This window comes from Atractosteus spatula, chromosome 12 (assembly GCF_055471065.1).
Source record: "Atractosteus spatula isolate fAtrSpa1 chromosome 12, fAtrSpa1.hap1, whole genome shotgun sequence".
Taxonomy (NCBI): Eukaryota; Metazoa; Chordata; class Actinopteri; order Semionotiformes; family Lepisosteidae; genus Atractosteus; species Atractosteus spatula.
The window spans coordinates 29,959,689-30,087,533 of record NC_142717.1 but is presented as its reverse complement, the minus strand read 5'-3'; the positions used below and the strand labels follow the sequence as shown (position 1 = coordinate 30,087,533).

The 127,845-nt window shown below is 37.9% G+C and overlaps 5 protein-coding genes and 1 non-coding gene across 12 annotated transcripts; 3 read left to right on the top strand and 3 right to left on the bottom strand.

Annotated features, from left to right (window-relative positions):
* Positions 1-13,969: 13,969 nt before the first annotated feature.
* On the bottom strand, positions 13,970-26,686 carry trip13 (thyroid hormone receptor interactor 13). Its single transcript, XM_088929286.1, has 14 exons — positions 26,615-26,686; positions 25,500-25,596; positions 24,011-24,164; positions 22,869-22,995; positions 20,999-21,054; positions 20,438-20,528; positions 20,220-20,292; positions 18,620-18,683; positions 18,192-18,278; positions 17,909-18,015; positions 17,383-17,536; positions 16,740-16,852; positions 16,140-16,209; positions 13,970-15,340 (listed from the first exon to the last, which is right to left on the bottom strand). Exons 2-14 carry the CDS (start codon positions 25,586-25,588, stop codon positions 15,245-15,247), a joined length of 1,281 nt encoding a protein of 426 aa, XP_088785412.1. The 5' UTR covers positions 25,589-25,596; positions 26,615-26,686; the 3' UTR covers positions 13,970-15,244.
* Positions 26,687-26,960: 274 nt separating this feature from the next.
* Positions 26,961-40,339, top strand: brd9 (bromodomain containing 9). 3 transcript variants are annotated; one of them, XM_088929031.1, is made up of 17 exons: positions 26,961-27,132; positions 28,735-28,955; positions 30,091-30,141; positions 30,704-30,836; positions 31,611-31,668; positions 32,077-32,221; positions 33,551-33,661; positions 34,097-34,218; positions 34,897-35,029; positions 36,054-36,129; positions 36,477-36,572; positions 37,342-37,474; positions 37,998-38,109; positions 38,249-38,308; positions 38,516-38,621; positions 39,255-39,425; positions 40,041-40,339. In XM_088929031.1, the coding sequence occupies exons 1-17, from the start codon at positions 27,084-27,086 to the stop codon at positions 40,139-40,141; spliced, it is 1,878 nt and encodes a 625-aa protein (XP_088785157.1). In that variant the 5' UTR covers positions 26,961-27,083; the 3' UTR covers positions 40,142-40,339. The 3 variants fall into 3 exon arrangements, with proteins under 3 accessions (XP_088785157.1, XP_088785156.1, XP_088785154.1); XM_088929030.1 differs by having other exon boundaries at positions 34,094-34,218; XM_088929028.1 differs by having other exon boundaries at positions 34,034-34,218.
* Positions 40,340-42,920: 2,581 nt separating this feature from the next.
* zdhhc11 (zDHHC palmitoyltransferase 11) lies at positions 42,921-68,786 on the top strand. 4 transcript variants are annotated; one of them, XM_088928898.1, is made up of 13 exons: positions 42,921-42,991; positions 43,356-43,468; positions 51,024-51,081; positions 58,233-58,454; positions 59,522-59,700; positions 60,465-60,566; positions 62,276-62,400; positions 63,246-63,401; positions 63,829-63,944; positions 64,053-64,111; positions 65,042-65,105; positions 65,351-65,423; positions 68,048-68,786. In XM_088928898.1, the coding sequence occupies exons 4-13, from the start codon at positions 58,233-58,235 to the stop codon at positions 68,254-68,256; spliced, it is 1,305 nt and encodes a 434-aa protein (XP_088785024.1). In that variant the 5' UTR covers positions 42,921-42,991; positions 43,356-43,468; positions 51,024-51,081; the 3' UTR covers positions 68,257-68,786. The 4 variants fall into 4 exon arrangements, with proteins under 4 accessions (XP_088785024.1, XP_088785026.1, XP_088785023.1 ...); XM_088928900.1 differs by having other exon boundaries at positions 58,204-58,454; XM_088928897.1 differs by lacking the exons at positions 42,921-42,991; positions 43,356-43,468 and adding an exon at positions 45,720-46,078.
* A 5,023-nt stretch (positions 68,787-73,809) lies between these two features.
* Positions 73,810-99,931, top strand: tppp (tubulin polymerization promoting protein). 2 transcript variants are annotated; one of them, XM_088928894.1, is made up of 5 exons: positions 73,810-74,023; positions 88,495-88,580; positions 89,163-89,474; positions 94,193-94,346; positions 96,825-99,931. In XM_088928894.1, exons 2-5 carry the CDS (start codon positions 88,525-88,527, stop codon positions 97,023-97,025), a joined length of 723 nt encoding a protein of 240 aa, XP_088785020.1. In that variant the 5' UTR covers positions 73,810-74,023; positions 88,495-88,524; the 3' UTR covers positions 97,026-99,931. The 2 variants fall into 2 exon arrangements, with proteins under 2 accessions (XP_088785020.1, XP_088785021.1); XM_088928895.1 differs by lacking the exon at positions 88,495-88,580.
* Positions 99,932-100,837: 906 nt separating this feature from the next.
* cep72 (centrosomal protein 72) lies at positions 100,838-114,380 on the bottom strand. Its single transcript, XM_088928896.1, has 14 exons — positions 114,272-114,380; positions 112,497-112,624; positions 110,641-110,833; positions 109,237-109,351; positions 108,972-109,150; positions 107,295-107,365; positions 106,407-106,452; positions 105,186-105,380; positions 104,563-104,834; positions 103,850-103,967; positions 103,569-103,759; positions 102,906-103,032; positions 101,655-101,766; positions 100,838-101,079 (listed from the first exon to the last, which is right to left on the bottom strand). Exons 1-14 carry the CDS (start codon positions 114,378-114,380, stop codon positions 100,914-100,916), a joined length of 2,022 nt encoding a protein of 673 aa, XP_088785022.1. The 3' UTR covers positions 100,838-100,913.
* LOC148822872 (U5 spliceosomal RNA) lies at positions 106,641-106,758 on the bottom strand. Its single transcript, XR_016093876.1, has one exon. It is a non-coding gene; the product is annotated as a U5 spliceosomal RNA (small nuclear RNA).
* Positions 114,381-127,845: the final 13,465 nt, after the last annotated feature.

Here is a 127,845-nt window from a genome sequence, read left to right as displayed (position 1 = left end):
CTGCTATGTGCCAGTCGGTCAGAAGCATTTTACTACTGGTTAAACAGCATGCATCACAGTTTAAGCTCAGGACTGAATGCTCAAGCATCTGTCATTATCAGCAGCCTCCACACAATTTTGCACTCTCTGGAAATACAGTACTATAGGCTCACTGAGATGAGGAGATGGGGAGTCTGGGCTCTAGTGGACATGGACTCCTGTAGGAGCAACAATGGCACCCACACTGCTCCAAATGCTTATTGTACTGTTACTGCTCCACAAGCGTATGTACTGAGACTCTGAGTGTACAATGTGGAGCTGAGGGGTGATCCCTCACCTTTGGCTTGCTTGAAAGTTATGAGAGGGGTAAGTAACCTGTTACACACCATTCAGCAATCCTCAAAGAAGTCTGGTCTTCATCTATTCACTGACACTTGGCAGGACTAAGATCTAAAGTCAGCATTGCAGATAAGGGTTATTCTATTTCTGATCAAACATTCTGCCTTCTCATTCTTCAGGATCCATGCAAACACCCACTAAGATCCTGTTTTGTCACAAGTATGACCGCTAGCAACAGGAGTCATGGAACTGCACTCTGGATTTCTGAGTACTTGATGATTACCATATGGGCATGAAGTAGGCCCATGTTGTGAGTAATAATTTCTAATGATGGTTTCTGATTGTTTTTAGTTGATATTAATGTTATTTGTCCTGAACAAAATGGTCATGTTGTGGTTTTGTAAACTGCTCAAGACTCTGTGAAGTGAATAAAGGGAAAATAAAATGAGTGAGGGTTTGACAAGGTTTGATTAAGACACTTCATGCTTGCAGGATGTCATATTTGTTGCCATTGGTGTTCCAAAGTATATTTTGAAATGAAAATAACTTCATCAACATAAACATGTAAATGTAACAGGGCTCACCCCCTGCTCTCACAGCCTTTAAACAACCAGGATCGAATCCTGGATGTGGTGGGGAGAGGAGAGCTCATCCCAGGATGAACAGGGAAACTGGGGCATTAGAATCAGAGATTGCTCTGGGATTTTATTGGAATTTAATGGGTAACGATATCCTGTACCACTGTATGCTACTTAGGCACCCTGTAAGGTACAGAGATAGTGTTTTTATGGAAATGCCCTGAACACAACCAGTTCAATAGTGCTCATTCAATTCTAGACAGGTACCTTTAGTACGGTAGATGATCCACCAGTCATGAATCAATCATGCTGATTTGTCTTTTCTTTGTTCTCTGTCCTTCAAGACAGTCAGCTCTTGAAAGATAAGCAAGGCTGGGTCTGGTTCAGTACTGGGATGGGAGGGCTTAGGTGTTAGTGGTCCAGAAGGTGACATTCTTCCCACTTATCCACGGTTTCCAATCCTTGGCCTCATTTCATGCACAGATGCCATCTTGCAATACATTAAACTGAGGTAATTAAATCCAATTGTACTGTCCATAAAAATAGTGGTGCTAACCATTGTCTTTTGGCTAAATTATCTTCTGAGCTTGTACAAACTGGCCTGCCTCCCATTCTCTCTTGTTCTGATACGTGTAAAACTCTTTGGGATCCTTTGGGTAGAAGTGCTCTGTAAAAGCTGTTTATTATTCTTCTTATTAAAAAGCTACATATTCTAAATAAATAATTGCTGCTATAGAATCAAGCAGTGGAGTGAAATGTATTCACAGACGTATATCTCGGTAAACTTCCTAGAGTGACAAACATTTTTTACCACCATTGTTTTGCAATCATCTGCAAGGATAAAAAAAAAATCGAAGGAGCATTTTAAAGAGCACAATGTTCCCTTGGTAATTTTTCTGGTTTTCACTTGTGACTAAACTCTGTTTCCCATAAAAGCTCAGCATTCCTGAGTTCCTGTTATGTGGATTTTGAGATTGCTGGAGTCCATGTGTGAAAGAAAAGAAGGAGCTCAGTAAAGCACCACATTGAGCAGAAGGCACGCATATGCACACACTGGCCAAAATATTAGAAAGTCAAATTAATGGATCTTTTCAGTGGCCCTATCCCTATCCCTATCCTGCTCAGGAAAATCCCCATATCTCCCTCGTGTTTGAAACTGGTTGGAATGTGGATTTTAATCTCAACACAACATACCCACAACCCAGCCATGACTGAAATCAATTCTGATAGATGAATGGATCATCTAAATAGAAAGATTATATTTGTTTTGCAAATATTTAAAAACCTGGAATGCATCTCGCGTCCTGTTTCGACTGTTTTCATTGCTCACAGAGGCTCAACAGGTTATTTGGTGAGGGTTCCTACTACTTTGTCTGGTGAATATTCACACAAAACCTAATTTATTGACACAGAGACAAATGGTCATTTGGTCATCATTATCTGGTTGTTAATAGTTTTTTGCACAATGTGTGCTTTATTTCTTTGTTATCATTATTGTTTAATATGCAGTTTAACTCATTGAGATTAACAAAATGTACCAAATCTTAAATAAGAGATAATGAGTGTAAGAAGACTAGTTTTCTTTACTACAATGATATATAATCATGTTAGAAAATATGTGCTGTGGTACCACCTACACTTCCTGGCAAAAAGGTTTTAAAAAATATTTCTGCTGGAATTACAAACTATCATGACAGACCACACTCATAAAAAAGAACCACGTGGAGAATTTAAAAAGCTGAACATTTCAGATGATAAAGTACTCCTCACAACTGCTTTTTCACTGACAGGTTATATCCTTTCCACATAACTGACAGGGCCCTCACCTGAGTCAAATACAGCTCTCCCTTTATCAACCCCAACCCCAGCCACAGCTATACTTCCATTGTCCTGCCTTTTCACCCCAACACCCTGTCAATACAAGGTCATTTTATAGATTGACCCTTCAGCTGGAATCATTTTTACAGACCTACAGACCATCCATCTCATACTGCTGACCACCTAACCTGCACAACCTTCTTACCCAGAGATCTCTTACATATCCACAACCTCCACCCATTCCAGGAATGTCTCACTGCAACAGAATCTGCGGCGTATCCTGAGAATACTTATCTAACACCACAGATCTTCCCACTCAGAGGGTACCGTGCTTGTCCAGGAATTTCAACTATTGCATCTCTTATAAACGTGCCGTGCCATTTAGGTTGGTGGAACAGGAAGAAGGCTGGCCCGCTGTTTCAGGGAACACAATTCCAGAGCTGTAAAGATCAAAGAGCTCTTTGGGCTGATAGCCCGCATTTACCTACATTTTCAAAGCATGACTACACTGACCTCTCTGTGTCCTTCAACAGGGATGCAAAGACTCTTCTGCAAGAAAGAGACTGGAGGTCAAAATCGTTGTTGGATTGGTTTCACACCTCCTCCCAGCTCTCAGTGATGCACCTGTTTCCTTTTAAATCCTTTCACTTCACAAACAGCTGCCTCTCACACCTCCCCCTGGAATTGATGTCAGATTTACATTTTGCTCTTTCCACCACCTGAACCCCCAGATATTCTCTTTTCTTTCTTTTGTTTTCAGCACCCCTCTTCTCTCTGTTTTTTTTTACATTCCTAAGAAGGGCCTCACAGCTGAAAAGTGGAGTATTTCCAGTGTGGAATTAACCTCCATATCTTCCTCTGCAGCTAACTGACTGACGCTGCTCCACTTTCTGACCTCTTCTAAAAGAGCTCCGTGATGTTGTCGACAACACTCGCCCTCAGTCTTTCTGTTTTTTTGTAGGTGAAAGCTGCCAGACATTTTGACTTGTTAACCCTGTGTTTTATAATGCATTTCATTGTCCTATTGATGCTATTGCAAGATGCCTTGAATCAAAACCAGTGAGAAAAGTGTTGATGTGGTGATGTGATGAATAATATTCATTTGGCTCTAGGACAACATTGCATAGTGGAATAATGCTGGACAGGCAGTTTTACTGTAGGGGAACAATGGACATTGTCTTTATGAGCACTTAGGAAATCTTTGGAAGCTTTGTGGCTTTGCAGTATTTCCTATCTATTACATTGCAGTTGATCTGTGCAGACCACTAGAACAGAAATTATTCGTCTGATATCATAAGAGATTATTAATTGAATTAAATTATGCGTACACACCTTGTGACATTCAATCTATAACACACTTCACAACCACTTCACATACTGGATTTATGATGTCTGTGTGGTCGAGAACCATATTAGATGATAGACTGTGGTTCAATAGACTATATTTATACACCAACAAATTGCAAGTTTATCAATTTGTGGAAATTTTCCTAAACTTATTTTGCAGAATCATCTAAAAATATAGCATGAACTGAAAAAGGTTTGGTTTTGTTCCATTTTTGAGCATGTGGATGAAGATTGTGCTCTTGTTATTCTGGATTGGAGCATACATGTAGCAATGTTCCTACTAACAATTAAACATGACCTTAAAACAACAGATCACGCAGCATTTGATAGTCATATTACGAGATTACACGGCTGTAAATTCCATTGTGAGGTTTGTAAGATAACTCACAGATGCTCTTTTCCATGACAAACAAGTGTTGGCTTCTATTTTGGTTCTCCTAGCAAGTGTTAGAAATCAGAAGTCTATAATCTGCTGCCAAATAACAGGCAAATTTTTTGGAGGACATACTGAAATCTGGACTCACTTCTAAAGCGCCAAAAATAATAACTGTTAGTTACAGTGAAATGAAGTGGGGTTTCAACATCATTTAGGATCCTCTTAATGTTTAACAGTTAAGTCAGTCCTGATGGTTTTAATTTACATACACCTCAAAGATCACAAAACGAGATTATGAGACTTTGCAACCTGCTTTAATATAATTTTTGGCACTTTAACTGTTATTGATTTATTGTTGTTTTTTTTTATTTCAATTGTAAATTCATAACATTTAAGGTTGTGAATGCCAAAAAGTTCAGTGGTTGCCAAAATCACTGGGGTTATTTGTTTCCTCAAAACCCAATGTGTGAGGGTGCATGTCAGACAAACCACAAGCAAATATTCACACAGGTTTTTTAAAAAGTCAGAATTTGCATTTTGTTGGAACAGGCCTGAACATGAAGAGTTTTTAATGTAGACATTTCAAAGTCAGGTCAATTATTTAATGTTCACAATATAAATGCTTTTCAGTAGTACAGAAAACAACACATTCATTGTTAATTCCAAGACTGTGCATGTGTAGGATATATCAAAATAATAATTTTGCTTGTTTTTACTCAATATCCTGTTGACCACTGTTATGAATAATTAATTAGGTTACTGACAATGAAGAAACTAATAAACTTCATCCTTGTAAATGGGGAAACATGGAAATAGTTTTTTTTTTGCAAAGAAGAAGGTTTGTAAATGTTTGGATATGTAAATAATAAGGAATTCAGCGTCCAGCAGCTTTATGAGCACCTTACTACAATTTACAAGGAGCATCAGTTCTCTGACATTTGCAAAACAAATATTTGAACTGTATGTTTTGACTTAACTAACCAGGGCTTATTACTCACCCCCTACTGAAAGAGAATGCTCAGAAAGTACTGTATATCTCAAGATCACACCACAGCAAGCCTGAATAAGCAGTTGGCAAAGACAGACAGCTTATTTAAGCTATCAAATTCCCTCTACCTGTCAGGGTAAAGTGCGGTGGCTCTGTGGCTAATGATCTGTACCTGTGGCGGGAAGGTTGCTGGTTCATATCCTGCAGCCGGCAGAGGAATCCTACCCCCTTGGGCCCCTGAGCATGGCCCTTAACCCCAGCTGCTCCAGGGGTGCCCTATAAATGGCTGACCCTGTGCTATGATCCCAAGCTTCTCTTGCTGTCGGTGTCTCACACGGAGAGCAAGTTGGAGTATGTGAAAAGATAAATTCCTAATATAAGAAATTGTATATTGCCAGTAAAGTGATCTTATCTTATGACAGGTGAACTGAAAATCTGTCCCAGGCTGTCAGGTCCTGCAGGATTTGCATATTTCATTGATGGCAAGTCTTTCATCCCTGTCAGGGTTTCTCATTATCATTTCTTTCCTCTGGGTGTTTCAGGCATTTTGACAGCAAATATCTATCTGTATCACACTGCCATCTGCTCTTCATTCCCTGCTTTTCTCAGCTGCTCACTGGGCCAGACTAGTTGAACTATTGCTTGAGTTCAAAAGTTTCTAAGTTATTTTGTCAGGGTGATGTATAACTCCCATTTCAGCAACAGCTTCACACAGTGTAAGATAAAAGGGCCTTCAGTTCTTTTCTTGTTAAGTAAAGTAATGCACACGTTCAGCAAACAGATTTTCCCAATGTGATACTTCCGTTTACCATTCTAATACAAGATTAGTTCCTCCATTGTGTTGTATGTTTGTATACTGGACACTGCCTTTATTCATTGGATATAAGCCTAAGGGAACGAAGGGAACACATTCTTCACAGTGTTTTTGCTTAGAAAGAACATGGCATTGCATAGCAAAGCAATGCAAAGGATTATGTAAACTAATGATAGCTTTCTGTCAGGAACACCAAAGCATTGTATAAGTTATTTTTTTGTTTGTAATATATACTATGTAACATTTTGTTTTTCAACATTTAATTTGCCGAATAAAGTATGCTTTTACATATACTGTACTAGGATATAAAATATACTTTTTGTGAGTGATATTATTCCCCTAAGACAAAAAAACGTAGTACAAAAACAAAAATATCTATTTCCCACTCCACACAAACCCCTCTCACCCATCCCTCACAGTGGTGTGTATCTCCACAAATCTACTTTAGGACCCCAATAAAACGGTCAAACACCTGCTGTGAAGCACCCCCTGCAACGAGGCTCGAGTAGTGCTGGCAGCAGCACCCCGAACCCCAGTGTCCCCCAGATTAGTCATCATTGTGCAAGAATCCTATACACTAACTGGAAAGATCCCGGTTTAGAATATGAACAAATGTATTTAATTCTGTTTAGATTAACTCACAAGGTATTTCAGTCTACTACTACTTTCTTCTGGTAAGATGCCTAAATCTATATTGAAAAATAAATTGGCCATTTACCCCTAAACAAATAATTGAAGTCCAAACAACCAAACAAATTAACAATAAGAGTCTAATAATAAGATCAATAATCAAGTAATAAGAATTCTCTCACAGATTACATTCATTGGCAGTCAATGGTGTCATGGTTTTCATCCAAGATTTCATCTTTCTGTACTTCAGACAACTGTGAATGGTTAGAGCTTCCACAGGAAATAAAGAGTAATTAGGACCACACCTTTCAGCAACACACTGAGACACACTCACTTGTTATTTTACCTCTAATCTGGGAAGTAACAGTGTAGGAACTCCAGGTCAATCACCTATAAAATCTACAGTTTGCCAGACCTTGTGAAGTCTAGTGCTGGAGCTTCAGGAATGAGATATGGATGTGCTTTATATCTGATGTACTGTTCATGAAAAAAAATAATTATTGAGACAAATTTCTATTAACAGTTTTATTCAACACGTTTAAATATTTCTTTCAGGTCTGCAAACCACTGTGGGACTATGCTGAGTGGTCACACTTCTAGAGGAGTGGCATAACAACCTTGGACCAGGAGTTATCCTACAGCTGTGTAGGCATCTCTGATGGGCTCCTCCAATTATGCTGCTTTATTTCTTTGTATTGGAAACCACATGGTGCTTTAACACATGTAAAACGCCCACATGAATAATACTTCCATAGAGCCTTCTACAGTTACCTTGTGTTACTGAAAATACTGGTAAAATTATAAACATTATTATGTTTACTTTTTCTGTTTTGCTTTTGGTTAAATAACTTATGGCTCTGAAGAGTGATAAAAGCCTTTAAAAACAGGGATCTTGACATTATTACAAATTAGGCTGATTGCTTTTAAATTGTTGCCTGGCTCTTGGAATGAGAAGAAGGAGAAAATAGTCTCTAGGACTCATAATTACAGTGTTATATATCAAGACTCCTTGGACTCAAAACGCCCCCTGTGTCATTGTGTCAGGTATTTAAACTTCAATCAATTAAGTGTAAATCGCCACCTTTTATTATTTCTTCAGGAGTTATTTTTCATCGTGTCATTAGTTGAAATAATAACAGGTGTACATGTTTTTGTATCATTACCATTAATATGAGGCAAAAAATGCTAAAATAATCATAGTAGCTGCCAAAAATAACCTGTTTCAATATTACACTTCAAGCCATTTCTTTCAGATGAAAAACTGGTTCTGGCTTCTCAAATATCTACCATTCATATGAGAATACAAAAACTAAAACAATCATAATAGCTGGCAAAAATAAGCCTTTCAAACCCAGCACTTAAAAAAAAGGAATTTGCTTCGGGGAAAAACTAATTTATCCTTCCCAGAACATGTTCCCCTCTCCTTCTCTTTACCGTAGCCTTGCTGTTATGTGATTGAAACTACTCATCCTTTTTAACTATCATAATGGATTGGTATGACTGTTTCAGTCATACTGCACATGAAAAGTCAGAAGTGGATGTTTACTACAAGGGAGTTAGTGACATGAGCCCATTCTGACAATGAGCAAAATGAAATGGTGGTCAATTTGGTATACACAGGAGCACGATTTTGACATCTCCTAAGGCAGGAGTTAAATGGTCAAACAGCGCCAAAAATAATTGCCTCTGAAGTCCCTGGGGTCTTGTATTGTTGATTAAAAAAATAAGTGTTCAGTTGAACACCACTTGAGTTAAATGTTTGCAGACCAGCAAGACTTTGTTATTTAGAATTTGTTTCGGGACGGGATTGCCAAGCACTTTGCTGCCAGCACAAGGGTATCTGCATTGATCGATACTGGTTTCTACAACTTGAAGCCATGGGGGATAATCCTAGGGGAAGAATCTAGCTAGTGCCCAGTTGGTCGAGGCTCTGCTTTGTCGCAGCCCAGACAGTTCGGCTCCCAGCCTCCGAGTTCTTCCATAACTAGACACCACTGGCAGGACTGAAAACTGTCGTCTTTTTTTTTCATGACTGTTCGAAATATTTTAGTGTAAAATTGTGTGCTGTTCCTCTGTGGGTGAAAGTGTGATTTTAGATTGTCTGTTGTCACTGGTGTATTTGCTCCCTGTACCTTCTTAGAAATGGTCTGTGACACCCCCTTGTGGGCACAGTGTCTCAGTGCAGAAAGTCCTCTTGCTGAAGAACCCACAGCACCTGAAAATGCTACAGTAGCAGATTTAACAGGTGTGCATCTGAGAATCCCAGCTCGGTCAATAGGACAATATCCCTGGTGTCAGTCAATATTCCACTTCGCATTCTAAGCTACTTTATGAAAGGCTGTGGTCAACGTTTCATATCCATGGACCAACCAAAACACTTTCAGTCTTTCCAACGAAGAGGAATTCATGCATGCATGTCTTTTGTGACATTTTTTCCCCTAATTTTAGACCTTCTATAAAATACATGAACAGCCTGCAGAAATAAGAGGCAAAAGACATCTTTCATTTTTTATGCCTTCCAGTACTGGAATCAAAAACTAAACTTAAAACAAATGTCATTGATTGGCTTTTGTAGGACATTCCTCTTCAGCACTTCTGTGCGCTGTAGGATAGGTCAGGGTTTCTGGAAAGGGTCTCACAAGAGTGGATGATGTATCTGTTGTTTTTTTTAACATTAGGAATGCCTTTCCCCTCAATTCATGTACTGGGACAGTCACAGAACTGTCAACAGTTGTGTTTCGATTGGGTCACGATTATAATAATAATAATAATAATAATAACAATAAGGGGTGCAGTGAATTACTTAGTTATTGAATTGCTTACTTATACAGCGCTTTTTTCTGGACACTCTTTACAGGTAATGGGGACTCCCCTCCACCACCACCAATGTGCAACACCCACCTGGATGATGCGACGGCAGCCATAGTGCGCCAGAACGCTCACCACACATCAGCTATCAGTGGGGAGGAGAGCAGAGTAATGAAGCCAATTACATAGATGGGGATTATTAGGAGGTCATGATTGGTAAAGGCCAATGGGAAATTTGGCCAGGATGCTGGGGTAATACCCATACTCTTTTCATGAAACAACCTGGGATTTTTAATGACCACAGAGAGTCAAGACCTCGGTTTTATATCTCATCCGAAGGATGGTGCTTTTTTACAGTATAGTGTCCCCGTCACTATACTGGGGCATTAGGACCCACATGGACTGCAGGGTGAGCGCCCCCTGCTTGTCCCTACTAACACCTCTTCCAGCAGCAACCTTAGTTTTTACCAGGAGGTCTCCCATTCAGGTACTGACCAGATTCACACCTGCTTAGCTTCAGTGTGTTGCCAGTTGCGAGTTGCAGGGTGCTACGGCCGCTGGTCGCATCATATTGGGATGGTGTAGTGTAGTGGTCAGGTCTCTAGGTTCTTAACCTATGGGTTGTGGGTTTGAGTCCCAGCTACAGACACTACTATTGTAACTTGAGCGACGTACCCCAGTTGCTCCAGGCCCAACAGCTTTATATATGGGAACTAGATGCTCTGCTGTGGATAATCCCTGTAATTGACAAGAGGCCTGTCAGGGGTATAGTGTTGTGCTTTATGCCAGGAACTTGGATAATCTCTGGCCTGATGAGCCACTTTGTGGCTTGGGCGGAATTACCTACCTACTAATGACTTCTACTACTACTACTGACAATCAGTACAATGCTAGACAAATCTTTATTGCAGATAAAAATTATTAATATTATGTGGAAATATCATTATAACTAGAGACATTTTCTACTGAAGGGCTTATTAAAGATTCTAAACAGCCTTGGGCAGTATGTCAAAATGATCAGCATTCAGTATCAATGAATCAGTAAGTCACAAAGTAAGATGTTGCAAAATATAAATGTGATTTCCTTCACACTATACGTGTCATGAAATAATGAAGATTATTTTTTATCTAATCAAGAAAAAAAGACAAGATGATGATGATGTGATGAGAGAAACACAAAACGGAAAGTCTAATACTAAAGTGTACTGGTACATTCTACTGCAAAATCTCCTAAACTCCATAAATTATTTCCAGGTCAGACAGCATTACAATATATTGGAACTCCTGCTGTGTTTTTATAAAACTAAAGAACAGCGTGTGTTTGTTTTAAAAGATCTTGCCTTCTTACAGCTATGAACTTTAATAAGATGCTGATCTTAAAAAAACTACAAAGTATTTTGTTAAACAAAAACTGGCAACACCACACATTCTTTTTTTCCATTACAAAATAGCACATTACTATAAACCATATGTTTTTCAAATGTGTTTTATATTTACATAAAATTACACGAAAGGAGAACAGAAGAGATGAGAGAAAAAGCAGCCTTACTTTATTAGGCAATGCATGCCTTCAGATCCTTGGAAGTAAGAAGTGCTTCATCTCCAAATGACTTCTGTACCAGATGATGCTCATCTGTTTTATCTACAGAAGTGTTATTAACAGAATGTTATCCATTCTTTCTTTAAAGGACCTATGGATATAATAAAATAAACTATAAAATGCTACACATTGCATATCAGGATCCCTATCTGCTTTGATATCTTTTGTTGCTTTACCACACTTTTACAATTTCTGAAAAATTTCCAAATCTGCAAACCAACCTGTCTCAACTACTGCACCTCAAAATTACACTGCGACACTGGCCTGCTGAATTTGAGACTTTGATCTCCAACTCTGAACTCCAGGTGATATATCTGATAAAAAGCCTAGCAATATCTGTTAAAGTGCAATGTCCAGGAAACAGAATTAACTGAACGGTAATAAAAGATCTTTTGTTTTTCTCTCCAGTGAATAAATAACCCATGAAAATGAAGCACTTATTCACTCCAATTAATACTAGCCACTCACTATTAATAATAAAATAACCTCACATCAGCAAAGAACAATAAACGTGTGCACAATCCTGAATACTGGAAGGACAATTCTGAAAAATAATTAAAACAAAATGGACTATCAGAGACATGAAAGAATGAGCTTTTTAGGTGACTTTCAGTAGGGTGAACTAGGGCAGAGTGGTGGCACTGTGGCTGGAAGGTTGCCAGTTCAAATCCCGTGGCTGGCAGAGGAATCCTACTCCGGTGGGCCCCCGAGCAAGGCCCTTAACCCCACCTGCTCCAGGGGTGCTGTATAAATAGCTGACCCTGTGCTCTGACCCCAAGCTTCTCTCTCCCTTCCTGTGTGTCTCATGGAGAGCAAGCTGGGGTATCTGAAAAGACAAATTCTTAATGCAAGAAATTGTATATGGCTAATAAAGTGATCTTATCTTATCGTCACCACAGTTTGCTTAGTGAAGAATTATGCTCCTATTTTAGAGGCATCAAATTGTGTGTTATTTAAAATTTCAAGGAAACATCTTTCAGAAAGCAAATACTGGTACAGAGACTGTACAAGGATCAAATCTACCCATAGGTTAAGTAAGTATTTTAGTAGAGCTTAAGCTCCAACAGTGGCTGATGCTTGAGCAAGGAAGAAAATCTGTGGAACAGGACATTAGACAAGGCCTTTGAAACACTGCTGTCACACATGCAGTAGCATGCCTGGTGCACAGTTAGGATAATACAACTTTTAAATTAAAAAATAGCATGTTATGTCTCAAAATTGATCTTCTTGAATTATCTAATATGTGTCACTAACATATTAATAAGTATGTGAATGAAAATGAAAAGAAATATATACAGATTACTGTCACAACTACATTTAATTATCAATTGTTTGTTAAAATTGTCTAATCTGGAGAATGTGATCTCATGCCAAATTATATTTAAGTACCAACGTATTGCAGTAATTGCAATAGCTTTAGTGTACTATCAACTACTGTCAATAACCAGAGACAAAACATTATTTATACTGGAATACACACCCATTTGTAGACATGACATCTGTACATCAGCTAATAGATGGAAGGAAAATGCTAATAAGTAATGTCTTTATTCTGAAGAAGTCCAAAGCTGCTTGTCGTAGCTGTTCCTCTATCAATCATTGCAGAACTTAGGCTCACAGGTGCAATAGGAATGTCTGAGTCCTTTGTCCTGTACTGGGATATGCTAGGGCATTACCATGCAGGAAGGTAAAAGCTCTTTTGTCAGGATTTCACAGGTCAGCCATGGATCAGAGCTTCACCAGTACAGTGCTACACTGTGACAACTCTGCCATGCCCTCACTTTTTCGATACCACTTGATTTAGTCAACATTCCCAGTTTATGGCACCTTATCACATTATAGAAGATCATCCCCAGCAGCCTTTTTCTAGAAAGGTTTGCCCATAGCGAGTAGAGCTCACATCACTGTCAGGGTACTGAATGTCTTGTTAGACGCCTGCTACAGAAACAAATGCTTTTTCCACCAGCAAAATTCCAGTTAATTTAAGGATTCAATTAAGTAATAAGCTCAACCGGAAAAAATACCAGCTGCTGCAGTGGTCCCACAGACCAGGATTGAAAGCACTTGACCTAGAATATGAAAAGTGGTTTGTAATCCTTGGGACTGAAAAACAAAATCATTACAGAAGCATTTTTCAATTATAGTACTATTTTTCCTGTCGTTACATTACAGCAAGATTCGAGTCCTTAGTGTCTGATTCTCTGATGTGCCATTTTTTAAGATTACTGCAAATCACAACCATCTCTTCTTTGTGAACACAAGGCAATTTAATTCACCAGTAAGTTCCACATTTTAAGCTTAGTGTATTTTAACCCCTTTATTGTATTTAAATCAAAATTCCCAATACTTAATGAGTTGTACAGACAAGAGTAAATGTTAAATATATTAAAATTTCAAAGAAACCTGAATTACGATACAGGAAAAAATCCTGATAATCACCATATAAACAATGCATTGTCTTTCTTTTACTAGATAATAAAGTACTAGCAAATACCTTCTTCACTGGATGTAATATTTAGGCTCACGGTTTTCTTGGAAGAATGCAAAAAAATGAGAAGATTTGACTTTGTCAACACACCTGGTCACATCTGCTTTAATAAGTTTCAAATAGAATAATTCCAGTGTACTTTTCATATTGTAGTTTTTGATAAATATCTGTGCATCAAAAAAAAAACATACCAGTGCTTTATTAACATTACTTTTATTGTCAGAGCTAGCACATTACAGAACAATCCAGCTCTCTTAACACTGACGTTTCTATTGCTTATTGTTCTGTGGTGTATTTGCACAGTGAAAATGTGAATGATGCCACTTACGGTGCATTCCCAAAGTCTGTGGTTATTTATCTTTTAAATACCGTTGCAGTGGCTTGTGAGTGAAGTACCTTGGTCAAGGGTACAACAGCAGTTTCACACACAAGATTCAAACCCACAACCTTCCAATTGTGAGTCCAGATCCCTCATTACTCCACAGTAGCTCAATAACTTAAGACATTTCTTACGTCAACAGCTGAAGAAACTTCCCCAGAGCGAAAAAGCTCTTGGCTGCCACAAAAGAAAGGAGCAGTCCTGAACCAGAGGAGATGACACTATACTGGTGTTTAGCAGTTTAGAAGTGTTTTCAGGACTATTGAAGAATTATACCTGATGAGGGGATTCCTGTATGTTTCATTCCAGAAACTGAAGAAAAGCTTCATAGCAGCCTTGAATAGTAATTCTTTAAATTGGTTAAGGCTTTTTTTAATGTCCTAATAACTAATTTCAGAGGGGGTGGATTTCTATACTTTTCACAGGTCTCTGTCATCCCTTTTCTGGTTAAAACATGGAAATAGTGCTTAATTTAATTTCGGATAAATGAATCAGCTGGTAGCTCAAGCGAAATGAAAACCAGAGCAATGAACTTCCCTCAAAGACAAGAGCTTGTCATCAGAGCTGCAGAGCTAATCTGTTCTTTAAAAGACAGCCATGTAGGCCATATACATTTCCTTGAATGCAGATTAAAAACTATAATAGCCAAAGATAATTAATGCAAATGCACCAAAGTCCTGGTCAATAATAAATAGGCCTTTGCACACCAATCTCCATACAAAAGGTTTTTCACATGTATTAAAAGATCATACACTGCAGGTTTACCAAAAACTGAAAAGTATGCTGAATAACGTGAAGTGAGTTTCAGTATTATCTGATGATGAAAACAAAGCATGGTTTCAAACATCCTTAAGCAATAACTGATGAAAAACATAAAAATGCATAGAGACCTACTTTGTAGATTCAAATTACAGAATAAACTACAGAATACAGAGACAAAGGAAAGAGACAGCTGGTGCTATAGGATTTGTACATTCCAGAAAAATGTTAAAAAGGTTATGTACAGTACAAAACAAAAACATCATCAAATGAAAGAACATATAAATCTTTTTCCCTTAATTGAATTGCACAAAACTGGACATGAAGGCGGATGGTGTTTCTCATACACTGTTTGTCAGTTTGGTTCTCTCCTCAAACTGTTTGTCTACTGCCAGAGCCAGAGCTTCGAGAAACCGCTCCAATGTGACGGTTGGTGTCTGTAAATGTAAAACAGCACAATCACTGAACCACCTGCAGCGCTGCCTTGTGTACCAATCCTTTTTGAAAAGACAAGATGAACAGCACAACAGAGCTCAACAGCAGCTTCTGATTACATGTTGGAAAAAATAATTTAAAGGGAAAAGAATAAGATTTTGCAAGTCTTCTACATTCCTTTCTCTACTTTACTGGCTCTACAACCTTACAGTACTGAAAACTGTACATTTGTTTTCAGAAAAGAGAAATGCAGGAAAGATGAATAAGTTGATCAAAAGTGTTATGTTACAGAGAAAAGGTTTTTGCAACATGTACACTTATATAGCGCTTTTATGGACACTGAAAGCACTTTACAGGTTATGAGGACTTCCCTCCACCACTACCAATGTGTAGCACCCAACTGCTTGATGCAAGGGCCATCCAGGTGTGCCAGTACACTCAGTACTATTGAAGTCTGGGAACAGTGCCCACTGGGAGATTTTATGCTGTAAACTGTAATCTGCATTCCTTGTTCTATAGAAATGAACAACTCTCGCACCAATAACTGTAGATTCTTTCACTCAGACTTTTCAGAACACTGTCATGCTTACCTTCTAAGATCATGCTTTACTCACTAACTGGCTAGATGATTAATTCATTACTTTAATTTGAATCAGCACAGGAAAATAAGTGAAAAAGAAAGATGTATTAAATTAATAATGAAGACCAAAATGTACATTGCTTTCACTACATTTTCCATGCAAATATTTTTCTAATCTAAAATGACCTTAAATAGCATTTTTAAAATGAAAAGTACATTACCTTGACATACAGTGCATGAGCCAAAAATGGTAATTTTCGCAGCACTCTCCCACTCAGGCCTTTACTCTTTCTGAAACAATCAAATAAGTCCTGTTAACTATCACACAAAGAGGAATGGGAAATTGTCTTATCAGCACTCATTCATTCATGGCTATCTCCTGTTGTCAAGGATGATGGTATTGGTGAAGTCCAAGGTCACCCGTATGGGATCTGCATACAGGCAAGATGAACAGGTGTTGTCAAAGTGCTGGGCTCCTTCCCAGATATTCTTTCTCCTTCTATATCAGTCAAGAGACATTAACCCCCAGGCGTTGATTTCGATGTTTCATTTCCTCATTTTTGCTTTTATTATATCTTGTGAAATGCTTCTCTGCTTGGAGTCTAGGTAACTCTGCCATGCACAGAAAACCTCATGCTTATAGTCAATAATTTATCATCAATAAATGATCAATACATCATTTTTGTCAAACCAAAAAACACATCCATATTATATAGCTAAGACATGTTTATTCTAGAATTCTTGAAAGTCAGTTCAAGAATTCTGAAATCCTAAATGAAGTCTTCAGTGTTATACTACAGTAATCATGAGAACATACTTACAATGCAATTCGTCTGAGGAACATACTGAGTTGTGACACACTGTTCTCCAAGAAGCCAAGCATTTTAAGTTCTCGATAGGTAAGAAGCTGTTCCTTGGGGCAAATTATTTGGCACTGAAACACATGGAAGAATATTAATACACCATGTGTGAGAAAAGAGATATCCTGAATTAGATTTGGGCTGCTGATGTTGTTCTGGTTGGTAAGCCTGGGGTGTGAACAAGATAATGATTATATTTCTAATACTCATGAGGACCTGTGTTTCTTCAAATGCAACAATTGCAACACTTTCAAGAGGCAAAACTTTTAATTTTAATATGTATAATGTCTTATAAAAGTATTCACCCCTTCTAAGGATGTCCTATTTTGTTGAACTACAAATGATGCAGACATTTTTTTAAACTGATATTTTTATTTAAACACTTGAATGCTCAAACTTTTTTGAGTGAAAGAAGTATGTTGGCTTCCTTGTGAGACTGGTGTTATCTGTACTGTAAAACTATCTACATTTATAGATGCAAGATGAGGAAGCCAAAATCTTTTTAATAGAGGATTTTTCTTCTTCTTGTGGGGAAAGAAGCAGCATTCTAACCTTTTGGCCAATCTTTGACAGATTTGTGAAGATACAGGGATAAAGAACTCACCCTCATCAGTTCATCTAGACAGGAGAGGTAGATGTTGAAAATGGCTTCTGGAGAAGGTGGACCAATATATTGCTTTATATCTGCTCTGTCCACAAAAGCCAGGTCTATTTTCTCAGTTACATTGGATGTTGCCAGTATTACAACATTTGGATACCTAAAAAAAGACAAAATCACAGGATAACTCCATTGCCAAAAACATTATATCAAAGTTAATCCTATATCATTTATAGGTGAAGTGTTTGTCCTCCCTTTCTTTAAAGAGCTATAAAAATGTAGAAGGTGGGAGGTCTCAATTGTCTGTTTTGTCATTTATTTTTCTTAATAAATGGGGTGTCTAGGGTTTTTAGGATAGCACTTCAGTTCTCCTGAATTGATTGTTGCATTTTACATGTATACAACTTGTACAAGCTCTTTCGAGCCATCTCTCAATCTGGAATACACTTCTGAAAACTCCTGGATTATCGGAAATTAAATTTCAGGCAGCGTAAAGGGAATGGGAGAGAGAAAAGGGAAGAAGAGCTCTTGCCGTTTAATCTGGTCGAGCTGGGTCAGAACAGAGTTCACCACACGAATGGCGTCCGATGGTTCGGTGCCGGCCTGCGAGGCACTGCGAGCCGCGGTGAGGCTTTCAACCTGCCAGATGCACAAACAGCTGGTCATGGTTCAACATCGGCAGAACGTAAAACAAAGTGGTGTGTGGGCTCTTCGGCTGTTCTGCATTTACTGGCATTATCCAGCTGTGTTGATTTTTTCCCCAGAAGGTAAAGTGAAAAATACAGGCTTCAGTAATTTAGAATGACTCTTCTTACCTCATCAATGAGAACAAAGACAAGAGCATCAGGGTCATTTATCAGCTGCTGAATCGCTTGGAACATCTTGGCAACAAGCTTTCCGCTCTAAAGCCAAACAGAATCAGAGAAAGAAACAGGATTTTATGCAGAGTACATTAAGACAGTTATAAAAACATTTTAAAAATTAACTTGGATTTCTTAAACTTAAGATGTTATTTCTCCATAATGAATATATCTAAGGCACACTATTTTTCCCATTATGGCTTAACAGAATACTGTACATACAGTAGTTATTTTACATAACTGCACAATACTTTCAAGAAATAATATCTTCATTCATTACCAAGAAGACTGAACAATAAGAAATAAGAAATTTGTACATTTTTCAGGGACTATTTTACTTTATTTTAAATTGCATTGGGTAAATAAAAATGTGTCCACCTTACCTCAGAAAACCATTTGGAGAATAAACTATGGCTGTTTATCTCAACAAACTGTCCATATTTGTACCTGAAATAATATTAAAGAGTGAAAATTTAACCAAAACACAGCAGCACAATGGGACACCTAAAAATTCTACACCTAAAACTTAAAGAGAAAATGAACTGCTCTAGCTGTAGAGCCTCCTACCAGTGTGTGTGCGAACAGAGGGGAGTGCAGGAATGGGAGGTAAACGGGTGAGTAAGGAGAACAAAGGAAAGAGGTAGGGGAGGTGAGAATGGGGATCCAAAAGAGATGGAAATCTTGGAGACTAATTCTATGATAATTCTATGGTAATGGTGGAGAGCAACAATCTGTAAATGGAGGGATTTAGAAAGAAATTAGCTGATCACTGAGAGATCATCTGTTATGGGAGAGGACGTGAAACTAGTTTAAGGATAATTAGGGCTTCAGAAATCTTAGGTTTCTGAACCTTTGAGACAGAAAGTGTAGCATTGCTTTGAAGCCTTTCTTTTTTCTCTTACTATCCTCACATTCCTGCTCGTTTGCCTTCCTCCACACAATGTACGATGGCCCCACAGCCAATTATTTTCCTCTTCCTTCTTGCTCCTTTGCAGTTTGCAAGCTAATGCAATTTTCCACTCTCACACGCACTTCGCAACAGTACCTTACTTTGGTTCTAAACACAATTGCTAAATGATTCAATGTGTCATTTTACTGCATTCTGGTGGGCATTTTGAAATGTTTCAAACAGTGCAAACATGTGCCTCTCTTTGCAGAGAGGACACACACTTGCTTCTTCTGAAAGGACCAAATGCATCATTCAACATGACCGGTGGTCAGGTAAACATCTGAGGAAACAAAACTCTTATTCCAGTCCTTCTACTTATGTACAGTACACAGTTAAGTTATCCCTTATTAATTTTCTTGTCACTAATTTCCTTTACTCAAGATGTGTACACTGTATACTGTATTTATCTGAGTTAAAGGTCGTAATATCATGTCCTACGATACATTTGGTCCTCTTCAGGAGGTGTTTTGCCTCCAAAATGACCAGAATTTAATTAAATGTACTTGTAAAAACTAAATAACCATAACATTGAACACTGTCCTGAAATGAGATCAATCCAACACTAAAAACAGATTGGTGTTTCAATGATGTGCATTTGGGTTGTTACTTTAAGATAACTGCATGAACTGCCTGCATGTCAAATTAATGTTTCAATATTCTGGGGTTACTCTAATTTGATTTCATATGTACAATAAAGAAACAACACAGAAGCAATGGGGTGTTCTAATAAATTCTACTCAGTGTTGTGTGCACAGAAGCACGTACCACACTTTAACAGGGTCAGCAACCTCATTGTACTGTATATAGATAAGACTGTATACTAAAAACATAAACTCAAAAACTAACAACTATGATGACTGTAAAATGTTAAGTGTTAGAAATAAAATCTGTTTGTGGCTCTTCCAACAATCAAATAATTATGTAGCAAAATCCATTCTGTTTCTGGCAATGCTTCCTTTTACAGATTTACCAGATTTCTTTGCAGTTCCCTATCTCATGATTCATGTTTCTCCTCATACTCACAGTTGACTCACCTGTTTGAGAGTCTGATTGAAAGCTTCTGAGCCAAAGCCTTACACAAAGAGGTCTTCCCAGTTCCTGGGGGACCTAAGGGAAATAAAAAGAAGAGGTGATTTTTAAAATTAAATTCTTTTCCAACTCAATCCAGTTCAATAATTTGCATGGTAAAATTGATAGTTTTTTAGATCACAAACCCTGCCGATTATTAGGAAAGAAATGCCACAGGCCTCACCATGAAGCAACACAACCCTGTTCCAGGCTATCAGGTTGCTGTCCACATTTTTGTCCGAGAAAAAGATGGTGGTCGAAACATAGTCAAGGAGCTAAAAAACAATGTGGCATAAGCAGTAAGTATGTGGGCTGTTTCACCCCCAAAGCTTCATTCTGCTTATCTTTATTTTTCAAATAGTTTACATGTTTCCAGCAAGTCCAGACCAACACTTTCTACAAACGCTTAAAGTGTTCACCAAAATCTCTGACACCAGTTTTGATGTCCTAAACCTTACATTATTAATATTTTACAAGTCAAGCCAAGTACCACCCACATTGCACACAGCATCTGTGCTTGGCCTTGAGCAGTAATGGGCGCAATGACTTCAATCTTTGTGCTTTGTTTTCCACTGTTATGGAAATCAGGCCTTAAGGCCAAATTTCTCTATGTAGAAGCAATTCATTATAGGTTGCACTCATATACCACAGTAATAACTATTGCAGTTTTTAGTAGCCTCTTTATTTTGCACTTCAAAGCTGTATTAATATTTAAAAGTCATGAGAAGCCAATGGATTTCCTTACTTGTGATTTAATTCCATTCTCATAGATCAGACTTTCCCAGATTCCATGAAATTCCTCTGAAAACACAGAAAACACAGAAACTTATTTATGTTTTCTTACCATTTAGAACTCCATGCTCTAAATTGTTTCAGACCTCTATGACGTAGGCATTAAAAAAGTATTACAGACTTTAGGGTATTTTTCTTTACACACATGTATTTATGTTTTAATTTATAAATAAAAATGTAAATTGTATATTACCTTAAAATATGTACTGGTGGTGCAAAACAAAAATGGAAACTGCGTCTATATATAAGTGAAAATTAAAGATACAACTCGCAAACTCAAACCCAAGACTGACTCAGAATTAGACTAGGCTTCTGGCAGGCACGCCCTTATGTTCTTGGGATGACCCATCCATTAAGGAACTCCAAATACTGCATTACTGACTGTGTCTTCCCCACTAAAACATTATGTATCACAACTATAATCAAGTGACTTCAGGATTTATTTTTCCATGCGTTAGCTATTAAAATGCTTATATGCCATTACTAATTTATGTTTGTAAAAAATGTAATGCTAGGTTACTTTTAGAAGGTATTGCCTCTTCTCACATTTCAAACATCCCCCAAATTATACTTGACTCACCCTTAATATTGTTCTCAGCTCAACTTAAGATGGATCAGCTGAATCTGTATGACTGGAAAAGCTGTTTTATGCATCCAATCCCTGTACGACACTTTCTTCCCAGACATCAGCCAGTACACTTCCTTACTATGTCAAGGAATATCCTTCTCTTCTCCCTTCACCTACACTGCCATTGCTACAGATGCAATCCAAAAGATAGAGCAGCTGCGGCTCGGCTCAGTGCTGGGACACTGGGGTCAGTGGAAAGTGGTGTTCGGAAGTGAACTGTTGCACACACTTATGGGACTCGCCCCCCTGCACCTCTGCTTCAGCACATAGTCTAGCTGAGGCGCACCTCACAGTGGGCTACTGGTACTATGACAGATGAAAGGGTCGGAGTCCGGGGTGTCTCTTCTTCAATCTCATTTCCATAATTTCATTTACAAAATACAGGTCCTTCTCTGTACCCTTTTCCCCTGAACTCTTTCCCGTTATTTCTGTGAAACACCCATATTATATAATATTTCACATGGACATCACACATTGCTATACAATTTACTATTCAGACCCTTACACATTGGTAAACATTTTATATATGTGCTATATAGAGTCCAAAGAGGCCTTTGCTACCACTTCTCAGGAAGGCCTGTTATAATTGTACCCTTTTGCGTGCGCAATCCTGCCACACATTGTAAGGGCAGCCCAGTGCTTTTCAGAGAAAGCAATGCAACCGAAATCGCACACAACGGGCTAGCGAACAATTGTTGATTTTAAGCTGTGCTCAAGTACTACACCCAAAGTAAATTTGTTGATCTTATCACATGGTATTTGTATTATCATGGCCTTTACCTTTACAAATTAGTTTGATTCAATATATTTACACTGAAATAAACACTGAAAACAAAGTTGCGAGTAAGACAAAAAAAAAAATACAAAAACACTATGCCCCAAAGCTACTTCAAACTCGCACACAAGACCTACACGGAGAAAAAGTAGAAAGAAGCAGCTCTGCAAAATATCTAGCAGCACCAGGTCACAGATCTCACACCCACTTAGGTCTTCAGGGATGGACTCAATAGAACAGTTAGTGGAAAGATACAAACGTACAACAAACGGCTATAGGAATATATTAACGCATAAGCTGCTGTACCTTCCCTCCCTTTGAAAAGTACATTCTAAACCTCTGCAGATTTAAAAACATTACTCCTATACCATGTGGCATTAAAAGTACTTCTCAAACACGTTTAAGACGAATTCAATCTACCAGCAGGCAAAAGCCACTGATTTGCTGCGACGAGGTTGTCATCTTCGTCAAGGTTCTCCGTCATGGGTCCCTCATAATTCAGCGTGAAAACATGGATGGAAAGACAGCTGTTGCTGAGGTCAACGGGCTGGAAGGGAATTGGAAAGAAAACATTTTCACATTTTTGGAAAGAGCACGTTTTCACTTTAAAAAAAGGCATGAGGTCTCTAGGGTTCGTATATCAGTTCCCTTATAAGACAAAGTAAACAAATGCCTGCATATAAATAAGTGCTTTATACTTCTACATTCTTGAAGAAATTACAGAAAATATAAAAAAAACATGCAGGATCCTCACTGTAAAAACGCTTGCTGAACCAGGACATTAGATTAGCTCTATACTGCCACCTTGTGACCATGCAGTATTTGAAACGAATTATTGCATTTGCTGCATTTTTAAAGTCACACAGTACACCTAGAAAACTACATCATATAACATTTCCGTATAAAGACGTTATTTTAACATTGTTATTATAACTGTGGTGTCTGAGACTAAAACACTCACAAAGGGAAATGCATATATTAATTCAGTTATCTTGTGTTTAATAATCTATCCTTATTATTAATAGGTACTGATTATATGCGTTTTCCTTAAAGTACATTGTGTGAAGTTTTAGAGAGGCCCAGTTTACGTGTTGAAATTTTGAAGTTTGTGTTTTTTTTTTTCCCCTGCTTTTCGTGTTTTCTTGTGTTTTGATCCTTCAGCCCAGATGACTCTTCCTTTTCATTGTGAAGCAGGATTCATCAAGACTGTTTACCCACTAATAGGAATGTAAGCTGGGTTAGTGGGTGTGGTTAGTTTTACCCCACTGATGATGCGTACAGTAATCATGCTCAGTGTGAGAAGAACCACAGGTACAGACACTTGGGTGAGTCAAAGGTGCGAAGCTACAATCTGTGGGATTGTGACTGAACACGTCTAAGAAAGAATCTCCTCCCAAACATAGGAGAAGACACTCATTAATCCTCTTTGAACACTCACTGTTTGCAACACTGGTGTGAAAGCATCATTAAAGCAACCATGTACATTAGGGCGGATTTAACTTAAATGCAACACATTGAAGAAATACCTGAAACACATTTGATAAGAAAATGAGCTTATTTACTTGCATAAAGTCAGCATCAACAATGGCGACTGATTCAACATTGTTGACCAGAAACTCGTCATCAAATTCGGTCCATTTAAAATCTCCAAACACCATCCGGTGTCTCTTCAGCAAGTCTAAGACGTGAAGCTTCACTGTCTCCTTCTTTGCTGTACTGAAGAAACACAAGACAAACAACATTCATTTCATTTCTGTTAGCACCATTCAATATATTCAAACTTTCAAAATAATTGTACTTGACATAAACTATTAGAATATCTACGGTATATCTATACAAATATAGTTGTGCTATATATAATAACATTGTACTTCTCTCAGCTACAGACTTTTTACAGTAATACAAATTACTTTTCATTACCAGGTTTAGTAATTTTTTCAAATGACCTTTAAGGCCATGATACTCTTACATCATATAATTTCTGGAAAAATCTTTCCACAACACCTTCATATAATTAGTGTGTAGGTTAAGTACTCTGTTCACAGTGTTTGTTTTTACTTAATAAATTTGTATCTACATACCAGAAATTACATACCTCCATACCACTATTATTGCTAGAATAGGATATAAAATTGTTTGGTACTCCTAAACTTTCATAATGAAGGTTTTTTTTTAAGTCTTCTGAAATATTAAATTAGAGATATTGTACATGTGTGACATATTGGTATGTTGGTAAACATTTTAGCATTTTTTATGGAACAGTAGTAATCAAATAAAAGTGACAAAGGACATGTCAAAAGATTAAGCCAAAATTCAAGACTGGGAAAAAAAATCAAGACCTGGAAGACAGGTGGACCAGTTTTAAGTGGACCAGTAGAGAATGCAAAAACAAATGCAAGATAAAAGAGGAAAAGCTCAGGTGAGATGGAGGGATACGCTTTTAAAAATCAATCCAGATATCTAAAAGAACAACTTTTTATAAATCACAAGCCATACTGCTAAGATTAATTTAAATGCCTTTCTCCTACAAGTGTGTTGCCCCCATGAAGCCATAATGATTGTAAAAAGGAAAGTTCGATTTCCTCACCAAGGAAAAAGCTTTTGTGTTAATACTGTACTGTATTTACAGTAAAAGAAAAAAAACATCAAGAGATTTAATTCGACTCAATTGAAATTGGCCAGCTCTTCCCCTTACTATGTATAATTTACTGTTAAAGGGTCTTTTTCACCTTTATTTTGTAGGAATTAAAAAAAAAAGCTGTCCTGATACTTCATTGAAAGGGAATCGGATAACATTTTTTAAATAAAAACTCAAATTCATTTTGTGCCAAACTCAGAGCATTCAATGACATATCACTCACCAAGAGAAAGAAAGAAAGGGAAATCAATATAAAATGTACATACCAAAATGACCTACATTTTCAGAAGCACTATACTTTGAAATGTTTTTTATATGTACAATTAAATGGATACAAAAGAATCAGTAGCCTCAGTATCTCTCCTAATGTTCTCTGTGGTTGTTACATGGAAGATGCCTTCCTACTTTCTTACCTGGAAGATTTCATATGAACCTCAACATGTATGTTTAATGTGTTAGTGCCATTGGATACACCCTGATGAAGATCTCCAGCTGAATCCATCTTCCCACCTATAAAATATAAAGTGACACACTACATTCTACGATAAAAACAGCCAAAAGTGCACAAAAAGAACATATTCCACTACTTTCTTTGACAAATTCAAATGAAAAGAAAGAGAGCAGCTGCTCACTGCACTGTGGGCCTATTGCTCCAAGATCCATACCAGCTACTGCCTCTGTATCACCTCCCAGTCAAGAGCATTCTGCAGTCACCCAATTTGCGAGATCATAAGAAAGGATACCATCGAGAGGAGCTCAATCCAGCCGTTTTGTAGGTAATTGCAAAAGGATTAGAGGATCCCATCCAGCTGTTTCTTTGAAGAAGCCAGTGTTTCAACCCCAACAGCAGGGTGGGTACATTGCTCCATACTCCCACAACCCTATGTGTAAACTGCTGTTTGTCCGGTTTAAAAGCACCGGACACATGAGCTCCACCTGTAATGCTCACTCAGCGCCTGCCTCAGCCTCGACATCATGCCCAGGCAGTGTGGAGCTCATCTCACACAACCCTGGCACCAGCTGCGTCTTGTTTCACGCCATCCTGGAATCCCTGTTGGCACCCACTCACCCCTGTGGTGGGAATCCAGTGGCGTCTGGCCCAATGAGCCCCAGCACTACTCTGCTGCTTAGCTCAGATTCTGACACCATTTACAACACGCGAAATGAAATATTTTGAATTCTTCCATGTGACACGTACATTGACAAATAGGCACCACCGGCTTCAAAATTCCCGTTGTACTGTTGCAAAAAAAAAAACCTGAAGCTAATATCACTAGCCACTTTATTCGCCACTGATGCATTTTCAATAGTGACAACTGAATAAAGAAAAAAATCTCGTCTGTTAAGTGAGACAGGGGCCTATTCAAGATAATTTACCAAAATAAGACCTCAAATTAAAAATCCTAAAATTACATACTAATCGAAATACCGGTATCATGCCACTTTGATTTCGTTCTAGAGCTTATTTCATAATTCGCTTTATAACACCAACGTGGCGTTTAACAAAACAAAAAATGAATATTTATACCTTTATTTGGTTGTTCGATATAAAAGTACCAAAGTCACATCCACACCACTGGGTCGCAACTGGTTTAAACTCGGCGCGCGCGCAGCTTTCTTCTACAACAGAGCACAGACGCGGCGCCCTGCTGACGTCATGCCCCATCAGGTTACGGCACATGACAAGGTAGTTCCCTTTTAAACTTATTTTTAAAATCAGATTTTCAAGCTCTCCTAAATATTTTTACATTTCTAAAACAATTATTTTCAATAGATATAATCTACCACGTTTTTGTCCTCTCTTGTGGGTTTTGTCTTAACGCGTCCCGTGTATTAATACCTAAAGACCGGAGAACCTGAGTAAAACGTCATCGATTGCGATGTTGACCCGAGGTGATGGAGAGCGCATTTCCGGTGTTTGATCGCTTGCAGGCTGGCTGGCTTGCTAAACAAAGCAGCGAATTACACAAGTAGTATGGATTTGTAGATTGTTGAAAATGGGAAAGAAGCATAAAAAGCACAAGTCGGAGTGGAGGACGGTTGATGGTGAGTAGAATAAACGAACTGTGGGCAGGTTGCGTTTCGAGATTTCTCTGCTTACGTTCCACGGGGTCCGGGCTGTGTTTTTACCTGTGTTGTTGTGGTCTCGATCGGAGAAGGAACAGGTGGTGTTTGAGTCTGTTTGCGCCTTTAATCTATTTTGTTTAGGTTTTTATCTTGTCGTGTGCATGTGCACAGTAAATAACTGACGTACACGGAATGCTCATCGTGTGATCGGTATTTTGCTTTAGTAACTACGGGATGACTGATACAACCGCTCTGCAATGCAGATAAAATCATATTATTTGACTTTTAATTGGTCGAAAACCTTTCTTACTCCACCTACTCCACTCGTATTGCAACCCTTTAGTCCTTTTGAAAGTTGAAAATATTTAGATTTAAATTAATAAATGAACCTGGCTAATTCTAAGCAATTTATTACGAAATAATGTAATCTGGTAATATTTACAAATATATTCAAGGAGATTTTTATTACATTATTTTCTAACCTGTCAATGTATTGCTCAGACCGCTTTATTGGTTACTGTGTTTAGACCTATTACCGCCCAGTCAAGCACATTTTATTCATAAAACACCATTTTGTGTCTTAACAAATGCAAAAAACAGACGACTGTAAGAGATCGTAATGAAATATTTTCTGTATTTGTCAAGGGTACTTTTAATCACAATAATGGAAGCATCGGTCTGCTATTTTACAAATCAGCACCACTGTGGCGCAAACAGAAGAGGTTATGTGTGTAAGACTAAGTTACAGTTAAGAACTGTTAGCACGCTTTGGTCACAGGTCAGAAATGTTGTCAAGACATCTCTGCGTGATTAGTGGAAATCACCCTTTCTATCAGATAGTTTTATATGAAAATCGGACATGTCAAGTGAGTGTAGTCTCTATATTTATTACCTGTATTTTGATCAGGGGTATCTTACACCAAAAGGATATAGGTAGGAAAGAAAGACCCTTTTCTGGATAGGCATATTTAATTGTGCATTTAAAACTGAGTGCTGGAGAACATTCTTTACACAAAGGATTGTGAGAGTGTGGAATATGCTACTTTGCCATGTTGTTGAAGCCAAAATCCTGTTTTTCTTCGAGAAATGATTGGATGAGATCTTTGGTGGGTTAGCTAATAAGTGTAAGCAATTATTATTATTATTATTATGAATAATTAGCTCCCAGCTACCAAAGGGTCTAGATGGGTCAAATAATAATAATGACTTTCATTTATATAGCGCTTTTCTGGATGCTCCACTCAAAGCGCTTTACAGGTAATGGGGACCATTACCACCACCACCACCACCACCACCACCACCAATGTGCAGCATCCACCTTCCCAAATGTCCTTCCCTCGCTTGTGACTTATGTTCTTAAAAGATATTGTTTACATTGTGTGAGTAATCCACTCTATGGAGTGCTCCATGGGTGGCTGTCAGGGTATTCTGGGGCTCCTCTTCTCTTATAGTGTGATTTGGACCTCCAGTTCCTTTTGGCTTCCCTGAACTGGAACCCTTGCTCTTACTATAGGTGCTGTTCGTTCACAGCTGTTGATCAATACCGGTAAAATAAGCATGTCGATCATGTGGCTCTTTCAGGCTATGAGGACAAACCTCTGGACAAGCCCCTGAAGCTTGTTCTGAAAGTGGGCGGGAGCGAGGTGACGGAGCTGTCGGGCTCAGGACACGACTCCAGCTACTACGACGACAGATCGGACCACGAGCGGGAACGCCACAAAGACAAGAAGAAAAAGAAGAAGAAAAAGTCGGAAAAGGAGAAAGACAAACACGCAGATGACGAGGAGAGGCGGAGAAGAAAGGTGAAGGACGAGGGGCGGTTTGAGAGTGTCTGGACACATTGTTGTCCTCTCTGTCATGCAAAGAGTGCTGATTATGAAACAAGAGGTGTTTTGTAATTGACTGTGCGCTTGCTTTACTGAGTGGGGATTTAAAGATTTCTAATTGACGTAGATACAGTATACACCCATAGTCATACTTCCATATGTTCAATTCTAAATTGAAGCCTTAGGTTATGCAGATATGACAATTGCAAAGTAGTAGTGAGAGAGTAATAAGCTGAGACAAAAGGTCAGTTGCATCAAGCACCTGTGTAGGGTTGTGGGTATTATATCAGCTTTTAACATGTTTGATTTGTATGTGCTCAGATAATTTAGTGACAATGGATTGTGTTAAGAAGACGTAATCTTCTAAGATTACACATCTCTGTTTCCTTGTTTGTTTACATGTCTGTGTAGAGATTTTTGAAGTTCTGAAGTTTTTAAATGACATGCAGATGAGATGCTAGATAGGCACGTCTAACATCACAAGATGTTAGCAGCTTGGCTCCCACACATCAGTTTAGCTTCCACTTACTGTCTGACTTACTTACTGACAACCAAGGACAACCCAATGTGTGTGCCTCACTAGAGGCTCAACCAGAAAAGGAACATGTTTGGAGTGTAGTTTGAGCCACCGAGTCTAGACCTTTCCCTTGGGCTGTTTCTGTAGTCCTCTACAGCCAGAACCTCTAGGTGATGGCATTAGAGTGCCTTTAAATTCGTCCAGGTATCCTCGTGCTGCCATTCTGGAGTGATGACTTGCTGAGCACATGTTAGCTTGATTCTTTAACTTGTAAGAGTACAAACCAGTCTTCCAGTCCATGCCTGCTCCAGTCGTGGGCAGATGTACATCTTGTGCTGTAAGAAGGATTTGGCACTGAAGCCAACTCATTTAACAAATGTCAATTCAAAACTGTGAAGGAATGCAGACATTTCTGATCACCTTTTAAGAAGATAACTTAGCACACCAATGGAACTACAGACTTAAAGAAGAAAATTGGTAATAGAGATATTGTTTAGATGGCAATTTAGCCTTTAAATTATGGAATTTGTGAAATTGTGTTTTAAGGAAGAAACGCAGCCTGACCAGCTGTATCCTGTGGGGTTTTTTTTTCAGGAGGAAAAGAAGAAGAAACGAGAGAGGGAGCAATGCGATACAGAGGGAGAGGTACAGTAGATGACATCAATATGCTGAAAAATGACGTTGGGTTTCTGCCTCATGCAGTTGCTTACAGTGAGAAGGGATGTCAAGTCTTTATAGGGTGTATTTTCCCTGAACTTGATGATCCCTCAGAGTCAACAGAGATGATAAAAAAGCAAACAGTTGTTATTTTATGACTAAGCAGCTACATCTGAAGGAAGGGTTTCATAATCATTCTCCTAGTTATTCATTCATCTGCTCATGCAAAACATGCATTGTTGGTTTCGGTGAATGTGGCCAAGTGAAACGGCCTAAAATGAGGTTAGCTATCCGAGATTTACAGGGTGCACAAATCTTGATTATACTGAAGTTAATCCAGAAATGAAAAGGGACAAAATTTCAGGGATTAAAAGAGTGTTTTGTTATTAATGCCACAGGAAGTTCTGGAACTGTAACCCTTTGAAGACTTTTGATGTTAAACCATTTGCCATTAGGCGTAGATAACGTTGACCACTTGCTTCCTTTGGTTTCTGTGGTCTTCCAGAGAGGGACGTCTGCTTTGTTTCACCATGGAGTTGATTGTTTTCAGGAAGAAAAAAAGCGCAAACGAGAGAAGGAGGTCTGCGACACAGAGGGAGAGGTGGACGACTTTGATCCTGGGGTGAAGGTGGAGGTGGAGCACCAGGCAGACAGGCCTGTCCGAGCGTGCAGAACTCAGCAGGGTAGGCAGGATGAACGGACCTCGGCTTTCTACATCTCTGAACTGAGTGGCTCAGTGCTACAGGTCAATAGGTTATTAGCTCAAGAGTCTCCATGTTATATTTTATTATTAATTGCTTATTATGAATCGACTTGGGTACAGCTGTGATGGGTGCATACTGTAGTTCACTTTTAGCCTCTATAAAAGTGCCTTCCAAATAACGGGAATGGGCTGCATTCTGATAGGATAACATTGAGCCCAAAACTGACCAGTCAAAAGATGGTGAGTAGAGTTTCAACATGTGTGACACAATATCACCTGGTACAGTAGCAGAACCCTGCCTATTCATATGCGTCCTTCCACAGGTGATGCGAGTGACATGAGCATCTTTTAAGTTGCAAAACAGTTTTTCTTCTAATTTGAGAGTGGTTTCAAAATGATATTTTTTTTACTGAAACAAAAGCCACTGCAGCACATAAGTGATGCTTTCCAGGGCATGTTTGGGATTTTTGGACTCATCCAGCCTTATACATTGTCCAACAGCTCGGTCTGTTAATAATGAGAGCCCATTAATCAGTGGAAGAGCTCCTTATGTCATGCTGTTAGGATGGTGTGCTGTGGTGAGGACTCCCTGCAGCATTGTGACAGAGAGAATGTATATAAAAATAAGAAAACAGTGTTTATATATTCAATTGTTTATACAGCCAGCACTTGCTCAAATTATTATTAACTGCGTATTTTTAATTTGCATTTCTACTTAAATTGTGCTTGTTGTGTTTTTTGTGTGTTTCTGTAGAAAACGAGTGCACGCCTCGACAGCAGCTACTGGAGCACTTCCTGCGTCAGCTCCAGAGGTAAACTACTGAACATTTTCCTTCGTCAGGTTGCCAGAGAGGTTTTGCATTTATACTGTAGTACTGTGATGGTTTTACTGTGCTTTCAACACCCCTTCAGGTGCCTTTTGTGTTGCATTATACATATATGTTTGTTGTTCTGGTAAATACGCAAATTATTTTTAAAAACATTGGAACAGTATTTATTCCATTCATGTAAAAATGTTTCAGGTTTAATGTTGCAAAAATTTGGCAAGAGCCAACACAGGGAACAGCAACAACAGAAATGGAATGAATATTCCAACCCAAGCACTTTGATTCAAACTGGAAGAATGGAACAATGGGAAATGGGCTCAGTGTTTGTACTGTAGTTCATTTTATTTGCTGTGTGCTTTGACGTATACCTAGTTTTTGTTTGCCATTCTTTAGGAAGGATCCTCATGGGTTCTTTGCCTTCCCGGTCACAGACGCTATTGCCCCTGGCTATTCAATGATCATTAAGCATCCCATGGATTTCAGCACAATGAAGTACAAGATCACAACCAATGACTATAAAACAGTTACAGAATTTAAGGTAAATAAAATCTCAGGGAGCTGCACAGGAATAATGTCAAAGGGAAATCTGGCTGTCTAAACTTGACTGTGAAGCAGGGTTGATGGATTTCTGTAATGTACTTCTGCAGTAGTGGCATCTGAAATGACAGAATATTGTTTCATTGACATCTAGTGAACATTACATCCCAGTTCTTATTGCATTTCATGAGTGCAGATGTTTGATTCATGCTTTAAGATGCAGAAGCTGTGAAAGGAATTCTAGAGCTCCAGCTGTGTGTGATGTATAGATGGGGAAATGGCAGTGAAGTTGTATTTTGGGCTCTTTTTGTGACAGGAGAGGTGTGGGCTGGGAAACGGGGCTTTCAACCTGAATTCGCTGATCTTTTTCTTCAGATAAGTGGCTGAGGAGCATGTTATTAGGGAGCTGAGGAAAGGCTTTGACCTGGGTTAAATTAAAACTATGACCACCACTTGCAAAGGCAACAGACAGCTCTGGCTTTGTATTCACCTCACATTTCAAGGCATTTGCCTGTGTGAAATATTGGGTTTCACATTTAGCAAGTGAGAAAGCGAGTAAGTTGTTTATTCTGAGCTTTGTGTTATCACCCGTTTTAAGTTTGGATATTACAAAGTTTTTCCCAGTCTTTTCACCTTCCTTCTGTTCTCATTCTTAATTAATCTTATTGAACTGTTAATAGTTTCAGCTTTTAAATAGCAGGATGGGTTAAAGTACGCATCCTGTTCAAGATGCAGAGTTTCAGAACTCCTATTACTAGAACCACTGTTTAAATGAGTAGGGAGACTTTAATGCAGTCTATATAGAAAGTTTATTTTGGAGGTGTTTGATATTGTCATTCTCACCTCTTTTTGTACATCATTATTCAGTAAGCTATTTGAGGAGTTTAGAAAAATTGGAAAACAACTTTCAACTAAAACATTTCTTGGAAATAATGCACCGAGGATAGATGTATACATAAGACCTAAGTGCAGAAAAACTTGAAACTGAAGCAGCTGATTAAAAAAAAAAATGTGCTGGAAACGAAACTAGATGAGACAGTGGTACACCAGGATCACGACTGGGAAACACTGCGCTACGGGAATGAAGTCTTTGCAGGTGAGATCTGCAATGAGTGTAGGGGCTTGGGTGTTTTCAGCAACATTAAGGCTGTTGTTTAGACTACGACTGCTCTTCAGTAAAATATGTTTTTTTCCAAAAATCGTCATGATTGATTGTTGCTTCTAGTGTTATGTAATTCAATCCTGGTGTCAAAGCTTTATGTTTCTGCTGTCATGATGTTTGTATTGCCCTTTCTAATTTTTTCCCCCATCCTTCCTTTTCTGTTTCCAGGCTGATTTCAAACTGATGTGCGAAAATGCAATGGTGTACAACCGACCAGAAACGGTGTATTACAAGGCAGCAAAGAAGTTGCTTCATACGGGATTTAAGATGATGAGCAAAGTAAGGGATCTCCTGTGTGAAAATGAAAAAACCCTCCTGCACCGCATTCTCCATCATTTCTTCACGTTTCCATCTTTGCACAGATTAGCTATTGAGCACCTCACTCTTTTTGCTTGTCGCTCTTCAGCTTCTTGTAGTCTTTTAGATGTTGCCACACTCTCGCCTTTCCATCTGAGGAACAGCCCTTTTCAAGGCAGTTGATTCCTGGCCTCTCAAGTAGTTGAGCATGTTTTCATTTTGCATGGCATTTTGTCATTCGTGACGCTGGGATCTCCAGTTCAGTGTGGCACCATATCCATTTCATTCCATAGTCACAGCATCCAGCTACTGGGAGAAGTAAAGGCCCTTCGGTTTTGTTATTTCTGCTTCTAGGAGCGGCTTTTAGCTTTGAAGCGCAGCATGTCGTTCATGCAGGACATGGATTTTTCTCAGCAGGCTGCGATTTTAGGAGATGAAGACATAGCGACAGAAGAGCCCGTGCTAGAGGTCATCCCTGTTGTTGTTGAATCGACAAAGAAATCAAAGAAACCAGTGAAAGACATGAAAGATGGCATAAGGTATATGAACCGTAGTCCTGTTGGTGAAGCGCAGATGTTTCACTTTTGAAATACAGTTCAGAACTGTGCACCCTTAAATTCCCTGCACCTTGGAATCCTCCTTGTTATCATGTTTCCCTCCCCACAGTTTTCTAACTGTAAAATCTCCTAAAGAAATCACACTAAATTGCCGTTCTATAGCGTCAGATCTTATACCCAGGCAAACCCTGGTGAGATTTTTAATAGGACATTTTAATGTAATCTTAGGTTTTGCAGGTACTTGCATTCATCTGCCAGTAGATGGTAGTGTTTTACACCACCTAGTGGATCCCATATGTTAAAGTCAAGAAAAGTTATTTGGACCAATCCTTGTAAATTTTTCATTATTGATTTTTTTCTCTTGTAACAGCTACAATCAAATGAACATAGCAAGCTTTTTAAATTTTGGTGTTAGAACAGTAATTTAATAACAGTGCTGAAAAAGACTTTGTCACATTTGAGATGGGAGCATCAGTGTAACCTTTTACTGTTTTAATTTCTCCATTACTGGTGTCACTAGTGCGCTTTCGCTGTCAGCTAAGCATAAGATTTCTTTTGCTTCAAAGTAATGACTTGACTTTCAAAGATCAGGATTTCAAAAGTCAGGCCAGTTCGCGAGCAGCCAGATGTTAACAGGCCATGACTGTTGTTGGTTCCTAGTTATTTCTATGAACCTGAAGGCAATGCGTGCAGTTTGACAGACAGCACAGCTGAAGAGCACGTCCTGGCTTTGGTGGAACATGCAGCTGACGAAGCCCGAGACCGAATCAGCAGATACATGCCTCATTCCAAGGTACAGTCCACACCCACACAGGGCAGGAGGAGCCTGCTATTCCTATATTTACAGTGGATTAGACATCTGGTGAATTGCTATAATGTTTTGTTAATTCCATAAGATTTGTTATTGAAACAATGAAATGTTTACTGCTCTAAAATCAAAAAGATTACTCTCTTGGGAGTTCTCGGGGCTGCCAGTGTTGCAATGTCGGTGTTGCCGTGCACTGTGGAAACTGTTCTGTTTATTTAGTTTTTGTTTGTAAATGTAATTTGCTAAGAATTAGAGGAGGTTTAGCACTTTCACTTGCAGTTTCTTGCTTAATATGGGAGAGCTGTCAGGCCTCTTTCTGTCAGACAAGGGCAGGGTGGGGTTTGGATTTCAGAAGAAATTAGCCTCTCCTGCAGTAGAGCTGGATTTCACAGCAGTTTGGCAAATGACTGTAAAAGTGGGATCTTTTTGTTACCTATATATAAATAAAAAGTGTAATTGATTTTTGAAAAGCAAGTTTGATGTCATAGTCTGGGAACCTGTCACTGGTGACATTTAGTATGATTTAAGAGGAAGTAAAGAACAATGCAACACTTTTCAAAGCTTTCAGATACAGTGTGTTAAAATTCATTTTTTCCATTTTTTTGTATAACTTTTTTGTAGATCTATTATAACTGTCTGAAATTGTTTGATCATAGCCAAAACACCTATGCATACATAGTTTTTTTTCTCTTAAAACATCTGATACTGATATCTGATGTCTGCCCTTCTTTTAATTTTCAAGTAAGGATGAGTTACATACCCAGTGCTCTTAAAATTAAATGTTTTCAAAAACATTTTTTTCCATACACTTATGTAATAGTCTTGGCTTGCGTTTTGGAACTGTTTGCCTAAATATAAGAAAAATCATACAATCATCCTTTATAACAGAGGTGTTGCAGAAAATGCGCAAAAGGTCTTGGCAGTAAGTTTCCATGAGAGAGGGGTACTGGATTTCTTGTTCCTTTAGTATCTGTGGATGGCATGATCTTTCCTGTCCTTGTCTCTGTAGATGGGATATCTGAGAAAGGAGGCTGAAGGCTCTCTTGTGTACACAGTAGTCAACCCTTCAGACACAGAAGCAGAAGGTGGGATTTTTAAGCTTAACATCATGATAAACCTGTTTTTTATAGGGTTCAATAGGAACTTCTTCATATGACAAGATATACCAGTGGAAAATGTTGTAATCTCTTTGCACTGTATTTAACCACCATGCTTTTTACTTGAGCTTTTCTCTTGTCTAATGTGGTTGGATTTATTGTCCTGAAGAAGCTGACCATGGTGTCTTGTCTGTTGCTTTCTTTGCAGAGGTAGTAGTGCAATGAAAGAACTTTGTTGTTTGCTCACAGTTACCACAGGTTTTGTTTCCTCTATCCATGTTGAAATGGTTAACCATTAGCCTTGTATTTAATTAAAACTTCTTCACATTTTGTAGAGGAGGAAACCCATCCTGTGGATTTAAGTTCCTTATCGAACAAGCTCTTACCTGGTTTAACTACTTTGGGCTTCAAAGATGATAGAAGACTCAAAGGTAGGCTGACAAACAGAAGAAAAGCTTTTGATTTTCGCTCGTGTTCTATATCCAATTAGTCAGATTTTCAAAACCCTGTGTACTATTAGGGCATGTTAAAGTGCTTTGTTTTAGCCTTACATTTGAGTGGCAATTGTACACACAGAGAAATGTATAAGTAGATGAATAGATTTCATAGATTTGTAATCAAAGTAGTTGTGTAACAGAAACAACAAAAGTAAAAGATGTAAGAAAATGCTAAGCAGATACCCCCTTTTGTTTGAATCTGCAGTATAGACACATTGTGATGATACTGACAATACTTCTTAGATTTAAAAGGTAATGTTTTTAGTGAGAACTTTTAGAGCCTGGTTTAACAGTTTCACAGATCACATTTAAAATGTGATGCAGTAGGTTCCCAATTATTTCTTTGCACGTTTTTTGAAAAATTGTATTCAGTTTCTGTACAGATTAATATTATGTACATGAATACTAAATAGTTACCTCCGGTTACCCTGTTCATCATGAATAAATTGCTGTGAACCCAGAGAAGCACACAAGCACCCTTCAGAAACTACTGAATGGAAATGGAGTCTAGAAACAGTCTAAAAACAAGGAAATTTACCTGAGCAGCCCTTCATTTTCATGATTCTAACAGGCAGCATTAAATATAGGTCATGCCTTGTGTACTTTGTATACATTTGTGATTATTTTTTCATATTAGGAATAAAACGTTTTTGTAGCTTAAGATGGTTTTCAGTTCATTTTTGTATCGCTTTCTTTTTTTTAGTGACATACCTGAACAGTGCTTATAACACCCAATCTTTGCAAAACAACACAGTCTTTCCAGACCTCAGACCAGATGAAATGGACCTTTTGTATTCTGTGTATGGGGATGATACTGGTGTACAGTGTGCCTTGAGGTGAGCAGATAAGGGAGCTAGAATCCTTATTTACGTCCAACTGTTTTGGTTTAAGCTCTGCAGTTCAGAATTTATCAGTATTCTAAAATATGTTATTATATGTTATTTGTGTAAGTATGGTAAAAGCATATAAAAATTCAGCATTTTACTTTGATCAGTAAGAGTTTTGTCTAGTCTTGTGAAGTAAGGAAGGCAGAGGTTTTTAGTTCTTTGCAAATCCACTAAAAGGCATGGTTGCCAGATGATTTATGTGTGGTATATTTTTAAAAATACAATAAGCCCAGCAAACTATTTTAGACAGACTATTTAATCTGATATCCATGTTTTTGACTTGCTGCCTGTCAGTTTAAAATGCATTTAGTTTCAGTCCACCCACATGTTACTACCACGTTTTTTTAAAACGTATTTGTACAGCGTCGGACTGAGCCCTCTCATTTTCTGGTTCCCAGGACACGCTTGTAGCGAAAATGAAAGATTTGAATTTACATGTTGTTGTTTTTTTTTTTGGTTCTGTTGTTGTTAGCCTTCAGGAGTTTGTAAAAGGTTGTGGCAGCTTTACAAAGAAGATAGTCGATGGCCTGCTGGATCAGATGACTGGAGGTGACCATTCGAAAGCCATGTATCAAATCCGACAGGTAAAGGAATGTCGGCCAGGTCCATAACTACTGCCCTGAAACACCAGCCCCTGCTTTGTATCACCATTAACTGTGCCTTCTCTTTCTGTAACTAGCCTTTTACAAATTTTAAGATGCAATTTTATTTTATATTTTACAGAAACGAAACATTGCAATGAAACCTCCGGATGAGACCAAAACTAGTTTATGTGATATTCAGGTAACCTTTTTAATCTCATTTAGGATTGGACTGAGTTTCTCCAATAATAAGTGTTTGCAGATTTTTTTCCCAAAGAATTTATGAGAAATTACCTCTTGCAGATAGAAAAAAAAACATTGCATATGAACTTGGTTCTTTTGTAGCCAGTACTGCCTAATTTCATCGTCAGCCTAACTTTAATAATTAAATGTAATTACTTTTTCCAAGTTAGGAGAAGGAGGCAGCTTGTCTGGTGGTGAAAACAGCTCTGTTCTGGATTTTATGAAGTCCTACTCTGACATGTCCCTGGATATGTCGATGCTAAACAACATAGGTGAGTCACTTTTAAAAACCTCCTGTGTCCTTCAGCAAAACGGGTAGACCCATGTAGGCAGTGTCTTGAGACTTGGATTGCCCGGAATAGGACCCACATCCAGTGACAGGCTGCAGTTAGGCCCTCCAGTGGCTTGGCCATTGAAGGTGATCCCTCCGAGTGGGGGTTGATCCCAGCTGCCCAGACGAGGCACGTTCGAGCTGTGTCGCCACCGAGGTCTGGGACTCCCCAAGAGACAGCGCACAATTGGCTGATTGGCCTGGCTCGCCACTGAGGCCGGAGGGTTGACATGGATCAACCTTAGTTTGTTTTGAATTTTAGCAACATAGCACCACAGGAACAAAATAGGGTTTTTTGAACTTTGTACTGGCTTGACCTATACTTACAAATCATTTACTACTGAACATTTGAATTTATGGATTTAGTAACACTATTAAACAATCTAGTACATCTATGGCTGTGTGAATTAGGAACATGTTGCTTTAGTGTTTTACTCCGTTGAAATATTTGATTCTGGACAGTGTGAGATTTGAAGAGGCAGCTCATGTGGAAGAGCAGGAGGCCATGTGGTCACTGAGTTCCTCTATCCTGAGATGAGATACACACTGTTCCTTCCTGTTTGCTGTTCATCAGGCAAAGCAGTGAAGAAGGAGCCGGAGCACGATGAGGGGCACCTGCACTTCGATGAGACAGCCAAGCTGCTGCAGGACCTCCACGAGGCACAGAACGACAGGGTGGGCTCTAGGCCCTCCTCCAATCTCAGCTCGCTGTCCAACACCTCTGAGCGGGAGCAGCATCATCTAGGTAAGTAATACACATACTATTAAAGCAGAAGGAAAGGAGGTGTTTCACTAGATGCTGTGGTGAAAGCAATTTTTACCTTCGAAAATCACGCAGCTGTGACCTCAGGCGCAGTGCCCTGCCATCGTAGATCAGCTGTAGGTGCAACAGGTGATGTTGAGGGTTGGTATTATCTAGGGAATTTTACCTCATGTGAAAAGTATATTGGGAGAATACAGTTCTCCCAGATTACAATCAATGACACGGAAGGTGGGCGAGACACACAGTACAGTACTTGATGGTAATCGGTGTAAAAGGTGTTTTTTCCAAGCATTAGGACAACAATACATGTGTGTTAACCTTTTATTCTTTTTTCCTTCCTACAGTGTTTTAGTTAATTGAATAGCCACCGCCTACATAATATGATTGAACTACATTTATAATGTAATCCAGATGTGGATACTTTAATGTGTGTTTCAATAGCTTTGCTCCTGGTTTAAGTAAATCTCAACATTTCTCACTTCCCTGCAAACAAGGTGCCAGAGCTTGTAACATTATTTGCACAGCAAACAGGAATAAGCTTATGTCACTGATTAGTGACTGCTAACAGTGTCTGAATATTGTTTCCTTCTTAACCAGGGAGCCCAACTCATCTGGGTGTTGGAGACCAGCCTGAAATGGTCCATGATCCTTATGAATTCCTGCAGTCTCCAGAGCCTGGCTCCACTGCCAACAGCTGAAAGGAAAAGGATGAATGGGAATTTCAAATGTTAAAATTCTGTAGATTTGTAGTATATGCTTCTGTACATGTTGAATAAGTTGAAACAAAAAAAATAGCCCATTTAGTGTACCGGTTTGTTTGAACTATTGGTTGTGATTGTACAAATTAGTGTGTCTCTTTCAATTATTAAATGTTGACCGAAGGTTTTTATACTGTATATTGTCTCTTTGCTGCATTTTGTCTGTAAATATTCTTGCTTAAAAAGTTCATTTACACCTTTACCCCTTTACAAACAAATATCATTATGGTACATCTTACATGTAAAAAGCGTTCTTTTTATCATTACATTCCATTTTTTAGTATCTACACTAGTTTTTAAATTACATCAGAAATTGGATATTGGTTGGATATTGAATACCTAGTTTTGTGTACTGTATTCTATATCTGCAGTTGAGAGATGATAGCGTTAATTCACTGTAAGTCTTAAATTATTTAATCTTTATTGCACAGGTGCTGTGTATGTACTTTCCGTGGGAACCTCAAAGCAATGTGATTTGTGATTACACAGTTCCCTCAGCGAAACTTATTTAGACTTGGTTTCAGATTAGGTGGATCCAAAAAGTCTAGCTAATTTATTTTGAAGCCAGTTCAAGTCAATTTTATGTCTAGTTATTAAGTACTGTTTTCTGTCTTGGTAAACCTGTCGGGGCTGTCGATATTCTGAACTTCCACAGATGTCTGAGACAAAACCAAGTTTCTAAGGAGCTTGTTAATAGGAATTTAATTTGTAATTTGGAGAAGCCAATATACAGGGTTAGTCAAAATGCTGTTCACAAGTAGAAACTGAAATTATTTTACTTAAGTTTTGTTTTCTCCTCCACAGATGGCGAAAGGTAACTGTTAGAAGCTTTTGATATTAAATAATATGAATGGTTATTTGCAATAGCAGTCTGATTCCCTTCTCTTTCACCCCAGAACTGTGTTGAGCACACTGTACAAACTTCACAGTGTAATTCACTTCATTGATTACCATCACACTATTAGCAAACACCTCCCCCCTTTCACCATACAAGATCTTAATTACGGACTTTCAAGGCTCTAAACAATCTGGTTCCATCGTACATCTCTGAACTCCTACATGTTTACCCTCCTCCCCGTAGGCTCTGTTCAGATGAGGCTGATCCACTTCTCACTGTCCTCAGGACATTTGGTGACTGCCTTCTCTGTTGCTGCCCCAGTGTTGTGGAATGACCTTCTTTAACTCTCTTCGAATCTAAACTTATAACTTGCCTTTTTACCAAGATCTACATCTGATTACCTACAGCCAATTTGTAAAAACCTGTATGCTCTTTTTTTATTTACTTTTATTGTATTTTTCTTGTCATTTCTTTATTCATGGTGTACAGTGTTGTTGGGTTTGGAAAGGTGTTTTATAAATAAAAGTTATTATTATTAGTTTTCCAATATCATCTTGTGTGTAAACTCCAAAGATTTCTCAATATTGGAAAAACAATGACCGAAACTACACTTGATGAGATTTGCATTGATAACTATTTCTTCACTCACGTGCTTAAACTCCATCACAGCTTTCCTGCTGCAATCAGCCCAGAGTCACTTGAAAAGTGCACCCTAGAAGATCTGGTTTCAGTGATCAGAGGAAGTACAGACCCCTTGGAAAGTGTCACATTTCATCATCAGGAGGAACATCCATGTCCCCTTTACCTGCTAATACTGTATGTGTAAAAGGTTCAATCTTTGGTACACTTGAAAAACAGAACAATTCAAGTTCCCTAAGAAACCCTCCCCTATGCCTGAAGCACCCGTAAAACAGGATAGATGTGCACAGCTATTCAGTGCTTTAAAGTTGGGGGGAAATGTAGGGAACAATAGGAATAAACATTTAGGCTTTAACAACAACATGGTTCCCAAAACTATTTTTGCTATTGGCATGTTTATTGCTGAATGAAGACATTACTGATACAGCAAACAGTGCTGCTCATACCTATAATTCTGACTAGTTTCTTTTTCTTGATCCTTATAGGTAGACAGTGAGTTGAAGCTTAACCAAACAGGCACAGGGTATTTCTAGTCACTCACACATATACAACAGAAAATTCAGAGACAATGCTAACTAACATTGTCAGCATGTCTGTTAGCCTGGAGCTCATATTCATTTTAAAGTTTTATCTTTAAGGAAGAAATTAGGAATTTTGGACATTGAAAATATTTTTCCATTATGAAAACAGAGAGCGGTACTCATTTTGACCTCCAAGGCAATAACAATTGTCTCTTTAGCTATGAAAATTAAGAAGGCACAATAAGCTGTTACTAATTCATTTGGTTAATGCTTTTATTCAAATATGTATTTGTACCCTTTTGCACAGGTAGGCTTTTTTTTGTTAAACTAGAAACTAGAACAGTCTGAATAAAGTGTCTTGCTGAAGGTACAACAGGATTTGTGCACACCACATGACTGTCCAGATATACAGTAATTCCAGAGTCCTAACAACTGTTTTATAAATCTGCCTATTTTTGTAAAGCAGCAAATTCCAAAGTATTTTCTTTAAGATGGAACTACAGCACACAAGGGGAAGATTGTGCACCAAATGAAACAAATTTCAATACAAAGTGCACAGCTTGTATCTGGTCCGACACTCCAGGCGGTTATATCCCAAAAAATCTCCAATCCACGTCCAGTTCGTTTTCCAGGTCTTTTTAAAGCACCGACAGTCACCCGAAGAGCTCGGTGAAGTATTTGCTGAAGTGGCTCTTCCCTTTCTCTTAACTAATACGTACGATGAAGAGTTCATATTTCACTTCAGGTTCAACTGTTAATAATTTCTGTCGGATATTCCAGTTCTCCACCCAGGTAATAATAAAATAATAAATTCAAAAATATTTTTTGCAAAAGACTAAATAGAAAGGTAATTTTAAATTGAACTCATGAATTTCAAAAAGCTTGCATTGGTAATTACATTTTAAATTTAGTATTGGCAGCTATAACGTGTCACATAAATGACACAACTGTACATGCAGAATTCAGAATCAAGGTAAACATCTTTTAACCACATAAATCAGATAAGGTTCCTGGCACGCTGTGTTCGTTGTTTTGAACATACAATAAAGAACCCGTATTGTAGTGGGGAATTTTCCGTCTATGAAATCTACACTCAAGCTGTTTGAACAGTCGAGCTTTAAGACCCGGAGTGTTAATTAATTGTACTTTGTTGCAGGAGTTTCCATAGACGCCAAGGCTTGAGGTGTTTAACTTTGCGAACTCGAGATCAGAAGCGTTTTCGCCAGGTTTTACTGAATGACAAGAGGATTCGGATGCCTTGTGAATAAGGTGTTTATTCTGTGAATGTTAAATTTGCCCACCTGAAACTGACAGTGTTGTTTTTTTTTAATAAACGTTGCAATATGAAGCCAGAGGATTTACTCGTGACAAATATTTTAATGTGGCCGGTCCCATGCGAATCGAGTTAACCGGTAAATCAAACAACGCTGAAGCAACAGTAAATGTGGAGTATCTCACTTATGGCACCTGGAGTCTTTCCTTGGGTTTTCATTTTATTATAATCTGCATGACTTCTCCACCTTTGTCTGCGGGTAAGGTAAGCTATAGTCGAAAAAATATTATTTTAAACATTTTTCTGAGATATGTTGTGTGTGTGTTTCAGTAAATATGTGAATTATGTAAAACGAAGGGGTGAGGATACTGTTGATCATAAACTCCGTTCAAAGGTTACTGGGTTGGGAGAATTGATTCACGTGCCAATGATACTATTAAATACGTTAAAATGTGCTTAGATCCGTTTCTGCGCACTAACTCCGTGACTTATATTAGGCGGAGTGAAGAGTTGTAATACTCTTAAAATCTGAAATTAAATGCCTTTATAAGGGTATACCACGCAGGCTGCTGTTATACTGATGCCTGCTCCCAGAATTTAAAGTTTTTGAAAAACAGGTTAACAGTTACACGTACTACTTCTAGCAATAATTGTGATGATAATAATACAGTAACTGTTACATACAGTACATTCTTATAGCGCGAATTGAGTATACAGTATATAAGGGGAACAACTTTATCCCCTACTTGGGTGACACACAGCATCTTTTCTGCACCTACAGCCCCACTGTACCGCAGATCAGGTGGAGGAGAGAGAAAATGCTTCACCACCTGTATTTACGTAATATGAAATTATCAATTTTTCATACTCTATATCCATACCATATTTACTTTTTTCTAGTAATTAAATCTTTCACATGTGTATATACAAGTACCTCAAAACCCATGTAACCCTCTCTTAAGGGGAGTCGGATACAATAGGATACAGTTAGGTCTGTATTGTGGTTGGAATCATTCTTTTTTTAAGGTTTGATGTGATTACTTCATAATTTATCATCAACAAAACCAATGGTAACTATCACAAATATACTTTGGCAATGGATTAAAAATAAAATTGCAGTATGTGCGTAAGTACAGTATTTTCATTTGAGAATGTAACAGGTTTGTACAGGATCATAATACCCCACTGTGGAAACCGTGGCTACAATATTTGTTAAGCAAAACAAAGTAAACAGGATGCAGAGCTGATGACTGACAGGGGTACAAATTAGAAGCCTAATGACTGGAGTTAAGCACCTCCTGGATTTAATGCGTTTCTTTGCTAGGCAACCACATTTCACTGACTTTATCATTCTTTTAACAAGCTGTGTTAGTGGTGGGTTCAGAGCACAATGTTGAAATGAGAGCTAATCAGTACTATTCCTTTTATAGATCCTGAAACGTTACCTGAGTCTACACTTTTTTTCGGTTCTTGAGGACTTTTTTAAAGACTTTTAATGCTAGCAGCATTAAAGACAGACAGGTACAACACAAGGCTAACGAAAGAGAAATGGGTAAAACTAGAAAACATTTTTTAACTTTTCTATCTCTAATCCTGTAAATTTGGGAAAGTGCATTTACATCTGTGGACAGGAGGCATGTCTTCATACAAAGGGTTATTGGAATCTGGAACAAGATATCCAGTCATGTTAAATCGGTACTCTGAGATCTTTCATTAAACAGCAGAATAAGGTTTGTGGATTAATTATCTACTAAAAACTGAACAAACCAAATGTGCTTCCTGTCTTTGCATCCTTCCATATGCTTTAATCATTTTTGAGCTCTAGTGGCGGAGAGGCCAAAAATTTGACTGAGAGTTGTCACGTCAGTACAATAAACAGGGTTAAAAGAAGATCCATGGTTGAAGTTGGAATAAAATGAATATGAGTGGTTTCAGAGAGTGAATGTATAACATGGTTAGAAACAAAAAGCGAAAATGAAAGGGTCATTGAGCAATATAGTACAAAAATTTGTAAAAACGTTTTTTACAAGAATGGTTGGTTTGAAACGCGCCATATGATATAGCTTACTAACAACAGCAAAGGACAGAAAAAAATACTTTGAGTTGTCCACACTGTGATATATTGGGGTTTTCCTTTTTGCGCTTGGAGCGCCACAGTATTTGTGATGTCATGTGCACACAGATGTGTTTTTGTCTGAACCCCCAGTGGATAGACGAGATGTCGAATGCTGTGAGTGCCTTCCTAATGTGAAGATTTTGATGTGAGAGAAGGCTGCCGGCCCATCTTGCCTGTTAGGTGCTCGTTGCTTAGTGATTAAAGACGTGTCCTACAGGGGCGGGTTCGACAGTGTGGCTAGTAAGTGGTTTGCTGACAGAAGGATACTTTCTTCTTTCCCGTGGAATGACTGGTGCCATGTGGAGTGACTGCTTCAGGAATGAAAAATCCACTTTTGCAAAATGTCTGTCCTAAGATGGATTATCGAGATATAAATTCTGGTGTTGTCCATTTTTAAAAGCTTTACTGTGGTATATCACAGTAAAGAACAGCGAAGTCATGGAACATGACAGGGCATAGAGATGCATGGTACCAGCAATGGGAAATCACAGTAAGTAAGCAACTGTAAGTTTTTGAAAAGCACTGTGAACTTCAGAATAGTGTTTAAGTGATGTGCTGTATGTGCCTGTTCTGGTAAGAAATCTAGAAATGTGCCTGTAATTCAGCTAATACATTTTGCTTTAAAAGGTATTTTCTTTGAATTGCTTATTAACTGTGTATTGAATGCCCTTCCACATTATTAAATAAACTTAAATCTACAAATGTATTTCAAAAGTTAAAAATTCTAGGCTTAAACATTAAGATTACTTAGGTGTTAATTATATCTCTTTCTTTTTAGCCATTTTGTTGGTAACTTAACTAGGTTTGCACGTATTACATTTCTAATGACGTCCTTATCAAGATTTATGCAGTAGATTATCTGAGCTTGGAGCTCATATCAAAACCAACCCACCTGTCTGAATTTGTTTACAGTATGCATAATGCTGTATCAAATTCTGATTTTGGAATTGCAGAAAAGACCCTGTCTTTGCTACAGTACCTAGAAAGTATTGGTCATATGCGTATTGTACATTGAATCCTCCAAGTGCATTGCATCTAAATGTAATGGTTACATCATCATTAATTGTAAACTTCTACATGTTGATGTGTTTCAGCCTGGAGTCCAATCTTCCAAATTGGAAAGTAAGGACCATGATCAATTTTCTGAAAATAAAAATAAAAAATTTAAACATGTGTCATAGGTCTGGCTGCCAATACTGAACCATTGTGTTCTGCTTTGTAACTGTATGAAAGAACCGTTGCTAAAATGCAAATTGTGACCTATCTCATTTTGACCGGTTACAGTGTCTGTATGGTTCATTTTGCAAATATACAAAACATGGGGTTTTTTCTGCTCTTTCAAAAGAGTTAAAAGAACTATTTAAAATAGTTCTTAATTCCAAGGCTGTGATGTTTAAAGCCAGGTGTGGTGGTCACAAACTGAAAAACATGTTCATGCACTGTAGAAATGTGTAAAGTCAATAAATGGTTGCTCATACATTGTTAAATTTAGAAATGTTCATTGGCTGAACGTGTCATTGAGTGTTGCCACAAAAAATAATTTGTAGTAAAAACTATAACATTTTTCTTACATTTAGATTTATGATATACAACAAATTTTAAAAACTGGTCAGAATAGATTATTTTTTTATCAAGTATGCAGTGACTTAAAGGTGTGTGACTGTATTTTTCACAGACCAGTAGTGAAACCTTTATTTTAAATATAAAATTGAAATTCTTGATTTGAACTTTTAAGGCGACTACTGTATATGGTCTCACACCAATTTATTTGTTCAGAAGAATCTTATCACTCTGTTTATGCATCTACTGTATAATAATCTGGATCTTACCAGATTATGGATTGAATATATTGATTAAATATTGGTGGTGACATTTTCATTAAATGTTCATTGCCCGCGGACTGTGTTGCACATGAGTGGCTTTGTTGCATAAACAATGATGTGCTTTTTTTCACTCGGAGAGAGAGCTGACAGGGCTCAAGAGATGAGGTGATTTAACCTGTTAAATGTCAAGCCTGGTGAAAATCAAGAAAGAAGCAGAGCACAGAAAAGAACCAATATGTCCTGCTTGTTAAGAGAAAGCTCCCCTGCACCAGCAATTTTTAACCAGGCAATACACTACAGCCAAACAGTCCGTCACTGATCTGACACCTCACCAAGGGTGACATGCCATCATGCTCAATGTCCATTAAATAACTGCCAGTTCCACTGCACCAGCAATGCCAACAAGTGATGGATGGCAGCCTCAATTCACAATGCTAGGTTGATCAGGCCCTGGGACCTCACAGGGGTGCCTTTCCTGTGGGCTATTTCTGACTTCTTCAAGTGGAACAAGTGGGTCCCCATGCTGCTTGTGTGGCAATGGCCGTCTTGCAAGACAAGCATGTCATATCATGTTGTGGATGTCATCTTCACCAGACTTGAATGTCACTGACCATTTGTGAGCTATTGACCTAGGATACTGTACTGCCTCGAGGACTCATCGACCAATGAACAGGCAGAGTGTCCTAGTAGAGAGATGGGAAAGAAACCCGTAACACAATTGATCACAAATGTTCATCAGCAAAACGAATAAAGTTATGTTATGACTGCTCAATAAGATGTCTGCCCGTGCTACAAAAAAGGTAATTCCAAAGATGAATTTGTTGCAAGTTTAAGTGATCATTTTTTTTTGACCCTCAGTATAGATGTGTTGTGTATAATGAGCTACAGTACATAAAATAACTGTTTTCCAGGATTCAAGCTGGGTTTCAATATAAGAGTAGTCATTCTGTGTGTTTCCTAAGTGCCTTTCTTTGAGTGAGTTTCTAACCATCATTTGACTAAATAAAATGTGTCAACCCTGGAAAAAAAGCAGAAATATTTACAGTAAAGTAAATAATACATTCAGAAAGCAACCACCTGTGAGCCTGAATAGAACCACACGACAACAAATCACCTTTTTGCTTTAGGGGCTGGTCTCTAAGGATGAACAAGCTCCTCAGCAAGCTTGCTTTTCAGCCGAATTGGTCACAGGTTCACGCTGCCCATACAGTATATGCAGCTTTGTAGAGCTGAGCCTTGAAAAAGAATAGGGGTTTGTAGGCTACTAAATTACATCTAAGTGTTTCTTTTACCTGCAGGGGTGCATTCATGAGCTGACATACAGTATGTATAGAGATTAAAGCCTGTGCAGTGCTAAAGCTTTTCACTCCAAAAATATCTCCTCCTCCTCCTATCCCCTCCTTATTGAGTGCAGTATGGACAGTAGTTAGCCAGTAGTCCATGGTGTTTCTGGAGCGCTACCAAAACTGTCCAAACCCCGGTGTTCTGTTGGCTGGAGAATCTTGTCTTGCTGTCCACTGCTCATGTAGTTTAGACATTGTACATCTTAAACTGTATTATGCTACAGGCAACTGCAATAAATCAATAAATCAGTAAGAAAAGATGGGGTTTACCCAAATGAGGATCTGCTGTGATCAGCACTGGTTTCTCAACAGTTTGGAAAAATAAATTGAAGAAGCTGCTGTTCATTGGTTCTTGGACTTTTCTGATCTTATTTGTATGGATTTGTGGTGCCAGGGCAGGGATGTTGTGCTAATGAAGTCAAGTCGGTATTGACCTGAAGCACTGTCCTTCTGCCACTGTTGTGTGATTTCACTTCTGGCATCCTTTGGTGGAGAAGTCTGAAGGGCACAACTACCGGGGGCTGGTTGAGGAGGGAGAAATTGTGATTTATTTTGAAAAATTTGGATGAATAAAAAAGTGGCTCACAAAAAAAAAAGATGAGGGTGAGGAAGTGCTGAACTTTCTTTAACCATGGAAATGTATAACTAAATATTTGCAGTTTACTATGTATCTGTCTGCATGACAAAACCAAATGGATAATGATATAGGATTGCATTTTGCTGTAGCTCATAAAACAAAGGAGATGTAATAAAGTAGTTAAATTAGTTCTACTTGATTTTACTGTATTTTTATGGTTTCACATTTGTAGGGCATAGGCTATGTCTGGGTTCAATGCTTTACTTTTGACATTCACCCATTTAAAAATGAGACGGAGGGCAAATGACTGATAAAGCTCTTAATTCATAGCAGGACAGTTGTGGGTTCAAATACCAGGTGGGGCACTACTGCTGTACCCTTGAGTGAGATGCTTCACTGAGATTGCTTTAGTAACATGCGCTGTTTAGTAAATAAGAAACAGTGCATGTTTCTGTGATTATAAGCAATAAATTAATAATGAAATAATAATAATACTGTCCTGTGATATCACTGACCATCCAGATGCTGTTTTGGTCCAGGAATAACTTCAGCTCTTCCTTTTTTGACATATCAAATATTCAGAAGTCAATGGGTAACACGTTTTGTGCTTAGGTTTGCATTTTCTAAGGGAGGATCTGGTGTTTTCTAGTTGAGTTTTCCTTGAGCAAAATCCCAGGGGATGGTTATGCAGTCTAATCTTGCAAGTTTTGTTAGCACTGTTATAAGTTTAGACTCAAACCAGTGATAAAATGGAAAAGTGACAAACCTGAAAAGGTTTCTGGATCAAACAAGCTTTTTTGAGCCAGTAGGAAGTACCATGCATGCCTCTAAGAAAAAAAAGATTAACTTAAAGAGATAAAATATAGCTTATCTCTATGGCCTTCATGTGGACAAAAGCTTGCATAATATTTCTGAGTTCTGCTACAGTAGCAGTGTACACATTCCCCAGACTGCTACAAATGCTCCCCAGTCACATACCACCAACAAGATATAATTGGTAAAGATCAAGCTGCACCTTTGTGCTTAACACTTGGCTCAGGATTCAGTGAAAGATATTCATATACTTAGGTTTTTTACCTTCTAAATGGGACATCACTGTAGCAATGAAGATGAAAAAACATCATGAAGAGAAGAGTTTCCTATTCCTTTAGAGTGAGATTAGGTGAAATTGGTTGAAAATTACAAGATAACCAAAATGAATTTGCACTGTGCACAATGCCTTATATGCATACAAGGATAAAAGTTGCAGACAAGCTGCATACCGTGTCCATCCCTCCATTTTCTAACCTCTTTATCCAATACAGGGTCATAGGGGAGCTGGAGCCTGCAGTACAGTATATCAGCAAGCAGCAGGTGCGAAGCAGGGCACACACAGACACACTCACACACTCAAGTAATGGTCAGTTACCCCAGAAGCCAATTAACCTACCAGTATGTCTTTGGCCTGTGGGAGGAAACCCATGTGAACACACTTCACACAGATAGCACACTGCAAGGCAGCAATTGTAACCATTGTGCCACCATAATATACATCTCAACTTGTGACATTCTATGACATAGCTGCATAACATGCTTCTCATTTAGTTTTGGAAACTTTTAAAAAGCCTTTCTCATGCAGTGGTTTATTGCATTATTTGTTTAGGAAACAGTTTTATAAATGTTATTCTAAAATATAATTTATTATTCTTGTAGATCCTGAAACACCTAAAGAAGCACATTTCCGAAGAACAGTCTGAACAGATGAAGAAAGGTAGGATGAATGTATTAAATATTATACATGTGGCAAAGAAAGTCATTCTCCTCTATCCTTTCAAAACCTTGTCTGCCACATGAAAAGGAAGTCTGGAAATTCCTAAAATTTTAACCAGGGCGCATAGGAAAGGGTTTAGATTTCCATCTAAACATCCAGCCTAACCTACTGCATCTTAGATTTTATATACAGTAGGTGAGTGCTATATTTTCATTACTGGGGGAGACTGGTGAGAATGTGAGAATTTTCAATCATTTTTCTCTGAGAGTCAATACACAAAGCCAGTGAGACTGCTTATTATTGACCATGAGAATGCAGAGGAAGCGAAGCCTTCTGACCTCCTTCTGCTCTTGCTCAGAAGGGTGTATTCTTCTAGCAAACCAACACTCAATGGGACACTCAATGGAACCACCCTGTCACTTGTGATATGTGATAAAGCAGCCACACAGACACAAATCTTGCTGGGCAGGCAGCCGTTTCTTATACAAATGGTGATATAAAGAGTGCTTACTAAAAAATGTAGATGTTTTGCAGAAGAAAATTGTGAGGTGGCCCAGTTGCTGCTGGCCACTTCCTTTTTCTTGTGGTTTCCTCTTTCCCCAACTCCAGCGCAACACCGGTGTTGAAAGAAAAGGAAGTAGCTGTTTTTCTTGAGCAGAGCACACCAGACACTCAGGTTTGAGGGTGCTCTACCTCAATCATGAATGGAGCTACTGTTATTGTAGTTAGAAGAAGCTCACTTACCTCATGTTATTGAAGGAACCTTCAAATATTGTGGCTCCTGAAATGTCACACCACCACTCATCCTCAAGTTTCCGAAGCGGTGCTGAAGCTCAGCACTATGAGCTCTTAAGGAGACGCTGTCTCTCTCCAGCACACTACAGTGAATCTGTGAATCGTTTGGACCGCTATTTTCAGTGCTGCTGTGCCTTTTGGCACTGGGTAAGTAAGATAGGCCGTTCAAGGAGGCAGGAGTTAAAAAGCACTGGAATTTCGTTTTTTATGTAAAATAGCAAGCACATGTTTTTAGTTTTGATTCTGAACAACAGCCATGGCTTGCATCTCTTAATGTTACAAGAAAGTATTAGTAATAACATAGTGCAGGAGATATATTTGATCAAAATATGCAGTAAAAAGTACTCTTCAGTTTTATCAATGTGCACAAGGAATGCTGCTCTGAGTTTTCTTTCCTAAAGGTATATTTTTTTCAAGTTTAGTTATTTCTGTGGTCCATTAGCATATTATCCTACCCTTTTGATTTCTAAAGGTGAGATCAGTAACTAAGGAGTCTAGAACTGGCTTTGGATTTTTAACTTATTTGCTGTTAATTATTGTAGGTCCTTCAGGCTGTTACTCGCACTGGTTCAATTATTTTCTCCCTTTCACTTTAAATAAGCATTTTAAATGAGTGTTTGTTAATGAGGAAGGACAGAAGCTTTGTAGTGTGCTAAACCTCACGTATACTGTTTCACATGTGAAAAAACATAACATCAATGCAGAACAAAAGCAGTCCAAGCTCGTTATATCATTCAACACTCTGTGACAATCGATTTTAGCTCACTTGACGCTCTATAGAGCGTAATCTTAGGCTGATGCACTATCGGAGACCTCTTGAAAAGTCATTTAAGGTTTACAGTATGAAAAAAAGTCTTCAATTCAGAGACATTAATATAAGGCAGCAAAAAGTGAAATTTTCATCCTTTGGTTTCCTGTATAAATACAATTAAAAAAAAACATTCTCATAAAGCTGTATATTGAGACACATGGGGAGTTTTAAAGAAACCCATTGCAGGAAATGTCTTGCCCACAGATACATCAGCTCCGGAACAAGAATGCTGTCTTACTTTCTGAAACCAGGCAACCACTGGATTTTGTCTGTTTCATTTAAAAAGGTCTGAGTAGAAAGGTTGAGATTTTCATTCTTTTTGTTTCGGCCATTGAAAGTAATAGAGGAAAAAGTGTTATGTGCTGTTGTGGTCCCTCTGTTGTTGTTCTCATACAACTATATCATTGAACATTTCCAGTTCTTGTAGGTCATGGTCCAACAGATACAGTACTTTAGGTAGACGGTGTTATAATTCCTTCAGGCAAATGATTTTTTTAAAATGCTAAGTTAGGGTGGAAAGAAGTGGAAATCCCTGCAACTCTGAAGGACTGAAGCTGGCCACCTTCGATCTGCACCTTTGAAATAACATCATGCTCATCCTTCTATCTGATCGGTGTGAAAAAAATGAATATTTTGCATAATTAGATGTCAAAATTCTAGTTTTGTATTTAATTCAAAAAATTTAAAAAAGTAGAACTGACAGGAAAAATTGAAGACCCTCTTTGATATGAGTTTGGACAGTATGTCCCTGTCCAGCTTCTTCACAACCTGGGAATCTGGTGGTTTAGCTTTGAATGAGTGAACACAGCAGTGTTGAGATGGTTATTTTTTATTGGGTAGCAGTTGTGAGTTACAGATTGCAATTCCGTGTTTGTGCAGGTTACTGTATTGTGCTCACTCTGCCTACTCCATTGGAATAATATAATAGATAGCTAGGGTTGTATTTGGTGTTGTATGTTTGTATCTTATTTTGTTAGGTGGAATAATAATAGAACACTGATTGATTGATGGTGATTGCAAGGCCTTTGTTTTGCTCTTTTATGTTTCACCACTAGGAGGGTGTTATAAGACACGTGTATGGGTTTGCTACCGGTATCTAAGTGTGGGGTCCTCAAGTCCAGCGAGAATTGGGTTAATTCTGGACTGTCTGTGTGTCCAGTATTAACAAGTGTGCTTGTATTTTGCTTTGGATTTATAGTTAATGAGATAAAGGAATGAGCTTTTGATGGTTATTGTGTTTTTATTAGATTTTGCAAGAGGGCATCTGCTTTTTAATTCTGGTAATACTTGAGCTTTTTTTCAATTTAATGAGAAAGTATCAAAAGTATCGTCAGCAAGACTATTGCTTTAGTTTTTACTTGTGCCTTATCCTTAATCTTGGGAAGAAAAAACTTGTGCTGAATAAACATTACAGACAGCAGTGGGAAATCTAACCATATCTGTACCTTTATTAGATAGATAGATACTTTATTGATCCTGTGAGGGAAATTGCAGGTAGTATTAGTAGTATTATTTACTAATACTAATACTACTAGTATTAGTAGTATTATTAGTCAAAAAGCAGAAGGACTTTGTTAGTTTGTATTTTTTTAAATGTTGTATTCAAGTGGAACTCAGTAAAGTGTGTGTTGCTTTTTAGATTGATTTCCTTATTGAGTTATTATTAGCTGCTGTGGCTGTTACTTCAACAGAGCAAAGCTACATGGGCTGTTCACTATCTGCCTGATTAACTTTCATCTGCCACCCTTTACTTGCAAATCTGATGTGATTCTGTGCTTTAAAAGGCTACAGTTTTTCCACTGGCAGTCAGGCCCTCCTCTCAAAAAAGTTAGTTGCTGGACTAGATTCTTTCAGTGACGATGGGCACATTGAAATTCTGAGCATGCACCACTCGATAAAGTTTAACACTTGTGACATTACTGTATTATCTCGCTCAGTTATCTCGGGGATAATCAACGAGTAACACATACTTTGCACCTAATGCTTTGGGAATTTATATGCAACTTCTTGTTGTTTAACAAATAGGCCATCTCATTGCACCCTTTTCTATATGCATCTTTTTCAGTTCTTTCACTACTTTACTTTATCATGTTCAGTTGTCCAAAATGAGCATAATTGTTTACCAATACAGCATTTATTGTCTCACACATAGAAATCACAGGGCAAATGAGGTTTACTGGATACGCACATTCCAGCATCTTAACAGACAGGTTCAAGGAACTTCTATTAGCAATAAGACCTTTTTCAGGAATTGTAGACAGAAGGAATTTTACTCTTTGAAGTCATTATCAGACTTATGGACAGCTATATGTAAACATGATTAAACTGAAATGACAAATGAATCTTGTAACCAAGACATATTTATGCATTTGCCAGCATTATTTGTCCATAAAGTGAGGTTTTTCTGAGAAGAATCCAGAAAGTCAATGTTTCTCTGAAAGGAAATTGTGAAAGCTGAAAAGTGTAGATTTTATTTTGCATTATTTTTATCCACACCTTTTCAGAAAAAAAGAAATGCTATAGCTGACCTATTTTAGTCCAATTATGTGTTCGCAATATTAGCATCAAAATTGAATCTGACAAGTAAAATGTACTCTATTGCAGAATGGCATCCATGACAGACCACTGGGGCTGAACTGAGATCACCACAGGACATAGTACAGCATTCTTACAGGTTTTCAAATGAATGAGCACATTAAACAATGAATATACTTGCAAAATACAATAACTGTATTTATGACTTAAATGTGAAGCATGAGAGCACCTATTTTCAATGACAGAAATATCAGTCTGCATCTCAATTGAAAAGTGACCATGATTAGTTCCAAAGCTGAATGAGTTACAGCAGATCTGAAAGCAGTGCCTTTCACCTGCTATCTGATTTCCTTATTCATTTTAAAGTCTAGTACACAGAAACCTTCTTTATCCTTCAGAACCATTCAAAACTACTACTGCTACTACTACTAATAATAACCATGACTTCATCCTTCAGGTGTCTGCTTTTTGTTGTGACATATAAAGATTATATGTTCAGTTTGAAATCCTTACACTCATTTAGACTCATGTATTATGACTTGGGAATATGTGTTGTTTTCTATTGCATTACTTAGTGGTATAGAAATTGATTTGTCAGTCTCTTTCACTTAGTTTAAAAAATAATATATAAAAAAGTTTGTATGGAAAAAAATGACTACTACATTGCAGTTCAAAAGATTATGCACTTATTGTGCTGAAATAAACATTGTGCATATTCAGCCAAGGTTTAGAAGTTCTAATGCCATCACCTTGAATTACAGCTGTTTTTGAGAGGAAGTGCTCATGTTTTTTCAATCGCAGGTGCCCTACTTCAGTCCTCCAAGGTCAGAATTCAGAAGGTTTTCTAGTTCTTCTAAATCATGAACAGCTAAAAGCCTTTGAAAAGTGTTAAATTAGTCCAGTAAATGGTCTGTTACCTGTGTAAGGCAAGCCTGCAGAGACTACTGCCCTCTAGGACTGGAGCTGTGAAGAAAAGTAAATGTTCAAATAGATCACAGCTTGAACAGTCATAGTTCACTGTTTGCTTATTCCAATGTCAGGATTCTTTCCAGTAGTCTCAGTGCTTGAAAAGTGAGTGAACAGCTAATCAGCACTATTTGCTTGCTTGCAAAAAATATTCCCTAAAATAATACCTAATACCTAAAAATAAAACAAAAGACACTTGTCATGTAGTGATTCCAATGTACTTTATTATTTCTGTGTTTAAACTCTGATTAAATTAATCAGTTGAAATGTTTGTAAGTCAGTTCAGTACAGTGCCAATGTTCTGTTCCCTCAGTCACTAGGGAAAAATAACCTATCCCTTCCTCCAATTGAGTATTAAAACAATACAAATGCAGGCTGAAGTCAGAAAGGGACATGTATGAATTACAGATCTGTAAAGAAATGTAACTTAGCAACATTGTCATTTAGTGTACTAAAGATCGCTCGCATTCCTTTGATGTTTAAGTACTCTCCATGATGGCTCTCTTTTAACTCCATCTCCAGATGGAAAATAAAAGTATGTGCCAAGTACCAGATTTCGGGAAAAATGTTTATGGACATCAGGCTGGAGAGCACGTTAAAAAGCACATCTTAGTAGATGGATGAATGCAGATAGATCCGACAAGTCAGTACTTTTATTGAGACTGAAGTGGTTAATATTCTAAATCACTTCGCAGGACTTCACTGTCACCTTTGTGATAGTATTCCCTAGGGTGTGTAAAAAAACAGTCCTAGCATTTCGTGGCATTATTAACTCACAGCTTTATTTCAACCATGTAACATTTGTATATTTAAGAAAGAAGCTATTAAGGAAATATTAATATTTATTCAATTATGCAACAAACAGACTCAGTTGTTATTGTCATTAAAATGTATACTATGCGTAAACATAATGAGTTACTCGGGGAAATATAAAAAATGTTTGGCTGATATTATTTAGGTTGTGTTTTGTATACAAAGATCAACTGTGTCAAATTCATATATTGTGCTGTTGGTTTTATATGTCGTGTCAGTATGAAAACTCATGAAGGAAATGCAAAGTCACACATGGCAAATTGCTTCGGGCTGTTTTAGACGTTTGGTACTGTTCCAGACCATGGTATTAGTATCCACCAAATACAGTACATGGAATCAGCAATCAGCACAAATTCCACACTAATTTAGTCAATCATACTGTCCGCCTGGGATGAGTGGGACAGAATTGTAAGATAATGACTCTGGACATGCTTCCGGGACACTTTGAACTGTGTTTTCAATTTGGAGCTGCTGTAATTTAAGATGAATCAGGAGTCTGTCTGTTGTCTGTTTAATATTTTGTGTGTCTATAGTATGAATGACCTCTTCAGATCATCTAAGAACTTTGGAGAGTCTGTGGATCTTATTTCCATAGTGATGAACTAACAGCTGACACTTCCAGATAAAATATGATTATTCATCAGAGATTTTAGAATGTTTTTCAAGCCTCTGTAAGATGTGATGAGGATAGCAGCACATAGTCAAACATCCCTTTAATGGAGCCATAATGATCTGATTCAATGGTTGGAGTAGCTAAGGCCACTGACGTCTTTCAAAATGACCAAACTCACCTGCCCAGAGCTCAGAGGTTATTAGACCCCAGGCTGCAGTGTTAGGTATCAGCATGAGTACTATTGTTCCTGACCTCATTGGGTAGCTCTGAACAGAACTGCAGTGGAAGGAAGCTACTGTAGCATCACTAGCTCACCAGGTGATCATTTCTCACGTGTGTATTATACTGTATATGTAACCTTGGGTCACAATTACTTTCAGTAGAATTAGGGGTTTGGGATTTTGTATTATTACATTCGAGAAGTGGACCTATGATGAGAAATGTGCTAATCTGTACATTCCTTGCATATACTGTAATATACTATATCAATTCAAATTCTTTCTTTTTGTCTGTCAGAATTACAGTATATTGTAGGTGGTACTCTTTTGTATACGTCTGAGCTGTTCAAGCCTTTTCTTTTGTGTTGCAGGTAGCTGATGCACCTGTGCTCTCTTGCAGATGAACTGCTATGATCGGAGGCTGAGGCGCACTGTCCCTGTCCGAGGGAGCAGCAGCAATGAGCTCGTCTCTCCTCCACAGCGCTCCAGGGTCAATGGCTGGTCCCTGCCTCTCCATTCCTTCCAGTTCATCGCCTGGGTGGTCTACAGCTACATGGCAATCGTAGGATTTGGCATTTATATACCCCTGCTGCCTTACAACTGGAAATATGCTGGATACACTGTATCCTTTAAAAAGAAAAAAAAAGCATGAAACAATTCTTAGACATGCAGACTATATGAATGACAGTGTTGCAAGGGTCTCAGCTGAAGATATTGATTCGTTTGGGCTAATGGCAGATTTGGAATCTATGCTTTCACTCCTGCCTTGCACTGCAGGCTTCTGGGATAGGCTCTATGTTGCCATGACCTTTACATAGACATTTGACTTCTTGATTATGGATGGATGAATACGCTGCTTAAATGAGATGGGAGATAGTCACTCAAACGCTGTACTGAAAAAGGTTCTTTTTTTATAGAGGCATAAACGTGTGATTCCGTTGAGTAATTTACTTCAGCGGAGCGTCTTTCCTTTCTGTGCTTGGCGAGAAAGGCAAGCTGGTACAAAGACCTTGATTGGTAAGAGAAGGCAGAACTAGTACGTGTGCCACTGTTGGGGTTTTGGAGATGCAGCAGAAGCTCATCTTGTTAATAAACAGGGTTAATGGGTAGCCTCAAGTGATTTTGTTTATTCTTTCTGCAGATGATACTCTCCATGCAGAGTAGGTCACTCACACATGCAGATTTTTTTTTTCCTTTAGCCTGAGGAGGAGACTTGTTTTGCTTTCACATCACCAAGGAACTTAATTAGTAACCCATCTGCCTCAGTGAAAGGTCAAACTGCAGTAGTTTTAAAGTGAGTCATGCTTGCTGGTGTGTTGGAACGCCTACAAGTGCGTGCTGCTTGTAATGGTCAATGTGCAGTCCTGCTCATTCCTGCGAGGGTGTGTGGTGTTAGTTTTGGATGTATGCCATTAATTTAGTAAGTGGGACCATAAATGTCAAAAAATAAAAGAAACTTTGTGTCACATTTGTGTGAAAATAAAAACCTGCTGTTACTCGTGGACCTGGTCGGGCTAAAGAGCCTAAGATCTTTGCCACAGTACTTTTGAAAAACAAAGCGGCTTACTGCTTTCTTTTTCAAGCATGAAATGAGATTAGTATGAATTAGTATAGCCGAATTAACATGGACCTTCTTCTGCTTCTAAAATATGGTGCCCCAGTTAACCTCCTTGACTCGTACATGTACAGGTAATTGGTGTGGCATTTGTCTTCCATTTTGTGACACACTTGGTTGCTGTATCGATCGATCCAGCAGACCCCAGCATCCGTGCAAAGAAGAACTACAGCAATCCCATGCCGGTCCTAGACAAGAGGAAGCACCCCCATGTCATACAGAATCTGCACTGCTATTTGTGTGAAGTCGATGTGTATGTAGTCCCACCACCTTACCTTCTTAGCTCTCTTGTTTGAGACCTGTGTTCTTCCTCTTCTCATGATTGTGGATGCTGTTTTATTTCCAGCACTCCCTGTGTAATCACAGCTCACACAGTGTAAATCCCCTCTTTCTTGCTGAGTTCCAGTGTGTTTTTCACTGAACTAGAGGGTAGAAAACTGAAAACCTGCTTCACTGAAACTGAAGTCATGGAATAATTGACTAAGGTCAAGGGTCACAAGTGTCAAAACAAGGAGACTGATATACCTATGACCATTTGTACAGGTGTAAGTTATTCTCTTGAGGGGAAATGTACTGTCTGTTTTTCTACTTTTTTGCTTTAGAAAATATCTTAAGTGATGGTGGACCACAGTTCAAAATAGGAGATCAGTAACAATTTCAGACATCACTGTGTATTCTATACTATGTTTTGAAGATGTACTTTAAAAAAAAAAATCTGTGCCTGAATTATTTATTATTGAAATAAGCACAGTTTTTCAAGTAAGCTTGAAAGCTTTGCAACTTCACTTAACAAAGTTTTATTTTCAGAGGTTTAGAAGGTCAAGAAATCTCCATTTTCAGTCTTAAAAACATGGATACTGCTGATGTTTGCTTCCCTGTCCATATCCACATAAGATAACCAAACAAGATGGGCCAGGTTTCTTCAAATTTACAGTGGTAGCCACACCAAATATGCTTTACACAGGATTATGCATTTCAGAAGTAATTCAATTTTCCTATTTGTATTTTTCATTCTAGAGGTCCAAAAGTGAAACACTGTAGCAGCTGCAACAAGTGCATTTCAGATTTTGATCATCACTGCAAATGGCTGAATAACTGTGTGGGAGGAAGAAACTATTGGTAAGAGATGCCACAAGATGGTAGATTGTGGAGCATTATAAACCTTTTTTTGACATTTAGTCATTTTTGGTGGGTTGTACTACACATTCTTTGTGATACTATAACACCTTAGTAAATGCCCAAAATGTGGTCACTTAAAATGTGTGCTCAATAATGCTTTGCCCCTAAATTACTTTTATATTAATGTAACCATTCACTTCAAATTAAGATGACACTATCTATTGAAACAGAATTTAAAACATTATTGTATCGAGACAGCTTCTACAGTATAAGCTTCTAGGGCCTGATGTTGCCTGCTGTATAGCAAGTGTGAAAATTGTATTATTTCCTGTGAATTTTGGAGGACTGAATCAAGGCAACCTCTTAATATTACAGACTCTGATACAATGGACATGTTACTATCCAGTATCTATGGACACTATATACTATCCAGTATTATTTAATTCCCTATACTACATCATAATTAATATTTGCTAGGATAGACTTTAAAAAGGCATCTTTCTAACTGTGGAGGGTGGGAAAATGTCCTAAATACCACAAATGTTTCTTGTGAAATTTCTTCTCGTCCTGAAGTAATCTGTTGAAGTTTCATCAGTCAGTTCAGCACTCTGATGCTGTGGGTCATGAAGGTAATTTGTTTGTTACAATTAAAGCCATGTCATCCTTTGGGCTTTGGGGACCATTACAGTTCCTGAGGTGCTGAAATATATATTAGTATACTGGTATCATCCAACTACATTAACCTCTTTTAGAAAAATGTGAGATAATCAAATCCTATACTAAAGTGAAATGAGCTGATCCTTTTTTATGTAGGTCCAGCTTTTTTCAAAAAAGGAAATTTTATTTTATTTTTAATGTTACAAGCAATTTTCTTAATGTAAATAATCGAATAAAGCACCTTTCCAAACCCAGGGACAATGTACATAGTGATACAAATGACAATAAAAAGTAAAATAATTAAACCAAAACAAATAGGATAGAAAGTCAGATATAGGCCCTAGTAAAAAAAAGAGTTGAGTTTTGAGTTTAGATTTGAAAAGTCAAAGACTTTTTCTCTCTGCAAATTAGTGGAAGGGCATTCCTAACAATGGAGCAGCAACAGAAAAGGCAAAAGACCAGCCTCAAATGAACAGAGCCTACGGGAGGGAGTGTAAACATGGAGGAGTTCAGAGCTGTATGATGGAGCCAAATAATTTAAAGCCATAAAAGTTAATAATAGAATCTTGTATTGAATATGTGACTTTAAAGGCAACCAATGCAGAGACTTAAGTGTAGGAGTGATATGCTGCCAAGGTCTGGTGTGAGTTAGAAATTTAGGAACTGAGTTTTGCATATATTGCAACTTAGAAGAAGAGGAGCCCATGGAAATCAAGCCTTGATGTTACAAATGTATGGCACCCAACACTGGACTCTGATACACATTACCTAATGCAAGCAATAATTCCAAAGTGATGTTTCAATCAAATATTCACATGGGACTCAAAAGACAGGAGAGGATTAAGTGAGTCCCAGATTCCTGATTACTGCTGGCTTTCATTATGGCTATCAAGGCTCAAAATATATTAATTAGATGAAAGTTCTATCGAGCTTTAATTTTGTCATTTATAGCTCCCTATGGTTTCTATCATGGTTATCACAAAGCATATCAAATTGTTACTGTACAAAAATCCAATCAGCTAGAGCTGAATGCAGTGTATTTTGTTTTTCAGGTTTTTCTTCCTTACTGTGGTCTCTGCAGTCTTTGGTGTCCTGCTGCTTGTATTTGTCATCCTCTTTATATTTATTGAGCATTTTGTGAACCCAGCAGAGTTGCGCACGGCTCCGCAGTTTAACAGTAAGTCTTTCTGAGCACCAACCACTGTAACTTGTATTGCACCCAGACTGCTGATGTAAAAACAGCGGAAAAAAAAGATGTTCAGTGCGTTGTGAAGAAAATCTGAGACACTTTGTACCTGAAGTGAGGTGGGAGATGATTTGCTTGTTTTTTCGTGGAAAATCATTTGCAGCCAGAGGATTAACAGATCTTAAGGTGCTGTTTGAGATTGGACATAGATTTTACAGGCATCTATCCTGTTGCTCTCTGGCAAGTTTCACAGGGGATGACAAATCACCACTTTCTATTAAAGCCTGTAGAAGTAGAACAAAGTAAAGGAGAGCAAACAGGCAACATCATACTGTGAGCAGAGGAACTGAAATGGTTTTGGTTCCTTTCTGATGGGCTGCCTGATAACTGGTGACATTGCAGTGTGTCGGTATTTTCACAAATAGGGGTTACTAAAATAGAGAATACAAGAAGTAGGCAGAAGAAGCAAGTTAATCAATAATTAAATAGTCACAGCCCCCAAATATTAAAGACTATGCCTAAGTAGTTGGAATAATTAGAGTTCTTTGTTCTCCTGAATAGCTTTCATGAAAAAGTAATAAATCGGGCACACTGGCTTAAACAAATATTTATTAATAATGACAACACAAACTGAACAACACAGAACATATACAAGTTGCACTATTTATAATGTAGTATTGTAGCATCGTTTATTTACACAGTAATACATATCTATAATTTGTCATTTCTTTCATAGATTTTCTCCATTGTTTCCAGAATGTATTCCCAAACTCTGTCATTCATAAATAATCCTCTAATGTTGAACGATGTGTGTGAAACATGCTTTGTCTCTGTAGATATAGCTGAGAACAGCACATGGCTTGCATTTCTTCCTGTTGCTCCCATTGAAACAAGTTCTGTTGGAATCCTTGTGGTTGCTTTCATTACTTTCATGCTGGGAGTCGCCTCTCTGCTACTCCTGGGGCATTTGCTGGGATTCCATATTTACCTCTGTAAGTAAACCCTTGACCTCCTGTCTGTAAACTTGCTCTTTTGAGTGAATTCTTCTGTTTTTCCTTGTGCAACGCAGGTGTACACTTAGACAGCCCTTTTTTCTAGATTGTCATTTGTAATTACTTTTCAGAGTGTTTGAGTTTGCGCGTTACAATGTGGAAATAAAGGTAAAATAAATTCTGATTTAATCTGTCTTGATTTCAGGCTGTTAGGTCACAAAATGAGTTACTTTGGAAAGGGTGTTTAGATTTTCTATCGGCACTGTATATATTGGATTCTTCTTATGCAGATGTGCAACTATAAAAACACTGTCTACTGACAAACAGAATAAAGAAAATGTGTATGTCGGCCTTTCGCCATGTACATTCGAAACTAAGAGTCTATTCATATGTGAGAGACCGTGCTGCTTTTTTTTTTCTCCCGCAGTGATGAAAAAGATGAGCACTTATGAGTACATAGTGAAACAGCGACACACACAGAGCATTAGAGACCAGGATATAGGAGCCACTCAGTCCACCACAGCCAGTGGCACCTCCCTTGAGGTAAAACTATTATCCAGCTTTTCTTTTCAGCATTTAATCATCTTTTTACAAAAACGCAAAAGCCCATTCGGGTTTTATTGAACAGTCTGTGCCACCATGCCTTTGTAGAATTTACCCCCTGTGGAGTCCGCTGTGGACTGTGACGCTCCATTGTCTGGGAGGGCGAGGTGAGTTTCTGCAGACATGATGAATTACTATTACGGGTGGAATGTAAGTTTTTGGAAAATTGCTATCATAAAAAAACACTGAAAGTAACAAAACTAAGAGTTTGTTTAGTTTGTTTACTAAGAGTAAACAAAAACATTCTGTGCATCATTTATATTTTGTCAGAACCTGTCAGGATTTTAACTATTTGTGTTTTAATGCCTTGTTCCGGAGATACAGTGTCATTGACCTATTTTTATGACATAAAACAATGAGTTTACTCCTCAGCCAATGCACATTATATGGGCTGCCTTCATTTGACAGTGTAGGTTGAGAAGCGTACAGAAAACCACAGAAGAGCTTTAATGTTTATTTGAATGCAGGGTTAATTATCTTAATTTTCCCTTAGAGAACCTCAGTCTTGGTACTGTGGGTTGGCATCATGGGCTGTTGACATACAGTACATATAATGAAAGACTCTAATGGTTGACAGTGGAGGACTGGCAACAGTCTTCTATGAGCAGATGCTACTCTATGTGGCAAAATTGACAAGGATTTTGAAACAGGTCTAGTGTATTCTTGTTTCTGTTCTGTTCCTTGTTTCTGTAACTTGAGTTCTCAGTTACCTAAAGGCTCCAATTATTCAATTAACTGCATAACTCTAATGCTTTTAACCATGCTCTGAAGTGATTCATAGGTAACCATACCTTTAATTACATTTGATGAGTAGTCAACTGTAAAAGACCTTATATTTGTTCAACAGGGAAAATAATTTAAGTTGTGTAATTAACTACATAACAGAACTGGACCAAAAAAGAGAAAACACTACACCCTCCATGTTTTGGTTTTGAGATGCGTACTGTAGGAGAAATGAGGGTAGTACATGGAATTTCAGTAAAGATAATGTGGAACCATGTGAACTGTGTTTATGATGATGTCTTTCGTATTCACAGTGCTTTAAAATACCAAGATAAAGTCCAAGTTGCCAGCAGGCTCTCGAATGGTATTTGCACAGAGGTGAGTTTCTATTTATGAATTAATTTAAAAAAAAACGTGTAGATTAGTCTTGTTATTACATCTGGTATCACATCTGTAAATTTTTTTTTTTACACTCTTCATATTGATGGTTACAAAAATGAGTATTGTTTATTCTAATGGCTGCCAGGAATAACTGTAATGAATAATGCTTTTTTTCTGATTTCACATTTAATTTCTGTTTATGTAGATACCAGATGCTTAAAATTAAAACTTATTTATTTAAGACAGGTAGTTTCCAAAGTGGTCCAGGAGACAGTTTTTATTACAGCCCAAAGTCTGCTTCTCAGTCATTACCAGGTAGGTTTTTTTATTCCTAAACTGTGACAAATGGTGTGTGAACCCTTTGTTTCCATTCACACTCAGATTGTGCTGGTCCAAGAATCGTATTCATCACATTTCCAGAGAGGGAACCCGTCACACAAGAAATAAGTTGCTGCTCTGCTCAGATGGCAGAAACAATAAATTCAAAATAAGTTAATCTGTGTAATCAGAAAAACTATACTTACATAGAATATGAAAACTACACAACAAAGAATATGAAAATGAAACTAGGCATCTAGGCTTCAGTATCTCATTGGGAATATAGACCATGTGATTTTAGAGTTTAAACTGTGACCAAATTTAATTGCTTGCCTATTTGAGAACTGTTGTTATTTGGGCTAACAACTTGGGATATGTTGTGTGTTTTCATAAAAATGTCAGCTGCTAAAGGAATTAAGAGTTTGGAATTAACAGTATTGTAATTAACTCTAAAATTAAAAAGAAAACTTTTAACCAGTGATTTCATATTCTACTGACATTGTGGCAATTCCAACCAGTCTCTCTTGCACCATTGTTGAATGCAGATAAGTTTTTATCGGTTTTAGCTTTGAGAGGCTATGCCCCCCCACTAACAACAGAAAATAACAAAGTTAAAAGAATGTGTAGAGGTAAAAGCTGAGAGTTTATTTTCTCATATAAACATCAGTACTTCTTCAGGAGTAGGATGTTCCTGGAGTTGTCTAGAAAAAGCATGAAGCTCACTAAACAAATCTGCATCTGTTTCCATGTGACAATGCTGACACCAGTTTTATACAAACTCCCCTCCCTCATTTTGCCATTTTCTTTTGCAAGCTCTGGATACGCTATCATATAGAGAAGCCAATCACAGACTTTTAGCTGCTCCATCTCTTTAATTCTTTTGGCAACTGAGTGAATAGCAGTATCAAGGACTGCGAAGTAGGAATTGAGTTGGAAACTCTGATCTGGGTTCTGAACTGCTGTTTCTAATCCTTTAAAGAAAACTCGTTTATTTTGCTGAATGCAAATAATTCGGATATTGCAAGAAATATACAAATCAAATCCTTCATCACTTTTGAATTCCTCCAGAAGTGAGGTTTATCTTAAAAAGGATATTGTACCACAAGATGAGTGAAGTCAAGAGATTTACATTTAAAAATGCCATCCTGCTGCATGATCCAGTAAAGGTAGTATCATCAGCAATTTCAATTAGGGCATCATAAATGTTTTCTAGTCCATAGCAAAGAGGATTCAAATGAATTATTATTTACAATAACAACTAAACAACACATTACACAATATGTTTACAAAACAAGGCGACACAGAACTTAAGTTAAGCAGACCCAAAATATTAACCCTGTAAAATGAAGTCCTACTGTATATAATGCCTAAACGGGCCAACAAAAGAAACTGCCTAAATTAACAGAATCCAACCCAGTGCTACAGTAAATCCCTCTTCGTTATAATCCTGGATGTCCAAAAGTCAAAGGGACTCGGTCTACCCATTCTAAAAATGAATCACCAAAACCAAGACCAGAACAAGGCCCATGCACCTAGTGCTTCTGTTTCCTGTTAATTCCATATCTCTCTCTGTTCATTTCTATTGTCTTCCTTTCTCTCTCCTGTGTCTTTTTAAGATGTCTTTCTGCATGTTAAAAGTTTATTCTTCAATTTTTAAATTTTAAATTTCTTTTCAATTCAAAGATCCTGTCTTTCACAGCCCACTCACAGCTACGTTAACAGCTCAAAAGCATCTTTTAGCCCTTATTTCTTACACCTAAGCCAGTTATAAGAATGAAAACTGCATTATATAGCTAAGGTTTAATAACTCTTAACTAACTTAACTCAGAACTCACATTCTGTATTTATGAATCGGAAAGTCATGATATCACCACTCTGTGGCAGTAACACAGGCAGCAGTGCTAAGAGCAATAGCAAGGTACCCTTGCAGAGCACAGTGACAAAGAACGTGGTGAGACTGAAATTCATATTCTATGGTATTATAAGCATATTTGATGTATTAGTAAATTCTCAGAAATGTATAGCAATTCATTATAATTCATAGTATTCCCTCCTTACACAAGTTACTTGAAATAATTACATCTTTTTATTTTATCTTTATTTTTAAGTTTTTTAAAATACTTTTTTAAAACTATTTTTTAGTTCACCTACGAATGAGCTGGTTCTGAACCCTGTTGCAGTATCATCATGACTGATTCTGTTTCCCATTTAAAAACACTTAAACTCTGTTAATTATGGAACAAGGCTGGGGCCTATCGTACTTTGTTCCATCAGTTACAATTTGCGGATGATGAAGGTCTCTTAGTACAGTTGTTACCTTGTATGTCAGTCTTGCAGTTTACCATGTGAAATATGAAATGTCTATGCAATTACTTGTGTCAGCTGTTGAACGGGAAATTCCAACAATATATACAATTACATTAAAATAATTCTGGGTAAAATAATTGTCATGCTTTGTTGTGAAAAGCTTCTGTGAAACCAGGAACAACTTGAAGCAGTTAAGACTGCTATTTGCCTTCTAAAGGGAGGTACATCATTGTAAAATAAACACTGAGCCATGTTTATTCTGTAAACGAAAACATCATCTGCAGTAAAAATAATTCTGATTTCCATTTTCATAGCAAGCGTGGGAGGTGAAAACCTCTCAGATTCAGTTGGGATCCGGGAATCTACAAGCGAGGACAAAGTAGGTTCTGCACATCCGGACTCGATGGAAGGAGCCCCCATTGTCCAGAATCCTCTAGGGAGTACTCTCATGCAGGCCACCTCGGCGATTCAGCCGGGTCCTGCAGACTCACCGTCTGGTACCACAGGCTCCGACCTTCCTTAGACCTGTACCCTCTCAGCCATTTAGGCCTGGAAAGAAAAAATAAACACAACAGAGATGTTGTGAAGAAAACACAAAGATGAGTCTGAACAATGTCGCCCATGGGAACACTGAAGAAACATCTCAGGTGACAGACTCAGCCGTGGGCCTTCAGTGACTGGAGACTTGAGGAGAATATGCAGAAGATGTGAAACTACATGAAGTCAAAAGGGACAGTATGAAACTTACTTCATTTAAAAATATTGCCTTCTGTCTTGAGGCCTGTTGTGTGTTTTGGTCAGGATATATAAACTCAATGATGCTTCTTTTATTTTTTTTTTAAAAAGGGAAAATACTTTCAAAGTTATTTGAAAAAAACTACATTCATTCAATGCTTTACAGTATGTGTCAACAAGCTGTACTCTGTGTACCTACCGTATGAATCTTTTGTAGGTCTGTTGTCAATTATTTTGTAGTTTTCTTTCTTGTTTCTCTGTTTTTACTAAGCTTTAATATGTAAATTTTAAATTATTTATATTACATTACTAAAACACTGTCTGTATATGATGCTCTCTGTATGCAGATATATTGCACAGTATTTTACGTGAAGTCTTTCAGTTATTAATATGATTTATCTTTTGTGGATGTTTATAATAAAACACTTTGAAACAGGCTGTATTGCACACACAAAAGCAGACGTTTTTAGAACGATATAAGCCTTTTTAGATGTGTTATTCATTTAAAGGACTATAAGATCAGGGATTTGGCTACATTGTGAATTGACAAGAGCTTTGTGAAGTTGAAAATTAAAAAAACAGATTTTTAGAATATGGAACAGAACAGTTGAAAAAAACTCATATCAGGTATTGGACTGTCTATAGGGTATGTATATATGGAAAATATTTTCCAACCCATTTCAACGTTGTGATTATTTACCAGATTAGTGCCCGCTAATTAATAGTATGTAAAGGATTTTTAAAATAGACTAATAGGTGATCATTCGGATTTGAACGGCAGAAGAAGCTCTCCAATGTCAGCAGCCACTAGAGGGCGTAATAGAACTAGACATGTTGTAGAATGAGACCAATAACATGGTTACGTATTCTTGTCAAACCTCAGTTCAGTGCGTCCTTAATATATTGTAGTTCAGGTGGGTAGCTGCGTCAGCATGCGTAGGCTGCAAAGGAACAAGTAATAGGTTTATTCCATGCTGAAAAGAGAAGAAAGAAACACAACGTTTCAGCCATGGAGCCTTCTTCAGGTGTGAGCTTGATGTACTGTAGATGTAGAGCTTGATGTAGAACAATGTAGAGCCAAGCCACACACCTGAAGAAGGCTCCACGGCCGAAACGTTGTGTTTCTTTCTTCTCTTTTCAGCATGGAATAAACCTTTACTTGTTCCTTAATATATTGTACTTTGCACGCAGGCTTCATACGAGATACATTTTTCATTTATCTATGGATGCCACAAGGGCTAAAATAATAGATATCAGCAGCATCTGTAAATGGTCAAGTACAAGATACGTTTGCAGTTATAAATGGAAGACAAATCAGATTTGTGCTTAGTCAGAGGTTGGGCGGAAACCAGAAGTGTTGATTACTTCCCTCTAAATCAGAAATTCTCAGACATATAAAGTGACGGATGACAACTTGCTGTAGAAACGCTGGCATACAGCAACTATTAAATGGCATTACTGTGAAAAGGAAATGTGCTAACTGATGAGCATGGTGGAATTTGTTTGGCCTCTCTCAATCTGTCCCGGAATGTATCTCTCATTAGTCTTAGCAGTTCCCGCCTCCCCACCCATATCGACAGTGTAGTAGGATGCTGTATGTTCATGATTAGTATGCTCCATTACAGTTGTGGTGGATGAAGGGCTTTGGGATCATGTTGTCTACCATAGAAGATGTTCTGGTGAACATCAAGTTCTGGGATACTACCTAGAAATTCCAATTTCTTTAGAGCCTGTCATTTTTATAACACTCCTAATTACTTCAGGGAGCTTTTAAACCATTGGATCCAGTCCTGGTCCTGGTGACCTGCAACTTATTGTCTTTTGTTCCAGCCAAGCCTCCAGTTAAGCCAATGAGGAGTTTGATTGTTTAATAATAGTAAGATTCATTTCAACTGTTTTTTTTTTCCCAGCTCTTAAACATGCTGGAGCTTTAATATTTTGTCAGTGAAATGAATTCCCAAACTTGTGATTAGAAACAAAATGCAATTATTCCTACGAAGCAACTTCTTAGATCAAGGGAGGCTTCAGATATCTAATTAAGGCGGGATGAATGAAAACCACCAGGTGTGTGGGTCACCAGGACCGGGATTGGGAACACTGTTTTAAACCACACTGAAGTTTTGCTTTGCTCCTGTAAGGCTGATCTTCTGCTGAGCTAATTGGGGACAAAGTAATTTTTATTGTAGCTTTAGCATAACCCAGGGGTGTCAAATCCTGGTCCTGGAGGGATGGTCCATGGGCAGGTTTTCCAGGTCTCTTTGAATTAGCTTGACATGAAGACCTGGAAGAAGCTGATTAAGCCAATAATGATTTTGGTTGTTAATGGTGCAGCACACAGAATCTCCAGAACCTGGATTGGGGACCTCTGGCATTAATGAATCAAAGCACAAGGGTGCTGCTGAGAGGTTTGTATACGAGACGCGGTGCATGCCAATTAGTGTGTCACCATTGCACTGGAACAAGGGGCACTGTAACCCATCCATTTATCAGGCCAATTTTTAACTGTATTCAGTAGTGGGTCATGGTGGAGCTGGAGCTTATCCCAGCAAGCAACAGGCACACGATGGGAAACACCCTGGGTGGGATGCCTGTCCATCACAGGGCACAGAGTGGGCTCACAGGCTCACACAGATGTAAACACGCACACACCGAAACCAGGGCCACTTTTCCTAGAAGCCGATGAACCTACCAGTATGTCTTTGGAGTGTGGAAGGAAATCGGAGCTCCTGGAGGAAACCCATGCAAACATGGGGAGAACAGTCAAACTCCACACAGATAGCACCCCTGGAATTGAACCCAGGGCCCCAGCACTGTGAGACAGCAATGCTAACCACTGCACAACCATGCCACCCTCCTTGTAAACCACTTCTGTGTAGTTAAACATTAAAGTAATTTTTTGCATCAGCCCATTTCACACTCTATACCATAATCACCTCATTTATTCTATCAGTGCTAGAAATGATCATTGTGTAATTATCAATATACTGTGATGCTCTCTGGTAATTTGTTGAAGTATCGGTATCCTATTGGGTAACATTGCTGTGGACAGCACTGAAAAAATGAAACAATATGAACATGCAAGAATGACCACTGGACAAGCTAGACAGGACAGATGGCATCCTAAAGCAGGTGTCATTCATGAAGATTACATTCTGTGATCAATATTAAAAGTAACTGTTCCCAAAATGAATGAAACATTTTGCGATCCTAGAATGAAAAAGAATATCAGAGTAGAGACATGGATGCTGCTTCACTGACAATGATGCAACATTTTGTGTCACTGTCTCCATCAAGCAAACAGTGAGTTAATAGAAAGGGCAGAGGTGCACTATGGTTTCTGATAGCTTAGCTGCTAAAGACATGTTGTTCTGGGCTCAAAGCCAAGTTGTATTTCCTGGAAAACATTTCTGACAAATGTGCCATTTAACCCATGTTCTGAATTTACTTCATAGTCTCTGTTTCCTGTCACAGTCTCTTTGGTTAACTGAAACATGCCTTGGGACTCATACTATACATTAACTACTAGATGAGTTAAGGAAACAGCACTTGTTAAGCTTCACATAATTCACGTCTAAATGCAGGTGACAAGGGGGTATTTCTGTTGAACTAACATCAAGTGGAAGAATTATTGGGCACTATTTCATTAACAGTCCTGCTGGTGATATGTAGTCAAGCATACTGTATATACTGTATGGTACCCTTTCTGTTCTGAATTAGGATCCCTTCAAATTCAAGCAAAACAATTCAGTTAACTGACCCTTCTCTTGATTCAAATACAGTATATGACCTTCAACAATTAGGAAATAGAAACTAGTAAATAAACAATCAGAAGAAATTCCTTTTCAGATTCTTTAAATATTTAATTGGTGACATTTACCAAACAGTTGTAGACTGGAAATGACTTTAGGGCACTTTTTTCACAATGACAATGCAGGAAATATATGTCCTATGTGTAAAAGACTGAGGTTTCATGCCATGAAGAGTTCTGGAAAAATGCAAGGAATTATTGTTGTTGTTATCAGTCATAGTGGCAGTTGGATAGAACAGAAACATTCCCTTTAGATGATGTAGGTTCCTATCATTGGTCTTAAGGCTTTCCTGTCATCTTTTAGCTTTTCCTTCAGCTCAGATATTAATTGCAGACTGATTGATTTCAGTTTTCTAAATGTGGCATGTTTTTGTCTCGTTAAAGGTCAAATGGGATTTGTAATTAGTATCATTTTTAAACCAATTTCTGACTTTCGAAACGACCCTTGTTCAGGTGTGTTGCCTGAAATGTAACCATCTGGATCTCTGTAGAAGAAAAAAAACAATTGTGGGCGTGTCTGATACAGTGTCACTCCCACCTGTGTGTAATCCTCATTAATGGATAATATATTTTGACTGAACAGTGCTAAATTAAGTGTAAACAAGTTAAGGAGAAGTTCCTTACATTTCTTAGAAACAGCTGGAAACAGTGACCTTGAACTGGGGTAACTTTGACACCTGGGACTGACTGAAGAAGGAAGTTAAATTAAAAAAAAAACAACCAAGTGGAACAATTACAGTAAATCACCAATTAGTACCAGAGATATAGAGTTCAGCTGGAATGAAATCCAGAAGACAAGAGTTCCTTCAGGACGAGGGATTGGACATTCCAGACTACCAGACAGATCTGGGGAGGTACATTTTACAGTTTACAAGGACACCTCTTTATTCAAGAACTATACCTGTACAGCATATAGTTTTAATAAAAACATGAGCGAGTTCCTAAAACGTCAGATACATATAATGCGTGTGCATGCATTCACAGTGCAGATTGATATTCCTCTTTTCAACACAAAGCATGTTTTTCTGTAAAAACCAAGGACGCAGACATCAGGCAGCAGAACTGTTGCCTTACATTAAGTGGTTCCCAGTCTTAAGTTTTTTTTTCCTGTCCTAGACTGCAACAGTACCCTTTTTCTTTTATAACGCTACCCCTTTCATTGTGCAATTTTAAATTAGAAACACAAATCATTCAGTTTTGTTTTTATTACACCTAGTGCTCTAATAGAGAAATTTGTTTCAGAAATACATATCACTTACAGTATATTCATAACGCAACCAGAATCAGACGAAACAGAAAACGAAAGTAAAGGAAAAAAATGGAGTCAAGCCTCAGGCCCCTGATAAGAGAAAGCGCCCCGACGTGTTCGTCACCTGTGACTTTTATGAGTGTTACTTTTTTTAAAGCTTAATATTAAGCGAATACACCGCTACACGCCCCGCATCCTTTTAAGGTTAAAAGCGAGAAACAAACATCTCCATATTGAAGTGAAGCATGTTACATCACCAGTACCATGCCCCTCTGATAGTCTATAGTAGCTCATGCAACTGACGAAACCGCGGCCAATCAGAAAGCAAAAGTGTTTGGGCTTCTTCCAGGGGCTTTCTGCGCACAGATAGATGTAGCAGCTCAACGACAACGCTCGATGTTATTTTCAAAGAGACGCTAGAGATATTTTACGTTTAGATTACAGTAGGATTTACGGAGAGCAAAGTCGGTCTTTGTCGCCAGCAGCCCAGTGACTCAGGTGAGTACTGTACATGAGATTCAGATGGCCTCCCCAGCCATCACTGTCACTGCAGGATTGTTGTGTTTTCCGTGGTTAGTGATGACATGTATGATGACAGAACTGTCATACTGTAGATGGTTTATCTTTGTGTGAAATTTGTTTGGTAGTTTACAGTTTTGACTCTTTGCTGTGCGTTCCAGCAGAGGAGCATTCGGAAACGGAAGGTTTCAATGTTTTTGTTTTGGGGGAGAGCGGGTCTTGAATTTGAAGCTCAATTTCGGTTTTGATTTTTATTGTATGTTGCGGACGTGGTGTGATATTACTCACTTCAATCAATATTTATTGGTAAGAGATTATTGCTGCTTGTTGAAAAGATTGAAAGAGCTTTGCATCGAGTCAGCATCTCTCCTGTGCACTGCGTGGTTCAGTGTGTACAATAATAATAGTCACGTACTGTACATGATAGCAAGCTAATGGTTTATATAACTAGACTCTTTCCGTCCTATAGGGGAGCATCTGTTGTTTACTGTGCGTTTAAGGCTTCATTAATGCAGAGCTGATTCAACTTAAAGTGTGACTTCAAGTTATTTTGTAACATTCATTGATGTATTGATGTCTGTGCTGGTTCTAGCGATTTCATTTGACTTGTGTAGGAACGTACGAAATTTCACTTAACGTAGGGATTCTTTTTTGAGTAGCATTCTCGTAAACAACATGTGAAGATTTACGTTTACAAAGCAAAATTAGAATTTGTGCTTATTTGAACGTGTTTGTGCATACTTCTAAAATGCAGCGCCGCTTATCTTTTACCTTACTTTAACAAGCTAGAGCGCACATTCCCGAAGGGAGCGCTCTCAGAGGGGATTCCAGATAGGCTGTTCTTAAGCATCTTTAGAAATATTTCTGAGGGTTGTCTTGAAGAGAATAAAACACATATTGATAAAACTGACAACGGCTTTTTACATCTCCTTGGGCAGTAACCTAACTGCAAGTTAATTGGCTGCCTCTTTAAAAATATATATTTGTCATGATAAAATCCAGTTTAGAAGATTTAAGTACTGAAAAAATCCTAGAGGTAAGAACAAGTTTCACACGGGATTAACATAGATCAACAGAGCAATTTACTGTATTTTTTCACAAGCCTATAACACAGAAATCTACACTTTAAACGGTCTTGTCTCCTCTAATCAGTTTATTTTTGTCACTCCTTTATCGAGAACGCTCATGTTACCAAAACATTCGGATTTTACAAGCTGCTACATAAAAAAGACAAAGAAGTAGTTATTAAATCATAAAGCACCACATAAACATTAGGTGAGTGACTCTAAACGGAGAGTCTGGTCTAATGCACTCGCGCGTGTTTTAGAGAAAAGATACTAAATTGTCCTCAGCACTGTTGGAACACTTTAGAGATTGCTGACAAATTAACGCTCCCTGCGTTAGGACGCGCAGCTCTTAAAACAGAATTCCTAACTGGACACAAACTTTAAACAAATTAAGTGGTTTGGAGAAAAACCTCGGAAATGTGATTATTCTTTAAAACTGCAAAGAAATCCTGTGGGAGAGGGAATAATGAGCTGGAAGCAATAATACAGTGTACAATATACTGTATGAAAGTTATAGGATATGCTCTTCATTACTGTATCTTAAATGGAATAAAGTTTATGAAAGGTGAACACTAGGTTGTCGCTGGTCAGAGAAACAATAAAGTAAAACCATTTTACTTATATTTAGTCTGCTTTGTCAAGTCCAGCCAAGCAAACATACTTACTGTACATACAGTACATACTTGATTTAGTGCTTGAACATTTAAAGTGCTTTAGGTCCACACTGAAGCTTACTCATAAAATAAATAACAGCACTCTTTTGGAATTTGCCACAGTTGTTTGCAGTGTCAATGAAATTAGTCGTTTTTCTTTTATACAGTATGTTTCAATAGAGTTGTTATTTTAGAAGTGTGTTTGACTAGGGGTGTATTATGCTCATATGCTTGTGTCATAGGGATGTAGCCCATGAAGGCAGGATATCGCTCACAGCTGTTTGAAGCTGTAAAGTCCTGACTGTCATTGCTGTGAGACACTGCTTCCCATGGGCCCGCCTGGATGTGACAACATTTCAGTGCTCCTCAAAGCACTTCCCTTTCATTTTATGCTTCTTTGGATGGGACAGCTAACTCTTCTACATACGTATTTGGTGGAATAAAGTCAGTGTCTTCTTATGGTGCTTTCATAAAAACTGCATACTCACTTATCGTTGTGTGAAACACACAAGGGATAGAATGTTTTGTTCTTGTAAAGCCTGTGTTTCAGAAGAACTGAAATGGAAGGGTTCATTTGTGATCTGAGATCATTTTGTACCTGGCTTGTTCTCCCTAGGCTATAGCTCTAACATTAACTGTGGGAATGTGCATCATTCTTCAAAGTGGTAAACAATGCATTAGTCACCTTTAACATCTTTATTGAGACAGGAATGGAAACAGCCGATCTGAGGCCTTTGTTGTCCTGCATAACACTTCAAGGTTCCGATTAGCCTTAGAACAAAAAGGAATTGTGAACCACCATTTCCCTGAGCTAGTCCAGCTTCCACTGTGGATACTCAGCCTTATTTGTTGGGCTACATTGTCTTTATTGGAGCTGGAGATCCCCCGACTTCTTACTATCAGGACAATGGATTTATCCTAGAAAAAACACTCATAGTCTGCATGAATGTGATTGTAAACAGCAGTTTTTTCTTATTATCTTAAATGCAGTGTTTAACTAAACATGGAGGACATTATGATGGGTGAAGCATACAGCAGTGCTTACAGAGCTTGTTTTTATATAACTGAAACATTTAATTGATTGATTTGTGGACTGTTTTGGTTAAAAGGTGGTAACAGTTTGTGTTTAAGCAAAAATCAGTCATCTAAATGTTATTAATTGAATGCAGTAAGGGTTAAAATGGCAAATAAATGAATTTCTGTTTTATAAAGTCTAATGACATTTCATTCAGAATGCAGTTACTCATCCTTGAGATTTTGTAACAGTTGTTACATATGAGCCCGATGCTATTGAATAGAGATTTTCACGGTCTTAATTTTCACACTAATTATTAGATGCAAGCATTATGTGACTTTTCTAGTTTCACAGGATTTCTTCTCTTTTTAACTTAAGAAAATTGTGTGTATTTTGCATTCTCATTTTTAGGCTATAACCTAAAGGTTATTGTAGATATACTGGTTGCCTGTCTCAAACTAAATGCCTCCTTCATGAAAGCAAAATAATAATTAACAGTGGGAGTAAGGAAAATACCTTAAATAGTGTTTGGGAAGCAAAAGGAAGAATTCTGTTTGACATAAATTACCAGTGTTAAGTACTTCTAGGAACATTCCAACAAGAAATGTACCTCGTTTTAGTCTAAATAGCTTGTTAAATATCTTGTACAGATCTTGAAATGTTTAAAGTTTCACTATTTTCAGTTCTATTTTTTGTCTTTCCTTGCTGAATTACTGCTTCAACCATATTGAGATTTTTAAAGTGAAGTTTTGAGTGCAGGAATGCGGGGTTGAGACTCACTGTCCACGGAAAAGAAGACATTAAATTAAAAAGGTTGCTTAAATAGCCATTCTTTGCACAATCTGGCAAGGTTACATGTATATAGTAATGTTTTCATAAAGCTATTTGTTGCTCATGTTTGTTTAAAACCATTGTCGATGCAATTATTGTGGCTGCCAAGTGGTTATTTTTTTAAAAAGAAACAGCCACTTCTAACTAAACACTAGCGACGATTTTTACATGAAATTGTGGCTAAAGGACAGCTGGCTTCCTCCTGCTGCAGCCATAATGTATAGATTTTGTAGGCTAAAGAGGCTGCAGAGCTCTAACCTCAGCCCTTCAGCTTGGTCGTGGATTTGGCAGGGGGTTCTCTAGGTGATCGCATGTAGCCAAATGAGTTCCTTTGTTTATGGAAAGAATAGTTTACCTTTTTTGAGCTGGAATGCAAAAATCTATCCAAATGACACGGTGCACAGCTACCCATGGCTCACAAGGGAAGACACACTTGCTCCATTTACATACCGAGACTACGTGCTCCCATGTGTGCAGCATTGTGCATCTTTGCACAGTTTAGTTGGATGCCCATGCACAGCAATGAAAAGAGACATTTCTCTGAGAACTGCTTTTTTGCTCCAAGTTATGCACATTGAAGATCTTCCTTGGCTGCCCAGTTTCTGTCAAATACATCTCTGGATGGATTCTTGGTCTTGTTCTAGTGCTACAAACTGTTACAAGTCAATATGTCATGAGAAGGGAGTCTGAAGTTTGTAAGACGTGCTGAAAAAGTCTAGGTGTTTACATTAAGTGAGTGCTGTGTTGTAGTGCTGTTGGTATAAGAGATGCCATCTTGGACAGTTGAGTGAAGTACAGTAAAGAAAAGCTCAGTAGTTCTGGCAGCAGCTGCTGTGTACAATATCTGTTCTTATACAGTATCTTAGTAAAAGAATGCATAAGGGTGGCTGAAAGAAAAGATGGTGGTATCTTTAGAAGTCTTTAGATGAAAAAAACTAATAATCTTTATTTTATGTAGCACATTAAGTGAATTTTAAGACAGGATTCAGAAGTGCTGACAATCTTGCAAGATCTTATATGGCTGGGAAATCGTTTTTCTGCCACTTTTTTAAAAAGAACATTTAGTTTTCTGAATATCTATCTCTGTAACTATATAATGTATATAGGAGCTACATGATATGCAAAATAATGCAAATGGTCAAGATAGACTGATTTAGATCTTGATTTGTTTATCTTTAATTGATAAATTGTCCGTTTGCATGGGTGAATACACCACTGGTAGACCCCAAGCAAGTTTTCACATACTTGGACACCTATCACTTGCAAAACACGGTCAAGTGTCTCTCTTAGAAGGTCAGCATCTGAGTTGATTTGCATACACATTTCAGAGTGCTATTGCTATTTCGAAGCATATAAAATATTGGAATGGGTAGAGTCAACTTCTTTTGAAAAAGTTGCCGATAAATTTTGAATGCACACATACAGTACATCTATTGTATTACAAAGATAGTATGTATATTGCATACATATTGAAAAATATGAAAGAAAAAATACAATTTTATTGATTATGATCTTAGGTATGTCTGAAATATTGCAAGAACTAGCCTTACTCACGCGGATCACTTCATTACCTCTTTTAAGATATATTTGTTGAAAAATTGTACCTCAGGTGATTTTGGTAGGTCCTCCCCTCTTGTTTCATCCAGGCTGCATAAGGTATTCTGACATCTATTGATGAGATGTTAATTGATACAGTATCAGTTTCAGCACAATGCTGAAGCGTTCTTTCTGATAAAAACTCCTTCACATGGTATAGTACAATAATGACCTTATACTTAAGCTTTAGTGATACAGGTGGAGCATCACTGTGATGTGTATTGATTGGAAGGATTATTGGAGGCATGACGATAATGTTTTGAGAAAAGCGAAATCTGTTTCTTTTCAGATTGAGTGCCAGCAGGAAAAAGTGGTGTGCTTCTCTTTTAATCTTTTAAATGTGTTCAATCATGCCACAAAGGGCTTATGAACTTTCACGGACAGGTCTACACCAGATATGGGAGTCATATAAGCAAAGTGAATGTGGAACAGACTAGATATTATGCCTCTTTATGTGAAGAGGGAAGCCAGTACATTTAAAAAAAAAATACTTTAAGAGTAACTAAGGCATTGCATACTGTAACTGAAAGCTTTAACATCAAACGTTGTGAAGCCAAAAAGCTGTCAAATGATGGAGATCAAATCTATACTGAGAGGCATTAAAAATGCAACAAATGCTATTAGTTCTAATAGTTGTTAGGTTTTTAATGCTTTTCATCCATCCATTTTCTAAGAGTTTTATCCAGTAAAGGGTCGCAGGTGAGATGGAGACTATCACGTGACACCATTGGCGCAAGGCAAGATACAACTTAGGATGGGATGCCAGTCCATTGTAGGATACACACAGACACAAACTCACACACTCACACTCACGCCAGGACAGTTTTCCCAGAAGCCAATTAACCTACAGTACCAGTATGTCTTGGAACTGTGCAAGGAGTCCTGAGCACCTGGAGGAGACCCACGCAAACAGAAAATACAAACTATACCCTAATGCTTTTTAGTATATATTATTTAATTCAAGTGTAATTTAATTCTCAGTATGTGTTACTTACAGTATGAAGCTGTTGAGTGTCAAGTACTTGTTCTGACCTTTCTTGGATCTACTGCACGCATTGTGAAGAGCTGCTAATTATTATCATCACATATACTGTATTTAGGATTATGTGAAAACATGTCTTGATGGTGAAACATTATCCAGACTGTTTGCCAGTGATGTCAATATGTAATTCAACCTAATTGTCAGCCTAGCAATCAATAGCTGGGTGTGCTTGAAAGTATTGTCCTACTATAAGTAGGAAAAGATTGAGTATTCCTGACTTTTTGAAAGTAAAGAGTTCAGTCAGTGGGGCCTTTTAGTTCTGTAACAGTTCTGTAACAGTGCTTCTTACCACTAGAAACCTCTACCTCTTGAAATTTGGAAGGCTGACGCCCTGCAGTCGAATGCTTTAAACCCAGATGGAAAATCTTCTTCACTGTACTTTTCTTGCATCTGACTGTAGGTGGCATATACTTTCACCATTAGCTCTATTTATTGACAATGATTTATTGACATATTGAGTGTGTTTGGAATTCTTTTACACTAGATTATACAGGTATATGTATATGGAAACATTGTGCTGTATTCCATGCTATTGTTTCACAAATGTCTTCTACAGCAGTCCAACCCTTCATAAGTTTGTAAGTGCAGGGCAGCAGTATGGAGTGGTTAGGGTTCTAGGCTTGTAACTGGGAGAGTTTGGGCTCAAGGTGTTTCAAATGAATAGCTCCGAATGAAATATGCGTTTACTGTATATAAATGGGTCTGTTGTAATTCACTTTGGATTAAGTGTCAGACAAATTAATGAGAAGTAGTCAAGCCATTGGTAGTGTTTTTAATAGACATACAGTATGTTAATCTGTTTTGACTCTTCAGGTTGATAGTGTAGTTCGATACAGAGTTCTCCCTGAGGGAGAGTTAGAAGACCTAAGAGTGATGTTACTCAGGAAAACTGCAGAACTTGATAATGAGCAATATGAATGAGCCCTCTCTAGACTGCTGTTTTAATGTTTCTTAATGATTCAAAATTGCCTTGCCCATAATGTGATAAAGCCAAGATGCAGATCATAATATTGGTACTAGTAAGTAATTGAAGAAATTGAAGTTAAGATTTAAGGTTTCTTAATGTAGTAAACCTTTAATCAGCTTTTCTTCTTCATTAAGGAAGGTGAGCAGATTTTTCTTGGTAGCATGCAGTGGTAAGTCCCAAATGAGATTTTTTAATATATTATTTCTAAAAAGGGATGTGTGAGGGCTTAAAAGTGTCATCCTGAGGTCTGAAGAATACCAACATGTACAAACAAACGATTAAAAATAGCTTGGTCCCATCCTTCCAGTTCAGCGTGGGATGATGTCATGTGTGCAGCCAGCACAGAACCACACTGAGTAGGGTGTCAGGCCTGAAACAATGCTGAATAAACCTGTGTTGTATCTCGTTGATTTGGAGCCAGCCGGGTGGAAACATTCCAGCACAGATGCATTCCTCGGTGATGGCTGATTCTGAGCAGATGGGAGTACAATATGCTCGAGGCCCACGCAAGCCCAGTGCTGGGGATGATGAATTCCCACTTTATCTCTCCGTTGTTCCTGATGGCCTGCTGTGGTACTGTATGTACAGTGCAAGTTTTATTTTCTCGGATTCACACAAGGCTTGATTATTTGGATGTATGTAGGTCTATTAAAAGAATCTTTGAGAGCATCTTTCAAATGTCACAGAGCTCTGTAACAAAGGGTCATGCTATTGTGAAGCCAATAGTATCAGATCCCTGGTTAAGCCCTCTTTAAATGCAGCAGTCTTGAATATTTTTTAAAACTAGTCTTGTCAAGAAAACATATTAATGAAACTTTACCTCTTTGATATGATGTGGTCGGAATGTACTGTACTTCTGAATTAGTACATATTTAGTCTATAGTATATTTAACCATAGGCATTTATTGCATTGGTAAAATGTGTCTATGTTCCAGAAGCATTAAGAAAAAGAGAAAAAACTCACACCCCACCCACTGGTCTGGATGATCTCCTATTTTTAACTTTTTTAATTTTTCTCCTATTTTTAACTCTTTCTTGATCTGGTATTCGCTTCTGATATCTGATATTCCTGCATAATGTGATAATAATTGGCAATTGGATTCTAGCAACCTAAAAACCTGATAGATTAATTATTTCGATCAACAAGCAATGAAAAACCAATCAGCTCAGTTAACCTTGAGCAGGACCATCCAGGTCTCGTTTTAAACATTTTTTTATAAACACAGCTTGTAGGGGTCTCATAAATGGCTGAAGGTTTGTGATGGTTCTCAACAGTATCACATCTGTAATGCAAAAAATATTAGGTGCCTGCCCTGTCTAAGTTTCTTCCATCTTAATTTTTATGAATGTTCAATTTCCATTTCTTGCAATAAGAGGACCCAGGTCCATTTTTCCCTGCTCTTCTGTGCAGAATGAGGGGAACCACACAGATTCACACTCGTCCCTTGGGATGTGGTGCTACTGCTACTTTGTGCTACTTTGTGATTCAGTAATGGAAGAGCATAAGTATCAAGTGAAAGGCCATTACTCCCACTAATGTGACCTAGCCAGCTGCAGAGGTCAGAGGTCATTGTGATTAAGTTCTGCAGGAAGCCATGGTACATAATTAATGTGATTTATTTTAGTACAGCTGAAAGTTTTCTTTTTCTTCACCTGATGCTTTCGCTACTGCCTTTTTTGCTGCTGATATAGTGATTTGTTTTAGCAAAGGATCCAAAGGGCTGATCTCAGGAGTACGCATTTAAAAAAAAAGTACTAAGGACACTACAGATCTCTATCTGATTAATCCATCCGTCCAACCATCCATTTTCCAACTGCTTGGTCCTGTTCAGGAGCCATAGCAAGTAATGGGTGCAAGGTGGGATACACCCTGGATGAGACTCCAGACCATCTCAGGGCACACACAGACAAAGACATGCACACACTCACACCAGGGCCAGTTTTGCCAGAAGACGGTGAACCCACCAGCCTGTCTCTGGACTGTGGGAGGAAACCAGAGCACTCAGTGGACAGCGGACACTCGCACAAAAAGGGGGAGAACATAAGACCTCCACACAGATAGCACCCCAGGTTCTGAACTCAGGGCTCCCCATTCTGCAGAGTAAGAACGCTAACCACTGTGCCACCACGCAGCCTCTATTTGGATTAACGCATATCTTAAAAGGTTTAGTAGGGGAAGGTCCAGGTTTCTCTATACTGTACGTGGTTTAGAGATGCATACATTGAGTTAAAGCAGTAACACAGTTAAACTCCACACTCCACAGTTAAAGTAGTAACATAACTTTGTGAACTCCAATCAGTGTCAAAGAAAAATCAGGAGATAAGAATCAATTGAAAGCTGCTTTGAATGCTGTCAAAAATAGTAAACTGGGTTTTTCATATCAATATATTTCTTGGTGAAGTTAATGTAAAAAGACAAAATGAAACAGAAAGTATTCTTCAGTGTTTAACTTGACCATCACCTTCCAGATTATGGGAAAAATAATATGTAGGAAATCTGTATTTAAGTTAAAAATCCTCATTATGGGATTCTGTGATTTGCACAAGGGAAACTGAGCTAAGTCAGAACAGTGACTTTGATAAATCCAGAAACAAATTTACTGCCAATGTACAGGATGTCCAGTTGCTTGATCAGTCCTACTTTTTTTCTTGAAATTCAATTTAATACCTGAATTTGACTTTTTCCACTTGTAGTTCTTCATGTGAACCTGCTCTGGACACAGAAGACCAGTGAGAAAAAGGCCTCCCCCATTCTCCTCATGGGTAATTTAGCACTGTCAGTAAACTAAACAGTATGTTTTTGGAGGGATGAAACCTGAGCACCATGAGAGAGAGAAGAGTACACAGATTAAGCACAGTGGTCATGCCACATTAAAGTACTGCTCATCCACTTGATGCTTAATGTAGTATCAGTCCTCCCCGTGGGAGTGTGGAACAAGCTTCCCAGCCATGTTGAGGCCGGTATACTGGCTTCCTTCAAAAAACAGCTGAATGAGAACCTGGGATCAATTAGCTACAGTACTAACTACCAGATGGGTTGAATGAGCTCCTCTCTTTTATTATATTCTGGTTCTCAGTACTTCTGTAACATACAGTAGCCTTTTCAGGTTTGGTTATACTGGCTTGGTGTAAAACTTTCCCTTTCCCTTCAGAAAGTGTTTGACTAATGCTGACCTTAATGGTTTTCGAAGCTATTAGGAAATCCAGGTAACAGTTGTGGTGAAGGTAGATTTCATAGGAAGAAATTGGAATACAGTATGTGCCTTATTCAAGAAAACAGAGAACTCCATTGCATATCGACAGTAAGTCTTAGAAAGTGAAATTAAGAAGGACTTCATGATTGCTTGGAAACATATTGCTATTGAAACATACTGTAACTGTTAAAATACCTTAGTCTAGACATACTGAGATATTTTCATTCATTTTGTCAACTGAGCACCATTGTTTCTGGTGCATTTTTGTATCTGCATGGAAGATACAAATATGCCATTTTTATTCTTATTAAATAAATTCAAAACAAAAATGATTTATTATAGTTCAATTGATTGACAGTTTGGACCTTTTCAGCAGATTTAACATGTCTTTTAAATGGATCTTGAAGTCCCATGACCTACTGTGATGTTAAACGATCTTTTGGAAAGAAGATGCTAATAGCACTGTGAAATTGAATAGGCTCATTTCACTGTTTGGTAAGGGTTATTCATTTAATAAAGAGAGCACATTACCCATGCAAAGACATCCCAGTCCCATGCAAATAGATCCATTGTGCATTCTAATGTTCATAGATGTAATGCAAATTCACATAAAGCTGCATTCTTTGTTATGTCTGAGGTGTACAGTGCCAGTTTGTGTCTACAGTACTTTCTTCAAGGAGTTATTTGATAATCGCTATAGAATGTGAAACTGTAAAAGACTTGTGGTGCGACGATGTCTTTTTTTCTACGGGAAGGCTATATTTGGAGCTAGCTGTGAAGAGCTGTATGCACGTGCTTGCCTGAGGTTTTAACCACATCCATTGAACATCAGAAATAGGCACTGATTTCACACCCTGTGCAAACAAGCCATTTGATTACTTGATTGCAGGAACAAAAAGGAAAAACAAAAACAAAATCCAATGCCAAACACAGAATGTCTAGCAGCCTACTCCCCATCACCTGCTTATTATGAAGGCTTGAGCCCTTAGTTTATTCTTTGACCTTTGGAGATTTTACTGAAAAAGAAATTTTACTGTCCATTCCACATCTTTGATTATTAGACAGCTATAATATTAGACACTTGCTATGCTACAATGTCTATTATATAATGGAGATCAGTACCAAATACAGCACTGTGAGCCTAAACTGTCTCACCAATGCATTACACACATTTTGCCATTTTTTACTAAGTTTAATTTTTTAAGCGATCAACACATTTTTGTATTGCCATGTCTTTATTTGTAATTCTGGTTTCCTTGTTTATCAGTCTGACACAGAGGGATTTTCAAAGTGTTTTGCTTTGAGTGAAATTTGTTTTACAGAAAACGGTTTCAATTTCACCATAACAGAAATCTGCAGATCTATCAAGAAAGAGCAATAAATGAGACAAAAGGCAAATGCACCTCGCATTTAGTTCATTTACAAAAAACGTACTTGCAATATCACCTGACAATTCTGTGGAATTAGAAAAAGTGAAGCAAAATTTGTTCTTAGGCAAAAAAATGTAAAAACTGTTCTTGTTTAATATACTGTATATTATGTAATAGATAAAAATGAATGTATTTAAACAATATCAGATACCTCCTTACATATGCCCACAAGCTGCATAAAAACTTTAAGTTTTTATATTTAAAACCCACTAATATTTTTGTGATTACTGTGGACCAGTCAAAGCCCAGACCTCAATCCAATCGAGCGTCTGTGGAATGACTTAAAAATTGCTGTTCACCAACAGTCCCCATCCAACTTGATGGAGCTTGAGCAATTATGCCTAGAAGAATGGGCAAAAATTCCAGTGTCAAGATGTGCAAAGCTGATAGAGACTTAGCCAGAGAGACTCACGTAATTGCTGCCAAAGGTGGTCCCCCAAAGTGTTACCTTTGGGGGGGGGGTTAATGGATAATTTTTTCCTCTTTGACATTATAGAGTACTTTGTGTTGATGAGTGGCAAAAATTCTCAGTTAAATACATCATGGTTCCATGCTGTAACACAATAAAATGTGTCCAAGGGGGGTGAATACTTTTGCAAGGCACTGTATGCATGAGCAGTACAGTGATAAAACAGTAGATTAATGCCAAAGTCTGGTGTTAGGTCAAGATCGCTAAAAAGAACAGGGAACAATGCTAAACTTTATTTTTTAAAAGTAACTGAATTACTGGAATATTTTTTAGATGAGTAGTGTTTTTGGACTGCAACTTACTTCTAGGTTTGCTAGTACTGCCCAATATAATGTTGGTAAAATTGAACTAGAAAACAGCAGTTCTACATTAAAATGACTTACAAAAAGAAGGGATGAGCTCTAAATAAATTTAAATTAACTGCAGAGTGGTTTAGTTTTCATGGAACGTCCTGGTAACAAGCCCTTTTCCTTAACTGCTGGACCACTGATGTTTGCAAATGTTTAAGCTATGAAAAGTAGGCTGTAATAGATAAATAAGTTAGTGTTTATGAAACCATTCCAAATGTGGCAGCCTTTTGTTAGATGGGCAGTGTGCAGGAATGTGTCGTCATACCATCCAAAGCTTGGCTATCTGCTGGTGTTCTTTAGCGATGTCACTGCAAGAGCAGACAGTTAAAGCTGACCTGGTCAGTACAAAAGACTCCCAGTCTTCTGAATATAATTATTGATTGTACTGTAATAACAATTTGATTTTCCAAAGAAGAACCACACCTATATAAAGTGAGCGCATTTGAGATCATGTTTTATCTTGCCCAAAGCCTAAGAATACAGTTCCAGATTTAGAATACAGGCCTTGTGCATGTGAAAAATCTACGGTCCCACCCAAGGCGTGTGAGACTTTGCTTATAGTGCAGTGTTCATCATGTCATCCAAGAATGCCACAAGACACACAACCTCCAGCAATGCTGCTCTTTTACACTGGGACAAAAGACATGCAACAGTGCCAACTAAACATCTTATAATAATTGATGCAGAATCTAATTTTATTTAGAAGGACAGTACAAGACCAGTCTTCATAACCTTTGTCAAAGCCTTGGAATGAACATGCTTAACAAAACCAGGGACATGAAAACGATTTGATTCCATGCAGTAACAAAGATAGTCAGGCTGCTTGCTTCTTGATGTAAAGCTCCAGCAGCTTTTTGAAAGGTAAGGTAATATTTTGCCTTCTTCAAACTGTGTTTTAAGACCAACATTTTAACTTACCTGTTCGTAAGTTAAAATTTGTGTGTTTCTGTTTTGTAATTAAGGTCGACGTTTGTACTTTACCTACAAACCTACAGGCCTTGTTCTGACCAGGTTGTAAGATGCATTACATATTCAACCTGGGTTGTATGGAGCTTTGAGTGTACTGTATGCGAAATTCATTTGCCATTTTTGAGTTACAGCATTTTTGTGCATCTTCTTCTCGCTAAAGGAAATTTACAGCTGAATTAAGGTACAGGTAGAAATATCTCTAATTTGCTTCCTTACTCTTAAAAGGTATTTTAGGTTGACTAAAAAAAGGTTTAATGTGTGTCAAACCTTTGCATGCCTAAGTATATTGTATATTCAAAAGCAGTAAAGATCTTCTTGTTGAAGGAAGTAGTATCAATATTTTTTAAATAAGCCAATTTACCCCCTTCTCATCATTTATTGATATACTGTATAAAATGAAATGTATTCTTTAGCCAACCACAAGATTATTGGCCATGAATGACAGAATTAAGCAATCAGAATAAACTTCTTAATAAAAATCTTAACTTATTCAAATAAGGCTTATCTATAGCTAGTAGTTGTCTTAAGATCTCAATCATGGTAATACTAGTTATTTCTAATAAATATGATAAAATTATAGTGGAACAGTTGTGTGCCATTTAGCACCTCTGCCTTTCAGCTCCAGGTTCCTTGGCTTGATTATGGCATGTGGCTATGGGCAGGGGTATGATTCTGTACTGATGCTAGTTGTGGTTATTTTTAATGGATCTTATAACAGAGGTTCAATCAGACTCAGCTGTCAGAAATTCACAATCACTGTTGATGTAATTTCCTCTCCTAAAACATAATAAATACTATATGTTTTCCCCTTCTCTTCTTTACATTCGTCTTTTGCATCCTACCTCGACCCCATCTCCACCTCTACAGCTGCCTCTTGGTCACTCTTCCTCACTCCGCATGGGGGTCCTAGTCTCTTCATCCTCTGGCCAGGAGGTTAGCCCTCAGCCAAGCAGGTTAAGCCAAATTTTGACTAAAACGCTGCATAATCCTTTCAGTACATCTAATTCTTGGTTGTTGTTGTTATTCCTAGTGCATAATAATGAATTGTAAAATGTGTCCCTTATAACATTGTTTAATATTATTAACAATAAATGATTTAACCTTAATGCAAATTGACATGTTTGGCGGACCTCAGTGATTGAAGTGAACTTGTACTTGGAGGCAGTGGAAGCAGTGAGCGTCACTAGTTTTCCTTATATTCCACTGCATGATGAACTAGTGCTTGATATTTGAACATACTGTACAGAGGGAATGAGTGGCACAACCAGACACCGTTTGCTACCCATTGCAGAAAACTATGATCTATACGATTCAGGCTAAGTGGTGCTGCCAAAACTATCTTGGGACAATCTAATAATAAAATGCCATAAAAAGAGTATCGAACAAGTGCAGGAGAGAATAACGGCAGTTGAGACAGATAATAGTAACCTTTCACATACAGTACGTTCCACCCAACTTACAGAAACTGAATCCACACATTTATCAAACGCAGACTTCACTCCAGTTTTGAAGAAGGTGTCGTCTTTGTCTTGCAGCACAATGGCTGAATACAAGGTTAAGACTGCGAAACATGTCAACAAGTCACCTCTGCGGCCGGCCAGCAAGCACTCGAAGGACAGGGCGCAGAAACGGCTGTCTTCGGAGTCGAACGGCACGAGCGACGGGGCCGCGGCCGAGCTGACGGCGCTGGAAGAGTCCTTCAGGAGGTTTGCGATTCACGGGGACACCCGCGCGACCGGGAAGGAAATGCATGGGAAGAACTGGTCAAAGCTGTGCAAAGACTGCGGGGTGATAGATGGCAAGAACATCACGCTGACAGACGTCGACATCGTCTTCAGCAAAGTCAAGTACGTGGTTTTGCCTCCTCTCCGATCAGCGTCTCTTTCAGACCGAGGTTTGAAATGTGGAGATGGAAAGAATTTGAAATCTCAGGGTAGAATTTAGCGTTGCATGTTTTGGGCAGTTGTCCACTCTACTCCCGTTACATGACAGAAAAAAGTCAGGACTTTCTTGGTTGATTTTCATAAGAAAGGCCACTTGACATCTTCTCATTTGTAAACTATGTACTGAGTTTGGTACAAGTTTGGTGGCAAGTAGTTTATTAATCCAAGGATTTGATACGGTTATTTATTGAAGAAAGCCAGGGTATCAGCTTCAACAACATGTCTAGGTAGCTTGTTCTTGACTGTCACAACTCTTTGAGTAAAGAAGAGCCTCATATTCTTGGTTTTAAATATCCTTCCACATTGGTTCCACCTATGTCTTCTGGTTCGTGTTTCACTGTTCATTCTGTAGAAGTCCACTACATTGACTTTGTCAAGAAGATTTTGAATAGTACAGGTCCCTCTGTAATGTTTGCATAGTAACTAAAATTAATACAGTAGTTAAGTTTTGTTGGATCTCATCTGGAGGTGGGCAAAGTTCAGCAAGTACTGATAGCAATCTGTTTCTAAATTTGCTTGGAAAAATATAAAAAATCAAGCACTGGCATATTTAGAACAGAAATGTCAGTGCTAATCTGAATATACTGTATTGCCTGAGTATTAATTTCTGTTTTTGTTCCATTCTCTTCTTGCATACAGTTATAGCAGAACATCCCTTCTAGACAGTTTACAGCTGTTCAGGAATATCCCTTGGTAAAAGGAAGATTTGGAACCTGCTATTGTAATGCCTTTTTTATCTCACCTCCTGTAACTCACCTGATTGGTTACAGTAGCCTGTTGTTGCAGATGGGAATGCACAAAGCTTGTGAAAATATGTTTGATTTAGTATGCATGATGAAAAGCTGCCGTATTTTGCAATGTTGCCCTTTGCCACATGCAAGGCAGCTGACACACTTTTGTGGGTGTTACCAGTGTCTCAAGGCTGTTGGGTTCCAGCACATTATTGACACAAGATCGTCTGGAGTACCAGGAAGAGTGTCTTAGGGAAACATTTTCACATGGATTTGCTAAGGATGGCCCAAATTAGCTCAGCCAAGTCAAATAGCCTGGCCAGATACAGGGACATGTGGTCTGTCTTCAACCATCGTCTGTGTAAATATCCCAGTAAACCTGATTTGCAAGTTTTTGTGTAGTGAACCCTACTTATGCTTCAGAGTAAAAAGGTGTTCTTTCCAAACGTAGGTATCTGTTTATGAAGGCCTAGTCTTTGTGTATTTTTCTGTACTCTGTTGTCCACAAAAAACATAGATCAAAAATCTCTTTACAAAACAAACACCATTCTGTTAAAAACAGCTACTGCAGAAGTTAATGTTTATATGTTCCACCATGTTTTAAACATTTTAAAGCTGCTGTAATAAATGAAATCTGATTTATACATTGTACTTTCTGGAACAGGCATTTGACCTAATCTGTGTTCATATCTTCCCAGCATGCACTGAAAATGTGTTTTAGAAAAATAAATCCAGTATTTAACACAAACGAACACAGCTAACTGCCATCAGCAGCAGATCAAATATTGCAGCTGGAGTGAGGATTTAAGATATGATGTGCTGCTGAGAGAAAAAGCTTTAAACGAACAAGCTACACTAGTTTGTGACATGGTCTGATACAACCGCTGATACTAAGGTCATTGAAGAAGTTGATTTAATAATAAACCAAAATAGTTGTGTTTATGCTAGTGTGTTGCTATGACTGCAAGTAACTTCTGGGTAACACCAGACTTTGGAACCTTTGTAGACTTTTGTTTAGGTGATTTATCTCCATGGCAATGGACTGTTTGTTTTTTGTTGCTAAGTGCTTTTAACTTTAGATTTAAAATTAGATTTATGCTTCTCTTAGTTGCATTTTCTTTGATAAATTCCTTATGAACTTTGAAAGATGTTTTGTGGCAGCTCATTGTTGGAAGGGATAAAATAAGTCATTGTCAGTCATCTTTCTGGCCAACTTGTAGAGTTGCAGCAGGAGAAAAAAACACAGTATGATCAGAAAAACCAGGGAAACATGGTTATTGGCTCATGAAACACCAGGTGATCCAGGTGAAGGAGATACCTGTAATAAACTTTGAAAATAATTTTATATCACATACACATATATTCAGTGTGCTGTGCCTCATTCTGAGGTACAGGATACCTGTACTGGAAGATTATTAAAGTATTTCCTGGAGTATGTGACTTTATGATACTTCATGTTCTTCAGCAGGTGTAGTGTATTTGAGTAACCAACCAGATTCTTCATTGGAAACAGTTCTGGCTATGGGGTTGACTAAAGTCCAGACACCCTCCAGCAGATGTTTGTCATATTTAAACTTAAAGCAGACATGGGCACAAGTAGTTTATTGTATAATGAGATTAGGAAGGTACAGTATGTAGCAAAGGTGATGTTATAATACTGGGAGATTTCAACTTTCCACATTTAAACTGAGATGTGAGGAAACACTCTGCGTCTTAATACAGTTTATAAAATTGGAGACTGGGTAAGATGCACTTTTTGATCCTAAGTAGAATTTACAAAAAACGTTATTATAAAAACACTGGGACACAATTTGTGAGGAACATGAAAAATCTTTAAACCTTGACTCTAAAAGTAAGGTTTATCATTTTAGAAAAAATGAATGAAGGAAGCAGAACTTGTAAGCCCTGAACTGGAAATTGAAGGTTTCTGTTTAATAAAAAATATAATAAAATAAAATAAAAAGGAGATTATTATATACAGATTTCTTATGATATAAAGTTAGTCAGAGGAAATCACAGAAACAGAGAGTTACAGATACAGCTGCAAAGAACATTGTAATAGAGTAAAAGAAACAAAGCATGTTTGTAGTACTGTAACAGTAAAAAGCTGAACCAAACTGCAAGATAATTAATAATAAAAGATAAGAACTTCTTTCATGCAACTTATTACAATTGAAAACATCAATAACAAGGAGCACCATCAGTATGTAACTGACAGTGAGGGGCGAATCACCTTTATACTGATAGTATTCTCCACAGTCAGACGTAAAGAAGTGGAAGATGTAACTCATAGATCCATAGCTAGAATATTTCAGCTATCATTACACCTAGAATGGGTGATGTACCCTACAGTAGGTTAACAGCAAATGTGACACGATTTCAAAAGAGGAAAAAAACTGAACCAGGAAACCACAGACCAATCAGTCTTATGGGCACAACGAGAAGCATGTTTACAGAACAGTGGTATTTTAAGAGATAGCCATCATGAAGTTAGAGGGGGAAGGTCTCATTTAACTGCATAGAAAATACTCAACTAGAAGAAGCTGACACAATTAAGGCATACAGTAGGATATAATTGGATTTTCCAAAAATAATAATAAGGTCTCTGATTAAAACTTAAGAATTGAAAGTCTGAGGGATCCAAATTAATGTATGCACAGGGTTATAGAACTGTTTAAAAACAGGATACAGCGCTTTGCCAGAAAGAGTAAAACGAGGAGTAAAAAAAAGAGTCACTGGACAGACGGATGTTTACCGCAGGAGTGTATTTTGAGGCCGTTACTGTTCCTGATCTATATCAGCAATTCTGGTACAGCTAGCAAACTATTTACATTTGCAAATGATACAAAATAGAGGGAGTGGCAAACAGAAACAACAGCGAGGGTTTTACACAAATAAAAATAAAAAATCAGACTGGGCATCTTGACAGGTGAAATTTAAAGTGAATGTGTACAAAGTGATCCACGCTGGAAGCAGGCAAATACACATCTTGCATGGGTGTTCAGAACAGAACGAATTTGGGTGTTGATGTATTCGTCTTCTGTATGTCCCTAGCACAAAAGTGTGCACAAGCATTAAAAATAAGCAAAATACTGGGAGTACATAGCAGTACGTGTGGAATTTAAGTCCAGGAAAGTTATATTTGCTACAGTGGAGTGCTAATGCTTTATTTAGAATATTGTGTTACAAGAATATTAAAGCTTAAAGAAGAGCAACTAGAATGATTTCTAATCTTCCAGATTGATGAGTCTAGAACAAAACAGAAGATTGGGATGAGATTTGATCCAAGTGTACACAATCCTAAACGTATAGATAGGATCAACTCAGGGAATTACCTTACAGCCAATAACGAAGCTAAGTCACAATAGGAATCGAATAGGGAATTTGTTTAGGACAGAGAATAGGAAATACTTCTTCACACAAAGACATTCTAGCCTGGTTGTTGAGGTTGAAACTTGGGGTTCCTTCAAGAAGTGGCTCGACAGACGCTTAGATGAATTGAGCTTCTAAAGTGCCAAAGAGCAAAATGACAAGATTTATCGTGTTCTTATAACTTTAAACATGGCAAAATGTAATACAAAAAATTGCAGCAGTGTTATTTATGTAGATACAGGGAAATGGAGCTCCGTGTTTTTAAAAATGCTGTTTAAGAAGGGCCACATCTGTAGCTTACGATATTTTTTTTATTGAATTTTTATTTCAATCCAAGTGAAAATTATTGTAAAAAAAGAAGCTAAACATTTTGTTTTTAGAATGAATGACTAAACACTCAACTTTTAGAAATCAGTGTTTTTGCAGAGGAAAGCAAGCAGACTGAAAGTTCAAATCATTGCATGCAGTTATTCTGAGAACGTGGAATAATGAACATGTTTATCATTTGATGCATTTCAGGAAGAAATCTTGCCGGACAATCACATTTGACCAGTTCAAAGAAGCACTGGGGGAACTTGCAAAGAAGCGCTTTAAAGACAAGTCTGGAGAGGATGCTGCTGAAGAGGTTTTTAAAATGATAGAAGGAAAATCCCCCATCATATCTGGTGTAACGGTGAGGTGTCTTTAAATTCCAAGTCACATTCTGTTGATTGATGCTTACATTCTCTCCATACAGACAGCAGGACAACACACACTGTGATGGGTAAATAAATAGAAGAAAAAATAATCATTTTAATTTAGTTTATACATTTTTAATAATTTTAATTAGTATTTATTCATTTATTGTTATTCAGTTTCACAAAAAATTGGATAATCACTATTTTCAAGAAGGAAAAGCTACAGTGCAGTCCGTAAGTATTTGGACGGTGACACGATTTTTTGTTTTAGCTCTGTACTCCAGCACATTGAATTTGAAATTAAACAATTGGCTATGAGGTTAAAGTGCAGAGTGTCAGCTTTAATTCAAAGGTATTTACGTCTATATTGGGTGAACTATAAAGAAATCACAGCCCTTTTTATACATAGTCCTCCCATTTCAGGAGACCAAAAATAATTGGACACATTAACATAATCTTAAATAAAAATGTCATGTTTAGTACTTGGTTGCAAACCCTTTGCAATCAATGACTGCCTGAAGTCTGCGACCCATAGACATCACCAGACACCGGGTATCTTCCCTGGTGATGCTGTGCCAGGCCTGTAATGCAGCCATTTTCAGTTCCTGCTTGTTTCGGAGGCTTTTTGCCTTCAGTAAGTGAAATGCATGCTCAATGGAATTCAGGTCAGGTAACTGACTTGGCCAGTTGAAAGCATTCCACTTCTTTGCTTTAGCAGTATGTTTGGGGTCATTGTCCTGCTGCAAGGTGAAGCCCTGTTCAATGAGTTTTGAGGAATTTGGTTGGATCTGAGCAGAAAAGATGCTTTTGTACACTTCAGAATCATCCTGTTGATACCGTCGGCAGTCACATCATCAAGACAAGTGAGCCAGTTCCACTGGCAGCCATACATGCCCAAGCCATGACACTACCTCCACCATGTTTCACAGATGAGGTGGTTTGCTCATGAGCAGTTCCTTTTTTTCTCCACACATTCCTCTTTTCATCACTCTGGTACAGGTTAATCTTTGTCTTATCTGGCCATAAGACTTTGTCCCAGAATTCTACAAGCTTTTTATGTACTTTTTAGCAAACTGTAAACTGGCTTTCTGTTCTTGAGGCTTACCAGTGGTTTGCATTCAGTGAACCCTCCGACATTATGTTGGGGTATTCTTCTCTTTATGGTAGTCTTTGACACATCTATGCCTGGAGAGTGTTCTTGATCTTGATCTGTTCAACAGTCGAAAAGTGTTTTTTCTTCATGATTGAAAGGATTCTTCAGTCATCCACTACTGTGGTCTTCCATGGACTATCAGGTCTTTTGCTATTGCTAAGTTTACCAGTGCACTCTTGCTTCTTATCAGTGTACCAAACAGTTGATTTTGAAACACCTAATGTTTTGGCTATGTCTCCGATTGATTTATTCAGATATTTCAACCTCATGATGGCCCGCTTTACTGGCATGTTGCCAACTGTTCAATTACTTTTGGTCCCCTAAAATGGGAGGACTATGTATAAAAAGGGCTGTGGTTCCTATATGGTTCACCCAATATAGACATAAATACCCTCGAATTAAAGGTGACATTCTGCACTTTAACCTCATAGCCATTGTTTCATTTCAAATACAATGTGCTGGAGTACAGAGCCAAAACAACACAAATTGTGTCACTTTCTAAATACTTATGGACTGCACTGTATATGAAAACTTGGCAAACAAGAAGGAAAGATGGTAGAATGTCTCTATATGAAATGCCTCTATATTTTTAAGTTTAATGTAAAAATACTTGAAGCAGCAAATATGCAACGCAGGGATCTTGGCTTCCCCCTGGTGGAAGCAGCCCTTAAGTGTAACTTTACTTGATTCAAAGAGGAATGATAGACTACTGAAAAGGTATGAACTGCTGCTGGAATCAGAATTAATGCTTCACTTATTTTTTTTTATTTCAGTTGAATAACAGTGTATTTGCACTTTGACTCTGTTCCAGATCAGTTCTGGAATTTGATCTTTCATTTTCTAAATTTATTTTTTTTATGCGAAGTTTGGTGGTTGTGGCAGGCACTCACAATTTCACATTAGAAAACATGAGATATACAGTAGCATGAAAATCCTGTTTTCAAGATACATGTCCCTTGAGATCTGAAAAGAAAGATGAATATTTTGCAGAAAGTTACAACCAAGTATATGTTAAGGAATTCCTTATCTGCTCTCTTATTGTATTTTCATGTACAGGGTTTAAACTCTAGTGGTTTTCTAAATGCTTTCAAGAAAGAGTGTCTCTTTCCCTGCATTGTTTTTAGATTTGCTAAAAGCCTCTGCTTAAATTGCCAGATTGAATCAGAGCTGGTAAAAAAATAAAAGAAAATAAAGTTGAAAATGTCTTCCAAGCATTACTGCACATCAAAGGGCTCAGTTCCCATCTTCTGTAGGAACAACTGTCCACCACCTTTCGATTTCTAAAACATTTCCCCTCCTCTCTACTTTTGCCTTCTCACAGAAAGCTGTGGCTTCCCCTACTGTGAGCCGCCTGACAGACACGTCCAGGTTCACTGGCTCCCACAAGGAAAGGTTTGACGAAACGGGCAAAGGGAAAGGAAAAGCAGGCCGCGTGGAGCTCGTGGACAAGTCCGGCTACGTCCCCGGGTATAAACACGCCGGCACTTATGACCAGAAGGTGAAAGGAGCAAAACAGATTTAACGCGACAAAAACCGCAACAGGGACGTAATCAAAGAGGATCGGGCTTTTATCTTCCCACTCGAGCACAAAAGCCCATGTAGTCAGTTGGGGCAAGAGACTTTCTGAGCTCTAGTGCTTTATTAAGCAGGAACTGGAATCAGTTTTACATCTGCATAAAAAAAAGACATTTGCAGCACACATTCCTCAAGATGACGATATTACAGCTTCAAGGTCAAAGAGCCTAATTGGTCTGTTCATCTGTTCCATCTAGTGATGTGCTCACCACCTTTGGAAGAAACAAAAAAAATAGTTTTGTTATTCTCCTGCTAGGACATAATGCCACGTATAAAAGAGCTGTGCGTGAAAAAGATTCTGCATATTTGCACTTTGTAACTGCTTTTTCACATGTGAATGCGTAACCCTTCAGCTATTCAGGTAATTTGTTATGGTAATGCTGAAGAAACTTAAAATAGTATAGTAAGGTTCAATGTTTAAGACACTGAGGAAACATGTACCTTTTTTTGTTTCCTTGTCTTGCCCAGCCCGTTTTCTAACTTCTATGTATGGTGTGTGGTGTCTGTACAAATTTGGTGTTTTCTTTTGAAATTATTCAATGTAATCGAATACATCCAGGGACTCAGGGATACAAAATGTACAGTCCATGGTCTTCAGATTGAGCTTTCATACTGGGGACAAAATAGCCCAAATTTTAATTAGGTCACTTAAAGTTGAACCTTTAAAGAGGCAAAATGTCTGTGGGTTCACATAATTCATATAAAAAAATTCTACAGCAATTACCCTTTAGAAATTCTGATAAACAAAAACGTGTATTGTTCACATTAACAAAGACCCTGCCGATGATTTTTTTTGTCTTAAATTTTGTCTTAGATCGTCCACTTGCTGTGAACTTTATGAAAAAAAAATATTGGTACTGTACCTTAATGTCATGTTGGAAAACGTTTATTTGGAAAACAACACCAGCTACCATTAAAATAGCTCTGCGTCATGTATGTATTGTATTGCCTTTAAGTGTATTTCTATTTTCATTTAATGTGGTGAACAAAACAAACTTTAGTCATTATAAACATTATATGGGCTTAAGTATTTTAACTTTTATTATTTAAACTTATATTGACTGTTCTCTTCATGTATATATTTTAACATGATCAATTTAATTTAAAATGTAGACTTGACATCCTCTGCTTTGGTAAGGAATACCACACAGACTGTTTGCATTTTAATCTTATTTTCTTAATTTAAATCTTGTACAGAGGAACGACTAGTTGTGGTCTTGAGCCCTCTGTGCACATCTGAGTGTGCAGTGAGGACTTTTCTGTATGTCCAAATGGAAATGAGAATTGAGATTTGTTTTTGGATATGTAGGCAGTAAAACACCTCCCCAGATATACTGTGTATAAAGAAAGGACACAGACCGTGCAGTTTCATTTCCCCACTGAGGGTTTTCTGCGGTCAGTTTGTGTCCACAATGCGGCTATGCCCACTGGCTTTCTGTGTGGTAGAAGCCAAAAGCCCTCCAGCTGGGCCTGGTGGTATCCAACCCTGGGGGCAGGCTTCAGAGCATTATGGTTAATGGGAAGAAGGGCTATCAAGAGGAAATACACACTCTGATCTCCCTGTTGAACTTAGTTGTACAGTACTGAAGGGTAAAATATCAAAAGGTGAAGAAAACTGCATATTCACTGCCTTCCAACAACTGTGCGTCCTCTCTGCATGGTTCAGTCACAGCAATGTTGGGTACGTTTAACTTATTCAGTAAATCACTGCTGTTGCGTTTTTCTTTAGCAGAATATTCTTCATTTCGTTGAAGCTACATAGGCTTAAATTTAAGAATTAAAGAATCTTAAGTATGGTTTCTTAAGTTTTTCTTTAATTACATGTGATATACTGTACTGCCGCTAACTGACTTAATTGTTTAGCTCTAAGGTGAACTCAGTTCTTAAGCACAACATTTCGGTAGTTTTCACATAATGCAATTCTTTTTACGAGTTCATCTTATTGTAAGCCTTCCTCATTCACAAGTTTTACTTTACAGTAATATGCAATTTGCATGATTAAATACTGCGAGTTTTTAATTGTGTTTATTCCATGAAAACTGAGTGATGTACACTTCCAAAATATATATTAGCATGCACTTCATAATATCTTTTGAGACATTTTGAATCTTGGGTTCTGGGCTCCTAATATTTAGGCTACTTAGTGAATGTGTACAGTATATTTAATATAGGACCTTCTTTATATGTACTTACTACATAAAATACATGTTATATGTATATCAGATCAGATCTGTTTTAATAACAAACCCAAAGCAATTCAGATTCAGCTTGCTTAGCTTTGGAAATCAGATGAAATCAGAAATGGATTCCTAATCTATAGTAAATTGGTGAGACACTACTATTTGACCCCTGAAAGCCATTGAAGATATTATGAAGTGCTTCCTTAAGTATAATGTTTGCTGTGTTGATGTGGATATGTACAGAAACTGTAAAGAAATCTAGCAGGTCATGTTTTTTTCCTTAAAAGAAAGGAATCAACAGGGGATTAAAACATTAACATCATGGGATATTTTTTTAAGAAATCTATTTTTCCAGACATTTTCCAATACTATTCCTGGAGCAGTATTCAACTGAAGGTGAGGATGCACTGGCAAAAGTGCTGTATATGGATGGCTGTGGTTCAGACTAATAATACATTAAACCTACAGAGCTAGTGCATTTGCTGAACATCATCTTAATTCATTTGATATAATGTGTTGTTACATATTGATAAAAGCAAATTAAGATGTACTTTTTTTAAGACTAGTCTAATTTTTCCAAAAAATGAATTTTATGCTCAGTGGTGCCCAAGTGCATGCAGTTGTGTTCTTTGATGCTGTACTTTATAATAAATGTAGATATGGAATACCTATACACTGTCTATCGTGTGAAATAGAAAGCAAAGTAACATGAACATGAATGAAAGTCAATTACAGATTTTCATTTCAAAAACCACTTTGTGACCTGAAAAAGGGAGCAGTGACTTTGTTCATCCACTCCATGTGATTTTGCTGTCCTTGTAATGAGAACACCTGTGTTCTTCGCGACACTTGCACTGCACTACGTTCCCAGCCATGAAACAATGACTTCTTATTGATCTCAGTGGTTCTCACGCTTAATTACAATCTGGAATTGGAATTTTCTTCCATCCATCCATTTTCTAACCACTTTATCCAATTCAGGGTTGTGGGGAAGACGGCGCCTATCCTGGCAAGCAACGGCGCAAGGCAGGATACAACCTGGACAGGATGCCAGTCCATCACAGGGCAGACACAGACAAAAAACATACACACAGTCACACCAGGCCCAACTTTTCACAGACACCAATTAACCAGCCAGTATGTTTTTGGACTGTGGGGGGGGGGGGGAACCGGAGAGCGTGAAGGAAAACTGCATGAATACAGGGTGAACATATAAACTCCACTTAGATAGAGAGCACCCCAGGAATTGAACCCAGGGCTCCAGCAGTGCAAATCTCCAGTGAGAAAGCAGAGATAAAAATTATAAAATGGAGACAAATTAGGTTTGCACCATTTGGACTAACTTCAGTTTTTTTAATTAACTGTTTTGGAGCATCAAGTAAATCAAAATAGAGACTTTAGACGTTTTGTACCTAATTTATTCTACAATTCTTCCACATACCGGAGTCAAACAATTGTCAAAGGCAACAGCATATTTCTCAGTATCAATGTATCAAAGTTTAACGTGTAGCTACAAACAAGTTTTCTTATAAAACAGTTATAAGACAACAAATAAATACATTTTAAACTGCAGTGGACTACCTGTATTATTTACACAATAAAATAAGGTTTATATAACAAACTATATTTACAGTTAAAGTAATGGTGTGCATGTGTTAGACTGACAGAGCAGTCTTTGTCTCAGCTGTGAGACTGGATACACTACCCAGAATCTTTTTCAGCTCCTTGTAGCTGAAGTGCAGCTGCTCAACCTCAGTCTTGTGACGGGATCGAGTATCTTCCAGCTCTGCTAACAGACACTTGTTGGTTGAAACTAAGGATCTGAAATAAAACAAAATTAAGGACAGTCCAAAGAAAAGAACAGTTATTTCTGCAGCTTCTGTTACTAGCCAAATCAAATGTCCCTTTTCAGTTTTAAAAATTTCACACTGCTTGTTGATTTGTTTTTTACTATTGCCCTCTTATAAATCTCAAAAGATACTTTATCAGAGAATTAATACAGATGTAAGTGAACAATGAATTTCTGTTGTGGCTCATCACTTTAAAATGACCCTGGCAAAACATGAATGGGGCTGCCCTCTTCGTAACTCTGGGATTGTGGGACTGTATCCTGTTCCTGGAACAAGATTCGCAATGTATGAGGGAGTCACCAGAACTGCGTACTGCGATGGTAGCAAACCTGCAGCAGATGGGTGAACTGCAAGTGGCACAGGCCAAATATTACTGCAACCTGCGCCATTAAATAACATGGAGTCTGAGAGGACTATCATTTTATGACGTGTTACAAGACCAGTGCTTGAACAGAGTCCAGGGCGCATGCACACTGCGATCTGAAACCATTATTTAGTTATTTCAAAATCCGCAGCTACAGTAGGAACGTGGCTCTGATTGCATACCGGTGGCTTTCTTGCAACATCAATGCGATCTCCTGAACCCTTTCGAAGTGCTGTAAGTTCTGTTTCAGCCCTTCCACCTCTCTCCTCAGGTTCTGATTGTTGTTCTGGTGCTCTGAAAAGAAGACAGAAAAAAGTTCTTAAAATAAAAAGTTCTTATAAAGTCCCTTTGTGCAAACCACTACAGCATTATATGTTATTCTTTATGTAACTACACCAATGACAGCCAAGATTTTCTTTCATGTACTGTAATACATATTATATAATACAAATCTAATATAAAACATATTAGATGTATTTCAGACCTGAGTATAACTCCTGTTCTATGAAAGCTGAAAAAAGAGAGATGTGACTGGGCTGCCCACATAATCTGTATTTTAAGAAGCTCATGATCCACTTTTCAAAACCAAGTATGTTTACTGCCTTGTATTGACTGATCTCAGCTCTATTTACTGGTGGTATTCATGCACAGGTGACACTGTTCTGGTTTTCAAATTCACTGTAGCAGAAGCATTTGACTTTGAACTTTGAATTGTACTGATAGGTCTTTATATGATGTGATTTGTAGATTTGTAGCAGGAAGTGTCAACCTTTAATTTTTACCCCAAACACTACATTACATATTTCTACAACAACCCTTTTCAAATTAATATTATTTTTAATTGCTCACTTACATCTGTGTGCATGACCCTTAAAACTGAATGTAATACGTATGAAATAAAATACGAGAGAAAACCCAAAGGTACACAGGACTTTGACATGATACATCTTGAAATTTACTGTAGCATACAAGTGAGCTAATACAGGTAACAGGTAACCGGTAACCCAATTATGATCTAACCAACCAACTGTAACAGTGTTTAACAGGGTTATACTGTAGTTCTCTGCTACAAATCATCTTTGATTTATGTACAAAACTTAAAGTGTTGTGTATAAGCTTATGCTATTTCAACTGTTCACATCCATTTCTGAATCAATGCAATAATTCTTAGTTTTAAAAATAATCCAAGAGGATTAAGATAATATACCATAATCAATATCTGAAACATTTTAGGCCAGATATATGGTATCTTTAGGATGATGAAACAAATCTTCCTGGAACAACAATTTTCAAATAAATACTGTACCATTTTTCATTCTGCTAGCAGGAAGTGTCAACCATTTATTTTTACCCCAAAAACTACATTACATATTTCTACAACAACCCTGTTTAAATTAATATTTATAGGAACAGATATGGGGGCAGATACATACCAAGAAGTTCAAACTTTGATTCATCACAATGTTTACCGTTTAACAATTTTTGCTCCATTTTAATAAGCTGCTTGTGCAGGGACACATTCTCTTCCAAAGTGTCTTTTAATTGTTTATCCAATGTGTCCTGATAAAAACAAGCATAATTCAATAAACAGATAGTCATAAAAACAGGAAACAAGAGTGTGTCTCACAGAGTACTGATTGGTAAGCTCATAATATATTAAGTCTTAAACTATAATTATAGATCCAAAATAGAGCAAAAAGACAATAGAACAGCATGTATTATTTAGAGAAAACAGTCTCCTTTTAATCACAGGGCCCCCTTAAGAAAAACAATGGAAAAGAGAACTGCATTGTGGGACAGGCAGTACAGGCAGTAAGAGCAGGCCAATCTGGATGAGAGAGGATAGACACTTAGGAGTTACAATGTCTAACCCCTGACACAAGGTACTACAATATGAAGGAGCTGGCTGATATAAACAGTCACAGTGCAGGATTGCTGGTATCAGTATGAGGTTATGCCGACCTATATATTTGGTGAGACAGAACTGCAGTGGGTGGGTGTTAGCATGAGGCTATGAGGCTATCATGTAGGGACAGAAGTGGAGACATCAGGGTGAAGCTCAGCTTAATATCTAGAACAAAAAAATCAGATCTTACAATAGTATTCCGTGCCTGGCTCAGCTGGGTAGTCAGGTTTTTTATCTTCCAGTGATATCCCTGCTCCTGTTGTTCTATCTGAGTAGACAGAGGTTGGTTGTCTTCTTTTACCTTCTTCATTTCATCTTCCAGTCCAGTGCTGTCTTGTGCCTTAGACGGCCCCAGTAGTGACAGAATCTGAACGGCTTTGGCTTTGATAAAATGATAAATATATATATTAATGATAAAAATAAGGCCACATAAAAGATCACAGAAGAAAACGGAGCACAATATGCACTTACTCAGGAAGTTTTCATTGCAGTGCAGAGACCCTTTACCATTCCAGAACTTATCCACTTGATCCAAAAGTAATTCCAAGGGTTCTGAATGCATTTTTTTTCTGACAACTGGAAGATGAACCTTTTAAAAAATTACAGTGACATAAAAACCCACCAAAGAAAGAGAAAAAATCTAGACGGATGTGAATTTGAACTTACAGCACTTGCTGTCTAATAATATGATTTACTGGAGGCATGTACTCTTGCATGAAATACACAAAATAAAGAAAATCCCATATCATAAAAAGTCATTAAATTCAAAGAACCTATACCGCTCTGGTAAGTGGTTAATATTTTCTCTTTTGACTGTAGGTTGTAAACAACATTTTTAACTAATCTCTCTGAAAATTATCTAACTGGAGGTTTTCTCTGCTACACAGCAGACTAAAAGCTGATTCAGTTGGAGTAAGGTCAGGTGATAGCACTCCTCTTCAGAAGTTCAAACTGTCGACTAGCTTTATGCATAAAGCCAAGTATCATTTCAACCAGCAGAAACGTGTGTATCAGTACACTTGCTGTAAATTTCCATTGATAGTGCAAAGTCTGACAGCCCCTGGGTTAGAACAGGTCATGAAAATCACTGCCAAGATCGACAGACATCATTTGCATCTGTAAATATATATACAGTAGGCTCATCGGCCTTTCCTCAGGTTGCTCCCTAAGAAAGCATATCTTACCACATATTGTGTTACTTGTTCAGTACTTGCTGCGCCCTCTGCAGAATGGCAGCTTTGTTCTGCTCCATGAGAAGACTGCAGAGGCGTTTTCTGACGCGGTAATGAATCAGGTGAGCACTCAACACTGGGGGTGGCACGTCTTCCCCTGTGGGCAGTCTTTCGGCCATTGGAATCAGTTGGAGAGCGAGTAACGGCAGAGGTCACAGAGGAGGAAGGAAGAGTTTTTGAGGAAGCCGTTGTCTTGTTTTCCATTCCAGGGCTGATTGGTCCTGCTTAACAAGAGAAGACTAACCTTGAACTATTGAAGTGAAATGACATGCAGGCCATTAGGTTACCAGTTCTGCTGATAATTATAACCCAGTCATCTGAATTTTTAATCATAAAGGCAGAGTTACATTAGAGTCCTCCTCCTCCTCAGGTTTGTTGTTTTGTTATGACCAATCATCACTGCACCTTTATTACACTTATGTTGCAGATTGGTAAATTCCATGTTGCTCTTTCTTCTTGTACTATATGTTTATTAACCCAAATGAGAAATATTCTTGTCTTGTTTTATGGAATATCAGGTCCTGAATGACTGGGAAAGCAGCACTTATTACTTCACACTGTGTGGTATTTCGCACCTGGGTGTGGCGTGAAGTGTCCCTGGACTGTAACACTGTAGCCAGGTTTGGCCTTATCTTCAAATTCCCATTGACGGGCAGAATGGCTGTCCTTTGACTTGGGTTCTGCAAATGTCACCCTCATACCCTCACTTCCTTTTACACTGCTCAAAGGTGCACGTCTTGGAGAGGAAACAGTGGCCTGAGGCTGATGATCTGCAGGAACAGAATTTAGAGGTTAACATTTTAGACAGGAATTCTCATAAGCAGATGTTATTATAGATGTTCAGGTGGGTAGCTGCGTCAGCATGCGTAGGCTGCAAAGGAACAAGTAATAGGTTTATTCCATGCTGAAAAAAAGAAGAGAGAAAACACAACGTTTCGACCGTGGAGCCTTCTTCAGGTGTGAGCTTCTTCAGCTCACACCTGAAGAAGGCTCCACGGTCGAAACGTTGTGTTTTCTCTCTTCTTTTTTTCAGCATGGAATAAACCTATTACTTGTTATTATAGATGTTTTCCATTAGGGAAATCTACCACTTTTTATATCTGAAATAGTGGCTCGGGGTAAAAATTGTTCTGTTAGTGATGTGCAATCCATCCTTGGCAGTTAAGATAAAGCCTGTGACAAATGTCAAAGGATCACAGTTACATGGCCAGCAGAAACAGGAAATGTGAACATATAACAGACAAGTTTGACAATAACTGCAAGCATCAGAGATGTCCAGAATCTCCTTTGAAAGTGAACTGCATTTAAAACAGCATTTTATCACAGACTTCAGATTTATTTAAAATGAAAAGAAAAATTTATTTGGAATGAAAGAGAAAGCAGCACATTTCATTTCCTTAGAAAAAGTACTTATTAGTGGATCCAGGTACAGTATATTAGTAACTTAATTTGGGTTTGTTCAGAACTTTAGCTGCCTTATAAAGCCATTTAAGTTTGGTAGTAAATAAACTAATGCTTTTTATTTTGTCAGAATGTGGATTAGCATGAGTTCATGAATAACCTACTATTTGTTATCTTCCTGTTTGTGAGGAAAACGTGTGACTATGTTTCTTTTGAAAAGTGGACAATTTAAGATTAAAATATAAACATGCAAATGTAGAAATACACTTTAAAAAAATATATAATAAACATTCTTAAAGTATATGCAGTTTCTATATGCATTTCTACAGCTATGCTTATGGGGATTGGTACAGTATAAAAATGTAATTAGGAAAAGAAGAATAATGAGGACTCACTTTCTTTCATTTCCGGTTGCTTTCTGAGGATTGATGTTGGTGAATCCTGAATGACAAAAGTTAACACATCAGTCCAAGTAGTCAGAATATTTCTAGTGCAGCTTAGTAGTATTATTGTTAAGATCAAAAGAACACTCAAGAATGTAAAGCTGCCATTAAAAAGCTAATTATTTGGAAACAACCTGTACAGAACGTGTTGAAACAGAAGATGAAAACAAAAAGGTTTTTTCATGTTCCATCTCTAGAAAATACAAGGGAATATTAATGGAACTCATACATGCTCCTCTCCATGGAAATCTTTAGTAAAAGGCAAAGGATTTATACTACTGTATATGCAGAGAAACCAGAGTATGCTGATAAAATGGAATTAAATGTACATCCTTTTCTGTGCCATTTTTTTTTAAATTACGGAGTAACAAACATTTTTCTGTGTACTACGACTTAATTTTCTCATTCACCACACAGTGGACTGACAAGGAAAAGATAATTCCACAAAATCAATGTAAGACACCTGAACATCTTTACAAAGTACCAAACTGCATTTCAAACTGCTGAATCCAATACAGGGTCACGGAGGAGCAAGCAATAGGCACAAGGCAGGATATATCTTAGACAGGACACCAGTCCTTTGCAAGACACAAACACTCACATCAGGGCCAATTTTACAGATGCCAATGAACCTACCATTATATCTTTGGACTGTGGGAGGAAACTGAAGCACCTAGCAAAAACCCAAACGCTGGGAGACTATATACTGTAAGCCTCAAGCAGATAGCACCCAGGAATTAAGTCCTGAGCTCCAGAGCTACAAGGCAGCAATGCGTGATATATCTTATTACAAATCTAAACATGAATATGTGTGGGAATGTTTGTTCAGTGGGTGTTCACCTGTTTTAACATGGTACTTTCTTCAGAACGATGATAGCCATTCGAATAATGGGTATCTTGCCCATGGTAACCTGGAACAACAAAACATCTTTTCAAATCCTAAAAGAGAAGCTCTCAGAAGAAGCAGTTAATTATTTGTACAGAAAAGTACAAAAGGCAGTTATATGAAACAATGGTGTAATTAAAGACTTAATGTAAGCCAATGTAAAATTGGTTAAGGACTCTAAGTTAAAATTCTTCCCAATCATGCTGATCTCCAAACTTCCACTGAGGTGACAATTACAGCTGCTTCAAAATGGAAAAAAGTTTAAGCAATACAGGTTTAAAATCTCATTTAAAAAAATATATATATACTTTTAGAATAATGCTTCCACTTTCCCATCAGCAGATGGTGCAGAAACACTGTTAATTTAATTAAATACCACAAAACTGCATTTTTTGCAATTGCAAAAACTGCAATAACTTTGCTGAATGTACAGGATATACATACAATTTTCATTTGTTTGTCTGAAATACACATTTCATGTATTATTATGATGGCAGATCCTGTTTACAAGGATCTGTCTCTTGTAAAAACTGGAAGATTTTTCCCTTACGTGTCCCTTGGGTTAAAGGATATCGCAATGAGCATTTGTCAAGTCAGTGATCTAGTTTGGGAGGAAACAAATAATTAATTTTAATATTTAATACTTAAGAGGCTCAACAAATCTTTTTTGAACCCAAACTCCTGAAATCCAAAATATAAGCACTGCTTTCACTCTAAATCTGTATGGGATCAGATTTTGGACTCTGCAACTGCCAGACAGGTCCAGCCTGCCCCTCAGAAGTGCCGTTCTGCTCTGTCTGCAGCTCAGACAATCCGGTTTGCAGACACTACAGTACCACGCTTTGCAACACATGACTGACTGTACAGATGACTAGATCCACATAAAGCACTGAAAAGCACTGTCAGAGAACTGTTGAGTCTTCACCACAAATGTGTGAAGAATAGGCAGGTAGAAAAGGAATGGTGCCTTTGGTGTGAGATGTCTCCAGAACGTCCAGGTGGGACAAATGATGTGCAAAACCAGAGGGGAAGTAGCTCCCCCACAGCACAATCCACAGTAATAGCTTTCACTGGCAACACAGACTGTGGAATTAGCATTATCATTTTTCTGCAAGTGGCTTTTTTGACTGGTAGCCTAGATTATCTGTATTCAAGAAATAAAAAGTTAAAACCAGTACTGTGTTTGCTGAATGTAAGGATGGCTTTGAGCTGTGGTTTTAGCGTATTACATTTGAATGATCACAGATCAAAACTGCAGGGCAAACGTGTTGCATGAATGCACTGGTATGCCCACCTCTGTTAAATACTGTTATTAAATGCTCCATTCAACTATAACATGTAAGAAAATATATTAAATTCTTCTTCTTTTTTTCCCTCAGTACTGAAAGGGGAGGTGTGGGCACCAATGTATTAACACTGGTCAGTTGCTAAAGGTGAAACCAGATTGAACTCATTCATGAGAACACACACACAAAAAAATTAATTTCTGCATTACTGTGTAATCACACTGATTAGGTTTCCCTTTTATTTTCATATGGTCATTCATCTGAAGTCAAAGGAGGCTATGTGATGAGGAGGTTGGTTTAGATGTCTAAATTTGTACATGTCCACTTCTTAATTAGACAACTTACCCTGTAAGCGATAAAGCTCGACTTCTGGGACTTTCTTGGTGGATCCTGTCAGGCCTGCAGGCTTACCCAAGTCCCAGTTACTCTTGGCAACAAGGTTCAGCACTGCTTCATCATCTTCATCAAGGACAGAGCGTTTTTTACAGAACAGCCTTACAGAGGATGCCCTCTTAAGACCAGACCTGTACCAGAAGAGATATTATCAAACACTGCGCACACACAGTACACATGCAGCAAGGTTAGTGAGGCGAAGAGATAAGAATTGCACCTCTGCTCAATGGACTCCGAGGAAGATGAAGAACTGTGCTGGTGTTCAAAAGCTTGCTCTGAAGTAAAATGCATGACAGCCGCTTTGCGTTCGCTGTCCCTCACAGGGTGATCATCTAGGGGAATAACAGCCCAATGCAATAGTAAAACAGAATGAGGAAAATCAAGGCATCAAACAAAGGAGAAATCAAATCTGTTATACATTCACAAGGCTTTTAAAAGACAAAGGTGAATCACTACTCACATTGCAAGAAGGTTCTAAATAACTGAAATAGATTCAATTGTTAAAACTTAGGTGTACAGTAACATATCTGTTATCTGCACATCTAATTTGACTATATGCTGAAGCCGTGACACTGTAAAAGTTTAACACAGCATATACGCTAGTAATTTCAAAAATGTCAACCGTATGTTTTAGATACTGGGTGGTATGGCGGCACCATGGTTAGCATTGCTGCCTTGCAACACTGGGGCCCTGGGTTTAATTCCAAGGGTGCTATCTGAGAGTAGAGGCGTTTATTGCCATATGTACTGTACAGTACATGTACATTGAAATTCTTATTCTCGATGATCTCTCAGGACATACAGAGTACAGCACAGTACGACAGACACCACCACACAATGTAGACAGTACATTGCAAACATAATAAATAATAAACAGAACAAAAAATATGTGGTAGTGAAAAAAAACATGGCAGTGCATACAGAAAGTGGATAGTACAGTGGTGCACTGTGTTCTGAAGCACTGCAGTTAGCTGTTTTTTTATGTTTTCCCTGTGTTTGCGTACTTTTAAGTTTCCTCTGGGTGCTCCAGTTTCCTTCCACAATACCAAGGCATACTGGTAGGTTAACTGGCTTCTGGAAAAGTGGTCCTGGTGTGAGTGTTTGTGTCTGTGTGTGGTCTGGACTGGCATCCTGTCCAGGGTGTATCCTGCCTTGGTCCTGTTGCTTATTGGCTCCCCTGTAACCTTGAATTAGATGAAGCAGTTAGAAAATGGATGGATGGATGTTTTAGATACTGAAACTGAAGCTTTGTGTTAAATTACATGCTCTGCATGATCCTGTGGTTCTGTTCTGACAATTTTGCCTTATTTTCCCACAAATCACAGGGCTTCTGAAAAGACTGCTAAAAACTAAGCAGAACTGGCAAGGAAATGAGAAGAATATCACTTCTGCACAGGCAGATCTCATGCACAGCACTTCTTAAGTCACTTCAGAAAAATAAAGGTCCAACTCTTCACATCCACCTCAGAGGAATCATTTCAGTTTGTAAAAGAGTCCAGAAAAAGACAGAGTCTAACAATGGCTAATAGGATAAACACCAACTCCGAAAAGAAATCAAGCACTGGTGATATGATATTAATTACTCTTGCAAGTGACAGTAGTGGTTGGTCAAAAAACTTACCCAGTTTTCTAAGGTTGGGCAACATATGAACAATGTAGAGACGATAATCGGGGTCATTTTTTGTCACAGGGTTGAGCCGGAGATCCAGCTCCTTCAATGCAGTCAGCTTCCGGAGGGTAAAGATGGCTTTCAAGGAAGGTATGCAGTTGTAATAGAGGTTAAGCTTTTCAAGCTTCTTTAAGTGTTGTATCCCCTGCAGAAGCATGAACAAACCACATCTTTGAAATGACCTATAAATGTCTCCTTTTCAGTGGTGAAGCAGCACATCTGAAAGTTTCTATTTCTTTCACAGCTGCGACTCTGCAATGAATCTGCTGTTGGAATGTCCACATGGCAGAACACCACCAGACTCTTCCAAGAAGGAGAGTGAAAATCCACCTGGTTTCCATCTTAGAACCACAGAAACCTGTGCTAAATAGGCTCTAGATGAGATGGAGAAGAATGGCCCTGACCTCCAGAACACAGTACAGGATTGACTGATCTGCTTACATCTCATTCACTCATGTGAACTACAGCACTGGGGTTAGACTGGAACAGGCCGCTGTAGTGTGGGCCAAAGAGCAGAGCAAAATAATATATATATATATCCTTCTAACAACCTTTCTAAACATTGCACTGTTTTTAAGGAAGCTTACTGAAGCTGTCTTAGTCACTTGTCCAGATTTATTTTATCTGCTTGTTTTGTATTAAATTCCTAGGCATCACCTAACATTACTTACTACATAGACCTACAATAACTTACACATAACATACAGTACACTCCAGAAGCAGACACAGCTTCCAAGACTGGGGGAGGAAAGGTAAGAGAGCCACCTATTTCTTTGAATTTGCTGGCTTGAGTTGCTGCCCATTACGATCAGTGAGTAGTGGTTAAGGCTCTGAACTCTTGACCTGAGATTTATGCGTTCAAATCCTGGGTGGGACACAAATGTTGTATTCTTGAGCAAAGTTCTTCAGAGTTCTTCTTTCCCTACAGCAGAATCGGGACACTCAGCATAGTGCTGTTTGTACTTTGAAAGCAGAAGCGTCTTGACAAAGTTGGGGCAGGTGCCCTGTAAATCTTTCATTCCTGTAAAGTGATTTCTGCTCCAGGAAGAAGACGTATTTCATACATACAGTAGTTCAGAACACACGCCCATAATAATTTTCTTATCTTCATACTCTACTCACTGATGCTGAGTAATTCATCTGATCATATCATCTGACTGCTATTATGTTTATACGAAGATATTTCCTAGAAAGCAAACCAAAAATAATACTTCTAGCAAACTTTGGACAGATGCAGATTAGTCTGCGATCTGTCAAGAAATGAGCCAATTGTTCTCTAAATCCTATGATGAACTCAAGTTTATATCGACACATAGGACCTTGATATGTCACTTAGTTACTACTTATAGCTTGACATTCAATATTGGGTAAGATTTCTGTTGTTTTTTCAACACAATGCCTGCGGTTAAATACTTTAAGATGTACTGTAACTACCTTTTGCGCCAAAAAGGGAACAGGGAACTTATCTATATTCAGTTTTTAACCCCACTGATCTAATGCAAATACACCCTTGTAATTACTTAAATCTGTAGTCACTGGAGTTTATATTCTTCTTCCTTTTAATTCGCTGAATCAGAGGTGCCCGTTCATGGCAATGGAGGGCCAGTGTGACAGGGTTCTGTAGCTCTTTTGAAACATCTGAAGAGCCCGGCGAAGCTGTTAAATTGATTAAAATTAAGAAGCAATAAAGAGATGATTAAGAGCCGAGTTGGAGCGAAGACCTGCAGACACGAACCTCCAGGACCACGACAGGACACCCTGCACTATATCATAAAGCCATAGTTGGACAAACATTAGCTTCCATTCACCTCTATCGAGACCAGCGCATTCCGAGAAAGGTCGAGATTCTTTAAATGAACAAAGTTCTTTAAAGAGTTTCCCACATGGGCGATCTTCACGTCATAGGACCCTGGAAGAGACAGTGATCTGACATCCGCTGGAAGCAAAAAAATTATATCTTAGACTTGTGTAAGAAAATTTTTTTAAAAAAACCTTATATTAAAGGTACAGCAATTAGCTTTTCACATATCATATCATCATTTATGTCATGTAACACACCTTGTCTGAAGTAACAAGAATGTAGTAGCCATTTGAAAATCTAGTACTGTTAGTTACCTTTCTTGGACGAGGGGATGTAAAGGTTACAGTACATAAACCCAATGCACTATAAAAAGTAGTACTGCTTATAGGAGTTGCAAAACTATGTGAGAAAGAGAAAACTTCCTGGGTATTTTATTTTTCTAACAGTATATATTAGTAGTGGGGGAAGTTTATCTTTTAAAGAAAAGGAAAACACATTTTAAAGTTTTTTGGAAATATGTAATAATTGCAGTCTTTCAATAGTAACTGTGTGCTTGCGTGTGCCCAGTATACGGTATGTACTTGTGTCCTGTCCAATCCACGGTACTGGGATGTCATGTTACTGGGATCCCAGGAATATGCTTTCTAGTAATGAGTACATTGGTATAATGACTGCAGAAACAAGTTCACTTGTTACAGAAAAACCAAACATACAGCCATTCCAAAATTCTGTAAAAATTTGCCCAAACCCAGACTCTGAGGAGTTAAACAGTAGACTTTTGAGGATCTTCATTTACCTCACATTAGGTACAGACAACAAAAATAAAACATTTTTCACATTTACAGTATACTGTATACAGAACCATCACACTGCGTCAATGAGCTATTAATTTTGTAGTCCTCTCCTCCTTACCACAATAAGGTAAAATGCTTTGTTTAGTGGGTTGAAACTTCATGAAAATGGATACTTAAGATTGTGTGCTGTTCTAATTAAAACACAATACTTGTCATTTAGTACCCATTCAAAAACTGTCAAGACGTCGAGCTGGGACTTGCGAAGTGTTACATGCTTTGTAGTCAAGCTTATTCTTAAAAGATCATGATTTGCAAAATGTTAGAATACATCGAGTTCTAATAGTACACAGTTGTTACACATCGAGCTTGTCTACGCATCGTCTTTCTTTGAACGAAAATGCGCCTTTTCATCTGATATTCGGGACCCATCTAGATTAAACGTCTGTCCTTGCTCGTTCAGTAAAACGTTGGCTTTTTAATCGACAGCAGGTTAATGGTTTGGTCCCCGGACAAACTATCCTTCTACAATTTGTATGTAGGTTGAAGTCCTACGTACAGTGCTTCCTTATACTGTAGCATTAAAATGCCCAGCTACAGTATACAGTAAATGACCCAAATCCAAATGCAAGTCACTAGTTAAAGCATCAGCCACACAAACTCAATATTTTCGCGAGGACAATGTGATTTTTACTGACATCTCCTTAATGAAGAGCGCCACTGTTCTTTTGTGTAAGAGAAGACAGCATCGAAACCAAGAAACGTACTTTATGATGCACAAGAAGAGCAAACTACACTGGCCCGGACACCTGACGCACGACTGCAGACAACAAGCAATTCAACCCCTCCGAAACAACAGAATTTCGTTTCGGGGCTTGAAACTAACGTACAATTCACAGCGCAACGCAGTAGCCTAGCAAAGCCTTGAAAAACGTTCGAGTGTGTGTTCTTCACGTTTCACTTGCGACACAGTAGAGACGGTGGCGATTACCTAAACATCTGTGCTGCAGTTGCAGCCTTTCTCGTATCCACTGCTCAGTTATCAGCAGACCGTCCGCCGCCATCCTTTCAAACGTCGGGGGGTTCACCGGGGCGAGCATGCGCGTTGCACCCTGACTGAAGGAGCCACTGTTTAGCTGCAGCAGCTTCACTTATCCCACTGAAAAGACTGACGTCTAGAAAAAGCAGTTTTGTGTCAGCGAGATTTGTTTCTGTTGTTGAATAGCGGTGAAGATGCACACAGTAACTCTGAGAACCTCGTAATTGGTTACAGAAAAACAAATACATCGAAATAAAAAAATCAGATCTTGCTGTTGCTGCTGCCACTTCATATGGATACTCATTTCATATCGGAAAATATTGGAATATTAACAAACGCCTGAAGAATAACCTTTTAATTATGAGCTGACATAAACATAGTTTATTCAGCATGGAAAGTGAACACTATATTGAATAATAAAAAAGGACGCGCTTACTTTTTGAAATAACCTGTTTTTCCCGGCCGGCTTTTCACTCAGGTCATCTGGCGTCCCAACACCTTTGTTCTTAACCGACTTAAGTTGGAGCGCGAAAATGTTATGTCATGGCGGTATCTTCTTCCCATCTGATAAATGTGAGAAGCGTGCAATGATTATACGCGTGTAAAAGTAAATATGCACACAATATTTTTTTAAAAATACGACATTAACTTATTTAAAATGCGTCAGTCCATCTAGTTTTCTGGGCTTTTCGAAGTTATTCGAATTTAAATGCAATAACGAAATGGATGGCTGTATTTATTTTGTTTCCATGAAACCACAATTTAGGAGCTATGGAAAAGTTGTTTTTCTCACTTCAGAGTTGCTGGCAGTAATTTCCCAGAACAAAAAAGGAAGAGGTATTTAGAGAATTTAACTTAATGTTACTTTCTAGCACTCAGTGTTCTATATCTCAAACATAGCAGGTCAAATATATTTCTTTCTTGGCTGCATTTACATTGTTTCATTCCCATTCAAAGCTCTATAAATAGATTGTGGTTAGATAATGTTTAATATCCACAGTAAAATGGAAATTTGTGTCTGAAAACAATGAGTCTAATTGATGCAATGGGCACACTAGATGCTCTGTAGTTTCTGAAAAAGAAGAGTACTTTGCACTCAAAATGGGACAATTAGATTAATGTACAAACATTCCTCTTTTTAAAGCATTGAGCATCTCATTATTTCTCTTAACACGGAGCAGTAACAATCTACAGATATTCATATTCAATTTATTAGTTTACTGTGGCACATTAAAATCGATTTTAAAAGATCAAGAGCTTCTGAAACTAAAATGGTATTTCCTCTCCAAAAACTTTTCAGCATATAGAATCACCTTACTGCATCACTGACAGCTGTAGTCTCCTCTGCGGAAGCTCTGTCATTCATGAAATCCTGGTTATATCCAATTGTATGATATTTAACTGACACACCTATAATAATGTAATAATAATGTTTATTAGCCCTATACAATTTCTTGCATTAGGAATTCGTCTTTTCGCATATCCCAGCTTTTCTCCATGAGACACAGACACACAGACAGGGAGAGAAGCTTGGGGTCAGAGCAGGTTTAACCTCATAAGGCAGGTTTAACAGTTAGGCAAAGAACCCCAACAATGGGTAATAGGGAATGTTTTTTAGTTCAGCACTTAGTCAACAATTGTCAAATTATTATTGAATTATTCTTGCTTCGATCAATAAGAAAGTTAAGCAAAGAAGAGCCTGTTAATAATTAAAATTTCAAGTGAAGAAATTCCATTCCTGTTATTGTTTAAAAAAACTTTGTTAAAGATAAATAAACTCAGTGTACACAGATAAAATTGATTAAATATTAGGGAAATTCATTACAAAGCAGCATGGACAATTCAATCTCAGATGTGTTAGAAAGGATCAGGAAATTGGAATGAAATTTCTGATATCTGATTTTTTTTTTGCTTTTTGGTTTATCACTTACAGTAACTCTTCATTAATAAAGCACACCATGCTTGTGTTTCCTTCTTTCATCAATACTGTTCTTCAGACAATGGTTAATGTGCCTGCATACTCTCACATCTCTTTTTATTTTCAAGAGACCTCTTGACTGGACCTATCCCAAGAATCGAGAACGAACTTTGAAGACACAGCACTACACAATTTTACTTTGATTAAGGTGCAGTTTGTAAAGTTGGAGTCTTCCTTATTACTTTGGAAATCATCTTGTAACATTTGGACTATGTTGGCTGTAAGATACCACAGTGAATTACAGTGTCCATCTGTACAGTTACTGACGGGTTTAACATCAGACAATGAGCTGCAATTCTTATGTCTCATTTGCTTTTAAGCTAAAGAACATTGAATTTGTTAGTGTGTATTTCAGAACTAAATGTACATCTAAGATACCAGTCTTTCTGTAGTCAAGACTCTGGTGAATATGCACTCATAATAGGACATCACATTTGCTAAATTATCCTTTTACAAAGGTTTAAGGACTAAAAGACTCAAGTACCCTTATTATTCTATTTACAATAAAGTCGAAAAGAGAGTTTGTCCTGTGGCCTCAATGACAGTGTTCTTACTCCAAGATGGTGTCACCTTGCTTTAGGTATTTGTCACTGCAGTTTGTATATTGTGTTTTCTTTTCTGTTAAGTATTCAAATTTGTTACCATGAGAGCTGCATGAGGCACCCTTTGTGATTGAGCTCCTGTTTCCTGTATGTTTTGGGTTGCCACAGCCCTTACCAAGAATTAGTGGCTTTGTGGTAATGGATAGAGTTGTCTCCATTGCAGGGATCATGTGTCTTGACATTACATTCCAGCTAACATTACTTGTACTGTTACTGCAGATTCGTAATGAGTTTCACATGACACCGATTCTTATTTTACTTTTAGGCACTTACTGTACAGTAGGTAACCTTATTGTTTTAATGTTTTCTCATGGAATATCCTCAGGTCATTGTTAAAGGTTAAGTCTGCCCATAAAACTGGAAGATCTATAAGCTCTCTCTGTAATCTTTGCGTGATGCTTGGCGGTTTTGTTTCAACTCTGTTCTGGCAATTTTCACCTTATTTCAGACCCGCTGAGTAATAACCATACTGTTGAAAAGGCACTGTATTTTGAAGTTCTTCAATTGTAAATGTCTTTGTTCTCAGCATTCACAAAGTGCATCCTCAAATTGATCAACGTAATCCCAAGATGTCAAGTTTAATTAAGGAAAATAATGCTAGATTATTAATTGACATACTTCTAACTGAAGAAAGAAGCAAGTACTGTAAGTCAGCAACTATTGAAAGAAGTTTACTATTAACATTTAACTGTAGGTATTTATTTCAAATGACAGGAAATATTTTTCTCCTCAGCATTGAACATTCCTGAACTAAACATGGTAACGAAAAAGTAAAGATTCTGAAAATGTGTTTCTTTTTCCAAAATGTTAAAATATAAAACCTGCCCTGTGAAAGGCTTTCTACTGATGTGGTTGTCTTGAGTGTTCTTGAACACAGGAAATCTTGCTCACTCTTATAGCTCCGGTCACTTGTTCATCGCAGACGAGACGTCTTCACAAAGCATTGTAGTGCATCTCTTTTTTCAAAAAGGCATTTCACTTCAAAACAAGGCCAAGAAGGCTTTAAATAGTGTGCTCTTCTGAAATGTGTATTTAGTCTTTGTGTCATTTCACTTACTATTTTCACAATGGTTGGAAAGGTTTGTGCTGAGTGTTGGGTCAAAACCCAGAACTGGTATTCTAAAAGAGCCATTTTCACAGGATTGAGGAAAAATCAAAGTCTATATTTATCTGTTCAGTTTATTTTTGTTCACTAAACCTTCAAAACCCCCATGATTGCCCTACCCAGGTTTATGATTAAAGACAATAAATGACGTTCCTGAAAGAAAATCTTGAAAAACATATTTCTCCAAGTCACTTTGCTGTAATATGAGCCGTCTTATAAATTTTGTACTTCCGTCATTCTGGGACATAGCCTGTAGGTGAGTCTGTGACATTTATAATCATAATATAATATCATGGTTAACCAAAAGTTGCCCTTTTGAAATCTGTGTGAAGGAAACTGGTGAAAGACAGTTCTCTTTTATTAGGTGCATAGCAGGAGGTCTTTAGTTGAGGGTGACTGAGATCACTCTGATGACTGGCTTGTGGTCGGGGGTTCAGAAGTTCAAATCAGGAAGGCTGAAAAGCAAATCCACAGCCAACTTGATCCAAGTGACAAGTTATATCCCTCAAAATTTACTTCAGGGATATTTCCTCAAGGACACAAATATAGACTAAATCTCTTAGATAAAATAGAAAACATACTCTTCAATTGTCCAAATCAAACAAGACTGAGTCTCAGTAAATATACTGTAGGTTAGTTTGGGTGAGAATAGGTAATTAGCAGTCTATGACTCATGAAGAACAAAGTATTCAAAAACGCTATCACAGCAAATCAAGGTAAATTGTATATGAATGTGTATATGTGCCCTTTATCATTAACTTGATTTGTTGCTCTCTATGCTTCCATGAATCTAAAATTCTGTTTTTCTACAACAAAACACATATTTGCTGTATAAGGATTATTTATCAGAAAACACAATAGTTATCACTTCATTAAAATACTTCCATAGTCTTACCTCTAAGGAAAAACACTAAGTATAAAGAGTAGAACATGCAAAACATCTAAGACATTTACACAGCAGTGCATGTCCAACATTGTTCTCACATTTATGTACTGTATGTTTCAGTTCCACCCTCGTGCTCTAAATGTATGGTGGCTGCCCTCTTCTTTTTTGCTGAGTCATATTTTGTTAATTTTGTCTTCTAGTATTTAAAAGATATGAAGATAATGGAACTGGCACAGACTGGTATATCAACTTTAAACTAGTTGGTTAAGTTATTAATGTAACCAAGGTTTCATTCTGGCTGTGTACTTACGGTCATTATTGCTCTGAATAACAAATTCTTCACCTACACGCTACGTTCCTCACAGGACAAAAAAAATATATATTGTAAGTTCAAAAATGAGAAGTTATACACTAGTTGTTTCATGCCAAAGCAGCTAACACTGACTGTATTGAACTATACCTCAAGGTATAGATCACTTACAGATCACTTACAGATAACAGGATCTTAACTGGACAGATTTCATTGCAATCAAACCAGCACAGTGCACAACGATCATCTATAGGCCATTGTTACAAGTGAAATGGAATGAACTGTTCTCTTTCTAGCTCAGACAGTATGATTTCTCAGTCATTCTCTGTTGAAAGACTGTGTCCTAGAAAAATACTTTTGTCAGTGGACCTTGGAAATACCTGTCAATCGGCAAAACCCCCCAATGACTCCTGGGAAAAGTCTATCCTACACCAGTGTCCGGCCAAGGACAGGACACTATGAATCTACAGTAAGTGCCTCCCTACATCTTAGTAATGATACCCACTTTTAATGCACAATATGACACATAGGGAGGTAAAAATTATATCTTTTGGAAAATAATTATTTCCTTATAGCATTCATGAGTCAATTGCATTTATACCACTTATACTGCAGCTGTATGCAAAATATATTGATTGTGATATTTAAATATGCTAATCACAAAGCAAAAATTTTATGGGAAAAAGACAGGAAGAAGACACACACTGCACAGAGTGTTTTCAGTATTTTACTTTATTATGATGCTTGAAGTACAGTCTGAGGAGTGGGGGAAACCAAAAATATTTGTACCAGGGCCCATGATCATCAAGCTCTGTCACTGGGTACAATCTCTCTTCTGTACCATCTATTATGCTGTGTGTTGGATAGGGGTTTTAACAACACAATACAGTGCAATCCAAAAAGGAGTGTTCTGTTACATGCAGGAATGAGGAAGGAGAAACAAGCAATCTTTACTGAACCAGCACCTGTTGTATTAACTTCCCCATCCTGTATTCATTCCTTGTTCTCCTATGAATTGTTTTCTCCAATTTGCCAAGGGAAAGCATCCTTCCTAATTCTTTCATTCAGTATGTCAAGGTCTATAGTGACAAAGAATGCAGACTATCAGACCACTGGAGGTTCTGAAGCAGTCTCTCTTGGGGTTTTTAAAGTATGCTCAATGTGTTAGTCATTATGAGTAAAATATTTACAGTAATTACAGCAGTGGAACAGTGAGATGAGCAAAACGTCAATAATTTTTGTGTCACCTTATCTTCCATAAATGACATAGGAGAGAGCCAAATAGAGGTTTTCTATTATGTTTCTCTAAAACTGCAATGTTCACAATTTTGTGTGAATATCTCCAACCTACAACAATTTTAATGATATCAGTATGATACTGCAGGCCCATGATGCATTTTGGAAACTACCACCTTGTGTGCTCTGTATGCCTGGAGAATCCTGTGTTCCAGGCTAAAGGTTACTTAGCAGAAAAAAATCAATAATATTCAGTTAAGTTATTCTCACCTCCTTTTTCGGTGTTGATATTCCTTGTGAATTTATAAAGATGATACTTGCCATTTTTACAAATCCATCTTCAGCTTCATTTAGTTTTCCTGTTTTAATAAAGATATTTTGTACCATATATTGTTAAAAGCAACCATATTTAGATTTAAAAACTTTAAAAGTAAAACTTTCAGATAGTTTGATTTGACTTTTTCTAGTGGCCAAACTGCAATGCAAAAGACATGACATACAAATGCTCCCAAACTGTTACACAAAACACTGAATTTCTCAAAACAAAACAATCTCTTCCATCTCTTTCATCCCTTTAAGGGTGGGAAAGATTGAGATCATTTTATAAACAAGCAGTTGTAAGCCTTTTGTGACACCGAAAAATAATTAGCTGCTCTTTCATTTATGTCATTTTAAAGTAAAATAAAGATTAGTGTTCTATTCTTGAATTAAATTGAACTGATTTAATTCAATTTAAATGACACAGCCTGTAGAGCCTAACATAATGTTAGTACTCAAACTTATCTGGATTACTCACAGCATAATTAGTTTTGTTTTCAGTATTATACTTTACAACTTTGATTTCAAAGGTCCTTTTAAGTTAAACCAAAGTATGTAGCCATATACTGTACATGATCAGTTGCAATGTTATATTTTAAATAAATCTAATATTAGGGCTACTAATTAAGATATTGAGATCACACTTAGTATATCCAATTTTAATTAAAACGTTTTATTTGTTTTGTGAAGAAATAACTAAAAACATTCTAATAGTTTACCAGGAAACATGTCTCTTCCTTCTTTCTCAGTCTCTTCTCATACTGCCTGGTTGGCTTGTTGTCTAGTTTATCATGACAAAATACACATGTGCTTGGGGGAGAAGCTAGTGGCACAAAGCCTTTATCTGTGTGAGGTCAGAATCCACATGTAGGATTAAAACTGATTTTTACTGAGTACTGAGTGGTGTAACAGAAACCACTGTATGCACTTAATACAAAATACCCAGACTTTGAATAATAAAAAATACAATGAAAGGTAACTTGAGAGAAAGTTCATAAAAGTATCTACAATGCATAACTACTACAGAATTAGTTCAAATAGTAAGAATCTGACATTAAGACCTTTGTATTATTTAGGAAATGTATATACAGTACATTAACTTTCAAGTTGTATTCAGTTTTTTATTATTTAAATCATAGATGAGCCTGCAGAGTCTTTTTCCATTGTGATGTTTAGAAGTTGGCAGTCGGAAAGGAATACTGCTGAGCCTGAAAAATACATACAGTACTTCACTTTTGTATTTGTGATCTTTTGTTTTACACTTACAATAGTCCTGTACATTTACTGTACAGCTTAACATGAATTAAAAGCAGTGGTGCACTTGTGCAATATTTCAGGATGAAAATCAATACAAGAAAGATCTTTCTGGTCCTATCATCAGCTATTTTATTGTTGACATAATTTAATTTCACCATTAACAGTTTCCATTTAAACAAAATAACATCATTGTACTGTTTGATTCTGATTCGTTTAGATGGTATGATAAGTCATATTTGGTATGGTATGATGAGTCAGATATTCAATGTTGATTTAGTATTGAAAGCAGAATCCTGTTTGCACACTAACCATCCTAACTCTATCTAGAGTTTTAGAGATGAGTTCTTTGGTGTTGAAAACAATATACATCCGTTATACAAAATGTTTGTTTCACAATGAGGATAATTATACTTTGGTGAATACTTTTAATACACTTTCTTAAAGGGAAACCACATTCATCCCCTTTTAGATAGAATATGCAGTATTATTACAGTAAACACATTTTTTTTTGTTCCTTCTGTCATTTGCGTTTGCCTACTGAGGCCTGACTTGACCTCAGGAAGTTAAAAGCTGGGCACGTCCTCAATGAATCACGCAACTGACAATAAACCATCTTTTGATTTTCATCTCCTATGGTCACGCAAGAAGATAAGAAGATCTGAAAATACCTTTTCTGTTTGTGGGCTCATAATGTTACATGACATGACAATACTTAATATTTCTGCAAAGTTTGTGTTCTTTACCTCTTTTTATTTTGTATGTGGAAAATTAGAATGCAAACAGAACACTTAAAATATACAGTTTAAAAAAACACTGCAGTGCTATAGATTTTAAGTGCATCTGCTGTATGTACAGTAATATAGTATATGATGTAGTATGGAGTAGTAGTTAGAAGTATGTAATTGATACTGGAATGTAGCAGGTTCATATCCTTAATGAGGCACTACTGTGTACTCCTGAGATCACACCACTGAGCAACATTGCACTATTAATTTAAACATTACAGGGAGATTTACAATTACTGTGAAAGTTTATTCATTTATATCTACAGCACAACCTATCCTTAATTTTCTGAGGGGAAACTCCTTAAAGAAAATATACAAAGCAATGCACAGATTATTATTATTATCATTATTAATAATAATAATTGATTAGTAGAAAGAAAGCTTACTCATTCTAAAACTTGAAGAAGACAAGTTCAAGTGGAGACAAGTTTAAAATGGAGCACAGATTGTACTACTTAAATGGCACTGCAATTGGAATTTTGTTTTATGGCTCCCAAACAGTCTTGTCTGTTAAATAAAGATTTTTAAAGTTAAATTGAAAATATAATCTTGCTTTTGTGACAGTGGAACTCACCTCCCGCTGCACTCCCCACTCCGTGGTGCGTGGGAATGCGCAGCTACCACACCTCACGCTAATCAGGGCTGCGCTTTAAGATCCCCACACGCCCACAGGTTAGAACCGAATGTGTTCCCCTCACCGGCAAAACAAACAATTACTCCGAACTAAGAAAGGATTCTCTCCTATACTAGAGAACAGAAACCTCTGCAGACGACTACACACTGGCACACCGCAAAGGATTAAGGACTCTGAAAGGACTATCTGACAGGCAGACCACAGTCTGTGAGGCTTCAGAACTGTGTCTGAACAGGTAGTAAGTAACACAGTGGCTCCTCAGGGGACGGTTCTTTCTCCGTTCCTCTTCACCCTCTATACTTCAGACTTTAAATACAACTCAAAGTCATGCCACCTGCAGAAGTTCTCAGATGATTCTGCAATTGTGGGATGTATCAAGGGTGGACAGGAGGAAGAGTACAGAGGACTGGACAGCAGCTTTGTGGAGTGGTGTGGGGAGAACCACCTGCAATTGAATGTAACAAAGACGAAGGAACTGGTGGTAGATTTCAGGAGGAAAAGGGTCAAACCTACTCCTACAGTATCTACACCCATGGGAGTGGCGTGGAGATGGTGGACTCGTATAAGTACCTGGGAGTGCACATCGACGATAGATTGGAATGGTCTAAGAACATCTAGGCCATCTACAAGAAGGGTCAGAGCTGAGTTTACTTCTTGAGGAGGCTCAGGTCCTTCAATGTGTGTAGTAAGATGCTACATATGTTCTATCACTCTGTGGTGGCGAGCGCCATTTTCTATGCAGTAGTACGCTGGGGCTCTGGGATTAGAGCAGGGGATTCTAACAGGCTGAACCAGCTCATCAGAAGAGCAAGCTCTATAATTGGGTCTGGCCTGGACCCCCTGGAGGTAGTGGCTGAGAGGAGAATGGTGTTCAAACTAGAGACCATCATGGACAACGTCTCCCATCCTCTCTATGACATGCTTGTAGAAATGAAGAGCACGTTCAGCAATAGGCTGATCCATCCACGGTGCGACAGGGAGCGCTACAGGAGGTCATTCTTGCCTTCTGCCATAAGACTGTACAACGCATCCACCTTGCGTATGGGCAGAGGCAACATTGACAGTGACCTGTTTCTGGACTGAACAGTAAACTGTTACATCTGTTCTTTTTCTTTTTCCCGTTTACAACCATTTTTGTGCAATATATGCCAGGAACCTGTTCAATACATTTATAGTTATATTGTGCAATATGACTTTTTTGTGTACTGTTCTGTTCTTTGTGTGTTCTGGACTGTGAGTAACTCTTCGTAGTGCACTTCTCACTGTACTGATATGTATTGTATTATTATTATTGTATCATTCGTTACACTGTTGCTGTGTTGTCTGTGTTAAGCTGCTGTTGCACTGCAATTTCCCTCACGGGATCAATAAAGTATCTATCTATTAAGAAGTGCTCTGCCGGTACTCAGGCAGCTCCCAATCAGATCTGACTCTATCACACTTTGATTTTTTAGGTTTTATGTGATGCTTAAATGCCTGTCCCCCAAAAATGTGTGTCTCCCCAAATCCTTTCCGCAATCCGTTGTCAGTATCCTTAAACAATCCAAGTTCCCAAATCCGTATGTCCACACTCCTCTGCGTCGTATCCAAGCCGTAATCCGTAATCCTAGTCAAAATCCGTATCCAATAGTCCGTTATTCTTAATTCTCTTCTAGCACACTCCTAATATCTCTCCTTCCTCCAAAACGCTTTCACCTTATCGGCTTCTGCGCCGGCTCATCGCTTCCGGGGCATTTATATCCTGTTTCCTGATGTAGTTCAGCTGTGTCTCCTTGTTTCGCTGCATAGGCTTTTTCCAATAGCGGGTCAGATGGTTATCCTGGGTGGCCATCTTGCCCAGGTCTATATCGAGTATTTTCAGTGTTTCGTTCCGGAAATACCGGTTATAGATGACCCTTCCCCGGGTCCTCTTACAGCTTGTTCACCATACACTGTAGTGACAATCCAGGAGCTGTTGGTGTAAGGGGGTCTCGATGGGGTACATTCTTTCAACTGTATAACAACAACTACTGGAAAGACCCATACACTGTTCTTATTCTGATGTCCAGAAAACTAAACATCTGTTCTCTCTAGCTAGCCATTACCAGCAATTAATCACCCAATACCAATGTCCTCTTTACTGTTGTCTTAATCTAATCTAAAATACTCTTTTTTGAGAGGGACGTGTTTTATATTAATTGTTTTAATTGATTTTTTAAGTTCATATACAATATATGCTAAATATTTTTGGCACTTGAATGAGTCCTGTACCTACAGTGTGATTGCACCATGCCATTTTGTAACCTGACGATGACTAGTCATACTGTACATCTTTCATTACTCTTCTATGGTAGTTTTACGATAGCTTTATAACTTTATAACTATATAAAGCACTTTGAGACAGCATATTCTGTGGGAAAGTACACAACAAAAATAAAGGCTGGGTTTGTTGATACAATGCAAGTGCTCTGGATAACAGGCAAAGCTGTCTGGACCACACAGCTCCCAGGCACTTTCTCCTCTGTGCTCAAGGCCTGACACTTCAAAAGCGGAACTGAAAGACTGGATTAACATTGAAGTGCATAGCAAGTGAATATGCCCCTGTATGTATTTATAAGGCAGGTGGGATGAATAACTGAGTTTACAGAGTGTGACTCAATCTATGCTACCTGCATATTGGGTCGGTAATCTTCAATCACTCAGTGAAACAAGCATCCAATCAGTCAATAAATGAGCAGAAAATGAGACCAAAAAATACATATAAATAAATAATAAATACAAGTTTTGAGTCTTGATATGCACATATTGTAAAATACTGTAGATTAGTACTTGTTTTGATTAGGGGATTAATCCCATAGGGGATTAATAAAGTCTTAATCTTTGCCATGATACCGAGAACTGGGAGGCATGGTGGCACAATGGTTAATGTTGCTGTCTTTCAGTGCTGGGGCCCCAGATTCAATTGAGTTGGTGCTATCCACGTTGGTGGAATTAGAATGTTCTCCACATGTTTGCGTGGGTTTCCTCCCACAATCTAAAGACATGCTGGTAGGTTAACTGGAGTCTGGGAAAACCGGCCTTGGTGTGAATGTAAATGTGTTTGTTACTTTGTGTGCCCTGCGATGGACTGGCATCCTGTCCAGGGGTGTATACTGCCTTGTGCTCTTTGCCGTGATAGGCTTTAGCTCCCATGTGACCCTATACTGTATTAAGTGGTTAGGAAATGGATTGATGTCTAGATAACTGTAACTAAACGCATTACTGAATTTGCAATTACTGACTTTACAAGGAGAACTTACCGTGTGAACAGGACTTGAGAAAGTGCATGTCAGAGAGTGCCACAGGGTGATTTTAAGCGTGTACTATCTGCAGTATCTTAAACTGTCTTTGTTCCTGTTGAGCTCCTTACTTAATAGCACCCTTAATGAAACTAACTTTCTATTTGAAATTTGGAGATTTTAAACAACTTACAAAATGAAGTGGTCAAAATGCCACCTCCCAAATGATTAAGGGCTGAAAACAAAGAAAAAGAAAGAATACATCCTATTACTGGGTTAATTAAAGGTTCAACTGTGTAACTTGAGAACTCAGCTCAAACAAAAGCCAGCAGGTGTGTGGACTTGCCTAGACCTCAAGTAACTCAACAGAACTACGAGACAAAAGTGTGGGGTTTCTTCACCTGTGCTTCAGTGGCTTGAGAATGGTACAGACATACATACTCTGTCTCTGTCCACCCAACTACATAGCAGGTCAGGTGGAGGACTAAGAGACTGCTTCATTAACTAAATTAAGTGGAAACTTTAAGGAGGGTCAATTCTACAATCCCACAGTGGAACTTAAACATGAAACCAGGGTTCACACCCCTGATCTTATAAACAGTGCTGTGAAATCGTTTATAACCAGGGTTTCTTCTTAAATATCTTAAGAGTTCCTTGTGTTGTAGGTTCCTGCAAAAAGCAACAAAACACATTATAGTGAATATATCTAATGAAGCATTCAATTAACTTTTGATATAGAATATTTAGGATATTTAATGCATAAGGACTATTATGCAAAACATCTTCTTTATCTGCTCTACACAATCCTTGGAAAAGACCAGTTTGTCTATGGGACAGTTCGACACGTTCACATCAGAAGCCCACAAAAGTGTTTCCTCAATCCCAATAATCCAAACGACAATACAGCTTTTATATGACTTTCAATGCCACAATGGCTCAAAGGCTATTGCTTTGAGCATAAAATGTATTTTCTGTAGAGGAGAAATGAGGAGGATGTTGATATTTAATAGTACTGAACCTTGCTCCACTCTCCCTTTATGAATATGTTATTGAATACTTTTTTAAAAATAAAAGAATGACATTCAACACAGGGCTTTAACATTACATACAGTGGTTTTCTATTAACCTAGACCTGGTTTTAAATGAGCTCTATTGAAC

Bases quoted from the DNA above. Each gene is read 5' to 3' on its own strand.
- trip13 (XM_088929286.1), bottom strand. From the start codon at position 25,588: ATGGATTCAGCTGGAGATCTTCATCAGGGTGTATCCAATGGCACTAAC. The intron at 21,055-22,868 runs GTAGATTGAATT...CTGTGTTTTCAG, and splicing joins TCAGTGGCTTTTGCCTGCTG to AGGAATTTCATGGAATCTGG. The intron at 18,279-18,619 runs GTAAGGTGGACA...GTTTGGCTTTAG, and splicing joins TCTCCAAATGGTTTTCTGAG to AGCGGAAAGCTTGTTGCCAA.
- cep72 (XM_088928896.1), bottom strand. From the start codon at position 114,380: ATGCTCGCCCCGGTGAACCCCCCGACGTTTGAAAGGATGGCGGCGGAC. The intron at 110,834-112,496 runs GTGAATGGAAGC...ATGCTTCTGCAG, and splicing joins ATGCGCTGGTCTCGATAGAG to GGGATACAACACTTAAAGAA. The intron at 101,080-101,654 runs GTATGCAATCAG...GTTTTATTTCAG, and splicing joins ATGTTGCAAGAAAGCCACCG to ATCCTTAGTTTCAACCAACA.
- tppp (XM_088928894.1), top strand. From the start codon at position 88,525: ATGGGGGTCCTAGTCTCTTCATCCTCTGGCCAGGAGGTTAGCCCTCAG. The intron at 88,581-89,162 runs GTTAAGCCAAAT...TTTGTCTTGCAG, and splicing joins GTTAGCCCTCAGCCAAGCAG to CACAATGGCTGAATACAAGG. The intron at 94,347-96,824 runs GTGAGGTGTCTT...GCCTTCTCACAG, and splicing joins CCATCATATCTGGTGTAACG to AAAGCTGTGGCTTCCCCTAC.
- brd9 (XM_088929028.1), top strand. From the start codon at position 27,084: ATGGGAAAGAAGCATAAAAAGCACAAGTCGGAGTGGAGGACGGTTGAT. The intron at 27,133-28,734 runs GTGAGTAGAATA...TGGCTCTTTCAG, and splicing joins GGAGTGGAGGACGGTTGATG to GCTATGAGGACAAACCTCTG. The intron at 36,573-37,341 runs GTAGGCTGACAA...TCTTTTTTTTAG, and splicing joins AGATGATAGAAGACTCAAAG to TGACATACCTGAACAGTGCT.
- zdhhc11 (XM_088928898.1), top strand. From the start codon at position 58,233: ATGAACTGCTATGATCGGAGGCTGAGGCGCACTGTCCCTGTCCGAGGG. The intron at 58,455-59,521 runs GTATCCTTTAAA...GTACATGTACAG, and splicing joins GGAAATATGCTGGATACACT to GTAATTGGTGTGGCATTTGT. The intron at 64,112-65,041 runs GTGAGTTTCTGC...TCGTATTCACAG, and splicing joins CCATTGTCTGGGAGGGCGAG to TGCTTTAAAATACCAAGATA.